Source organism: Colius striatus, chromosome 9, assembly GCF_028858725.1.
Source record: "Colius striatus isolate bColStr4 chromosome 9, bColStr4.1.hap1, whole genome shotgun sequence".
Classification (NCBI taxonomy): domain Eukaryota; kingdom Metazoa; phylum Chordata; class Aves; order Coliiformes; family Coliidae; genus Colius; species Colius striatus.
In genome coordinates this window covers 11,961,630-12,100,755 of record NC_084767.1, presented here as the reverse complement: position 1 = coordinate 12,100,755, position 139,126 = coordinate 11,961,630, and the positions used below count along the sequence as shown (strand labels likewise).

General features: G+C 57.3%; 1 protein-coding gene across 1 annotated transcript; it reads left to right on the top strand.

Moving 5' to 3' along the window:
• The first annotated feature begins 23,977 nt into the window (after window positions 1-23,977).
• Window positions 23,978-77,630, top strand: PCDH1 (protocadherin 1). Its single transcript, XM_062002914.1, has 5 exons — window positions 23,978-24,316; window positions 29,729-30,543; window positions 33,019-35,211; window positions 50,679-50,898; window positions 76,410-77,630. Exons 1-5 carry the CDS (start codon window positions 24,253-24,255, stop codon window positions 76,793-76,795), a joined length of 3,678 nt encoding a protein of 1,225 aa, XP_061858898.1. The 5' UTR covers window positions 23,978-24,252; the 3' UTR covers window positions 76,796-77,630.
• The last annotated feature ends 61,496 nt before the right edge of the window (window positions 77,631-139,126 follow it).

Below are 139,126 nucleotides of genomic sequence, written 5' to 3'. Positions count from 1 at the left end.
AGGAGGCCAAGGGGAGACTGGAGACTCCAGGGAGCTGGGGGTCAGCAATGAGTGACAGGACGAGAGGAAATGGGCTCAAGTTGCCCCAGAGGAGGTTGAGATTGGAGCTGAGGCAGAGCTGTTTCCCTGAGAGGGGTGTCAGCCCCTGTGCCAGGCTGCCCAGGGAGCTGGGGGAGTGCCCAGCCCTGGAGGGATCCCAAAGCCGTGGGGCTGAGGTGCTGAGGGCCAGGGGTTAGTGCTGGGCTGGGCAGGGTGAGGGCAGGGCTGGGGCTGCAGCATCTTCAAGGGGTTTTAACAACCCAAAGGGTTGTGTGTGTGTGATCCTGCTGGGCACAGCACCCCTGGGCTGGCAGCAAGGGTGGCTCCACTCCATCAGTGCCCTGAGCCGTGCCCTGGCCCCGCTGGGGATGGGTTCCAGCTGAGCTGGCAGGCAGGGGGCCAGGGAGCCTTGTGCCAGGATTAGAGCAGTTTGCTGTGGGATTACAGCACTGTTTAGCCGTGGCACGGCGCAGTAACCCCGCTCTGCTCCGCTCGGCTCCGCGGGATTAGTGCTCTGGTTCAAAGGATTAGGGCGATCAGGAGTGGGGGGGAGCTGAGGGGCTGCTGGCTGCTGCCACGCTGCACCCTGAGCCAGGAGGACTCGGCCCTCGATGCCTGGCAGAGCTCTGCAGCTGCCCCAAGCTCATGCTCCCAGCTCCGAGGGGCTGCTGGTCCCTCCTGAGCCCGTGCCCAGGCCATAAGGACTGTGCAGATTCTCTCTGCCTACCCCACTTGGTGGGATTCCAATTGAGTCCAAGCCTGGCCTGACCCCATCTTTCTCAGCCATGCAGCTCAGTTGCCTTTTACCCCATTCCTGCCCAGCCTTGGCCCACGGACCCAGGCAGCAGCTGAGGAGCAGAGGCAGCATGTGGCTGGAGAGGTGGGAGAGGTGAGAGAACGACGTCCTGAGCTGTCCTTGAGTTCCAACTCCAGCAGGGACCTCTCATCCCTGACACAGTGGCCAAGCAGCTCCTGGCCCTGGGACCCTCTGTGCCAGCATGGCCCCACAAACCAGGGCACAGGCTGTGTCAGGGCAGCAGCTCCTGGGCTGGTGAGGATGCTGTGGTGGGCAGAGCTGGTGCCTGCAGCCCACACTCACATCTTGCTGCTCGAGGTGCCCCTTCTGACTGGTTTCCCAGCAAGCTGAGGTGCTCCTGTCAGTCCCTTGCTCCCCAGGCTCTCCCTAGGACCCCCAGTCCCTGTCTGACACATACTGCTCCTGGGGTAAGGGCTGCTGGAGCCCAGCATGAGGAGCTCAGTGGGGCTGGAAGCAGGAGCAGAAGAGCAGCTCTCCCTGAGTTTATCAGCACAGGAGTGAAGCTGAAACTTCAAACCCCAAAAGACAGCAGCTGGAAGAGCCAAGGAAAGGAAAAAGGAGACTTCAGCCCTTCAGATGTAGCAGTGGGTGCAACGGCCATGGTGGCAGTGCCAGGGACAGGTTCTGTTCTCCCACATCTCAGCCCTCATCCTCTGCCAGTGTCTCTGCCAGCTGCCCTGTGCTGCAGCCCAGATCACCGAGTTCAGCCAGATCCTGCTGCCCAGAGCTTGGGGAGCTGCCCCAGACCTCTCCCGAAGCCTCATCTGTTGTGTCCTGTCCATGTGGCATGGCCACAGAGCTCTTGTCCCCTGCAAGGGCTTTGCAGGTGTGCCACAAGCCGTGTTGCATGAGGGGAGGCTGAGGGATTTGGGCTGGTTTCACTGGGTGGGAGGCAGCTAATGGCAGCAAGCAACTACCCACAGAGCAGGGGCAAAGATGTTGGAAGCAAACATCTCGAGGTGGCAGATGGCAGCTCAGGCAGCCAGAGGTTGCAGCTCAGCTGGATGGAAGGAACAACTTCTTCCCTTGGCTCAGGTCGTCAGGGAGGGGGCAGGATCTGCCTCCTGGGAGGCTTGGCTGGGCAGAGCCAGGGCTGAGCGTCTGCCATGGACAAAGCCACATGGGCAGCACAACCTCAGTGCATGTGGGCACTTGCAGAGCCAGGGAGGCGCATATCGGCATGCTGGGGAGCACACACAGACTCCCAGAGGCATGGAATCCCAGCATGGAAGGGCCCTGCAGAGCTCCTCCAGCCCAAACCCCTGCTAAAGCAGGTTCCCCTCTCTCAGGGGGCACAGGAACGTGTGCAGGTGGGGCTGGGAACCTGTGGAGGAGCCTGCACACCCTCCCTGTGCCTGTGCCCACCCTGAGTCACAGCCACTGGCATTTTGCAGAAGGAGCACTCACACACAGGGAAATGTACCCCTTTACTACAAAAACATGTTCAGTTCTGCTTTGGGCACGGTCACACTTTGGATGGCAGGCCAGAGGCAGCAAATGGGGACCTCAGGTGTCCCCTGGGCACAAAGACCAGCCAGTTCCCAGCCAGCCCCTTGGCAGAGGACTGGGCTGTGCTGGGACCGGCCGTGCCTGGGCTGAGCTGGGGAGGATGTGCAGAGGAAGGAGGCTTGGATGGGTGGTGGTGGGGGGAGAGCTACTGCTTGGGAGCTGGGTTTCATCCTTTCCCCTCCTCCAGCCTGGAAGCAGAGCTTTATTTTAAATCCTTCTGGGCTGCTGCCTCCCCCCCCCCCGAGCTGGCGCTGGGCTGGAACGGTTTAATGCTGAACAGAGACAAATGAGTGACTCACACACACATGCAGGGGATAAAAATATTCAGCCCCCGTGCATCCCACGGCCTGGGGGGCTGTGGGGGGCAGGGTGGGGTGGCCAGGCATGTCAGGAGGGGAGTCAGAGGAGTCCGTGGTGCTCAGGTGATGCTGCTCCAGCTCATCAGCGAAGGGGATCAAAGGCCACGTGCTGTGGGGATCTGTCCCTCACCCATTACACAGCTTTGGGCACTAACCCCAGGTGCCACTGCTGTGTGAGAACCAAGCCAGGGGATAATGCCCCAATTGCTTTGTCCTCCCAGAGCAGAACTGGTGGGTGAGAGCTGTCCCGGGCTGTGGCATCAGCCTAGGGCTGGCTGTGTTGGTGGCAAGGAGGAAGGGATGACACCCAAATGTCTCTGGAGGCTGGTGAAGCTCTGCAGAGCTGCAGAGCCCAGCAGTGCCCAGGCAGCAAGAGCAGGCCAGGCTCAGAAGGGAGGCTTGTGCAGGTCTGGAGCTGGGCAATGGGCAGTGAACATAGGCAGTGACTTGCAGCCTCTTGATGGGCACTGCTCAGTGCCAGCTGGTAGGAGGCACACAGGAATGGTGATAGCAAGACAAAAATGGGCAAAAAAGGAGAAGTCTCTTGGCACAGGAGGTTGGCAAGAGCAGGAGATGTCCTTTGAGTGAAGATTTCCACAGCAAGGGCTGACAGAGCTCCCTGCCAGAGTGGGGCTGGTGGCAACCAGTCCCCTGCTTCACACTTCTGCCTCTTCCATGCTGGCTGAGGATGGCAGCCTGAAGAGCTGCTGCAGATACCCCTGTGGCATGTTCAGGCACGTGGTCACTGCAGTGGGAGTCACCAGTGACACTGTGCTCCATCCCCAGCCCCATGCAGCATCCCACTGCCCGTGGGGCTCCCTGGGCACACAGCCTGGGAGGCAATGGGGGGCAGTGGGGATGTGGGGTGAGCACCCCATGGTGCAGCATGTGCCCCTTGCACCCACCCAGCCAATGACAGAACCATTTGGGTTGGAAAAGCCCTTAGAACAAGCTGCTGCAGTCCCAGCCCTGCCTTCACCCTGCCCAGCCCAGCACTACCCCCTGGCCCTCAGCACCTCAGCCCCACGGCTTTGGGATCCCTCCAGGGCTGGGCACTCCCCCAGGTCCCTGGGCAGCCTGGCACAGGGGCTGACACCCCTCTCAGGGAGACAGTTCTGCCTCAGGTCCAGCCTCAACCTCCCCTGAGGCAGCTTAAACCTAGTTCTCCTTGTCTTCTCACTCACTTGAGAATGAAGACTAACCCCCACCCCATCCCATACTCCCACCAGGTAGTTATAGAGACTGATCATGTCTCCCCTCAGCCTCCTCTTCTCCAGGCTAAACAACCTCAGCTGCTCCTCATCAGACTTGTTCTCCAGACTCTTCGCAGCTTCATTAAAGCCACCCACAGCCTGGGTGTTACTTGTCCAGCTGGTGATTGCCTAAGAAAGGGGATGACCACTGTTTGTTTGCCCAGAGAAGCATTGGGTAAGAAGGAAACTCTCTTGGCTGGGTATGTTCTGAGCTCTCTTCAGGCTTTCTAAGGTCCTGCCCCATCCCCCCCAATGCCTCTAAAGCATGACCTGCTTCCCCCTGAGCTTCCTTCCCCTGCACCCTCAGCCTGCTGGTGCTCACTAAGGGGTTTTCTTGCAAGCAGGTCTGACCCTCAGGCTCTGGTGGGTTTTGTTTCAGCAGGAAGACCCCAGGCAGGGGCAGAGGGGATGCACCCAGCAGCAGGACCATGGCTGATGTACCCCCCCCCCAAGGCGAGGCATGGACCACACCAGCCTCCCCATCAGCACAGGTGAGAGGAAAAAAGCTCTTCTCCCAAACCTGGCAGGCTGTGGGGATCACGTTTGTGGCATTTAGCTGGGAGCTGGAGTGCAGGAGCTGGGCCCTGGCAGGGATCCCAGTGCTCTGCTTTCCTGGTAGCAGGGTGGGAGCTGTCACGGCTCGGCAGCAGGCCAGCCAGGGCTGGGGATGGGGAAGGGATGCTCTGCAGGGATGCAGCCCTGGAACAGGGCAGAGAGCTGGGGGGAAGAGCAGGGAGGGTGCCAGGCAGGGTGGGTGAGGTGGGAGCGAGCTGTGCAGAGCTCAGGAGCCTGAGCAGATGCAAATTGCTCCAGCCCTGCTCAGCTCTGTTCCATGGCTCTGTGCACACGCCTGCTCTCCCAAAGGCACATGTGAGAAAGCACAGGCTGTTTGTCACCCTCTTTAAACCTGTGTGCAAGGGAGCGTGGGGACGTGCTCCAGGCCTGCAGGCAGCTCACCCTCATCACAAAGAGCTGGCTGAGAGAGACACAGCCTCCTAAGGCAAGAGAGGAGGGGGTGGTCCTACTTTGGGGGTTTGTGGGTCCCTGAGGTCAGAGGGATCTCACTACACTGGCACTGGTACCACACAGGGCACTGGGGACAACTGGGGCAGTGGTGGGCTCTGCTGTGTATGGTTGTGTGCTCCCAGAGCGTGGCAGCCTGCTGGGCTGGTGCAGGGAGATAGGAGCCAGGTTTAATACGTGTGTGTATTTTATATATATATATATATATATATATATATATATGGCAAAAGAAAGGGCTATTTCCAGGCTGAATCAGCCCCTGGATTGGGATCTGACCTCCCCTGGCAGTGTGCATGGCTGTGCCAGCAGTGCTGGGTGGGTGACGCTGGGGCAGGAGTGAGGGGACATGGCATGGGATACCCTGACCTGGCATCAGTGCCAGCACAGGCAGGATGCAGGGCAGGAGGCAGGGCCACCCCCTAGAAGTGTTGACACCAGGCTGCAGCCTGCCTGAGCCTGCCAGGGCACCAGAGCTGCCCTGCCACCCCTTCCCTAGCTGCATGGTCACAGTCCTGCAGCCTTTGCTCCTCACACACGTTCCATCCCCTCAGCATCTTGGTGGCCCTGCACTGGCCTCTCTCCAGCAGTTCCCAGTCTCTCCTGAGCTGGGGAGCCCAGAGCTGGTCACAGAACTCCAGATGAGGCCTCAGCATGCTTTAAGACCAGCTCAGAACCTCTGATGTGCTGGCCCCCTGATCCTGGGGCAGATACCAGCAGAAAGCATCCCACAGTGAGGAAACTCTGTGCAGCTGAAAACCCCCCAGACAGCAGGGTGAGACTCCCATGGGCTTTGCAGAGCTCAGCCTTGCCCCAGGAGTCAGGCTGGTCCCTGTGCCCCCAGCACACACTCTAACGCCATCCCCGTGTGAAAAGACAAAGCCAAGTCCTTCCTTGCTTCTTTCTTTTCCTTCATGTCCATTCTATTGGCCATGAGACAGCCAGAAGGGCTGCATGACTCAGTGGTTTGCAATGCAGCTCCTCTGTGGCTTCCTGGGCTTTGAGGACTGTCACTGGCTGAAGGGCTCTGTGTGGGTTTTGTCTTTCTAGCTCAGCCTCTCCTCTGTGTGAACCGTGGGGTGCTCCAGGCTGCACTGCCCCTGGGCAAACTGCCTGTGCTGCTGAGGGAGAGGGAGCTTGTGTGGGCCCCCAGGCCTCACAAACACAGGGCACAGAGGTCTGAATGGTGTCTGGTGGAAGAGGGGAGGGAAATGTGGCTTGAGCAAAGGCAGCTTCCTGGGGCTGGTTCTTCCCCTCTCTCCTCACCGTGTGCGTGCAGAGCATCCCTGGCCCTGCTGTGTTTCCATGCACTGATGATCTGTGACAACAGGCTGAAAATCCCTCCTGTGCTGTTGTCAGGTTTGGAATCTGGGCTGAAGCAGAGGCAAAGCCCTTCTGGTTTGCCCCTTTGCCATCTCTCCTGCTTGGGATTGAGTGGGCAGGTGTCTCCAGGGCCAGGCAGGCAGGGAGCAGCCAGATGATGTTTCCAGTTTCATGCTCTTTACCCCGTGATGGGTCCAGCAGGATCTCTTGTTTCCATTTAGCTGGATGAGAGGCAGCATGTGGCCCACTGCTCCTCATCAGAGCTGTTCCCTGAGCTCCTGGATGTTTACCTGAGCAAGGGGAGCTGAAGGGAGCAGCTCTGGCATCCCACCCCTGTGCTTCCTGTGGCTCCTGAGGTGCTGCTTACCCACACATCACAGGAACTTCAGTCTCTCTTCCCCATCCTTGAAAGCTTTCAAAGCCAGGAGCAAATCTTGCTTGTTCTGGGCACTTTGAGTGCCGGTCAGAGGAGGGGAATTTGCAGGATCTCTCTGAAGACAGGAGTGTCCCACTGGGCTGGGACCAGCAGCTCTCACTCCACCAGCACCTCCACACACACCCCTGTGCCTGTGCTGCCCGTGCCTTTGTGGCTCTCCACAGCTCACTGATGCCCTTCCCTGCAGCCACTGGTGATGTCTCCACCATCTAGACTTGGGGATATATTATCCAGGGGCATCTCCCCATCCACACCATCCTCATCCCTGCACCTCCAGTGCTGCTGAGAACAGGCTGCACTGCCAGAGCAAACATCCCTACCCCACTCCCACAGCAGCCACATCCCATCAGCAACCACAGAATCTCAAGGGCTGGAAGGGACCTGGAAAGCTCATCCAGTGCAACCTCCCTGCCAGAGCAGGTCACACAGGAACTCGTCCAGCTGGGTTGGAATGCCTCCAGCATTCCAAGAATGGAGAAGGAGACTCCACAAACCATCAGGGCAGCCCCTGCCAGTGCTCCCTCAGCTCAACAGGGAAGGAATTCCTCCTTGTGTTTCTTTGGAACCTCTGATGTTCCAACTTCTACCCATTGCCCCTTGTCCTGTCACTGGCCATCCCTGAGAACAGCCTGGCTCCATCCTCCTCACACCCACGTGAATGGAGTCACCCCTCAGTCTCCTCCAAGCTAAAGAGCTCCAGCTCCCTCAGTCTTCTATCAGAAGAGAGAGGCTGAGCTGGGCTGAGCAGAGCTGTGCTGAGCAGAGCAGCCCACGCCAGCAGCAGTGGGGCACGCTGCGAGACTCATTGTGGATGCTCGCTGGGTTCCCGTCTGAGCTGTGGGTGGCTCTGGCTCTGTGCTGGCAGCTGGCCCTGCTGGGCTTTGCTGGCAGCAGGGAGGGGAGGGTATTTTTAGCTTTGCACTCCTCCTGGCTGTGGGCGGTGTGTGGCCTTGATTTGTGGCACAGCAGGGTTTGTAATGAGGGTGGCAGCAGCTTCCACGGCTGAAACCTGCTCAAGATGCCACCACCAGTGGCTGCTGGGGCTGGGGGCCTGGGGACTCTCGCCATATCAATACCAACTGCATTTAGCTCCATTCCCCACCACTCTCTGGGCCTGGCCATCCAACCATCTCACAGTGGGTCCATCCAAGCCGTGAGCAGCCATTTTCTCCAGGAGGATGCTGTGGGAGGCCGTGGCAAAGGCCTTGCTGAGCTCCAGGCAGACACATGCATGGCTTTTTCCCTCATTCACTAAGGGGGTCACCTTGTTATGAAAGGCAGGTCCTGCCTTTGCCTGAGCCTGAGCCCTTGGCTGTCCTGTGTGTGCCTCATGATGAGCTGCTCCAGAACCTTCCCTGGCATCAAGGTCAGGCTTACAGTCCCCAGCATCCTCCTTGCAGCCCTGACAGAGCCTGGGGAAAGCATCTGCCTCTATGAACCTTAGAGAGCTGAACAGGAGGGCGTGGTGTGGCTGTTTTGCTGCCCTGGACCCTGTGTTGCTCACCCCCATGATGTGTGCTGAAACCTGCCCTCTGCACATCTGAGTGCCAGTGTGTGCAAGCTCAGGGGTCACTTCCCTGCAGTGACACAGCTCTGGGCAACTTCCAGCCATCAGCAACCACCTGAAGAAGAGTGTGGCCAGCAGGTCGAGGGAGGTTCTTCTCCCCCTCTACTCTTCCCTGGTGAGGCCTCATCTGGAGTCCTGTGTCCAGTTCTGGGCTCCTCAGCTCAAGAGGGACAGGGAACTGCTGGAGAGAGGCCAGTGCAGGACACCAAGATGATCAGGGGACTGGAACACCTTTCATACGAGGAAAGACTGTGGGAACTGGGGCTGTTTAGTCTGGAGGAGACTGAGGGGAGATCTCATTAACATTTATAAATATCTAAAGGGTGGGTGTCAGGAGGTTGGGACATCCCTCTTTTCTATAGTAGCCAGCAACAGGACAAGGGGTGATGAGATGAAGCTGGAACACAAAAAGTTCCACTTAAACATAAGAAAAAACTCTGTTACTGTTCAGGTGAGGGAGCCCTGGCACAGGCTGCCCAGAGGGGTTGTGGAGGCTCCTTCCTTGGAGGGCTTCAAGACCCGCCTGGACATGTTCCTATGTGACCTGATCTAGGTGAATCTGCTTCTGCAGCGGGGTTGGACTGGATGATCTCTAGAGGTCCCTTCCAACCCCCACCATTCTATGGTTCTAAGAAGGGTCTGTTGCAGCAGCCTGTGTGGCAGACAGCAGACAGGACGTGACTGACTCGGGTCCAGACACCGTGAGATGGCTGGTTCCAGGTCCTGGCTCCACCAGGTTCCCAGTATGACCAGTGACAGCTCCTGGCTTGTGCCCACACCACCAGCTGCAGCAGGAACCCTGCTTCAAAGGGAATGTCTGACAGTGGCACTGCTCGTGCGTGGCTCCACCTGAATGCCTTTATGTTGCCAAGGAAAAACTGAGGGCAAAACCCCTGCCAAACTGCATGTCCAGACGGGATCCTCACATGGGTGGGAGCTCCTGCCTCCCTACTGCTCCGTGTGCCTGTTTCTTCGGGAGCTCAGCCAGCTCCTGTCCCTCAGCAACGTGGGGCTCTGTATGCACACAATAGGGGCAGGGCAGGTGCCTGCGTGTTCCTGGTGAGCCAGGCCGCACCTCAGAGCGTTCAGGCATCATGGGCAAGCTGGCAAAGTCCTCTCCCTGGGGACTCCCAAGCCTCCTGCTCTCGTTTGCAGCCGAGTGTGTGCAGCAGAGGGTTGGGAGCGTTGCCCCACGGGTGCCGGGTGATGGACGGGCAGGCAGAGCAACCTTCCCCAGGCAGGATGATGCAGTAACCCTGGAGACCAGTGAGGTAATTGGTGAGAAAGGAGGGAAGAGAAGAGAAAGAAAACCCCAGAAAAAGGCACCTGCTGCTGAATTCAGCCTTGCTGAGGCTCTTTGAGGTAGCGGCCGATTTCCACATCAAAAGGGGAAGCTGAGGAGAGCCACGGCAGAGGTTGCAGCTCAACTGTGCTCAGGCCCTCACCCAGATGGCTACTGGCCTCAGCAGATGGGGGAGGATGCTTCTGGCCCAGCTCGAACTGCCTCCCTGTTGAGTCTGCTCTGAGTTGTCCCTTTGTAGGCTGTAGGGGAGGTGGATGCCTCTGGAAGTTCATTTGTGCCTTTCCCAGGTCTGCAGTGTGTTCCTGGAGCTGCCCGTGGATGCAGCTGCTGGGGGATGATGGGGGTGCAAAGCAAAGCACCACTGCAAAGTTGGCATGGCCAAGGAACCCCCAGGGCTGGGGTGCTGAGGGACAAGGGGTAGGGGTGGGCTTGGCAGTGTGAGGAGAGGTGTTGGGCTTAAAAATCTTTTCCAACCCCAATGATTCCCTGATGCTCTGATCCCAATCTGCTCTTAGGTTAGTCCATCCAGCTCCTGCCTTGTCTTTGTCTCCACACACACTGGGGTTTGGATCTGCCTCTGCTGGGCTCTCAGGAGGCTGCCGATTGCCAGCAGCCTGCACTGCCCCAAACCCCATCTCCCAGGACAGCATCTCTGGCCAGGGTGAAGGTCTTGCTGTGCCTTTGGTGCTCACAAGGTTTGCACCTTTCCCTGCTCTCCCAGCAGCCCTGGCTGTGCCATTTCCAGCCAGCAAGCTTCAAGGAAGCTCTTTCCTCAGGTGCAATAAAACCAACCCCAGCCAACTCCACCAGCTTGTCCTCCCCCAGGGCGATGGGGATGAGGCAACATCCACCAGCCCAGTGCCTGTCAGGGAAGAGAGGAGCACCCCACATCCCCCTGAGACCCAGCAGCACCCCCAGAGCCAGGAGCCCTCCTCAGAAAGCAGAGCCAGGCTGGAGATATCTCTCAGCTGCTCACAAGGAGCAGGAGGAACAAAGCCCAGGGAGGCAAGAGCAGCGTGTGGCTGGCTGGCCCTGGCCTGGGCTGTGGCTCACGTTAGCATCAGCCTGGAGTTGGTGTATTAGCCCTGAATTAATGTCCTGCAGAGACTGGGAACTGGGATCATGTGGGGATTAAAGAGGCATTACCCCTTTGTTAAAGCTGATGTTTTTGGGATAATCTGGAAGCTTTAGCTAATACATTATTACAGAAACTCCTTCAATCACAGCAGCAGACAGTAAGCAGATTTGGATATCACTGTATGGCTGTGTGCAGGGCTGCTGCTGTTGTTCTGCTCTGCCTGGGCAGCATCTTGACACACAGCTGTGTGTGTCCTGCCCTGGGAGCTCAGCAAAGACTCTGTGGTGGCTTCACAGGGTTCCCTGTCTGGAAGTGCTACATGCACAACTGAAGGAAGGCTGTGTCTTGGCTGAGGAGCTCAGGGCTCCTCCAAGAAATCCTGCATCAGAGCCACTCAGGAGGCTTTGTCTGTAGGGGAGAGCACTGGGGGCTCCAGCATGGGTAGCTGGATCCCCAGACCATCCTCTCTGGAGCTGGGGGAAGCTGTTGCTGTGGGCACACATCTCCCCTTGGTGCTGCTGCCCTAATGGATCTGCTGCTGTTGCTTGGGCCCCAAAACTGCTCCTTTCTCATTTCTCAAGAGCCACAGCAGGTCTAACACAAGGCAGCCTTCCCTCATACCATTGTGGGCAGCCTCACCAGGACTTGGGGAGCGTGGAAGAAGCCATTTGTATAACACCTGCTTGTGCTTGGTTGTAGTGAGCTGGGAGTGGGGTTCTGCTCCCAAGTTAATGAATGGCTGGACAAGAGGAAAGGGGCTCAAGCTGCCCCAGGAGAGGTCGAGGTTGGAGCTGAGGCAGAACTGTTTCCCTGAGAGGGTTGTGTGCCCCTGTGCCAGGCTGCCCAGGGAGCTGGGGGAGTGCCCAGCCCTGGAGGGATCCCAAAGCCGTGGAGCTGAGGTGCTGAGGGCCAGGGATTAGGCAAGGTGAGGGGAGGGCTGGGACTGCAGCAGCTTCAGGGGCTTTAACAACCCAAATGACTCTGTGATCTGTGCATCCCCAAAGCTCCTGCTTGCCCTCGCATCAGCATGAGCCTAGGCTCTCTCCCTGAGCAGGTGACGTGCCCCTTCCCTTCCCATGGAGGTTCCCACTCAGGCTGTCCTGCCCTGCAAGCCTGGCACAAACCAGAGCTGGGTGTAACCTTGGTCCCTGCTCATGACTTTGCCTCCAATCCTGCCTCTGACTGTGACTCCCCCAGAACAATCCTGGAGACATGGAGGCAGGTGATGGAAGCTGCCATGGCAGGGATGGCAGGGGAGGGCAGTCCTCACGGTGGCACATCTCATGGATGGAGATGGAGGAGGCTCAGGCCTGCAGGGACTCGACTGCAGCAGCGTGCTGGGGCTGGGGCTCGGGCTCAGCAGTGCCTTGGGGACAACATGGAAGAGAAACAAGGAAGGTTCTTATTGTTTTTTATGGCAGATGCAGGAGATTGTTCGAGCCAAATGCTGTTGAGAAAATAGAGATGAACCTCCAGAGAGGGAAAGGGAAGAAAGAGGAGATGCAATGGGTAAAACATGGGATGGAAACTGGGAGGCAGCTGAGAGCACAGGCAGCCAGGGCCACGCTGGGGCCAGGGGCAGGGAGAGCATCCCCACACACAGTCCTCCTGGCCATGCTCCCCAGCTCATCCTCCTCCTCAGGAGAGGAAGCAGAAGGCAGAGGTGGAGGGTTCAAAGCTGTGATGCTGTAACGAGACACACAAGGCAACGAATCCCTGGGCCTGGATGATGTATCCAGAGTCCTCCAAGAGCTAAAACACCAAGTGACTAAGCTCTGAGCAATCACACACACACACAGAGTCACATCCTCCAACTGTTGGACTGGGGGCAGTAAATGCTGGGCCTACATTTGAAAGCAGCCCCTGGGGTGTGCTGGGGATCACAAACCAATAAGCTGTGAGATGGCTCCAGCAATTATGCACAAACATAATTAGAAATGTGGTGGAGCAGGGCTTCCTGAGCTGCTGGGTTGGATGCAGCCCCTCAGACCTGAGCAGCTCCTCTTGGCTAGGCTGGGTTATTCACAGGCTTGGTGCCCTCATGGACACCCAGGAGCTGGGCTGGTGGTGAGCAGAGCTGCCACCGATGCTGTGAACGGAGCACAGCAGGAGCCTTACCAGACAGAGGGGCTTAGACTCTGGCAAGCTGCTGGAGGCTGCAGGGCAGAGCCAGCACAGCTCAGGGCACTCAGCTTTGCCCCTGTGCTCCCAAAAGACACTTGTGTCCCTCCCCATGTCCCCAGGAGGCTGTTCCCTGCTCAGAGGATGCTCTGCACAGGCAAGGACGGGCTTGCTGGGAGGAAGGAGCATGTTCAAGCGTGGAAGGGAACCTGCTGTTCATGGACAGACGAGGATGATGCTGTGGGAGCACTGAGCAGCCCCATCCCCCATGTTTCTGCACGTCAGGATCCGGCCCCTGGGTGTGAATTGGGCCTCGGGGCCAGTGCTGTGGCTCAGGGGTGCTGCAGTGCCAGGAAGATGCTGGCAGCCAGGCAAGGGGTTGGCATTGGCTCAGGTGACTTTTCCTCCTTCAGGGTACCTTTTATACCTCCCCACATCCAGCCACCCACGCTGGGGACACCTCCAGGAAGGTCAATCCTACAGAGCTCACTCCCATTGCTGAAATGAGCCACAGCCATAAAACCCACCCTCCCTCCTTTCCTTAGAACACCAGGCTCTGGGGTCAGGAGCAGAAACCAACCAAGCAAACACCCAGAGAGCCATCAGCCCCTGCAGCCAGCCAGGCTGGCCCTGCCTGGGCTGCTCTGCAAGGCCCTGCTGCCTTCCCCTGCTGCTGCTTTGGCCCTTCTATTTTTTCCTCAGTGCTAACAATAGGATTGCAAAGCTAAAAACCCACCCAGGTATTATGGGATGTGTCATGTCACTTCCTCTCACTTCCCTAAATAGATGGAGGGGCTTGGAGAGGTCTACAGGGTTTTAAACACCTGACTCAGGCTGAAAAAAAAGCCCCATCCCAAAAAAGCCCAGCTAAGAATGAGTCTGTGTCAGAGTTTTAGTGACAAAGCCCCTGCAAGGAGCCTCAGGGCCCATGATCACAGGTCCTGATGCTCAGAGGAACTCTGTCTGGAGCTCCCTGTTCCCCCAACACCAGCCCTGCTGAGCCCCTGGTTGTTAGGAGATGGGGGTATGGGCAGGCAGCTGCCACAGGGGAATGTTTCAGGCCTGGGCTTAGCAGGATGAAGCAGCAGCAGGTCCCTCAAGGGCCTCTCTGCTGCCTCGTGCCTGGAGGCGTTCGTGCACCTTCCTCTGGAGCATTTGCACAGGGCACCACAGAGACCAGAGGCTGCTCTGGAGGGATGCTGCTCTGCAAACCCCCACTGCAGCTTACCACAGCATATGCCAAGGGGCCTGAGGACAAAGAAATCAGGAGGGACCCCATCCTCCTCCCCAAACCCCCCTCACCCTGCCCTGATCTTAAGTGTTGAGAAAGTAGGGCAGGTCTCCCAGGCTCTGCTGTGCTCCTTCCATCCCTCCCAGCATCCCTCCACCTCACTCCTGCCTAACCCTGCCCTCTCCTGCTCTACAGATGGAGTTCTCAAACACAAGGCTGTCCCCAGTTTCTCTGCACCCTCTTTGAGCTGAGCCTGTCTGCTGCCTCCCAGGACACCAACAGAAGGAGCTAGAGAAGGGCAGAGGAGAGCAACAGAGCATCTGCCCTTCAGATTGTCTCAGGGCATTAGTTTTGCTTCCTGCTATGGAGAAGACCCAAAGACCAAGGCTGTTTATTCTTCTTGGCCCCTACATCCTGCAGCTCAAAAGCTCTTGTGAAAGCCTGGATGAGACTGGGCCAGGATGAGGTTGGAGGCTCAGGGCAAGGCTCTGGCTGCAGGAGGGGTAACAGGAAGGACATTTCCCCCTGCCATGGTGGTGACTGTCCCCATCATGCCCTAGAGAGGGGCTCTGGGACCCCCTCTCTGGCCAGCTCACACTCCTGTGGGCTGCACCATGCCAAAGGAGCTTTCCTTATCTTCACAGGAACGTGAACCTTTCCCAAACCGAAGTGCTTGGGTGGCTTTGGACAGCTTCCCCTGCAGATGAAAGGAGGCTGCTGCTGAAGCTGGAGCTCCTGCTGAGACAGTCCCTGGGGCTGCTGGTGAGCACTGCACCAGCTCAGGGGTCCTGGGGTTGCCTTGAGCTGGGCACTCTGGGGACACCAGCAGTCTTGAGGCCAAAGGAGCCATCCTCCAGGCTCAAATCTCCCCCCTCCCCCAGACAAAGCCCATCAGCTCAGGGCTTTTCCAGTTCCCTTCCAGCTGCCTGCACCCTGGCAATCGTGTGGCATGAAAGACAACCAGCAAAGGACCAGTGTAGAGGCTTATGTGGAGATGCTCCAAGGGCACCCCATGCAGTGAGCTGCTGCACAAACCCCCAGGACCCCACAGGGCCCATCTGGAGGGGAAAAACTAAAGGCAAAGGCCAGTAGAGTAAAGGAGACTGAAGAAAGCTTCACTTGGAGGAAATGCCCCAGATGGGGTGGCTGTGGAGGGAGCGGAGACAGTCTTGCTGTGGGCTTGGGGACTGTATGTGGTGTGGGACTCGGGAGGAGCCTGCCCTGGGGAGCAGAGGAGGGCTGGGGAAGCCAGCATGCATGGTGATCATTTGTTGTTTGATATTTTCCCTTCAAGGCTTTTGACCTAAAACAAACAGGCAGCAGTTCAGGGCCCCGCAGGTTGTGTCTGTGTGCAGAGAAACGGGTGGCTGAGCCGCTTATTGCTTTGGAGCAATCGATGCTGTTTGTTTACCAGGATGGGCAAAGTCTCTTCTCCCTGGGCACATCTTTGCTCACAGATGCTCAGGAAGCTGCCCCAAAGGCATCTCACCACCCTGCCCACGCTGCCCTAGCAGCTCTCCTCTGCCTGTGGGGACAGCACACCCAAGCACACTGGCTGTTGTGGCCTCTGCAGGGGCCACTGTGGGCTTTGGGGACAAGAGGAATGGATGCTCAGGAAGCAAGGTGTGCTGTGTGCTCAGTGGTAGGGATGTGCCCATCATCCTGGCACCTGGGCACAAGCAGGGAGCATACAGGGCACGTGCATCCCATCCCCAGTGTGCCATGCACTGCATCCCAGGTCCAGCACAGGCTCATCCATCATCCTCATGTGCCCCAGCACCCTGTGAAGATCCCAACACGAGGAGCCCACCCTCCAGGCCTCCCAGTGCAGCCTCCTTCTCTCCCAGGGTCATGCTCTTTTGGCATGGGGATGGATCAGGGCCACTGTGGCCACTGCTGCTGCCTGTACAAGGGCCACTGCTCTCACACTCTCCTCATGAGAGGGTCTCAGTTGGCCTTTTCAGCAGAGCCCAGCTGGTTTGTTGCTGGTTTAGCACCTCATTCCCCTTAGAGACTCACTCCAGTGCCTCTGGATTTTGCCCTGGAAGAGTGTGGGCTCTGAGATATCCCAGAGCAAACAAGGAGCAGAGATAAAGGGACAACACTGTCCTGGCAGAGCAAACACAACCCTCTGAACTCTGTCCCAGGGATTGCCAAGGCCCTGCAGGTCCAACACTGCTGCCACCACCTCCCACCCCAGCCTCTTGCTGGCCCCAGCATCCTGTACCCCTGCCATGGACCCAGAGAGGCCACGTGCCAGCTCCTACAGGCAGCACGCTGACCCTCCACCAGACACAGCCTGCGTGGCCTCAGGGCTTCCGCATCCCCCTCCCGTGCTGGTCTCCCCCGTCCATGAGGTCCCAGTGCCAGGGCTGCCTGTTCCTGCCCTCTGTGTCTGCTGTGATCTTGTTTCTTGCTCAGCAGGGCTGGCCAGGGCCCCCTAACACGTGTCTGTCCTGCCAGGAGGGATGAGGGAAGCTCAGCCTCTCCCCTTCTCCCAGCACAGGCAGCTCCTCTCCTGCCCATCTCACTCCCCGTGGGCAAGTCAGAGCCTGAGCCGTGTTTCCTGCTGCTGTGTCTGCTGCTGCCATGTCTCCTGTGCCCAGTCCTGCTGGGCAGGGCAGGTCTGGTCAGGTCTCCTCTCCCTGAGCTCCCTCCTGGCTCCCTTTGACTGCAGCCAAAGGCAGGATGTGGTGGGACAGGTCCCAGCTGTCCCCACAGCCCACGACTCCTGTCCTGAGGGTGTGGGAACCTGGCCCTTGCCTCTGCCTGTGCACAGAGGCTGTCTCCAGGCTGGAGCATCTCCCAGAAGCAGCCCCAAGGCTGGCTGGAGCTGGCCTTACAAGCAGGAGACCCTTGGACCCTAACAAATGTGTGTAATTGTGCTGTGGGGAGGAGGGATGAAGAGCAGATGCCCCAGAGGAGCCGAGGCTGCTTTAGAAAGCAAGAGGGACACGGTAGATTGAGCTGATTCCTTGCAAACCTGTGCCTCCAGAGAGCTTCCCTCTTCCTGCTCCTCTCCAGCCTCTCCTCCCTTTAGGCCAGCTCTGCCAGGCCCTCAGCAGCTCCTGCACTAGCAGAACATCAACCTACCAGAGCTGGAGGGCTGGGGAGGCAGCAAAGGGGGCTAACAGACCCCCCCCCCCCCCCAACCCCCTGCAGAGCACAGCCCATTGCTTCCTACCCAGGAGCCCCCCACACTGAGCCCCATGAGCAACAGCTTCAGTCTTGCAAGGGAATAAACACAGTGCCAGAGGCAGGGGATAGGAAGCAGCCCACCACAGCCCAAGACCCTGCCATGGGCACAGTGCTGGGAACAGCAGGAGCTGCCCCTGGGGTGAGAATCCCCACAGGCTTCTGATAGTGTCTGGGCAGCTCCTCTCAGGTCTGAAGCCCAAGAGCAGCTCAGGCTCTGAGCACCCAAAGCTCAATTTGCTATCAGGGTTGTTCCTTTTTCTGTGGTGCTCTGCTGTTTTCTGCTTGAAGAAACCTTTGGTGCTGCAGAGGATGGGTGGAGATGGAGGAAACCTCCTTGTCCCCTGCAGAAGTCTGCCTGAACCCTGAAGCAAGAGATTGATTAATCATTGCTTGAATAACTGCAGGGCACTGCAGACAGGCTGCTCCCAAGGGCCTGGGAGGGGATGAAGTGGCCAATTGGCCTCTGTCAGGCCAGGGGAGGTTCCTCACCCCAGCCCATTCCCACGTCAGCCTCAAGAGTTGCTCCCAGAAGCTGGATCCAGTGGTTCCTTCTCTATTTATTTCTTTAAAGAGATGTAATCCCTTTCCAGAGGCTCTGAGCAATGCTGTGAGCCCATCGCCTCCCTGAGAACAGCTCTTCAAATGCTCCCACCACCAGGACACTGGCTTGCAGTTGAAGGCTGAATCTGCCTCTCTTCAGCTCTGTCCCTCCTCTCCTTACACCTTTCTGTGGGATCTAAGGGTTCCCCACCACCTTTCCCATGTGGGAGGAGGCAGAGCAGCTTCTCAGATCACTTCACAAAGAGCTTTTGTAACGAGCATCCCACCCTCAGGCTGTGCTTTCCAGCCTGTGGGCAGCTCTGCCCTGCTCCTTCAAGCCCTCCTGGCATCCCCCTGCCTTCCTCCAGCAGGGAGCCATCGACTTTCAGACACTCACGGTAGGGTGAAGCAAGTTTATTTTGGGGCACCTCTTTACCCTGATCCCTAATTGCTTTTCCACAGATGAATCTGCATGGCTGGATGAGGCAGATGCTCCTGGGAGGGCTCCAGACAAGCTCCCTTGGCTGCTGGTTAGAAGGCAGTGTTCCTATCTCAGTGTTCCTTGCATGGGCATGCCCAGAGTCTCTGCTTTCCAGCATGTAGCCTGCAGGCTTAAACATGCAAGCCTCAGAAATGCCCCTGTGTTGAGCTGCATTCAGATGCCCCCTGATCATTTAACCAGGTGATCCAGCATGAAACCCTCCCCTCTTCCTTCCTCCCTCATCACCCTCGGTGGCATTTTCAAGCTTTGCCAGCAAGGATTCCATCTCTTCATCTCCATCACTGTAGCAGCAGTGGACCAAGAGCAGGTCCCTGTGGGGAAGGGAGGTAGGAGTAGTGCTACTTACTGCTATCTGCCCATTAGCAGCTACCTCTGAGATCTGCCAGGGAGGCATTTTTTAATCCATCTAATATGTGCCCTGTTAATTCCTTATAATGCAAGTTTTAATCAAAATGTCAGGTGGAAGTAAGTCAAATGCCTGGGAGAGATCCCAGTGTACTATATCAACACAATTGCCTTTCTCAACCAGAGCAGTAATCCTGTCAGACAGAGACACTGGGGCTGTGTGATGAGCCTGTGCCACCACGCTGGCTGCAGCTCCCCAGGCTGGGACCTCATGTTGCTGTTTGTTCCTCCAGCCCAGAGATGCAAACATGGAGCAAAAACCCACCAGAGCCCAGCAGCACCCTTGAGTGATGCCCTCGTCCCCTTCTCCTGGCTCACCACTGAATCACACAGTCATTGGGGTTGTTAAAGCCCTTGAAGCTGCTGTAGTCCCAGCCCTGCCCTCACCCTGCCCAGCCCAGCACTGACCCACAGCCCTCAGCACCTCAGCTTTGGGATCCCAGCCCTCCCCCAGCTCCCTGGGCAGCCTGGCACAGGGGCTGACCCCCTTTCAGGGAAGCAGTTCTGCCTCAGCTCCAGCCTCAACCTCCCCTGGGGCAATTTGAGCCCCTTTCTTCTCGTCCTGTCACTCCTTACTGGGGAGCAGAGCCTGACCCCCAGCTCACTGCAGCCTCCTGTGAGGGAGTGTCAGAGAGTGCTCCTGTCTCCCCTCAGCCTCTTCTCCAGGATGAACACCCCCATTCCCTCAGCCCCTCCCCAGCACCCTTGTGCTCCAGCCCCTTCCCCAGCTCTGGCCATGCTGCAGCCCCTCAGTGTCCCTCTGGCAGTGAGTGAGGGGCCCAGCACTGAACACAGCCCTGGAGCTGCAGCCTCCCCAGGGCCAAGCACAGGGGACAATCCCTGCCCTGCTCCTGCTGCCACCCCACTGCTGAGCCCAGCCATGATGCCACTGGCCTTTGTGCCCACCTGGGCATGTGCTGGCTCACGTTCAGCCTCTGGTACCAACCCTCCCAGCTCCTCAGCCCCAGCCTGGAGCAGAGCCTGGGCTTGGTTTGGCCCAAGTACAGCAGCCAGCCCTTGCCCTTGTTAACCCTCATCCCTCCTCGCTTTCAGAGCTGTATTGGGGATGGTGGTTCCCTGAGGAAGGGGATGGCCACGGGGGCTGTGCAGGGAGCTGATGCCCAGCCCCAGGGCCGTGTCCCAGCAGGAGCTGCTCCGTGGGAGGACGGGAGCTCAGAGGCTTCCCCGGCTCGCAGGATCCTGCATCCTCCGTCACCACGAGCAGGGCCAGATCTGCATTTGCTGCAGCCCACAGAAGCTGCCTCTGTTGTCTTATTTTTGTTATTTTTGAGAGGATATTTCAGAGCTGAGCACATTCCCTGCTGTTGCCATGGCAGCCCTGACAGGGGTTACACACCGTGAGAAAAATAGCAAAATTAATGAGTGAGTGAGAGTGCAGCCCCGAGAAAAACAAGGGGAAGGGGAAGGGGAAAGAGTTAAAACAGTCATAAAAAACAATTTCCCAATAATTCAGCAGCAAGTGTCCCAAGGGCAGCACAGTCAGCGGCCACCTGAGCCGTTCAGCCCCTCCATTGCCCCTGGCATGGGGCTTAGTCACCAGTGGCTGTGGCCAGTGGCCTCTCCAGGCTGTGGGCTCGGAGGGATGTGCCTCTGCTGCAGCTCCTGCTCCAGTTAAAAACCATCACATGCCATTTCACCCCATTCCACCCCATCCCATCCAATCCCATGCCATGCTAGCCATGCCATCCCACCCCATTCCACCCCATTCCACCCCATTCCACCCCATTCCACCCCATCCCATCCCATCCCATCCCATCCCATCCCAGCCATGCCATCCCACCCCATCCCACCCCACCCCACCCCATTCAATCCCATGCCATGCTAGCCATGCCATCCTATGCCATCCCATCCCATCCCATCCCATCCCATCCCATCCCAGCCATGCCATCCCACCCCATCCCACCCCACCCCACCCCATTCAATCCCATGCCATGCTAGCCATGCCATCCTATCCTATCCCATCCCATCCCATCCCATCCCATCCCATCCCATCCCATGTCATGTCATTCCACCCCATCCCATCCCATCCCATCCCATCCCATGCCAGGCCATCCCATCCCATGTCTTGTCATGTCATCCCATGCCATCCCATGCCATGCCATCCCATCCCATCCTATGCCATACCATGCCATGCCATCCCATCCCATCCTATGCCATACCATGCCATGCCATCCCATCCCATCTCATCCCACCCCACCCCATGCCATGCCATCCCATCCCACCCCACCCCACCCCATCCATGCCATCCCATCCCACCCCATCCCATCCCATCCCACCCCATCCATGCCATCCCCTTCCCCCACAGACCTGCAGCACTTTGTGCCGTGGTGGCACGCAGAGAAGTTCTTTAATGTGCTCATTTCCTTGCATTTGGGTTTTGAGCAGCTTTTTGTTTGGGGAAGGGGGGGGATGTTTTTTCCCCCCTGTTTTTAATTGTGCAAACAAGCAAGTTGTCAGAACATCTGTGTTATTAGCATTTGCTGCCCAAACCCGTGCTGCTGCTCCTTCTCCTGCAGAGCCCAGAGCTGATGAGAGAGAGAACAGAAGAGCCTTTGAACTCCTTGCAGCAGACGGCAGCCAGGTTGCAGCGCGTGTGTGCTGGGGAGGGGGGGTATTTATTCTCTTGTAAGGTTCATTTGCTCGCTGTGTTTCCCTTTCTTCCTGCTTTTCCCAGAGATTTAGCTGGATGCTCTTTCCCTCACAGGCTTTGTTCTTCTGACAGGGCCCCAGCAGCACCAGGGAGCAGCTGGCTCTGCCTGACGCCGCAGCATCCCGGCACGGGCAGCCCGTGTGTGCGGGGGCAGGGGCACTGCCAGCACCAGGCCAGGGCAGGGGGAAGGAAGCCCAGGGCAGGGGCTCACAGAACTTGGATGGATTTTCCCTTGCTCAGACCAGCCCTGCCTTCTGAGAAATGGGGTGGATGGGGTAAGGATGAGTGGCCCAGACTGTACAGTCCAAGCAAAGGGAGAATGGGGAGTGGCAAGGGCAGCTTTAGGGTTTCTGTGCTGTCAGAGGGCAAGGAGCACTCTGGGAGGAGTCATGGAATCCTTTGGGTTGTTAAAGCCCCTGAAGCTGCTGCAGTCCCAGCCCTGCCCTCACCATGCCCAGCCCACCACTGACCCCTGGCCCTCAGCACCTCAGCTCCAGGGCTTTGGGATCCCTCCAGGGCTGGGCACTCCCCCAGCTCCCTGGGCAGCCTGGCACAGGGGCTGATACCCCTCTCAGGGAAACAGTTCTGCCTCAGCTCCAACCTCAACCTCCCCTGGGGCAACCTGAGGCTATTTCTTCTTTCTTCACCCCTGGGCTGACGTGCCTCAGGTGGCCTGGCCACTACATGCCACCAGCCCCCCGCCCATCGGGTGCTGCTGGCCCAGGCAGCTCCTCTGGGCTGCACACAGATGGCTCCTGAGCCTGGGATGCCTTTTTTGTCCCTCATTCTCTCAGATCCTGGACCTACCCCTCAGAAAGGAACCTGAGCAGGGGCTGCTGATGGCAGTGACTGGTCCTCCTAGACAGTAAACACACAGCTTCCCTCTGCTCCCTGCTCCTGTGACCTCTCCACGGCCGCTGCCTCTTGCGAAACACAAACCTTTGCTCAGCGGCTGGCTCTCTAGTTTGCCTTTATCACCCCAGAGCCAGCCATGGATCCAAGGGGCCACTTCCTCGCTTCTCCCCTTTGCTCCAGCTCTCAGGAGAGCTGCCATTGACTGATCAGCCATATCTCACGTTGTTTCCAGAAGCCTTCCTTCCCTCTCTCTGTCCACATTCGCTGGCTCACGCTCCATCAGCAGGGTAAACCCCGACAAACCCCTCAGCTCCTTCCCCAGCGGGCTCTGACCTCCCCTGGCTTCTCACTTCACATCCTCTGCTCAATTGCCTTCATAAGGATCAAAACCCACCCGACCAACCCAGCAGATGGGCACGGGAGGAGCCGACATCACATCTCAGCAGGGACAGAAGTGGCTCTGATAAGGGAAAGTCTCGGGGGGTGGGGGGCAGACGCCGGTTTCCCAACCGAGAGGTGACGACCCTCCAGCCCCTTTCTCCAGCCCCGCAGTGCCAGGGGCCGAGCTCGCTTCGTGTAGAAGCAAAGCGTGTTGGTTCGGGCTGAGGCGGTGCCAGGGCTCAGCCGGCGCTGCCTCTAGATGGTGCAGCGATCGCAGCCGAGCTGAGCATGTGTGCGGAGACGGGAGCTGCGCAACAGGTTGGCTGGGAGCTCAGCGGGAAGGAGCGCTGCCTGCCTCACGCTGCTGCGGCGGAGCACGGCAAAGGGCTTTGCAGCAGCCTGCCGAGAAACCTGCGCTGCAGCCGGACGAGAAGGCGGCTGCTGGGAGTCAGGGGCACCCTGCAAGCCCAGGGAGGTGCTCGGGCTTTGCAGAGTGCACCTCAGCATCTCCAGCTCAGAGCGCCGAGGCCCTTGGCAGGGCCAGGCTGCAGGGCCACGTTCTGGCTGTCCTCGCCGGTGGAGGCACGGAGGGACATTCCCCGTGGCCCCAAGCCTCCTGGGACTTGTGCTTGTCCATCCGAAGTCGCAGAGGGTCAGCACGGCGGCTGGGCACCCAGCTGAGTCAGTGCAGCTTGCGAAGGCATCATGCGAGGGCGGTCGGGAGCTCGCAGGTGCTTTGGGGAGCTGGCAGGTGCTCTGCGCTCCCCGGGCCCGACACCCTGCAATAAACGGGTGATTCACCAAGGTGTGACGGGAGGGGACACTTGCTTTTCTTTTCCGGCTTCACCACCTCACCCGGGCAGGGCTGGGGGAGGCACTTCCCTGCAGCCTGCAAGGAGCTCTGCTCGGTTAGGGGCGGATCTGAGGGGGATGAGGGGGTGGGCACAGCCCCTGCCCCAGTGTGCTCAGCCCCACGGCTCACATTCACCTGAGCACAGCGGGGTGCGTCACCGACGGGCCCCCCTAAACCGTGTGAAGAGCCGGCTGGCCGAATCGGTGAATGAATAAGAGCAAAATGGGAGAGGGGATCAAAAGGGGAGACCCGTCCCACGCGGGAGCGAGGAGTCCCGGGGAAAGGCTGTGTGAGAGTCCCCGTCGTGGCGCGGCGCCCGCAGCCCGGAGCCGCCTGTGCCCGGCAGCCGGTGCCCGACGGCCTCGGCTCGGGCTGGGGATCTGATAAGGAGCCGGAGCTCCACCTCCCCGTGGCGGCGGCGAGAGGCGGAGGCAGCGGGAGGAGGGGGAAGGGGGGGAGAAGGGGCCGTGCCTGCGCTGCGCTTCCCTTGCACATCCTCACACACACCGAGGGACGGAGGCGGGCACGGACGGAGCTGCCCACCGGGGCTGCCGCCAGCCCTGCCGCCGCCGCTCCGCCGGAGGAGCCGCAGCCCCGGCCCGGGGGAGGGGGCGGTTCCCACCGCACTTTTGGGGTTTTTTTAATTGTTGCCCCCTCCCCTTTTATTTTTTTTTTTTAAATTTTAATTTAAATATTTTTTCCTCTCTTTTACAATTTCTTTTTCATCCCTGGATAACGATCGAGAGGAGCCGGGGGGGTGGGGGGAGCCCGGTCCCGGCGGGGAGGACGCGATGCAGACGCCGCGGGAGCAGCGCTCAAAGGGCCGGCACGGAGCGCAGCGCCGGCCGCATCCAAGTAAGAGCTGCGGCAGAGCCGGCGGCCCCCGCCCGCGGAGAGCCGCGGAAGAGACCCGCGGAGGAGAGCCGCGGAGCTGCGGCGCGGTGCGGGATGCCCCGGGCGGGATCTCGCAGCTGTGCGGGAGCGGCTCTGACGAGCATCCCTCCCGCGCATCCCTCCCGCGCTTCTCCGCGACCCCCTCCGCGCCTCTCCGCGCCGGGGTGCGAGGCTCCACGGGCAGCGCCGGGCGGCTCCCGGTCCCCGGTTCCGGGCTTACCCGTCCTCGGTCCCGCCCGGCGCTGCCACTTGTTGTGCGGCGCAGGAGCGGGACGAGCCGCGGGCAGGATGGGATGCGTGGGACGGCAGCGAGTGGGCGGCTGTGGCTGTGGCTGTGGCTGTGGTTGGTTTGGGGTGGGTTTTTTTTCCCCCCGTCGCGGGGGGGATGTGTATGTGTTGCGTGTCCTTTCCAGCCCCGGGGGTGTGAGCGCGGTGCGTGGGAGCGGGAGAAGTTGCGGGTGAGGCGGGAGCGGGGCTGTGCGTGTGCGGGAGGAGCGGGGCGGCGGGGTCTGGCGGGGGTGCGGGTGCGGGAGCCGTGTGCGTGGCGCGGATCGGGCTGCGTTTGCGTGCGGGGGGCGGCAGCGGGAGAGGTGTGTGCTGATGTGCGTTAGCGGAGCGGGGGCTGTGCGGGTGAGTGTATCGGCGGGCTGCGCGGTACAAAACCCCCGTCTCCCACCCTGGACGCGGGGCTGAGCGGGGAGCCGGTGCCAGGAGACCAGCTGCTGTGTTGTGAGGGGTTTTTTTGCCACGGCTGCCTGTTTGCGTGTGTGTTCGTGCGGGGCTGGCGGGAGGAGTCCCGCTCATCCCCGGGGCTCGCTCCGTGCCCGGCGCCGGTGGTGCCGGGGCTCAGTGGGAGCCTCAGCCCGGGCAACCCCGCCGGGTGCCGGGGAGCGGAGCCCGGCCTCCATCCTCCCTCCTTCCCTCCCTCCCAGCCGCGAGCTGCGGCTCTCCCCGGCACCCAGCGAGGTGGGGGTCCCCTATCCCCGCTCCCCAAGGACCATTCCCCTCCCAGCCCCTCGGGGCTGCAGCGCAGGAGAACAGCCGCTCCCGCCGCCGCCGGCTCCCTGCGGCCCTGCCGGGCTGTGTCAGGCCCTCCCTTTCCCCCAGGACCCCCCCTTCCCAGGGCGGGATGGTGCCAGGAGGGGACAGGAGCCCGCGGGAGCGCGGAGGGGCTGGGGGGGCTCCCGGAGTGGGAGCGGAGGGGCTGCCAGGCTCTGACAGGTCTCTGCCTTGCTGGCTGCCGGAGTTGGAAAGGATGTGGAGCAGGAGGAGGGAGGGCCCAGGGCTCTTTCCGTTGCTGTGCAGCTCCTAAGAGATGATTTGGGGGTAAAACTGATGGCAAGCGAGTGGGGTTCCTCATCTTGGAGTGGAGTTCCTCATCTTGGGGTGCACTGTCTCGGGGTGCTTGGGCCCAGGCTGCAGGAGTGCTGAGCAGCCACAGCAGCAGCCAGAGCCGAAGGAAACCCTGGGACATGCCACAGAATGCCCAGGCTTCAGCCCAGCCGTCCCTTCAATGCAACATTCGACGTCAGGGGCCAGGTTTCTGAGGACAATCTGGTCCTTGATCTCAGCCCCTTGTGTGGAGCGGAGCCCTGATCAGCATTTGCTGCTTCCCTCGGATGTTGCTCATCAGGGCAGAGCTTGGGGGGGGGGGGGGGGGGGGGAGTTAGGCTGGGAGGAGGTGGAATTAGCACTTGTGTGCTCAGTGCAGGGTTTGGATAGACTTGTAAGCGTGGCTCTGAGCCACACAGTCAGCCCTTGGGAGCAATAAGAGGGTGGACTTTGGTGCCCGTTCCCGGAGCAGCGCTGCCTTCTGTGGAACGAGGCCAAGGGGCTGTGGGAATCACAGGGAGCACAGGCTTGTTGAAGCAGTTCCTGACATTCTCAGTGCTTTATAAACCTTCCCTCTCATTAGGGCTTTGGGTTTGGTTGTTTTTTTTTCGGGGGGAATGGCTGAATTCGGTAGGGTTTTTGCATGCCACTGTCCTCCCAGAGCTTCCCAGTCATGCATTAAGCAGCGTGACTAACGCCTCTCTCATGTGGTTCAGTCTCTCTCACACTCTCCCCGGAGGGGGAATTGTGTGTGTGGGGAGGAATAGTTGTTTTGGGAGGGGTTTCTTTATTTTTGAGTGCTCTGTGCTCTGCCAGCAGGTTGGGGAAAAAAAGGTGCCTGGCACCAGAGAAGAAAGTGTGGGATGGTCCTTAGATCCCATGGGAAAATAGCCCGGTGCCTTGGACTGGCCCCTGGGAAGCTTCTGCCTCCTTGCACAGACGTGCTTTTCCTCGCTGGTGGAGGCTTCCTCCTCCTCCTCCTCCTCCTCCTCCTCCTCCTCACGCCCAGCTCTGGGCTCTCTCGTCTGTGCCGTGGCGCTGGCACCCTGGGCAGGATTCCTCCCCCGGCGCCTGCCCTTGCAGGGCCGTGGTCCCGCTGGGGTAGCCAACCCCTCTCTTCCTCCAGCCTCCCAACCTCAGAGCTTTCCTTCACCTGTGGGAATGGTGCTTGGCTCTGGGCTCAGCCTCTTTTCTTTGGAAGCAGAAAGCATGGGAGCTGCCATGCTGGGCTCACTCCCTTCTCCCTGCTCCAAGCACAGGACTCTGGGTGCTTGCTCCTTGATCAACTAGGGCTATGTTGGGACTATCACCTTTAGCTGCCATCATCTACCTCGTGCTGGGGCTTAGTCAGGACAGTGCTACGTCACCAGCCCAGCCCAATGCAAACAGGGTTGTGCAAACAGCCCGTCAGCGGGTGCTGGTGCCTCTCCCGGCTGGGGCATCCTGTGAGGAGCCCTTCCTGCCCAGCACCTGGCCCTTCCCTGCCCAGCACCTGGCCCTTCCCTTCCCAGCACCAGACCCTTCCCTTTCTCACCTCCCAGCTCTTCCCAAGGCGAGCGTGGGGTAGCGGGGTGACGATGCTCAGCGCGTGCTTGGCAGGTGGATACGTCATGCAGGGGGGTTTGGTGTGAGCTGACGTGTGTGGGCAGACAGGAGTGGCCCTGCATGGGGCTGTCACCCCATGGACCCCCAGCTCTGGTGCTTGTACCCTCATCACTGGGTTTCACCTGTGTTGCTACAGCCAGGCGTTGTGTTGCTGCTCAACTTTGTGCCTCCCCTCCGTCCTCAGCCCTGTGCAGGGCTGGAAGAAGCCTTGTTGGCCTCTCTCTTTCCTCCTGGCCTGTGTCAGAGGTTGCTGGACTGTTGTGTGTGCCCTCAAGTGAGGTGGAAATGCCTCTTCTTTGCATGAAAGGTATTTGTAGAAGGGAGCAGAGTCAAACCAGGCTTCAGGACCATAGATTCATCTCCAGAAAGGGAAACGTGCTTTCACCTGGGCAGGGAGAGCTCTGCTGTGCCACCAGTGAGGTACTTGTCGGTGGGATGGAGGGACTGGGAGCTGCTGGCTGGCAGGAAGATGAGTGCAGGATGCTCCACTTGTTAAGGAGGCTGCTGGGGACTTGCCCTTTGGAGAGGAGCTGCTGTAGGAGCCACTCAGCCATCCTGCAGGCTGCGTACAGAGGGCCACTGCTGCTTGGCCACAGCAGTCATGGCTGTGGGTTTTAGGGGCATCCTAAACCAGCCCCTGGGCTTTCTGGGTGCTGGCCAGGTGGGCTGCACCCCTTGAGGCTCATGGCTCAGCTGGAAGGGGAAGGAGCAGAGGCCAGGAAAGCTGGCGCTGTGCTCAGCCACCAGGCAGGGGCTCAGTTCCAGGGCTCGGGGCTTGGTGGGGAAGGGGCTGGGCTGTGGGGCTGGTGGTGAGCCTGGCACTGCCTCTGCAGCGTGTGCTGCTGGCAGGAGGTTTGCAGTGGCTGTGTGCCTGCGGTGCAGTGCATGCAGTGTGTGTGTCTGCAATGCAGGGGGGGGGCAGCGCCGCTGGCACTGCACTGCTGGGCACCCAGCGGCATCCCAGCCCGGAGTGGGAGGGGAGGGGAAGGAGCAGTACGTCTGCAGTGAGCAGAGAGAGCTGTGGGGTTGCCTAGTGACTGGCTGTGCAGCGCAGGGGAGATGCTGTGCCTGCCTGTGCAGCGTGCTGGGGCCGGGCAGTGCCGCTGCTCTGCGGGGTACAGGCAGCCAGGCAGGGTGGGCAGTGCCCTTCCTCCCGTGAGGGGCACAGGCGAGTGGCAGGGCCCTGAATGCAGCGTGGGGTGGGTGATGCACAGGGCTCCTGCATCCCTGCAGTGCTGGGAGGGGAGTGTCTGGCAGTGCTGCTGCGTGGGCAGTGCTGGGAGAGCAGTGCTGCTCTGCCCCTGCTTTGGCACTGCTTCATGTCCCTGCAGTGATGGATGGGTGGCATTCCTGCAGTGCAGGCAGCACCCTGTGTCCCTGCAGTGATGGATGGGTGGCATTCCTGCAGTGCAGGCAGCACCCTGTGTCCCTGCACTGCTGGATGGGAGGTAGCTCTGTATCCTGGCAATGCCCTGCATCCCTGCAGAGCAGGCAGAGCCCCTGCCCTGTTCCTGCAGGCTGGTGGGTGTGTGCAGTGCCTGTGTGCCCTGCTGTGCATGGCAGGCTGTGCCCCTGTAGTGTGTGGCACACAATGCTTCTGTGTTTCTGTGCTGAGCCAGGCCGGTGCCCATCGGGTTGCTGGCAGCGGGCTATGTGTGCCCTGCCCTGTCACTCTGCTCCATGGGTCTGGTTCCAGCCTGTGGGGCTGAGCAGGGCAGCTGGTGGCAGGAGTAGCTTCCTGCAGTGATGGGGAGCCAGGGCTGGGCTGGCTCTGCCAGGAGCACCCCCTGAGCCCCTTCCCTTGCCCCTGTGCTGGGCCCTGGGGAGGCTGCAGCTCAAAGGCTGTGTTCAGGGTTGGGCCCCTCACTGCCAGAGGGACATGGAGCTGGGGAAGGGGCTGGAGCACAAGGATGCTGGGGAGGGGCTGAGGGAATGGGGGCGTTCAGCCTGGAGAAGAGGCGGCTGAGGGGAGACAGCAGCATTCTCTGACACTCCCTCACTGGAGGCTGTAGCAAGGTGGAGTTTGTTCCCCTGTTATAAGTGATAAGAGGAAATGGGCTCAGGCTGCCCCAGGGGAGGTTGAGGTTGGAGCTGAGGCAGAACTGTTTCCCTGAGAGGGGTGTCAGCCCCTGTGCCAGGCTGCCCAGGGAGCTGGGGGAGTGCCCAGCCCTGGAGGGATCCCAAAGCCGTGGGGCTGAGGTGCTGAGGGCCAGGGGTCAGTGGTGGGCTGGGCATGGTGAGGGGAGGGCTGGGACTGCAGCAGCTTCAAGGGCCCTTCCGTGTGTAATGATTCTGTGCTTCTCTGGTTTAGGGGCTGCTTTGGGTCCATGTGCAGCTATGTGGCACAGGATCTGTGCTGGGGAAGGGGCTGGGGCAGAGCGGTCCTGGGGGCCTGAGGCTGCCATTGTAACCCCCTGTGTCTGTGTTTCCCTGCAGCTCCCCTGCAGCGCAGGATGAGGCCATTGGCCTCCTGCCTGGGCCTGTGGCTCCTGGTGCAGCTCCCTGCCCTGGGCTCTGGGACTCGTGTGGTCTACAAAGTGCAGGAGGAGCAACCCCCCAACACCCTCATAGGGAGCCTGGCCTCTGACTACGGCTTCCCAGACGTGGGGCACCTCTACAAGCTGGAGGTGGGGGCCCCCTACCTACGTGTGGATGGCAAGACTGGGGACATCTACACCACAGAGACCTCCATCGACCGGGAGAGCCTGCGGGAGTGCCAGCACCTGCTGCCCGGAGAGCCCTGCTTCCTGGAGTTCGAGGTGTCCATCACCGACCTCATCCTGAGCAGCGGGCCCCGCTTGCTCGAGGGGCAGATAGAGGTGCTGGACATCAACGACAACACCCCCAACTTCGCCTCTCCCGTTCTCACCCTCTCCATCCCCGAGAACACCAACGTGGGGACGCTGTTCCCCATCCCTCTGGCCATGGACCGCGACTCGGGCCCCAACGGCGTCGCGTCCTACGAGCTGACGGCCGGCCCCGAGGCTCAGGAGCTCTTCGGGCTGCAGGTGGCAGAGGATCAGGACGAGAAGCAGCCGCAGCTCATCGTCATGGGGAACCTGGACAGGGAGCAGTGGGACTCATACGACCTGACCATCAAAGTGCAGGATGGGGGCAACCCGCCGCGGGCCAGCAGCGCCCTGCTGCGCATCACCATCCTGGACATGAACGACAACGCACCCAAGTTCGAGAAGGCCCTGTATGAGGCAGAGCTCTCCGAGAACAGCCCCGTGGGGCACTCTGTCCTACAGGTGAGAGCATGGGGAGGCTTCTTTCTCCTCTCTGGAACCCCTCATCTGCCGCATTTGTGTGGCTGCTTGCTGCCACGGTTCCTCAACGGAGCCTGGAAGGGTTGTGAGACATGGTGTCACCCAGGCCCAGCGAGCAGGCATGTCCCTAGGGTGTCACATCTGCCAAGGCAAGCTTGGAGAGGATGTGTGGGGAGGTGCAGCTGGAGCGGGGGCTGCAGGACACAGCTGAGGAGCTGCAGTGGGGCTGGTGAGTACATGGGAGCAAGGTTCTAGAAGGATGTGTGGGGAGGTGCAGCCAGAGCAGGGGCTGCAGGACACAGCTGAGGAGCTGCAGTGGGGCTGGTGGGTACGTGGGAGCAAGGTTCTAGAAGGATGTGTGGGGAGGTGCAGCCAGAGCGGGGGCTGCAGGACACAGCTGAGGAGCTGCAGTGGGGCTGGTGGGTACGTGGGAGCAAGGCTCCGGAAGGATGTGTGGGGAGGTGCAGCTGAAGCAGGGGCTGCAGGACACAGCTGAGGAGCTGCAGTGGGGCTGGTGGGTACGTGGGAGCAAGGCTCTAGAAGGATGTGTGGGGAGGTGCAGCTGAAGCAGGGGCTGCAGGACACAGCTGAGGAGCTGCAGTGGGGCTGGTGGGTACGTGGGAGCAAGGCTCCGGAAGGATGTGTGGGGAGGTGCAGCTGAAGCAGGGGCTGCAGGACACAGCTGAGGAGCTGCAGTGGGGCTGGTGGGTACGTGGGAGCAAGGCTCCGGAAGGATGTGTGGGGAGGTGCAGCTGGAGCAGGGGCTGCAGGACACAGCTGAGGAGCTGCAGTGGGGCTGGTGGGTACGTGGGAGCAAGGTTCTAGAAGGATGTGTGGGGAGGTGCAGCCAGAGCAGGGGCTGCAGGACACAGCTGAGGAGCTGCAGTGGGGCTGGTGGGTACGTGGGAGCAAGGCTCTAGAAGGATGTGTGGGGAGGTGCAGCTGGAGCAGGGGCTGCAGGACACAGCTGAGGAGCTGCAGTGGGGCTGGTGGGTATGTGGGAGCAAGGCTCTGGGTTACAAGGGGGGCTGGGACCTGAGGCCCACGGGCAGCCTGGCTCCATGCCAGCCCGATCTCAATGCTGCCCGCAGACAAGACACAGACCCTTTCATAAGTTACATTCCCTTGGCTGCTCTGTGGAAACTCAGGCTCCCAGAGGAGATGGGGGACAGGCAGCATCCCTGTTGCCTGTCTAGGGGTGGCTGCAGGGGGTGGGATGCTGCCCGTGGCTCCTCTGGGCTGCCTCCTTGTCTGCAGGGGCCAGGAGGGGCTCTGCCCCGTCTCCAGCAATGCTGCCAACCGGCCCGAGGAGCCCGGGGGGAGTGGATCTGGGTGGATGTGGCTTGGAGGGGGCACTGAGATGATAGTAGCCGACATCTGTTTATCTGCAGCTGCCATCTTAATCAGCGCAGCGCGGGCAGCTCTCGGCTGCTGCTAATTCTGATGGGAGGCTTCTTTAAAGGATTCATTTTTCACTGTTAAGAGAATGGGAGCTGGAAGCAGATAAGGGAGCTGCAGGGCCAGGAGCAGAACGGGCTGAGGCTGCCATTGCTCAGCTTTTATCTTGCTGGGGGAAATGACTTCCACATGGGCTCTTTTCTTGTGTGTGTGTGAGGGGAGGTAAAAGGTGGAATTTACATTTAACAACTTTTCCTTCTCCATCCAAATCTGCTGAGCAAGATAACGGCAGCGGGAGCAGCAAATGGTGCAGAGAAGAGGCTGCTCAGAGAGCTGATTAGGGAGGCAAATGTTAGACAAACCTCATCTTCTTTAGAAGGCAAATACGAGGTGCAGAGGCAGGTTGATACGGCTGCAGGGCTCCTGCCAGCTGGGCAGGGCTGGCTGGGGCCAGGCAGGGCTCGGCGTGCTGCTCTGCTGCATCCCTGCAACTCCGTGCATCCTCACCTCCCTCCCTCCTCATCCTCACCTGGCCCCAGCAGCTGCCCCAGCCGCTGTTTGGGGCCAGAGACGTTCCTCTCTGCCCGCTGCTGCCTGGGTCACACGGGCTGCAGGAGGATTCCCTGCGTGCCGGAGCTGGCGGGAGCGGAGCCAGGCCGACCGGCACGGCCGGTTTTGCCAGAAGAGCAAGGAAAGCCTCCGTGCCTGAGGGCCGCTCCCAGCTGCTCTACCTGGCCCGGGCTCCTCACCCCATACTCCTTGGCCCCAGAAGAGGAAATGCTATGATTTTCCCACCTCAGCCATCCTTAGAGGAGGCTGTGGGGGTTGGCAGAGGGGCTCGTGCCACTGTGCCCTCCTGCTGACCATTCCCGGGGAGCTGGGGCAGTCCCCAGCCCTGGAGGGACCCCAAAGCTGTGGAGTTGAGGTGCTGAGGGCCGTGGGGTAGTGGTGGGCTTGGGAGGGTGAGGGCAGGAGGGCTGGGACCGCAGCAGCTTCAAGGGCTTTGCCAACCCAAAGGACTGTGTGATTGAATGGTTTGTGCCTCCCTGCACCCCACAGGTGAAAGCCAACGACTCGGACCAGGGCGCCAATGCTGAAATCGACTACTCCTTCCACCAAGCCTCGGACATGGTGCGGCGGCTGCTGCGCCTGGACCGCGCCACAGGGCTCATCACCGTGCAGGGGCCCATCGACCGCGAGGACGTCGGCGTCCTCAAGTTTTCCGTCATGGCCAAGGACAAAGGGGCCAACCCCAAGAGCGCCCGCGCGCAGGTGGTGGTCACCGTCAAGGACATGAACGACAACGCTCCCTCCATCGAGATCCGCGGCATCGGGCTGGTCACACACCAGGATGGCATGGCCAACATCTCGGAGGACGTGCCGGTAGAGACAGCAGTGGCCCTGGTGCAGGTGTCGGACCGAGACGAGGGCGAGAACGCCGTGGTGACGTGCGTGGTGGCGGGCGACGTGCCGTTCCAGCTGCGGCAGGCCAGCGAGACGGGCAGCGACAGCAAGAAGAAATACTTCCTGCAGACCACCACGCCGCTGGACTACGAGGCGGTGAAGGACTACACCATCGAGATCGTGGCCGTGGACTCGGGCAACCCGCCTCTGTCCAGCACCAACTCCTTGAAGGTGCAGGTGATGGACGTGAACGACAACGCGCCCGTCTTCAGCCAGAGCTTCACCGAGGTGGCCTTCCCGGAGAACAATGAGCCCGACGACCTGGTGATGGAGGTGAGCGCCAGCGACGCCGACAGCGGCTCCAACGCCAAGCTGGTTTACTCCCTCGTGACTGACCCGTCCTCCAAGGGCTCCTTCAGCATCGACCCTGACTCCGGGGAGATCCGGGTGAAGGCGGTGCTGGACCGAGAGCAGCGGGAACGCTACGAGTTCCTGGTGGTGGCGGCGGACAAGGGCAGCCCCAGCCTGAAGGGCACGGCGTCCGTGGCCATTAATGTCATGGACAGGAACGACAATGACCCCAAGTTCATGCTGAGCGGCTACAACTTCTCGGTGATGGAGAACATGCCGCCCCTCAGCCCCGTGGGTATGGTGACGGTGATCGACGCTGACAAAGGAGAGAACGCCCGCATCCAGCTCTCGGTGGAGCAAGACAATGGGGATTTTGTCATCCAGAACGGCACCGGCACCATCCTGTCCAGCATCTCCTTTGACCGGGAGCAGCAGAGCACGTACACCTTCCGGCTCAAGGCGGTGGACGGTGGGGACCCCCCCAGGTCTGCCTACGTCGGGGTGACCATCAACGTCCTGGATGAGAATGATAACGCCCCATTCATCACCTCTCCCTCCAACGCCACCTACAAGCACATCCTGCCCCACACCAGCCCGGGCCAGCAGGTGAGCAAGGTCAAAGCGGAGGACATCGACTCTGGCGTCAACGCCGAGCTGACCTACAGCATCACGGGAGGCAACCCCTTCGAGCTCTTCCAGATCTCCCCTCAGAGCGGGGACATCACCCTGGAGAAGGAGATCCTGCGCAAGCACCATGGCCTGCACCGCCTGGTCGTGCGAGTCAACGACAAGGGCAAGCCGTCGCGGCACGGCACGGCGCTGGTCCACTTCTATGTCAACGAGACCCTGGCCAACCGCACGCTGCTGGACACGCTGGTGGGGCACAGCCTGGACACGCCACTCGACATCGACATCGCCGGGGACCCCGAGTACGAGCGCAGCAAGCAGAGGAGCAACATCCTCTTCGGGGTCATCGCCGGCATCGTGGCCGTCACCTTGGTCATCGTGCTGGTGGTGCTGGTGCGTTACTGCCGGCAGCGGGAGGCCAAGAGCGGCTACCAGGCTGGCAAGAAGGAGACCAAGGACCTGTATGCACCCAAGCAGGCCGGCAAGAGTGGCAAGAGCAAGGGCAAGGTGAAGAAGAGCAAGTCTCCGAAGCCGCCCAAGCCCACGGAGGATGAGGAGGAGACGGGGCTGCAGAAATCGCTCAAGTTCAACCTCATGAACGACTCCGTCAGCGACAGCCCCCGCATCCACCTGCCCCTCAACTACCCGCCGGGCAGCCCGGACCTGGGCCGCCACTACCGCTCCAACTCGCCTCTGCCCTCCATCCAGCTGCAGCCCCAGTCGCCCTCCGCCTCCAAGAAGCACCAAGTGGTGCAGGACCTGCCGGCCACCAACACCTTTGTTGGCACCGGGGACAACAACTCGACGGGCTCCGAGCAGTACTCGGACTACAGCTACCGCACCAACCCCCAGAAATACACCAACAAGCAGGTAGGAGAGCTCGTCCTGAGGCCCGCGGCCGCTCCTCCCCTGCACCGGGGAGCCATCTGGACAGAGGTGTGGGAGTGAGCCTGGACCGGCCCCCAGCCCTGCATGCCTGGCCCCGGGATGGGGGGTGGAACTGGCAGAGGACTACGAGCCACGAAGCCTTGTCGTGGGCAGAGGATGGGGGATGGATGGAAAACTGTCGATGCCCCTTTGAGAGCGCCCGGGGCTGGGTCCTGGGGGCTCTGCCTGGGGCGGGGAGGGTGATGTGAAGGGTGTTGCATGCGGGTGCCTCTGCATGTGGGGCAGGGAATCCCTTTGGGGAGCACCCAGGAGGGCAGTGCCCACCCTCCCATCTGTCCCTCCCTCTGCTTGGGCTGACTCACAGGGAGGAGAGACTGGTGCTGTGGCCACCCCGGCTCTGGGCGGGCAGTTCCGAGCCTGGCCTGGCTCTGCGGGTGCTCGGGACCTTTCAGGTGGGGCTGGGTGGAGGAGCAAAGTGTTGCCTTTCCCCCAGGCTGGGGCTCTGCCTTTCCCCCAGGCTTTGGGGCAGTGAGAGCTGCTCCTTCCCTCGGTGTGAGCCCGGAGCTGGGGCTCTGTTGGGGCCTGAGCCGGGTGGGCACGGGGCTGAGCTGGGGCTGGTGCTGGGGGCTGCAGGAGCTGGGCACTGGGCTCTTTGCTGCGTGCTGCGGTCGGGTCACTGCTGTGGGCTCTGAGGCCGGGCTCTCTGCTGCAGGCGGTGCGGGGCAGTGTGGGGCAGGGAGGAGGAAGGTCTTGGCTGCTGTGGACTAGGGAGGGCTGTTGGCTGCTGTGCACTGCAGCTCAGAGCTCTCCCAAGAGGCTGTGGGACGAGCCCCGAGCTTGCAGGACCCTCTCTCCTCGGGCTGTCTGGCCAGTTTAGCTTGCACCACTTTTCTGCTTTGGCGCCTGTTGGGTCTCTCCTCCATGAGCTAGGGAGAGTGGGGACGAGTGCCTGTGGCTTTGCCTTCTTCCTCCTGAGGCCCCGTGGGTGAGGCCCACCCGCTCCCACCCCCGTGCTGTACCCCCCGTGCCCTGGGGAGACCCCTGCTCCCTCCTGTGTCCCCTGGTGAGCGGCAGGCTGGGCTCCTGCCGTGGGGCTGAGCTCAGCTGCCCTCTTGGATTTGACTTCAATAAAGTTTTCTATTTTTGATGGGTTGTGCCTTGTTTTCCGTGCTGCCCCTGACGTTGCTCTTGCTCCCCCAGGCCCTGCAGAGCACAGCACCGATGCTCACATGGGCCAGCCCATCTCCACAAGCCCTCCATTGTGCCCCAACCTGGCCGGTGCTGCTGATCCCCCTCCCCAGTTTGCCACCTGCAGTCACCTCCTGGCCCTCCAAGGAACAGCTTCCTCCAGCACATGGCCATGGAGGCAGCCTGAGCCACGGACCAGCCAGCCCAGCTTTCTCCCACCCCAACATCCCCCTGTGTAGCTTCTCCTGCTCCGTCTCCACATCCTTTTGAGGCCCAGCCATGGAGGAGCAGATCCTTGCCATGCAGTGCCTGGCTACCCTGACCCAAATCCCGCTGGTGCGGGCTGGAAGATGCCGTCATTGCGTCTGGAACGGGGACGAGTGTGGTTGCAGATGGAGCTTCGGTGCAGCAGCAGCAGTGCTGGGGGGGAGCACCCAGTGCAGGGTGCTCCCAGCACCCCAGGATGCTATGGGCAGCCTCGCAGTGAGCATCCAAAGCAGGGTGCTCCCTGCACCCCAGGATGCTGTAGGCACCCTCACTATGAGCACACAAAGTGGGGTGCTGCCTGTACCCTCACAGTGAGCACATGATGCTGTGGGCACCCTCACAGTGAGCACCCAAAGCAGGCTGCTCCCTGCACGCGGGGATGCTGTGGGCACCCTGGAAGCCTTGGAGATGTCCTGCCAGGCAGGAGAGGGGGAGAGTGATGGAACTCTGTGAGGATGGCTCTGCCCTTCCTGAGGAGCAAGTTGGGGGCTGTGCTGTTGCCTTTTGCCTCAGCCTCCTGTCTCCAGTGGGCTGGAGAGAGGACGGATCCTGGTAGGCAGGAGCAGCACAGCCCCCTTTCCCCAGGCCCTGGATGGGGCTGTCCTACACCCCTGTCCCTCCAGCCAAGCATCACATCTCGGGGACCCCGTCCCCAGCCCCCCCTTTCCTCTTTCTCCTGCTTTTTCCTCACTAGTGGCACAGACATCCCTGTGCCTGTCACACCAGCCTCAGCTCCTCCCCGGGGGCTGCAACCGGCTGCACCGGGCTGCTGGGGAAGAGCAACCCTGGCGCTGGGAGAGATTAGATCATCCGGGGAAACCAGTGGCTCTGGCTTCCATGGTTTCAGCCCTGTGCCAGCCTTGGCTCTCACAGCCTCCTAGTTTGTTTTGCTAACAGCAGAAGGTTTTATCTTGAAGCATGCAGGAAGTGTCTGGGCCTCCTGGGCAGGCAGGGCTGGGTCCTGCGGGGAGATGCGGTGGCTGCCGAGGAGGGAAGGAGACACCACCAACCGCCTCAATAACTAGTCCTGCAGGGCTGGGCAGGGCAGTCTGGGGCTTGCCTCAGCCTCACTATCTGCTTCTCTTTGGGAACTTTCTGAGAGAAGTTTCCCTGCCTTGCTTGTCCTCAGCAGCTCTTTGATGAATCCAAGGCCAGGAGGAAGCTCTCAGGTGGCGGTGGAGGGAGCGTTCCTTTCCCTCTGCCCTTTTCCTTTGGGGCTGTGCCACCTCCTTTGCCAGCTGCACATTGCTGAGGCTACCCTGGGTCCTTCCAGCCCCTTCCCATCATCTGAGAAGCTGGCTGGTAGCTTGAGGAGCTCTGCAGAGGTGCCTGCACCTGGCTGCAGGCTGCGAGCATGGCACAGGATTAATTGCTCTCTGTGGGGGAGGAATGCTGTAGCTGTAATGGACAGAAATGAAATTGTCTTCTTTTAGAGTTGAGCTCTGAGTCTCCATAAATTGCAGGTTTGGGTGTTGGCAGATGTCTGGGAAAGTCTCCTCCTGTCCTGGGTCAGTGAGTTTTCCTCAAGGTCGTTCAGGTGGAATGAACGAGCTGATGAGTGGATCCGGCAATGAGCTGCAGATGGAGCTGAGGGTCCACGGGGGCCCCGCCCCCTTTCCCCCACTTTTGGAAGGGTGCTGTGCTGGGAGCAGGCGTCAGGCTCTGCACATCAGCTCCTGGGATCAGCTGCACTCAGCTTAGCTTTGGCTCTGGCTTGCAGAGGTGGAATAGGGCAGCGTGTCGGTGAGGGCCGGGGGCAGAGCCCCATAGCAGCAACGGGGTGCCTGGGAGAGCATGAGGGGGGTGAGGAGGGGGTCCTGCGTCTGTGGGGGTGGCCCCAGGAGCAAGGCAGGGGTGTGCAGTGGCTCGTGGCAGGTCTGTGCTGGGGGAGCTCTGCTTTCTGGCAGTGTGCAGTGCTGTGGGGTGAGGCACTGGCTGGGGGTACACAGAGGGAGAGGGGGGCACAGGGTGATTCACCAGCTATGCCCTGTGGAGTGCTGGCAGTGGATGTACTGGGCATGGATGCAGCAGGGTGAAAGTTGGGGCACAGGAGGGGCTGGTGAGCAGCACATCTGCCAGGAGGCAGTGCCACTGCCCCTGTCCCATCCAGGACAGCGACAGCTCTCTCCTGCCTCTCAGTCCCTGGCCCCACCAGCACCTGGGACTTGTCCTTTGCACCCTTGAGGGCTCACCCAGCCTGTGCTACCTGCCTGACCTCCTCAGCTTGGGCTGGGCTGCCTGCATGGCTTGCAGGTCAGGCCAGTTCCCCTCTTCCCACCCTGCTGAGCCAGATGCTGCTCGTTCCTCCCTGCCCTCCTCTTCCTCTCACTTCTCACACCCTGCCTGACGCCCTTGGAGCTGGTCTGGTGAGCACAACTCAGACCTGGGGGACTTAGAATAGAATCAGAGCACTATTACAGTTGGAAAAGACTTTTAAGATCATTGAGTCCAAGCACTTCTTTACACACTCGCTGCTTTTCTGTCACAGTCGGATGTGCTCCCCTGCACCCCTCTCTCCTGCTCCCCGTGGTCTGGGCTGCCTGCTGGCCCCAGTGCAGAGGCTTGCTGAGCTGGGGATGCTCTCTGGCAGATGAAAGCACTGGCTGTGTGTGCAGCCACCCGCTCCCAGCCACGCTGATTGATATTCCCAGCACTGCTGTGCCCGGCTCTCAGCTGCAGTGCCATTCCCTGGAGCGGGGCCCAGCCCTGCAGCCTGCTCCAGCCCTCGCCCCCAGCCCAGGCTAACCCCAGCCTGGGTTGTCCCCTGGACACTGTGTGCTTCCCTGGCTCACAGAGCAGCTGGGAGGCTGGGGATGGGGTGAGGGGTGGGATGGGACTGAAGGGGGTGAGGGTGGGGAGCTGGGATGTTCTGGGAGGGGACGGGGAGGAGGATGGAGTAATGAGAGAGGATGTGATGTAGGGCAGGGTGGGGAGTTGTGGGGGAGAGAACTACAGGATGCACAGAGCCAAGGGAACTGGGTCAGCTCGAGGTAGGGAGGGCAGACCCAGGAGGGTGTGGGGCAGCAGGGAAGAGGTGGATGCTGTGAGCTTGTGTCCACCCAGGACTCTGGGCAAAGAGCCACGTAGCTGTGCCCAGGCTGACTCCCGTGTCCTGGTTTGGGGATTGTTCAGCTCCTGTGATACCCCACCAGACCTCTTCCTTGCTGTTCTTTTGAATGCTGCCCGTGGAGCTGAGCCAAAAGCACCTTCCTGCCCCTGCCCCCTCCATCCCCACACATACCTGTGCTCTGAGAGCATCTGCCCATGATGGGCACAGCCCCTCTCCGTGGGAGACTGATGCTGCCCTGCAAGCCCATCATCCCAGCTGCAGTTACACAACCCAAGCTCTGCTCAGCTCTGCTCTTGGGAGAAACCAAGATGGTCAGTGGAGATTACCCCAAAAGTGCCTCTCCCCACAGTCCCCTGCTCCTTCAGTACCCACAGCCTGCTCACCTGAGGCACAGGAGCACGTGCAGGGGCACAGGCCACCTCTGGCACCTTGGTCTCCCTCTTTTTGTCTCTGATGCTAGCTGCAGCATCCATCAGCCCAACCTGGTCATGGTTTCATCTCCTCATCTGTCATCTGAGCCACTTGGCCTCCCCTCAGTAAGTCTCTTTGTCTTACCCCTAGGCTGACCTTGTGTTCCCTCTGACTTTCTGGGCTTTGCTGGAGGTCCCAGGCTGCACCCTTGAGGACCTGCTTTCCATAGCCCACCAGCTGTACTGGTCTCTTTTCCTAATGGTGTTCCCAACTCAAGCCTGTGGTTGGGAGCACAAGAGGAGGAGGAGGTCAGACACAGGGAAAGAAAGGAAACAGCTTCCCAGGATCCCCTAAAAACATCTCCTCATTGTTTTGCATCAATGTCTTCCCGTGGTGTAAGCTGTTTACTGCCTCAGTCCTTCAGAGGCTCCCAGGGAACAGTGAGTGGGAGGGTAGGTTTTGTGGCAGTGACCTGCAGGAGAAACCTCCTACCTTATCTCATCACTGACATCCACTGTGGCATTCACAGTCATACCTTGTGGGTTCTGCCCAAAGATCCTTAAAGATGCCCCTGCCCTGGGAGGTAATTGTCCTTCTGAGCACCTCTTCACTTGCAAAACACCCATCTGTTGATTGTACAATGCAAACAGGGCAGGGCTGAGCATGGCAGGATTCTCAAAGCCATCTTCAGAGCCATCATTTTGGGAGGGGGGCAGCGAATCACCTTGGAACCCATGGTGCTCTGTAGCAAGTTGTCCTTCTTCAGCTCCTCTGAAACACCCCTAAAGGCCTGAGCAACCTGCAAGCCTGGAGCTATCGAGCTCCCGTGTGTGTCCCGGTTTTCACATGCTCTGAACTCCTCCATGGAGCTGGAGCTGCTGCCGGGAAGGCTCTGACAGAGATCCATCCCTGCTCTGAGCTGGGGGGGGAAATGCCTGGGCTGAGCTGGGGACTGAGCTCGTGCTCTCAGTGTCTCGCTCATGTGATGTCTGATGTTCCTCTTACACTAATCTCTTAATCTTTCTGCTTCCTCATCAAAAGCACTCGAGCCCAGTAGAAAGCAAAACGAGTGTTTCAGATGTTTGAAGAGCTCTTGGTTGTTATTGAGGCTGGGCAAGGCCCTTTGGGGTGCTGTGATCCAAGGCTCTGGGAGCGAGTGAGTGCCTGGAGGAGCTTGGGCTGCCTGCTTGGTAGTTTTCTTTTTCCCAAGGATTTCAAGTAGATGACAGTTTATTAGGGACTGTCAGGGTGTCTCTTGGCTGGAGATGAGAGCTCAGGAACCTTTTTCTTGAGCCACAGTCTGGCCCAAGGACTTGACAGCTCACCCAGGCTTTGAGGATGGAGTGGAAACAAGCTGCCCTGGGATCCCGTGCCAGCAGCAGTGGGACTGCCAGCCGCAGTGCAGGAGAGATCAGTGGCCTTAATGAGCCTTTACAATACGACTTGTCTTACCTGTCTGAGCTCTCCAAATGACAGCTGGGCCTGCCCAGTGTCCCCATCCATCGTGAGGCTGGGGCTGTGCCGAGGCGAGGAGCGTGGTGGGGAGCAGGCTGAGGGAGCAGGCACGAGTCGTCAGCCAAGCAGGAGAAGCTTCTGCCCTTTGAGAAGAGGGTTGCCATCACAGGAGAGTTCCATTTGGAAAGGAATCAGCAAAAGCTGTCTTCTTCTCTTCCTTTCTTTTCCATTTGAGCTCCAGCCGAGCGAGGGTCTGGGTGTAGAGATGGACACCTTTATCCTAATCCCTCCTGAAGGCATGGCTCTGAGTGTCCTCTTGGAACTTAGCTTCATCATGAACACTTGCCTTGGGTTCTGACGTGGGAGTTCCCTTTGCAGGAGCATCAGTGTTAGGTTTTCACGTGTCAGCACAGATATTCCCCCCTTGCCCTGGCTCTGGGGTGAGCAACTTGTGTGAAAAATGATCTGGCTCCAACTAAGTGCCATCCCTGGCTTTCCCTGGCATGTCTTCTGCTGAGGCATCCCTTGGTTTATCTCCCTGGTGGTTTTCTTTAGAGTCCCTGGCTTGGGACCCCCTGCTCTCTCCACAGAGCTGTCAGCACCACTGGGTGCGACTGGGAGCCAGATGAGCTCATTACTGTCCCCAGTCCCCAGCTGTTGTATTCCTCAGGGGCCTTATTCAAGTGTTAACTTCCCAGTCCTGGAACCTTTTCCTCCCTGGGATCTTCAGATGGCTTTAATGTGCTTATGAGACCTCCTTCTGTGTCCTGAGCTCTACCAGCTGGCTCTGTTACGAGCTCCCAGGTGACAGACAAAGCTCAGCCCAACTCAGACACCATGCCAGAAACATTGTGACCCCTTTAGGTTTGATGAGTCACCTTCCAGGTGATTTATTTCCATGTTTTCCTTCCCAGTCCTCATCCCAACCAAAGAAAAGCCAAGTTGCACATCCTTGCTGTGCTCAGAGCTCGGAAGGGCTGAGGGCTGGGGCATCCTCTGTCCTGAGGCTGGCCAAATGGCTTTCTGATTGTGTTAGATCTTGCTGAGGGTTGGATAGATTCAATCTGACCAGGCAGGTTGTGGCACTGGGCTTTGGCTGCTTCTGTGAGCATCATGCAAATGCTGTGAAGCTGCAGGGCACCTGTGTGGAGTCAGCCCACTGTTTGCCCCAGGTTCACTTGTTACAGCCAGCCTGGGGATCACAGTGTCCATTTGGGGATGGCTGTTCTGCTGAGGGTTATTTCAGCAGGGCTTGGAGTCCTTCTCTGCTGCCTGCAAGGTCAGCACTTGCTCATTGTCAGCAAGAGAACAGCCGCTTAGAAGGGGTGAGCAGTTACTTTACAGATCCAAGCCTGCTTCTGGGGAGGTGTGAAGCATGTGGAATCCTGTGTGGCTTTCCTCCAGTGCCTTCTGTAGCTTCCTTGGTGGAAGAGCTCAAAGGGTTGTCGGGAGCAAACCTTCACTGCAGACACTGGGCTGGGGATGGTCACAAGGATCTGTGGGCAGAGCACAGACATCAGGAGTTCCAGAATAGCTGGGATGGAAATCATCAGGCAGCAAATCATCAGGCTGGTGGATCTCTATAGTAATCCTGTCCAGAGTTGTTTTGAGACACCACCACCTTCAGTGACAACATTTTAAAAAGGCCTGAAGGGGGGTTTTTGAGTGCAGGAGGGGTCTTTGCAGGTATGCACAGACTACACCTTTCTTAAAGCTGAGCCCATCTATCTCCCTCCTTGTTTGTGCTGACTGGAGCAGTTGTCCTGCCTGGTTGCTCCATCCTTTCCTTGTCCAAAGCAGGCAGATCCCCCAGGACCTGTTCCCTGGCTCCCTGTCTCTGGTTCCTTTGTGTTGTGCTAAAAGGGAGCAATCCAGGCCTGCTGGGAGCTGCAGCTCTAGTGTGGCTAGATCCACTTTCCAAAGTGCTAGTTACCCCTTGTACCTCTGAACATCTGGAGCTGGAGAGGCTGTGGCAGGGCAGGGAGGAACCCCCAGGGCAGACAGCATCCTCAGACCATGGAGAGGACCAGAGGGGAGCAGGGCAGTCCTGGAGGAGCAGCAGGCTGACACCACGCCAGGGCAGCATTTGCCTTTGGTGCTGATCTGCAGATGCTCCCTTCTCGTGCTGCTCTGCCCCGTGCCATGTCACCTCCCGGTGCTCGTGTGGCACTCCTGGCTGAGAAGGGGTGCAGGAGGAGTTGGGTGTTGCTCTTAAGGAAGGAGTTTCTTCTCCAAGAGTCGATGCAGTGGCTGGGCAGTGTGCTGCTGGGGTAGCATGGCAAGGATGGGAAGAGCTCTGAGCTCTGTGCCCGCTGTAACGTGGTCGCCTCCTTACAGCCACAAGCTGAGCCGTGCCCTGTTTCCCAGAGCTAGCACTTTGCCCTGTGTAGCTCTTGGCAATTCAGGTCCAGCTTTCCTGGAGGCTTTGCCCTGATTTCCACGGGCATAACACTCCCCTCAGGCTGCGTGGCATCGTGCTGCAGCCGAGCTCCTCTGCACACAACCACACCAGCAAAGATCGTTCCCACACGCAGCAAAGCCTCTGTGCACACAGAGCTGCATCTGTGGCCTTTGGGGCATGCTCCCTGGGCTAATGAGGCTGCTTGTTTCTCTGCAGTGAGCTGCGTAGCTCCAGGTCGGTTGGTGAAAGAGAGGGGTTGGTGCATCCATCTGAAGTTGGCTGCCTCGTGTGCCACAATGGCTCCCTTGTCACTTAGTTTGATATTCTGGGCGTCGGGTCTGACATTGCCTTTCACTTTCAGCCCTGTGAGTTGCTGCATTGTGGCTGCTGTTGGGGAAGCAAGCTCCTTTGGCAGCTGGCTGAAAGGCCGTTGAGGCTTCTGGCATGTGGGGAGGCGCGGGAGCGAGGGGAGGCTGCCAGAGCAGCCCGGCAGCCACGGCTCCTGCCTTTGCAGCAGCACCCAGGGACCTCACAGCTCTGAGATTCACACCCCTCCAGTGCCCATCCGTGCTTGGGGAGGGGGGGGGGAGCAGGGCAGCTCACCTCCCTGGGCATTGGTGATTGAAAAGGGTGCCTGGGGTGGGTTTGAAGGTTTCCTTTGTGAACAGTGGCATTTCTGGTTGGGCATCCCTGGGTCCTTGCCCTCTGCACGGGGCTCGATGCTGTGTGCTTGGGGGGCAGCCAGTGTGACACCCCACAGCCCTGTCCCCTCGTAGCACAGCTCTTTGTTTTGGCTGAGTTTGTTTTCCTGGGGTTTAGCAAAGAAGTATCAGCTTGGTGCAGGAGCCAGGGAGAGCTGGAGATGTGTGTGGTGAAGGGAAGAGAAGGGAGGGAGCAGCGTGGGGCTGAGGAGGAAGGTAGTCCCCTTAATCCCCCTCCAGAATCCATGGGTGGGAACCCCTATGGCAGAGGGCTTCAGGATCAAGGAGTCCCTTGGCAGGGACTGGTACTGAGGAGTTGTGGGGTGTTCAACCAGGAGCAGGCTGTCAGGAGAAATCCCTTCTGATCAAAAACAAAGCCTGTCAGCTAATACACCCCCCGCCCCCCAAACTGGAACCATGGGTGTGACCCTGGCTTCCCCATTGCAGAGAGGCTGTGTCAGAGCTGGAAGAGGCAGAGAGGAGGGCAGCAGGGCTGGCCCGAGCTGCCAGCAGGACAGGCTGCACGTCCTGGCACGCTGCGGCTCGCAGAGGATGCAGCCGAGCGGGAGCTGTGACGCTGGGAAGGGGCAGAGCGAGGAGCAATTACTCATGTTTCCTCATAACCCTGCAGGTAGGAGAAGTTCAAGGAAAGAGGGGTAAAAGAAAAGGCCAGGCAGCAGATGTAAAAGCAAAGGGAAGCGCTTTCCCACCTAACATAGGGGCAGAGAGATGGCTGCCGCAGGATGCCAAGGAGGCCAGAAGCAGAAAGGTGTCAGAGAGCTTCACAGAGGACAAGGGTCATTAAACCCACGAGCTGCAAATGATCCCTTGCTCAGGGAAATAAAAGAGAGAATCCCACAAGCAAAGCTTGAGCTGCAGCACAACAGAATCCTGCAGGATTTAACAGGGATGAACATCTTCATCAGAGCATCCGCTGGTGCCCGAGGCGGCCGCCGCTTGCTGCGCAGAGCGGGGCTGGGGCTGGCATGGGCAGGTCTGCTGCAGGACACACAACACCACAGCACAGGAGAGACACTGGAAGGACATTTAGGGTTGTTTTTTTTTTACTCTTGCCCAGAACCTCAGTTCCTCAGTGAAAAAAGCACCCAGACAGCTTTGCCCCAAATCCCAGCGTAGAGAGTGGAGGCGGCAATTAGGAGAGAGAAGGGGAAGAGAAAGCAAAAGGGGAAAGGCAGGGAGTGTGCAGCAATTAGTAGAAATGAGTGGTTGTGGAGTGTAGAGAATTGACAAGGAAAGCCAAAAACATTGGGGGGAGAAAAAGATCCATTTTGACAAGCTGAACACAGCAAGGAGAGCTTTACAAACTGAGCTGGGGAGAGCTGGGACCCGGGAAGGGCGTTTCACCTGGACACTGCAGCGGTGGGAATTAGGCAGGAAAATGCAAAAGCTTTTCAATAAATAGTCCTGGTAATTTGTACTGAGCCAGAACAGTGTGGGATGCAGCACCTGCCAGTGCCTGGGGAGCACACAAAGGTGTACAGAGTGTCATCTCCTTGGAACGGGGATGTTTGAAGTGACTGAATGAAATCAGATGTGCCCCAGAGTCTTCAAAGGTCTGGAGTAGGAGCTCTGGGATTTGGGGGTGTTAATGGAGCTGGGCACCCCAGGATAGACAGGAGGAGTGGGAGGGCAGTGATGCCATGAGCCAACTGGAATCCTGATGGGGAACAGTTGTAGAATCAGTTAATCATTTGAGTTGTTAAAGCCCCTGAAGCTGCTGCAGTGCCAGTCCTGCCCTCACCCTGCCCAGCCCAGCACTACCCCACGGCCCTCAGCACCCCAGCCCCACGGCTTTGGGATCCTTCCAGGGCTGGGCACTCCCCCAGCTCCCTGGGCAGCCTGGCACAGGGGCTGACAACCCTCTCAGGGAAACAGTTCTGCCTCAGCTCCAACCTCAACCTCCCCTGGGGCAACTGGAGCCCCTTTCCTCTTGTCCCATGTGATCTGCTCCCCAGCACCCTTGTGCTCCAGCCCCTTCCCCAGCTCTGGCCACGCTGCAGCCCCTCAGTGTCCCTCTGGCAGTGAGTGAGGGGCCCAACACTGAACACAGCCCTGGAGCTGCAGCTTCCCCAGGGCTCAGGGAGCAACTGGATTAGTAGCTAAGGCAGGAAGCTCAGTGATGGGAATCACCTTGACATCAGCCATGAGCTTGATGGGGACACTGGGCAGTGTCATTACATGACAGACCCAGCCCTTTAACCTTCCCTGGGGCATCTGCTGGTGGCTGGAGCAGGAGGAGCTGCAAGGAAGGCTGTGGGGCTGAAGCAGCAGAGCAGGTTCAGAGCAGCCAAGGTGATAACACCCAGTGCTGTTGATCATTATTGTTACTTTGAATGAACACCACTCATTATAAGCATCATGGGATAGGTGGAAGGTCTGGTTTGTCACAAGAGCTGTGTGAGGGGAAGCAGTGGCTGGGTGGTGGGTTGAGGGGCTGCTGGAGGAGCGCTGCCCTCTGCCATTCAGTGTAATCAACGGGCTGGAAGGAAAGATCAAATCACCACTGATAGAATTTGCAGCTGACACAGAGATTGGTGGAGTGGGAGATGATGATGAGGATGGAGCAGTCATGCAGGGCAATCCAGATTGTTTGGTAAAGCAGGCCCATCTGAACAAAGGGCATTTTAACCCAGCAAACGTGGAGCTGCACGCTGAGAAACAGGGAATGGGGCAGGGGGTGAGATCCTGGAAAGCACTGGCTTTAAAGTGGATTTAAGGGTCACGCTGCATGAGTAGCTCAGTGTGAACACTCCTGGTGCTCCTGCCAAAGGGCTCAGATGCAAAGAAACCCCTGAGAGGCAGGAGGAGAAGCACATCTCTGCAGAACAGCCTGGTGAGATGGCCCCAGCAGCTCTGCAGGGATCAGCCTCCTGAGGAGTGGTGGTGGTGGTGGGGGGAAAACCAGGGCAAGGAAAGGTAAGGGCCACAAAACTGATTTGCTGGCTTGCAGGTTAAGGCTGAAGGGTACCTGGGTTAATTCCTCTGAGAGAAGGTTGAGGCCTGCCTTGATTGCACTGCACAAGCAGCTGCTTGTGTGGAACACAGTGCGTGCTGAAAGGCTCTTTAACCTGCCAGGGAAAGGTCAAACTACACGCAGTGTCTGCCAGGCAGTGCCACACAAATGCATTCAGTGTCTCTCCCCGATTCCAGAGCAAGGCTTCTCTGGGTGGAGAGCTTCAGCCACACACAAGCTGTTGTTGTGATTTGAAGTGCATTGGTCAGAGCTCAGTGGGGACAGTGACCCCCGGCAGTGCTGTGCTGGGGATGGACATGGCCGTGTGTGCGTTGCCTGAGCCCTGCAGGGAGAACAGCCCTCTGTAGGGAGAACAGCCCTTTCCAGGGCTGCCAGGCAGGAGCTGACATTTCAAGGAGGTGCTTTTTTAGGTAAAAGTGATGCTATTTGGAAGGAGACCTCTCAGGGGAGGGATAGTGGCTGTCACAGGGAAGGTTTCTGAGGCTGTTTGTTTGTGTTATTGCGGGCACTCCAAGGAGCAGGAGTTGTTTGTCTGGGGCTTTACAAGCACAGAGACAAAGGAGAAGCTTTGAGCTAGGGAACAGCCACAGCAATGGGAGGAAGGGGTGCCAGACAGGCCGTGGGTGCAGGAGGAGGCTGTGGGATGGCATTACCTGGCACGGTGAGGGCATTTGCAAGCTCTCCAGAGTGGGCTGGGAGGGTCACCCAGGACTGCCTTCCTCTCTCTTTTTCCCTGAGGGGTTTGTCAGCCCCTGTGCCAGGCTGTTCAGGGAGCTGGGGGAGTGCCCAGCCCTGCAGGGATCCCAAAGCCGTGGGGCTGAGGTGCTGAGGGCCGTGGGTTAGTGCTGGGCTGGGGCTGCAGCAGCTTCAGGGGCTTTAACAACCTCAATGGTTCTATGATCCATCTTCTCCAGCTGTGCACAAAGACCTCAGGAGAGATGCTTGTCTGTCCCTTCATGACAAAGATGGAACCTTCTGCTTTGGCAATGTCACACTTGGCCAAACCTACCACTGTACCTTTTTGCATGGCAGTTAGCCCCGAGGTTTGCCCTGCTGCAGCTGAAGGCCATTGCTTCTTACCTACCCCTGCTCAAAAGCAGCAGCTTTCTCTTTGCAGCTGGCCTCTCTGAGCCTGGAGAGTGCTGCCTTTGCCATACCTCACCTTCTCTACACCAAACCAGGTTCCTCAATCTTTCATCATCATTTCTAACAGCTGCTTGTTTCTTTCCCCCTCTGCTTAACTGCTATCTGTGTTCTTGAAAGCAGTGCCCAGGCTGGACCTTGATGTCCTGCTTTGGGCCCAGCAGAGCTGACAGACCCCTGTGCGGCTTAGAAGACAAAGCTCCTGCTTGCTCATCCCAATAGAGAGGTGTTTTGGTGAGGGATAGCCCACCCCAGATCTGCTGGGGCCCCCACCCCTTCAGCCTGATGATTTCTCCCAAGTGTGCAAATGGGACAGATCTGTTCTTCATGGCAGTTAATGAAAAGCACAGGAGATGGACCCAAGACACAGCCCCAAGGGGTTTGTTTGCTGCATCCTCCCAGCTCCAGGGCCCTGGCTGCAGTCACTGCTCTCTGAACACAACTTGCTCAACGCTTTGCATCCACCCTGGGGTGAGCTGCCCTGTGTTGGCTGAGCAGAGCAGCCCCAGGCTGCACCCACCCTGCTTTTCTGCAACACTGGGGAGGAATTCCTCTGAAATAAACCCCTTCCCAAAGTCCAGAGAGACGTAACATTTGCTGCTCCTCCTCCCTCCAGCAGGCCTGCTGCCTTTTCAAAGGAAGGAGTTCACTGCCTTTGACATGTTTGTTTGTGACAAACCTACAGTGGCTGTTACTTATTTCCTTGTTAGCTTGTAGGTACTTACAAAGAGTTCTTTTATCTGGTGCAGGATTTTTCCAGGCACTGAAATTAAGCTATAACTGTTTCATAATTCTCCAACTCCTCTTTCTTTTCTTTCTTTCCCCTTCATCTTTAAAGACAGCTGCTATTTTAGCTCACTCCCAGGCTTCTGGAACCTCCCTCCTTCTCTACAAATGGAGAGGAGAGGGAGAGGGAGAGGGAGAGGGAGAGGGAGAGGGAGAGGGAGAGGAGAGGGCCCTAACAGCTCTGAACTTACTTAAATCATGTCTCTAAGCACCTGGGGTGAATTTAATGAGGTCCAACCAACCTAAAAGTGTTCCTCACCACATCTCCTCCAAGACCCCCCTCAGGTAGCTCTGGGTTTGGATCCCTTCCCTCGTTTGAGTGTGATGTTGGGTCTTTTTCTCTCTCTGGGGGGTGTATGTTTGGTTTTCTGCACTCATCACTCTGTTGTTGCCCTCTGAGCTCCTGCTACCTTTTCCACTCCTGAGGCAGTGTGGCAAAGAGGGATTTAGTGGGAGGATGTGGAGGCTCATGATGCAGCTTAATGGCTGTGTGCAGGGAGCTCCTCCTAAGCCTGAGGCAAAGCTGGGGAGAGAAAGTGTGAGGGAGGGTCTGTGAAAGAGTTAACAAGGAGACAAAAGAAACCATGGGATGGAGAACCTCTTAGGGGAGAGATGGTATGAGGCCAGAGGCTGGAAGGGGAGGGGTGATGTGACGTGGCTGTGGCTCTGTGCTGGGATCCCTTTTGGGTGGGTCTGTGAGACTGAGTCTCAGAGCATCGAAGGCACATGCAGGGGGGAGACCTCAGGTGAAGGGGATGTGTGTGTGTGGGGTAAGGATTCAGGATACTGGGCTACCCTTTCTGGAGCCTGCCTCTCACAACTGCCCAGGGTGGTCTCTGGATGGGAGAGAAGGCTGATGGGTGAGCCCTGGAGGGAGCTGCTGGCTCAGGGGAGCGCAGGGGCTGCTGTCTGAGGACACCATGGTAGAGGGGAGGGGTTGGACAAGGTCATCTCCAACCAGAAGGCCGGTGCTGGGGCTGCTGGGGCTCTCTGCTGGGTGCGTGGTGCTACAGCTTCCCTCTTCTCTCCCAGTTACCTCATCGCCGAGTGACGTTCTCAGCAGCCAGCCAGGCTCAGGACCTGCAGGACCCTTCCCAGCACAGCTACTATGACAGTGGGCTGGAGGAATCCGAGACCCCCAGCAGCAAATCGTCGTCGGGGCCGCGCCTGGGGCCGCTGGCCCTGCCCGAGGATCACTACGAGCGCACGACGCCCGACGGCAGCATCGGGGAGATGGAGCACCCCGAGAACGGTACGAGCCGCTGGCCCCTGCCCTGGGACCCCCTGCACCCCGGCCCCCTCATCCTCAGTGCTGCTGAGGGGTTGGGATGGGCTGGGGGAGAGGGGAGGCTCTGAGAGAGAGAGCGGGAAGGATGCGGCAGGGAGGGGATTGAGGCTGGAGGAGATGGAAGGATGCGGTGGGGAGGGGAGAGGTGGGTGAGGGGGGTCAGGGGGAGGCTGGGAGATGAGGGAGAGGAGTCCAGGGGGTGGGTGGGCTTGGCAGGAGGGGCCAAGGGGCTGGTGTGAGGTGGCAGCATGTGGAGGGGGGAGGTGGGAGCCCAGGCCACGGTGAGCCATGTGCTGCTGGCACCATGGCGGGGCAGGGGTGTGCTGCAGCTCCCTGTGCTGCATGGCTAGCAGAGATAGGGCAGCTCCTGGGGAGCAGAGGGGCAGAGCAGATTTAGTGGCACAGGCTGGGTGGGGAGGGTCAGAGAGCGTGGTGGTGGTTGACCCAAGAGCATCGTGTGGCCCCTTTGGGTCCCCTCCTGCTCAGGTCCCCCTTTCCCTGGGAACCCATCAGAGGTGTCTGCAGTCTCCCTACAGGAGTGTTGGCTTTCCCCTGGCCTGGCACAGCTTCACCCCCAGTTCTGCTCCTTGTGCTGCCTCTGTGCTGCCTGCCTGACTCCCCTGATGAGCCCACTTCTGAAGCCAGCTTAATTTGCTTCCTTGGACTTGGCTCTGGCTGCGCACATAACATCTTCTTTCCTGTACCTGCTGCCTTCTGTGCTCTTATACTGAGGGGAGGTTGCTGTGGAGCTGGCAAGTTCAAAGAAACCTCTGGGAGGGAGGTGCAAAGGGTTCTCCTGAAGCCTTCTCCTGCTTCTGGGAGCATCCTTGGCTTTGGGACAGGTCTGTATGTGGTGTGAAAACAGCTGAGAGTGTGTTCAGCTGGTCTAAGGAGCTGCAAACCTGCTGGGTCCCCCTATTAAGGAGCACTTGGGGCCCAGGGTAATTTGTGGTGTGGAAGGTCTCTTCCTTCCTCCCAGCTGAGCTCCTGGTGTTAGCTGTGCTGTGACTTGAGGCCAGCCTTGGTGGTGCCAGGTCTGGCAGGGTTCTCAAACCCATTGGTGGCTCTTGCAACACGAGGCTCCCTCCTGCTTAGGGAGTGTCCTGCAGGTCTCTTGCTTTCTAAAGGTACCAGAGAGTCAAATGGGAAGAGCAGGATGGAGAGGTTCCTGGGGTCCTGGTGCAGAACTTCAAGGCCTGTGCCTGCGAGAGAGGCTTGAAGGACACATGGGTGAGGAGGTGCCATGGGCCTGTGCTGAAGGATGTAGTGGGGCAGGGGTGATGATGAGCCTGGAAGAGGAAGGTTTGAGCCCTTGAAGGTGAAAGGCAACCCAGAGATGCTGAAGGAGGAGCAGGGCTAAAAGTAGAAAGAGGAGTGAGAGAGAAGGACCTGGAGGGTCTGCAGCAGGAGGTGGAGGGCAGAGAGAGCTGCCAATAGTCCTTGGGATGATGGAGGTGAGCAGCCTGAGGCAGTGGTTCTCACAGGGATAGGGCATCTGCACTGTAAATGAGGCAGCTCCCTCCCTTTGCCCAAGAGACCCAGCCCCAGGAGGCCAGAAATCACCGTGCACCCACCCAGGAGCAAACCCATGTGTGGTACAGCCACGTGTGGAGGCTCCCATGAGGTGCCTGGGACCCTGCCCTGCTCAGTGTCCTGCTCAGTTCCCTTCTGCTAGCAGGGAAGTCAGGCTCCAGTGCCTCCAGTAGCCCTTGGGAGCTGTACAAGCCAGGTTCAGGGCAGGCCAAGGCTCTGGGGATTGGCATTAACCCTGGTTGGTCCTGGTGCTCTGCAGATAATCTGGCGAGGAACTGGAGGGTCTGGGCTCAGGGTTGTGAGCTGTTAAGCAGCCTCTTCGGGTGCCCTGGCACCAAGCCAGGCGAGCTGAAGATGAAGAGATGCTGCCTGTGTGAGATAAGTCCATCAGGGTTGTGTTTTGCACTTTGCCTGCCCAAGATGTGGCACATCAGACCCCTCTGGGGTGCCAACAGGACCTCTCTGTCGTGTACCTCCGGAGACGGGTTGATGTCTTGCTTCCTGCAACGAGTCTCCAGTGATGGGGGACCACCAAAGCCTTTCTGGGGCCTGTCTCCCCATGCCCTTGGCTCCTGCAGTCTGCTCAAGCAGCAGCAGCCCCTCAAAGAGAGCAGATTTGGGTGGGTGTTTAGTGAAGCTGTGGGGACTTAAGCTGTTCTTGACCTTCCATTAAGCAGAAGAGACGAGTTGGATCCCACACACCCCTCTCTTGCAGCACGGGGCTGACAAGACTCTGCATTTTCTAGGCTTTCATCTGGTTATAAATATCCAACATAACAGGCCTTCCATTGCTTTTTTTCCAGGAGATTATCCCTGCAGCCCAACCAATCTGATAAGCAAGTATGCAAGGCTATTTATAGCTCTTCAACTGGAAGACAGATCCATGCCTCTTCTTTGTAGATGGTTCTTCACTTGATTAGCACACATATCAGTGTCCTCTTTTTCTTGGACACTTTTTACTGTGCAGGCTGCAGTGAAAGGGGGGATTGCAGGGGCTGAGCCAGATCCTTTTCAGGAGGGATCAGATGCTTCTGATGAAGACTTTCTCAAGGGGCTTGGCAGTGATGTGCCAGCTCCTCACTCAGCCCGGGTGTTTGTCAGCCATGATGTTTTACCTAGCTGCCCACCGTTTCCTCCCTGTTTCTCTGCTTCTGTGGGGTACACTGAGCTGGGGGTAGAGCTCAGTCTCCCACTTGGCCACCCATTGCTTTTGCTGGTGGCATCTGCTCCCCCTGGAGCAAGAGCTTTGCTTTCCTTGGGAGGAGCCTGGGAGTGGTTGTGCTCTGCAGAGGATCTGCCCTGCCATGATGCACACAGGGCTTGGGGGATGGAAGTGAGAGCATTTAGTGAGGCTGTAGGACCAAAGTGGTGCAGTTTAGGAGGTGTCACACCAAGGCTGTTTCACTCTGTCCCTGGGTGGTATGAAAATACTTGAGATGGTGATGTATTGGATGAAATGTTTCCCAATTGCCCACAGAACAAGGCAAAATGTTTCAGCTGGTTTCTTGCTCTTATTTAAAGAGAGGCCCCTGTGCCATTGTCAGTGGGTGCCATTGCAACCCCACGTTGAATGTATAATCAACAGGTATCTCCTGAGCTGTTGCAATGCACTTGTGAGCCCTGGGGCTGTCCAGCCTGGGGGAGAGAAGCCTGAGCTCAGGGGCACCTCAGCAACACTCACAAGTACCTAAAGGCTGGGTGTCAGCAGGATGGGGGGACAATTGCTTTCTGTTGTCTCAGATGCCAGGACAAGGGGTGATGGGCATCAGCTGGAACACAACAAGATCTCCTAAAACACTCCTTTGGTGCTGAGGTGAGGGAGCCATGAAGCAGGTCTCCAGCTGCTCCTGGCTGGTGAAGCTGAGGCTGCAGAGAGCAGTGTGGCTTTGGGACTTTGTGGCAGAGCTGGATGTAAATCCTCTCATAGCCACAGGCTCTTCTGACAAGACCACCCTTTTTCTCAGTCTCCCACCTCTTCTCTACACCTGAGCAAATGAATTGAGATATCATTTGTAGGGTTTGGCTGCTGGACTCAATAATACCCCTTCAGACCTGTGTTTTTCCCTTTGTTTCAAGACAGAGGGATGCCTTGCAGAGCCTGTGTAACCCCTGTGTGACACAGGCCTTTCATTTTCACCCTGTGATCTCTGTGTCTCCCCAGGGCTGAGCAGGAGCACTGCTTTTGAAAGATCCCCCTTTGACAGCAGATTGCAAAGGGTGGCAAGTGTGTGAGAGCCTTGGGCAGCCCTTCCAGTGCTCAGTCCCCTCTGCCCCCTGTGTTACAAGCCTACACTTCAATTCTGCTTCAGCTGCTGCAGCTCCCATTCCCTCCCTTGACTCTTATGCTGTTAGGAGATGTCTCACTTGCTGTGTGCAGATCCCTCCCAGGCAAGGCAACGTTTAAAGTTCTCTCTGATAACACTCAAAAACTGAGTCAAGTCCCTGGCTATGAGCAGAGCCAAAGCAAGGCTTTTTGGCAGCTGGGTCTCTCTTCCTTTCCTCCCACCCTTCCTTGCACTCCTCCCAGCCACTGCCATCTGCTCCTGACACCACCACAGACCTGCAGCCCCATTCCTGGGCAGCACCAACATCTGGCACATCTCAAATGTCTGTGCTGCCTTTTGGCAACTCTTGCAAGAGCAGCCTGGGCAGAGTTTTCCCCTCCCTTTGCTACACTTTTGGTTCCAGCTCAAGCCTTCCCTCACTCCCTCCCTTCCTGACATCTCTTTCTCTGCGTGATTGCCACTTTGCCAGCCACCTTTTAGCAGTGTGGCTGTGTCCAGAGGACAGCCCACAGCTCTCCAGCAGCAGTCAGTCACACAGTCCCAGCATGGTGGGGTTTGGGAGGGCCCTGCAGATCTGCCTCAGCCCCTGCTAAAGCAGATTCCCCTCACTTGGGGGACACAGGAATGTGTCCAGGTGAGTTTGTCTCTTCCTCCTGTCAGAGTGAAGTCTCTGGCTCTTAAAACCTATTCTTCTTTTGTTGCATTACCTTTAAATGTCCCTTTTGTCTTGCAGACAGTGTTCCAGGCAGGTGAGTTGTTCCCAAACCCACCCTGCAGCATTTTGGCTTTGCTGCAGAGGGCTGAGTGGATGCTGAGCTCCCTCTAGGATGTGGGATTGGAGCTCTGTGCCAAGCCAGCCAAGCCCCAGGAGCCCAGATGGGTTGGCTGGTACTCAGACCTCTTCTGTTACTGAAAGATCTTTCACCTTGAGGGAGAGGACTGAGGGTAGGGTGTAGGACAGGACAAAGGCTGCTGTCTGTGGGGGCTCTGGCTGGCACCATGCATGGCTCTGCCCAGGGCTGCCTGACCAGCTCAGGCCTGGGGACTTTGGGTCTGGCTGCTGCTTGAGCTCCTCTCCAGCTCAGACACTGGAGCATTGTGTTTCGTAACCAATCTGCAGCCCTTTTATTTGTCACACTGAGGACACCAGGCCTGGAATTACTTATTGTAGATGTTTTATCCTTGCCAGTAGTTTCCAAGTGCTGCCCTTGTTCAGGGTATCATGGAGTCACAGGATGGTGGGAATTAGAAGGGACCTTTAGAGATCATCCAGCCCAAGCCCCTGCTAAAGCAGGTCCCACCTAGATCAGAGGGCATAGGAATGTGTCCAGGTGGGTTTGGGAGCCTCCACACCTTTCCTGGGCAGCCTGGGCCAGGGCTCCCTCACCCCTGTGACCATCTCCTGCATCTCATCTGCTTCTGCAAATGTTGCCTGTGTTTGTCAGTGATCACCAGCTCTGCAGGCATCTGCACTGCTCCACAAGGCTTTGTGAGCTTCTTTCTTTCCTTCCTTCCTTCCTCCCCTTCAGTGCTTCTTCATCCTCACAGGCAGCTGCTGGTGCTCCTGCTCCCTGCCGCAGAGGGATGCACGGCAAGGTTTTCATCATGAGAGGCACTGGACAGCTTGCAAACGGCTGTGGATTGCAGCAGCTTGGTTTCAACACAGTGTGTCTTGGCTCAGCTGTCATTTCAAACCTGTCCTCAGCCCATTTTCCCTGTTTCCCAGCAGCTATGGCTGGGGAAACTGTCTCTTACGAAAGAGCCTCTGAGGTCAGGGCGGCTGTGGGATGCCACGTGTGCCAGGGCACCTGCCCTCATTGTACCCAGGATCAAGGGTAAACAGGGTACAGCTGGTTTTCCTTCCCTAGGTTGAGTAACAAGTGCATTGCTACCAGCTACAGAGAATGCCTTTAATCCTCTCAGGGCCTTCTAAGAAGGATGCTACCTGCTTCAGACCTCATCCAAAATAGCTTTAACAGTTTGTTGGACAGTGTGCTTCTTGCCTCACAGGATTAATGTGGTAGTTCACAGGTAAGATTGTCCTCCAGAGGTACTTGGGCAGGTCCTGGGCATCTCTAGAGGAGTTAATTTGAAGGAGCCATGTTTCCTTGTTGAGTTCTGATGACTTGGTTCACCCTTTCTGCCCCTGAGCTGTGGTTGGCATGATGTGGCTGTGAACAATCTAGGCAGGACAGCCACGAGCCAATGCCCAGGAGACTGAAAGCTTCATCTTTCAGTAGGAAGGTGCCTTTTCTTGCAGGATGTGTAGGTCCCCATGGCTGTGTGTGTGCCTCCTGCATGCCACACTCGGGGCTGTGAGGGTTCTGCTGTGGTATCTTGGATTCCCTCTTGCTCTCTGTGGAAATCCACTGGAAACCAGTGGATGTCATCTCCTTTCCTTTGTTGTCCTTCACATTCTTCCTGCTTTGAACCTACCAAGTGCAGAAAGTCATTTTCCTTCGGCTTTATTCTTGCTTCTGTTTGGAAACTTTTGCCCAACACAACCCTTTTCCCTTGTACACATCTCAAGGAGGGGACCCTGCTCTGCCTTTGCTGATTTTCTGGGCAATACTGCACAGAATATGCTGAGAGCTGCCCCAAAACTCACCTTGCTCTCTGGAACCGCTCTTCCCTGTTCCCGAGCCTTGCTCAGCTCCACAGCAGGCTTTGAGGCTTGAGAAGCAACTGCAAACAGATGGGAGTGTGTAATTTAGTTACCTAAGGACTATAAATGAGCTTCTGCAGGGAAGGTGACTCCTGCTGTCCCAGGGAAAGGAAGATTTGCCAGTCTCCCAGAGCAAGGAGACCAAGCAATGTCCTCCTCCAGTCCAAGGCAGGAACATCTTCCACCACCATCTCAGCAGGCCTGGGCCTGGCTTGTAGCTCTCGGTGGGTAGGACACTCCTGCAGCCCTGGGGACATGAAAACAGGGAACTCTTCACCTTCCCAAGGTGTCTGCAAGGTGAGACAGAGTTTCCTGGCAGGGACTGTGGGAGTTTGGCTTGTGCCTGGCAGTGGTGGGCAGTGCTCATGCAGAGGCTCATGCATGCACAGCTCTTCTTATCTGGACCAAATCAAAACAGCCCTTCTTTGGTATAAAGTCTATTTTCCAAAGAGGAATTTATGTCATCCTCAAACTATTCATGGGTTCAATTCAAGCTTGTTAAACTGTGTTAACGGGAAAAAGCTTTCAGACTGAACTCCTTAGCAGGGACAGAGGGTGGGTTCCCTCCTGCTCTGCGCCACGTTGCTCTCCAGAGAGGACATTTCCTGAGAATGAGGCTTGGACAAAGCTGCTTCAGACTCTCCTTTGTGTCTTCTCTATCCTTTTAAAATATGCATTTGAACAGGGCTTTAGCCTTGGTGTCCTGCCTTTGGGCAGATGCTCTGGAGCAATGACAGAGTCCCAGCATGGTGGGGGCTGGAAGGGCCCTGCAGAGCTGCTGCAGCCCCTGCTCAAGCAGGTTCCCCTCGCTCAGGGGCACAGGAACGTGTCCAGGTGGGGTTGGAAACCTCCTGAGAAGGAGCCTCCACACCCTCCCTGGGCAGCCTGGGCCAGGGCTCCCTCACCTCACAGCAAAGGATTTCTCCTTATGTTTAAGTGCTACTTGTTGTGTTCCAGCTGATGTCCATCACCTCTTGTCCTGGCACTGGCCACCGGAGAACAAACACTGGCCTCATCCTCTCCACACCCACCCTTTAGAGGCTGATCAGTAAGATCTCCCTGAGCTCAGCCTTCTCTTCCCCAGGCTGAACAGCCCCAGGGCCTGCAGCCTTTCCTCCTCACACACATGTGCCATCCCCTCAGCATCTTGGTGTCCCTGCACTGGCCTCTCTTCAGCAGTTCCCTGTCTCTCATGAGCTAGGGAGCCCAGAACTGACCACAGGACTCCAGATGAGGTGGCAGGAGGGGAGGAGAACCTCCCTTGACTTGTTGGCAGATGGTCCATGTGCCATCCAGCAGCTGAGTCCTGAGCATGTCTGTTGATGGACTCACCAAGCACAGCCACCACCCCGTGTGCTTGGTTGGCAAGAGTGTCAAAACAGGCAACTCCCCTCCTCTCTGCCTTGGTTTGCTCATCCCAGACCCTGTGCTGGGAGCTCTGCTGTGCCAGAACAGCTGTGTGACTGGCTCTGTGATGGACTGGACTGAGCTGGGGAGCTCGTCAGGCTCAAGTTCTGCTAGATCACCCTTTTTTTGGTCACATTACTCAGCAGTCAGAGCAGTTTTCCCAACCTGAGTCCTCTGTGGTGCCACAAAGGGTGAAGCTGCAGGAGGTGGGGATGCTGCAGCAGGGCAGCGAGCTCCCAGAGCAGGGCAGCATTCGGCTTTAGAGAGTGTCTAAGCCAGAGAAAGCAAGGTAGTGTAACAGCACCAGATCCCTCAGCACTCCCAGGCTATTTGTTGTTTTCAAAGCCCTGCTTCCTTAGAAAGCTCCCTTTGAAGTCATTTGACGTGCCATTTGCAGCTCCTGTGTGATCCAACTCGCTCATTTCCCCCTTCATCTGCCTCTGAACGTCTCCATCAGCCTTCCTGCTTGGCACTGCCTCTTCCTGAGCAGAGGGGCTGCGTGAGCCTGGCATTGAAGCCTCATGCCACAGGAGCTTGTGAAGTCTCCCATTTGAGCTCCTTGAGGCCTTCACACTGCATTTGCCTTTGTCATAAAGACAGTGTGAGCCTGGGTTTGAAGGATGGGCCGGGTGGAGATCCCTCAGATGGAAAATCCCTCTTGCAGGCGTGAGACAGAGCATCAGGGATTCACTGCTGTCCCCAGTGAAATCAGTGGCAGCTTTGCTATTGACACAGGTCAAATGTCAGTCTCAGTTGTTGGCTCTTCCTGGGGGTTTTATCCTTTGTGCTCTCACTATTAATGAATCTCTCTTCCTGTCTCTTTCCCACAAGCTCTCATCCATCCTGGTTTGAAGCCGCCCCCGTTAAGTGGTTGTAACGCCAGCTCTCTGCTTCACTTGCAGAGAGGACACTCCATAAATCTGACATTAGCCATGGCATCTGGTGAGAGATGCTGAGGATGGGCTGCATTGCCTCAGAGGTTATCTCACCCTATCAGCCCCTGCCTTTGCTGTTTCACAGGGCTGAGGTTCCTCTGCAGGAGCCAGGGCTGGTTTCGTGTGAGCTGACGCAGGCAGCGTGCCCAGGGCTATGTGGGGACCAGCTCCTTTCCCCCTGAGCAGAGTGGTTGGACCTGGGCTCCCACTGCAGCACCTCAGCCCTGTGTCTGGTCTCAGCAGGACAAGGAGCTTTCAATAAGCAGCAGTAGGGGGAAGTTGATGTGCTTCCTGGCTGGCAGGCTCCTTTTTTCACAGGCAGGCACATCTAGACACAGGCAGGGATGGGCTGGATGTGTTGGCTGTTGCTGGGCACCACAGTGGGATGGAGAAGGGGCTGTGCATTTGCACTGGATTCAGTGCTTCCCATTACAATGGGCTTCAGCCTTGCCCCTCATGGGGAGGGAAGGCTGCAGCTCACAGAGATGGATACAGACTCCTTCCATGGCTGCTCCTTCCACCCACCATATCTCTGAGGCCAACTGCCCCAGTACAGCTCATGTCTGCCAGGCTAAGCTGGTTCAGGTCAGTGCTGCTTCACCCATCCTGTCCCTTGGGTAGGGTTCCTCCACAGTGCTCACCCCCAGACTGCCCCAGGTCTCTTGTGTGCTCCCAGCCAGGCAGAAGCAGGCAAAGCAATGACAGGAAAAGGGGCAATGGGCACAAGCTGGAACAGAAGAAGTTCCAAAGGAATACAGGGAGGAATTCCTTCCCTGTTGAGGTGAGGGAGCACTGGAAGGGGCTGCCCAGATGGGCTGTGGAGGCTCCTTCTCTGGAGGCATCCAACCCCACCTGGATGAGTTCCTGTGTGACCTACTCTAGGTGGTCCTGCTCTGACAGGGGGGTTGCACTGGGTGAGCTTTCCAGGTCCCTTCCAGCCCTTGAGATTCTGTGAAACCTCCCAATCAGCTGGATGATGAGGATGATGCTCGTGGTGAGATGCTCAGCCTTGCCCTCGGGACCCTTCCTCCAGCATCAGGCTGGTGTTACCAGGTTTCACTTACTCCACTTTTAAAGTCATTTGGGGTAAACCAGCACAGAATGCTGTGAGTCAGGGAGACATCAGCTGCCATGGCCCATGGGTGAGAAGATGTGTGCTGCTTTAGTCTGGCTGTGCTCATACACTTGTTGAGACAGAAAAGGGTCTCACATGGGAGGCAGGAAACCCTCTTTTCAGGAAACACTGGGAGAGGCTGGGGAAGGGATCCAGCAGAGAAGAGCAGAATGCTGGAGTACACGGGCACAAGTTGATCAGAGCAGCAGTTCTATTACTGTGTCTGTTCTAAACCAACCATGCCTGGAAGGCAGAAACTCAGGAGGCACACAGAGAAAGGAAGGGAAGGGTTAGGATCCAATCTTTGTTCAGGGATGTGTCAGAGCAGCGTGTCGTGGTGTTTTATAGCTGCTGAGGAAAGAGAAGATGGAGCAGGGAATGTGAAATGACAGAGAGTGAGGAGATGTGATATTTGCCTGATGCATTTTGCTGGTAATTAGTATTATGCCAATTAGACTGAAGTAATCTTTTTTCCTTCTTCCTCATCTGTGGTAAGTTATTGCTTGAAAATATGCCAGCTGAAACCAAGATATTAAACTCAGAGAGATATGGAGATCTCTGTTCCTTGAGGATCTCTAGATGAAATTACCCAGACAACAGGGATCTTAACAAAAGCAAGGCTTATTATATCCAGGAAGAAAATGAATGAAAGCAGAAGGGATTGTGTGTGTTGTGTGTGTAGCTGCTGATCAGCCACACAGGAAGGGGCACCCACAGAGAGGCAGATAAATCCAGGAGAGAAGGCAAATAGCTTGCCTTTCCTGAAAACAATGCTGCTCCCTTGCTATTGTTCACCCCTATCAGCCTCTCTCATCCTGAGCCCTGCTGCAGGTAAGCCCTGCTGCTGCCCACACACATTCTGTGCTCCATTCTCCAAGCCTTGTTTCTCTCCCTTTGCTCACCCACATCACGAGCCACGGGACTTGGGACATCAAGCTCCTTAATGATGATGAATGGCTTCCTTCAGAGGGTCAAGTGTAGAGCCTAGACCTCTGAAATCACAGAGCCTTTGGAGCTCTCTACCTGTCCCCTCCTGGGCTGCCATTTCAAGCAGGTACCCTGCTGCTTCCCTCAGTGCTGTGTGCATTCCTCTGTTGCTCTGGGCCATGCACGAGGAACAGACCTGCTACACCCTCCTCTCCTTTCCAGCAAAGAATCTGTGTAAAAATGCTGCCCTTGGACTGATTCTGGAGGTTTTCCCGTGTCTCTCTTGCACTGTGAAACCAGAAGCTTTTCCTGATCACCCTGCTGCTCCTTTGCACTGTGCTTTGGGGGTGACAGAGCTGCCACGTCCCCTTTGCCACTCTGCCTCTGATGGGAGGCAGTGATGGATCCCCCTTGTCCTGCCAGGATGTTTAGGCAGCAGGTTTCATCCTCCCTCGTTCTTTACAGCGTGTCTTCTTCATTCTGAGCCTTCAGGACTGCCTCTGGCAGCTCTCCCTGGAGTGGTGCAAACTTTATTGCATGTAACCTCCAGCAGTGTGTAAACTGCAGCAGCCAGGGCCAGCTGGAGCTGGATGTTCCCAATTGGAAGTGATTATCCTTCCTTTTGCTGCTCTCCCTCAAGAGCCCTTTGCTGCTAGCCCAGTCACAGGCATGGGGCAGAGCACAATTCACCAGCATCTGGGGTTACTGTAACCAATACACCATGTTCCTAAACATCATCTGCATCAGCACACTGATACCCTCCTGTTTCATACAACCATTTCAGCTGGAAAAGCTGGTGCAGTCCCAGCCCTGCCCTCACCCTGCTCAGCCCAGCACCGACCCACAGCCCTCAGCCCCACGGCTTTGGGATCCCTCCAGGGCTGGGCACTCCCCCAGCTCCCTGGGCAGCCTGGCACAGGGGCTGACACCTCTCTCAGGGAAACAGTTCTGCCTCAGCTCCAACCTCAACGTCCCCTGGGGCAACTTGCAGCTTTGCTCAGAGCTGCACTGGTGTTGATGCCTCCAGTTCTTACATACAGAGGTCATTCCCTGGCCATGGCCATCAGCTCTGCAAGGCCTGTCAGTGCCTGGCTGGGGAATGGTGCCAGCAAGATGGCAAATGGTTCAGTTCAGAACTGTTAATCACCTGGGTTGATTTCTTGGCAGGTGTTTTGGCTGCACCACAGGAGGATTTGACCAGTGCATATGCTGCTTCTGCCACGTGCCAGCCACAAAATCACTCCCCATTTAGCTTCCACTCAGCCTCTGAGGCTGAGGGTGTGTGAGGCATCAATGAACCTGCCTTTTCAGCTGGGTTTATGGCACATCTCACTGCAGAGAGATGGACTGGCTAGTTCAGAGGTGCAGGCTGTCCTGCATGGGCTGCTCTTCATCTTCAGGCCATCAGACACCTTTCTTTGGGTCATCCCTCCACGTTTTCATCCCCTTGCTCCAACACTCACAAAGCTGCTGCCTGTTGCATTTGATGTGCATTGGCTGCTCAGTGCCTGGGTGTTGTGTCCAGGTCCCTGTGTTGTATCCTGTAGCAGCAGACAGACATTTCCTCCTCAGGGCAGCCCAAGAGCGTGGGATGTGGATTTTAGTGCCCATCCCTTGGTCCTTTCAGATATGCACTGCAAAGCCTGGCAAGGATCTGGCCTCTTCCTCCTCAGTGGCTGTGTTTTGGTTTGGGATCCACAGCCAGATGATAAGCAAACTTGCTCACTTTGCTCTTCAACAGCCCAGGAAAGACCCTTGGAAAGAAAACAAAGCATCTGAGTGCAAATCCATCCTGTCATTTCCTCTCCCAGTTTCCTTGGGCTTTGGCTTGACTCTCTTCCAAGGGCTCTTCCTTCCCCTCCCCTCTCTGCTTCTCTCTCAGTGGTCTTGCTTTCCTTTGTTTCCAGATCCCCCTGGTTGAGGCAAAGCCCTTTTCATCAAGTTGTGATGCCTTTTGTCCCTGAAACACCTGTGTGACTTCAAAGGCGTGGAGCAGAGCTTTGCTGGGTGGCTACCAGCCCTCTCCTCCCCCCAGAATCATTTCCCCCAACTCATTGTCCTGCTGGGGAGAGATATTAAATTGTTGATGGAGCTGAACAATGGGTTTGCTCAAAGGCACACGAAGACCAGTGCCAGTCCCATTCTCCTTCACACAAGAGCTTTAATTGGAGCTCACAATGAGAAGAGCAGGCACAGAGAGGGCTGGTAAAAGCAGACCAGTGCTCCTCAGTCCCTGTGCACACAGGCTCCTGCACCGGGCTCCTCAGCTCTGTGTGTGTGGCTCCCAGCCTCAGGAGCCTGGAGAGGAGAGGAGAACTGCTGTGGCTGAAAATGAATTCAGAGCCATTTAAATGATGGTGTGTTAGTCCTGGCTGAGGTGATCAGGGCCCTGGGATGGTGGGGGAGGAGCAGCTGCTCCAGGAGCAGGGGAAGGTCTGTAGGCTGCTGCTGTGAGGCTGAAGGCATTGCTGTGTTCCTCCTCCTCTCAGAGCCTTCCAGGCTCAGGCATGCATCAGGGAGCAGCCCCTGGAAGCTGCCATGAGGGTGATGGTAGGGGCTGCTGGATGGGTGGCTTTGTGCAGCCTGGGTTTGGATTTGCTTATCCCTTCAGCACGTTTCCAGCTCCAAAGCTTCCATTTCCCACCCTGGCTCTCCCTCAGGTTGGTTTCCTTTACCCTTTTCCCCCTGCAACTGTAGCAGAGGTGTTCCAGCTGCTTTTGGAGCACAAGATATCCTGTCTCAGCCCTGCTAACAAACTGCTTGTCAGTGCCCATTAGCTCAGCTCTGCTTTAGAGGTGTGGGGTTTGGCACAGAAGCTGCCAGCGTGGGCTGGGGGATGTCCTGCCCCAGAATGGCCGAGTGTCTGTGCTCTCACACACCGTGGTGTGCCCTCAAACCACAGCATTGCTCAGGCCTTGTGCATCCCTGTCCTGCTGCAAGAGACTGCTGCAGTGGCTGTTGAGTGGTGGACAATCATAGAGTTGTTTTGGTTGTTAAAGCCCTTGAAGCTGCTGCAGTCCCAGCCCTGCCCTCACCCTGCCCAGCCCAGCACTAACCCATGGCCCTCAGCACCTCAGCTCCACGGCTTTGGGATCCCTCCAGGGATCCCTCCAGGCTTTTGGGATCCCCCCAGCTCCCTGGGCAGCCTGGCACAGGGGCTGACACCCCTCTCAGGGAAACAGTTCTGCCTCAGCTCCAGCCTCAACCTCCCCTGGGGCAGCTTGAGCCCCTTTCCTCTTGTCCTGTCATTCATTCCTGGGGAGCAGAGACTTCTCCAGGCTCAACAACCCCATTCCCTCAGCCCCTCCCCAGCACCCTTGTGCTCCAGCCCCTTCCCCAGCTCTGGCCATGCTGCAGTCCCTCAGTGTCCATCCTGGTGCTTGTGACATCCCTCCTGGATGTGTCCCCCAGAGCTCTCTGCTGTCTGTGAGGTGCTGTGTGCTGCATGGCAGGGGCTGTTCCTTGCCTGGGGAGACTGAGGCTGGCTGTGCTGTGGGATGTGCAGCATGTGGGGGCTGTGCTTGGGGGTGCATCTGAGCATGTCTTGCTGGGAGAGCTGCTTTAGAGCAGAGTGTGGGGTCCAGGCTTCTGTTCCTGCTGGGAGATGGAGCCACCCTGCAGTGCCTACCAGCCTGCCTGTGCTTTCTGGACTCACTCCCTGGCAGCCCAAGCACTGGACTTCCCAGTCCCCAGGCTGCCAGCACACAAAGGGACTCTTTCTTTATCTTCTCCTTCCTTTTATTGTCCTTCCTGGGCCATATTCCCTGCCCTTCTCCAGCTTCTTCCCTGGTGAGCTGGCAAGGGCTGCCTCAAGCTCCAGTGCCCTCCCTGATTAGCTGCTGCCAGGAAGGGGAGCAGGGCTGCAGCTTTAATTAAATGATAAGGGCAGAGCCCCGGCAGTGGGGAGATAAGTGCAGTAGTGCCTGCCACCACACTTGTCCTGGCTCTGTCTAATTAGCTTTGAGAAGCCCTAGAGAGGAAGATTAACCCTTGGAGTAGAGGGCTGCAGCACACAGAGGGTGCTGAGGCAGCCCCAGGGATGGAGGAGGCTGTGATTTGACTGGACATGTGGGATGTGAGCTGGAGGAGACCCCCTCTGAGCACTTCCCTCCTGAGCCCAGTGCTTGAGTAGAGGGGTCAGGTCGGGCAGGATTAGACCCCTGCCTTTCACAGGCTCAGGCACAGGGTAAAGCTCAAGGATTAGCTGCTCAGGTTCCTTCCCTAAGAAGCATTTGCTGCTTTAACACATCTATGCCTGGGAGCTGTGGTGTGGCCTGGGCTGTGTGGGTTGCCCCAAGGCTTTCAGTGCAAGCTGAGGGGTGGCTTGGGCTGTGTGGGTTGTCCCAAGGCTTTCAGTGCAAGCTGAGGGTTGTCCCCAGCCTCTGGAGCACTGGCAGGAGCACAGGGCACAACCTTCCCCTGGGAGCCATAGGACAAGCCCCTGGTGACCTCCAGAAGCCATGATGCGACTCAGTGATGCTTGGAGAGGGAAGGAGGGAGATGAGGGTAAGAGGAGCACTGTATGTCAGTCACTCATATAATTTAGAGCAGGAGCTGCCCAGGACCTGGTGCCACAACCTCAGCTCTGCTGCAGCAGATCCTGGATGGAGAGGGGTTGGGCAAGGGCAGCTCAGCTGTGGGCACCCCACAGCTGGGTTGGTGGGTGGCAGAGCTCTCACCAGCATGGGGGACACTGCTTCTGGCACTGGTGGACCTGAGCCCTTCTGCCCAGCCCCTTCCCATGGGCTGGCAGCACCCTGGGCCATGCCAGGAGGCTGTGGGCCATGGAGCCTTATCCCACCATGTCCCCAGGAAGCCCCTGGCTGGGCAAGGGGACAGGGAAGCCCCACAGACCCAGGCTGGGGCCCCCACCGGGAGGAATCCCATCCCTGGGAGGAACAGGCATGGGCAGAGGCAAGGTGGGGGTGTGAAGGGAGCAGTTGTGTAGGTATTTGGGTAGCAGGAATGTGCATCCAAGGCATGCATGAGCTGCCAGCCCCTGGGGATGGCAGGTGCTGCTCCTCTGCCTGCTTACACAGCCCTCATCAGCCCTTGCAAGGGAGGCCTCACAGCCAGAAGAACCCTGTGCTCTGGCTTGTGCATCCTCCTTGGGCAGTGGGGGAAGAAAAGGGCTTCTCTGCTGCCCACAACTTCTTACCAAGAGCTTTGTGAGCTCCTGAAGGTGCTGCAGCAGCTGTTACTCACCAGCAGATAGTGGCTTTGGTTTGGTTCTGACGTGACCCCTGGACTTTTCTGCTGGTTATTGGTGGGTGTAGGTGTTATGAGAAGTTCTTACCAAGTATTTTGAAGAGTGGCAGTGAAATCTGTCCAGATATTTGACTTTCTAAAGGAGACAGGGAAGGAAATTGCTGCTCTTCTCTCGGTACCAAAGCAATGCCCATTACCCAGGCTTCAGACAACTCATCTTCTGGTATCTCTGGCAATCCTAATTTTGGCATTTCCTGACCTTTGAACCCTGTAATCCTATTAAGGTAGCTCTTAACATAATTGTTCAGTAGTTTAATATAGCGATTCTGCTTTTTATAGCCCAGCAAAGGTTGAAGCCCCACTGTAGCAGAGTGAGAGAGCACATCAATGGCACCACCAGCACAAGAATCTGTCACAGGGGGGCTTGGGTTTGTTTTGCTGGGTATCACAGGGACTGGAGGGAAGCCTGCAGGTGCTGAGGTGTGGTGCTGAGCCCTGTGAGCCCTGCCTGGTCCCTGCAGGACCATGGCTGTGGTGGCATCACCTCCGTTGCTGTGGCCATGTGGCTTCCCAGCCAGGCTGGCAGCAGGCATGTGGTCTCTCAGCTCCAGAGAGCAAGGGCAAAAGCTGTTCCCTGGGAAGCAGGGCTGAGGCTCTTACTGCCCACAGAGCACTTTAGCAGTACCTGTGCGGCTGAGGCTGAGGCTGGGGCTGCTGGGTGCATCTGTCCCCATGAGTTAGTGCTGGTTCTGCTGCGATACCCTTGGCAGGAGCTGGGGAGTTGTTTGCTTCGGTGCTGCAGTCACTGTGTGCTGGTGTAATATACTCCAGAGGCTGAGGTTTGATCCTCTGGTACATCTGGGGGCTGACAGGCCATTAACTTGGGAGCAAGCTGCCTGTGCTGGTGTTCAGATGCTATTGTGAGGGGAGAGACGCTCAGCGCTGTAGGGGCTGGGGGAAGGGGACTGTGCACATTATACCTCTTGACTTTGGTGCCTGGGAGAGATCTATCTGTGTGCTGCCATTTGCCTGAGGATGTTTCTCGGTGTTTCAGTGCCCTGAGAGCTGCAGGTGTGGCACTGGACTGCAGTAACCACCATTATGGGCAGTGTCAGGTGGGTCTGGGATAGCAGGAGCCACGTGACCATGCGCTGTAGTGACGGTGTTAGGTTTGGAAAGCTGTTGTGCTGCTAGGATTGCTCCCCAAAGCCGTCTGCCTGGGTGTTGTGCTGCTAGGAATGGCCCTGCAAACCGCCTGCCTGGGTGTTGCAAGGAGGATGTGAGCTCAGCCTAAGGAGAAGGGGCTGGCTTGGGCTGCAGGGAGCTCTCGTCTTGCGCTCGCAGCCGCCGCTGTTGCTGTGCTCATCGATCTCTGGAGCGCTGCTGTGGAAATGGGCAGCTCTCCAGCAGCCTTCCCCAAGGCCTGGGAAGGGAAACTGGGGCTATGTTTGTGCTGCTCTGGAGGCAGAGGGCTCTGCTCACGTCCAGGCCTGATGTGGGGAGGAGGGGCCAGAAAGGAGCCAGCCTGGGGAGCTGCGGGAGGTGAGGCTGCTGCTCTGCTCCCCAGTGTCAGAGGATGAGGGGAACCCACCCTGGAGGAGGTCCCTGTGTCTGGGCTTTGCAGAGGAGATCACAGCTCTACAGCCACCTACAGCACAGCTCCCCACTCCCAACTGGCCCCTGAGCTCCTGTACACCAGAGGAAGCTCATGCTGAGCTGGTTGGGGGCAGAGGGCTGCTGAGCATCTCTTGCTGCCAGCTTGGGCTGTGACTGCAGCCTACTGAGACAGGCATGCTGCTGAGGGGAAAGGCATGGGGAGGGGGGATAAGCAGGGCACTCATTCCAGCTGGGCTGGGATGCAAAGGCAGGAAGGATAGGGCAGGAGAGAATGGAATGGAATAGAATGGGATAGGACAGAGCAGAATGGAATGGAGTGGAATAGGATAGGATAGGATAGGATAGGATAGGATAGGATGGAATGGATTATAATAGAATGGAATGGAACAGATTAGGCTAGACTAGAATGGAATGGAATAGAATAGACTAGAATAGACTGGAATGGGGTAGGATGGCATGGAATGGAATGGAATAGAATGGGATGGAATGGAATGGAGTAGAATGGACTACACTAGACTAGAATAGACTGGAGTGGAATAGACTAGACTAAAATGGAATGGAATGGAATAGAAAAGAATGGGATAAGATAGAATAGAATGGGATGGGATGGGATGGGATGGGATGGGACAGGGTAGGATAGGTTAGAATAGAATGGGTTAGAAAATGAATGGAATGGAAGGGAGTGGAATAGAATTGAATATAAAAGAATGGGATAAGATAGAATAGAATGGGATGGGATAGGATGGGATGGGACAGGGTAAGATAGGATAGAATAGAATGGGATAGAAAATGAATGGAATGGAATGGAATGGAATGGAATGGAATGGAATGGAATGGAATGGAATGGAAAATAATAGAATGAGATAAGAGAATAGAATGAAATGGAATGGGATAGGATAGGATAGGACGAGATGGGATGGGATGGGATGGGATGGGATGGAGTGGGATGGGGTGGGAGATGATGGGATGGGATGGGGTGGGGTGGGATAGGGTAGAACAGAGCAGCAATGGGGCTGATGATATAAGAAAATGGGATACTAGGGCCCAGCATCCAGCTAGCTGTACTGTTAGGGTGTAGAGAAGAGGGAAGAGCCCGTGAAGCATTGGTGCCTGGAGGAAACAGCACTCCAGGGGAGTGGTATCTGGAGGGAACAGTGCTGTAAAACATGGTACCTGGAGGAGATGGCACCGTTAGAGCAGCAGTGCCTGCAGGGAAGACAGCAGTGGGGGAGAGGAGGTACCTGGAGGGAGCAGCAGCACAGAACATGGCACCTGGAGCATGTGGCACTGTGGGGGAGCAGTACCTGGAGCATGTGGCACTGTAGGGGAGCAGTAGCTGGAGGCAGCAGCGCTGCAGGGATGGCACTGCGGGGAACAGCCCCTGGAGAGAGCAGTGCTGTGGGAGAGGGGTACCAGGGGGTAACCACGCTGTGGGGGACAGTACCTGTGGGGAACCCCTCCAGAGTGAGGTGGGACATGGGGGGAGGCACGCTGCAGGGGACTGGTACCTATAGAGAGGAGTGGCACAGCAGAATGGCACCAGGCAGCAGGAGTGTGTCAGGGGAACGGTGCCTATGGGGAGTGGAGCTGGAGGCAATGGTGTCAGAAGGTGTGGGCACTCCAGGGAGGGGTAGCTGGTGCAGGAGAATGGTACCAGTATGCTATGGTGAAGCAGGGGAATGGCACCAGTTGGATTAGAGGAATGGCACCAGTAAGCTATGGTGCAGCAGGGGAATGGTGTCTGCTCTCAGGAGCTGTGCTGTGAGAAGGGAGCCATTGGAAGAAGCAGCACCAGGGAGGCTGTTCCTGTTGCCTGAATGCTGTGGGGGTCAGGCAGTGAGGCCGGTGCTGCTGGGGTAGGATGTCACTGGAGCTCATGGGGTGTCCCAAGAGAGGGCTGCAGAACCCTGAGGTATGGGAGAAGGTGTCCACAACAGGGCAGCAGAGGTGAAGCTGCCTGTGCTGGAAGCACTGCATCCTCCCTGGCTGCAAGTCAGGAGCTGTCTTGCAGCCCAGCCCTCAGTTTGCAGTGTGGTGTGGGCTGCAGCCTCCCACCCCCTGAGCGAGGCTACATGAGGTGCAGTGCTCTGTGGCTCTGAGCAGGGGCAATGGGCTGAAATGAGTGCCTGATGTCCTCTGTGTTGCCAGGTTGGGAAGATGAATCTGATCTAATGCTTTGGCTCCAAGCTGCTCTCCCCACACTGCCCTGTTCCCCATTTCTCCCCAGCCCTGCAGCCCCTCCTGGCATGCTGTGCTCCCCTCCTTCTCCCTTCCCCTGGCTTCCTGTGCATCCTTGCTGTGCTCTGCTGTGTCATGTCCTCGCAGTCCCTCTGTCTTCCCTCCCAGAGCTGCTCCCCTCCATCCCCTCACTGCAAGCTCTAGCCTCCTGTACTGCATCATCCCAGCTCACCCAGCACTGCCACAAATGGGAGACAGGGAGAACCAAAGCAGGCTGTGGGTGCTGCAGATGGTGCCAAACCCCACAAGAGGTGGTTGAGGCTGGCTCTCAGCCTCTGCTTGAAGCTACCTGGCTTGCAGTGGGCAGGTGAACCTCTGCACATCTGCTGCAGGAGACGGAAGCTCCTGCTGAATGAGGCTGCCTGCCTTTGTCTCCTGTCTTAACAGTGCTCGAGTGCCTTGTTGAAACCCCCCACTAAAAAGCAATAGGGCTGTTAGGGGAGCTGCAGTGGGCTGTGTTCCTGCTCTGCACAGGGATATACAGAGCAGCAGCACCAATATGTGCCTCTTCCCAGAGGACACAGCCTGGCACAGCCTCCTTCACTGAGAGCAGAGGTGCCCTGGATGTCAGGAGGCAGGAACAGCTACACCAACACTGAGAATAGAGCCATGGCTGGAGAGAGCTGCTTCTCCTCCAGCTACAACAAGGCCTAGAACAAGCTAGAATGAAACCTCTGACTGCATCTGAGTGTGAAGCCCCAAATCCATCTGACCAGTTCCAAGGGATGTGATTTCCCAGCCCAGATTCCTCCCTGTGCTGGGACAGAGCAGCCCCAAGGCAGCTGACACGAGGATGGTTGCCAGAGAAATGCAAAGCTGCAGGAAGGGGGAAGCCAGAAGACTGTGAGGGCTGTGGATGCCCAAGCAAGCCTACAGACCCCCTGGCTGTGAAGTACAGCCTCTGGCATGGAAATGCTGGTGAGAGGATGAGGCAGCCCTCGGAGGGAGGGCAGTGAGAGGGCAGAGCTCAGGAAAACAGCAGCTGCATGGCCACAGCTTTTCCTTTGCATGGCCAGGATGCCATGGAGGAGCGAGATGCTGGAGAGGGCACAGCCATCCTTCATCCCTGGGAACTTTGCTGGATTTTGGGGGTTCAGAGTCACAAAGCTGCAGACCCAGGGTGGAGGAGGGACCCCAAAATCCCGAGCACACCTCATAAGGTGAGGTGGGCACCACGACCCCGAGGTGAGGTTTGGGCTCCGCCTCCTCAGCCACGCTGCAGGGCAGCTGGAATCAGCCTTTACCCCCGGAGCAAGGTCTGTGCCGGTCTGCAGTGGCACATGGCAGCCCCTGAGGCAGCAGGCTGCGCTGAGAACTAGGCCATGGGGTGGGTGGTTGCTGTAGGAGTGCCACGCTGCCCCGTTCCCGGGCTCTCGGAGCAGGGCGGGTCGTGCTCGTGGCACAGCTCCAGTGCCACCGTCTCACTGCAGGGGAAGGCACAGCGCTGGAAAAAGCTTCTGGTGCCAGCAGCAGACAATGGGCAAAGGAGAATGAAAGCCCCTGAACACAGCGTTCCTGCTTGGGCCTGCCATTGCTAAGCTGCCTTTGGCACCAGGACACGGCTTCGTGCCCTGGACACATCCTGCCAGTGCACCTTGTGCCAGGGCAAGGAGCGATGGCACCATCCCCTCCCTGCCCTGGGGGAGCACCAGGGCCTTGCTGCAAGGGGAAATGACGAGCTGCCCTGTCTGTGTGGTGGGAAAGCAGATGAGAGGGAGCTGGTGGCATTGCCTCTTGAGCAGAGGAAGGGGAAGGGGAGGTAACACGACCTCAAGCCGCCCAAGCTGCTGAGAGGAAGCCCACTGGGAGAGGCTCCCCAAGGACACAGGCTCTGACTTGCACAGGGTAGAGGTGAAACTGATCTGCCTTGCCTCTGGTTTCCCATCTTGCTTTCTGTCTGTAGCCAGGAGAAACGAAACGAGGCAGCTTTGCTCCCGCTCAGGAACTGGGACAGCTGGTGTGTGGCCAGCGCTGGGAATGACCCCAAAGCCAGGCGCTGGCAGGCTGTGCTCCCACAGGGCTCCTCGTCCCTGCTCATGCTCAGGCTCCTCCTCCTCACACCCTGTCCCCTCTGCATGAGCTCCCTGGCCCCTGTGTGTGCTGCATGAGCGTGGCATCCAGGCTGTGTGTCCATGTGTGTGTGTGTGGGCACTGCCCTGGTGTGCACAGACCCAAGCCCCCTGCTCATGGGGGCTCAAGGTGGCTTCAAGCTTTGCCTCATTGAGTCCTGCAAGGCCCAGGGAGGCGAGGGTAGGGCCAGTGAGAGATCAGCAGCAGTGGCCGAGTGGCCTCAAGGAGGCTGGAGCAGGGCCGAGGGCCTCCTGAGGGCAGCGGGAACCCAGGGAGGGCTGGCAGAGGCTGGAGGGTGCAGGAGGATGCTGAGGGTGGGCTGTGGAAGGCTGTGCAATGATGTGACCCTCTCGTCCTTTTTCTGCTCCTCATTAGAGTCCCCTGAGCGGAGCAGGCTGTGAAGGGGTCTGCGCTGAGGTATGTCCTTGTGGCCTGTGCCAGGCTCGTGCCAGCTCCTGTGTGTGCCAGGGCACGGGGGGAAGCTGGGGCTGCCTCGGCCCCCATGGCAGCTGAGGGCTTGGGGTGCAGCCCCTGAGGCTTGTTCTAGGACAACATAACGCTCACTCACTGGTTTGCTGCTGACTTTGCCCCTTCTTCCATGCCCATCCCTTTAGCTGTCACTGATGAGCCTTGTTGGCTGCTCCTGGCACTGTGTGGAGCCCTCTCCTGCAGAGCCCTCCCTGGCATCCCGGGGTTGCCCCTGTGTGAAAGCTATGCCAGGGTGGCTGGGGGACGCCTGAGAGCCCCACACTGGTGGCAGAAGGACTTGCTGAGGAGGGCAGAGCCCCCAGCATGGTGTGACCAGCTCCCCTTCGCTTCTTCCCAGGGCTGAGGGTCTGTCCTTTGTGGGAGGAGGGGATTGTGTGTGCCAGCGTGTATGTGGTGGGAAGGAGCATGGCCTGGGCTGGTGAAGGGTCCCCAGGGCTCCTTAGTATCCCCTCCTCCATCAGTCTGCAGGGCTGTTTGCCAGCAGTGCAGTGGAGCGAGCTCCTGAGGGGAGAGATGCTGAAGGCTCCTGTGAAGCAGAAGGGATGTCTTCCAAGCCAGAGTGGTCTCCAGGTCATGAGCCACCCCCTCACCTCCCCTTTCCTCAGCACCAGCCTTCCTCTGTCAGCAGGTGCTTGTGGTGGTGGGCAGGGACGTGTCCCAGGCTGTGTCAGGGGACTGTCCTATGCCCCAGGCTGTGTCAGGGGACTGTGCTGTGTCAGGGGGCTGTGTCAGGGGTCTGTGCTGTGTCCCAGGCTGTGTCAGGGGACTGTGCTGTGTCCCAGGCTGTGTCATGGGGCTGTGCTGTGTCAGGGGGCTGTGCTGTGTCCCAGGCTGTGGCAGAGGGCTGTGCTGTGTCAGGGGTCTGTGCTGTGTCCCAGGCTGTGTCAGGGGACTGTGCTGTGTCCCAGGCTGTGTCAGGGGGCTGTGCTGTGTCAGGGGGCTGTGCTGTGTCCCAGGCTGTGGCAGAGGGCTGTGCTGTGTCAGGGGGCTGTGCTGTGCCCCAGGCTGGGGCAGGAGGCTGTGCTGTGTCAGGGGGCTTTGTCAGGGGGCTGTGCTGTGCCCCAGGCTGTGGCAGAGGGCTGTGCTGTGTCCCAGGCTGTGTCAGGGGGCTGTGCTGTGTCCCAGGCTGTGCTGTGTCCCACGCTGTGTCATGGGGCTGTGTCAGGGGGCTGTGCTGTGTCCCAGGCTGTGTCAGAGGGCTGTGCTGTGTCCCAGGCTGGGGGAAATGGAATGGCTGGTGTCTGGGGTGGCTCTTGGAGGGACACTTGCCTCTGCATGTACGTGCCAAGTTTTGGTCTCTGAAGGCTTGTGACAGGTACTGTGGTGTAAAGGACACATGGCCAAGGCCTTGTAATGTCTGATGTAGAGGGGTGGCTGGTGTGTGAGGACACCAGAGCATGACCTGGTGTAGCTGGGGGTCAGTGTCCTGGCTATGCCAGGAGCAGGGAGCTGTGGATGACCTCAGGCTCTCTCAGGGGCAGGTGTTAGGTGCACAGAGAGGCTTTGTGCACTCCTGGGGCTGGCACTGCCAAGTCTCAGACATGCCCAGCCTCTCTGGGGGTAGATGTGGGTTTGCCCAGGTGTGCTCTGCTGTGTTTGGGGGTTTCAGGCTCTGTGGGACACTGAGCAGTGCCTGAAAGCTTCTGGCTGGGCCTGGGGCTCCTGCCTGGGTAGGCTTGCAGGTGGGCTGCCCGAGGATGCTGCTCAGGAGATGTGGCTGTACCTCAGGACACTGTGTTTAGGGCAGTGCCCTGCCTCTGCACGGGTGAAGCTGTCAGTGGTGCCCAGAGGTGCTGGACCAAGGGAGCCTGGCAGAGTCCAGGTGGTGCCACAGCCGTGGGGTGCCAAGGCCAGGGGCAGCCTGGCTCCTGCTGTGTACATGCAGGCTGTGGTTGCTCTCCAGAGGCCTCGTGCTCAGCTAGCTCTGCCCCACGCTGTGCCTCCTGCTTCTCTGCACAGAGGGGACTCGGATGGGAGGCACAACCTGCCGGGAGCCTGGGGCTCCTGCCCCAGCTCTGCCTCCTGTCCCTGGGGGCTGTGGCTCGGGCTGTCCCCCCCTGCCATGGGTAGCAGGGAGATATCTGGGCTGTGTGGGCTGTGTCCCGTGCTCCATCCTCCTGTGCCCAGGGAGATGCCCAGGCCCTTGTGGGCTGTGCTCCCTGCTCCATCCTGCTGTGCCCATGGAGATGCCCAGACTGTGCCCCCTGCTCCATCCTCCCATGCCCAGGAAGATGCCTGGGCCATGTGGGCTGTGCCCCCTGCTCCATCCTGCTGTGCCCAGGGAGATGCCTGGGCTGTGCCCCTGTGCTCCACCCTCCCGTGCCCAGGGAGATGTCCAGGCTGTGCCCCCTGCTCCATCCTCCTGTGCTGAGGGAAATGCACAAAATGTGTGGGCTGTGCTCACTGCTCCATCCTCCCATGCCCATGGAGATGCCTGGGCTGTGCCCCCTGCTCCATCCTCCTGTGCCCAGGGAGATGCCCAGGCTGTGTGGGCTGTGCGCCCTGCTCCATCCTGCCATGCCCAGGGAGATGACTGAGCTATGTGGGCTATGCCCCCTGCTCCATCCTGCCATGCCCAGGGAGATGCCCAGGCTGTGTGGGCTGTGTCCCCTGCTCCATCCTGCCATGCCCAGGGAGATGCCTGGGCTGTGCCCCCTGCTCCATCCTCGCATGCCCAGGGAGATACCCAGGCTGTGTGGGCTGTGCCCCCTGCTCCATCCTGCCATGCCCAGGGAGATGACTGAGCTGTGTGAGCTGTACCCCCTGCTCCATCCTGCCATGCCCAGGGAGATGCCCAGGCTGTGTGGGCTGTGTCCCCTGCTCCATCCTGCCATGCCCAGGGAGATGTCTGGGCTGTGCCCCCTGCTCCATCCTGCCATGCCCAGGGAGATGCTGAGGCTGTGTGGGCTGTGCCCTCTGCTCCATCCTGCCATGCCCAGGGAGATGCCCAGCTGTGCCTAACTCTGCTCTCATGTGCTTCCCTGCAGATCTCCGGCCTCTGCCCGACGTAGCCATGACTGGGACCTGCACCCGGGAGTGCACAGAGTTCGGCCACTCCGATAGCTGCTGGATGCCCGGCCAGTCCTCCCCCAGCCGCAGGCCCAAGAACGCCCTCAAACTCTCCACTTTTGTGCCTTACCAAGACAGAGGGAGTCAAGACCAAGTCGGGAACGGCAGCCCCAGACTCTCAGAAGAGCGCAGCACCAAAATGGCCAACCTCCGCCTGCTCCCCACGTACAGTGCCTTCTCCAATAGTAGCCATGAGCCCTGCAAGGACTCTCCCATGGAGGAAATTCCTCTCACCCAGACCTCGGACTTCCAGCCGGCCACCACCCCCTCGTCCCAGACCACCAAGAGGGAGATCTACCTGTGAGGCTGGGGCCTGAGGGGCAGGGAGCGGCCGCCTTCCCGAGGCCGGCGTCCGGAGGAACCTTTCGAACTCGGATGCTTTTGGGCAGGGAGCTGGGCTCTGCGGAGAGCGGGGCAGGGGAAGGGAAGGCAGGGCTGAAACGAGCTGCCTTCTTTAACCTGGCGCTTCCCAGGGCTTGGCTTTGGGGGTAAGGGAAGGATGAGAAGCGTCTGAAACCTGATTTCCAAGGCAGCGGCGGGCGCGTGTCTCGGAACTGCTGCGTGGCCAGGGAGGGCTGGGGCAGACTCCCACTGCGGAGGGCACGGCTGGGGAGAGAAGGGCTTCTGTACCAAAGGTCCACGCAGAGCTGGTGGAGTTTCCTGGGGGCACAGGACGAGGGGCACGGCCCCAAGCACGGGGAGCCAGCTGCCTGTCTCTTTGCTGTAGACTCCTGTAAATACGAACCTTAGGAATGACCCTTCGAGTCCTGCCTGATCCAAACTTTGTATTGTCCTTGAAACAGACACAGACCTTGGAGCAGATAAACAAAACAACAAGGAAAAAAACAAAAAACCACAAAGAAAGAAAGAAAGAAAGAAACCAGAAACAAACCGCAGGGAGCAAGTTCCAGCTTTGGAATGGTTTTGCTGCGTGGAAGAGCCCGGCCCACACTCCTGTTCTATATTGTAAATAGAGATGTGAGCAGTCCCTGGAGCAGCAGCTGGGGAGCTGGAGCAGAGGGGCAGTGTCCTTGCCGGACTGCAGGGACTTTGCTGCTTTTTTTTTCTTTCAGCCTGGATCTCTTTCTGAACGTTGTCACTGTGCCCAAAAGCTGCAGGGTCCCTAGGGACTGCCCGCTGCCATAGGCGGGGGCTGTGTGGGGAAAGGGGGGTGGGGGGGGGTCCTTGGTGGCGGTCCTGAGCCTGGCGGGTTGGAGGAAGGATGGGGAAGCCCCCAGACATGGCACCGGAGGTATCCAGGGAAGCCCCCAGCCATGGCACTGGGATATCTGGGGAAGCCCCCAGCCATGGCATTGAGGGTATCCAAGGAAGCCTCCAGCCATGGCACTGGGGATATCCAGCGAAGCCCCCAGCCATGGCACTGGGGGTATCCAGTGAAGCCCCCAGCCATGGCACTGGGGTATCTGGGGAAGCCCTCAGCCATGGCATTGAGGGTATCCAAGGAAGCCTCCAGCCATGGCACTGGGGGTATCCAGCAAAGCCCTCAGCCATGGCACTGGGGGTATCCAGTGAAGCCCCCAGCCATGGCACTGGGGTATCTGGGGAAGCCCTCAGCCATGGCATTGAGGGTATCCAAGGAAGCCTCCAGCCATGGCACTGGGGGTATCCAGGGAAGCCCCCAGCCATGGCGCTGGGGTATCCAGGGAAGCCCCCAGCCATGGCACTGGGATATCTGGGGAAGCCCCCAGCCATGGCATTGAGGGTATCCAAGGAAACCTCCAGCCATGGCACTGGGGGTATCCAGCGAAGCCCCCACCCATGGCACTGGGGGTATCCAGTGAAGCCCCCAGCCATGGCACTGGGGTATCTGTGGAAGCCCTCAGCCATGGCATTGAGGGTATCCAAGGAAGCCTCCAGCCATGGCACTGGGGGTATCCAGGGAAGCCTCCAGCCATGGCACTGGGGGTATCCAAGGAAGCCCCCAGCCATGGCACTGGGGGTATCCAGTGAAGCCCCCAGCCATGGCACTGGGGTATCTGGGGAAGCCCTCAGCCATGGCATTGAGGGTATCCAGGGAAGCCCCCAGCTATGTCACTTGGGGTATCCAGAGAAGCCCCAAGTCGAGGCCCAGAGGAGCCCCCGTCCCGGCTCTGCTGGCAGGGCGCTGGGCAGCGGCCATGGTGTCTGGGCCCCATCGCCTTGTGCCCCCTCCGGGCTCGGGGCTGCCCAGGGGGCCGGCTGTGCCACGCCTTTGCCCTCCGTCCCGTCCGCCTGTAAGCCACCATTGCCTTTGTGAGGAGGAGCTTTGTCTCAGGGTCACAGCGGGGGCCGCCGAGCCCCTGCCCGCTGGACTCCCGCTGCCCTTAGGCCGCAGGGCCGCTCTCCCGGGATCCAGCTTTCTCTTCCATTGTCAAAGGTCGCCCCGTCTCCCTGGCAGTGCCCCGGCAGCCTCGGCTCCCGCCGGGTCCCCTCTCCCCCTCGGCCTCCCCGGGGCACAGCCCTGCTTTAGGGGAGAGGGGCGGGAGAGGAGGGTTTGGGGGGCCCTTCCCGGGGCTGTCCCACGGGCAGGGGCTGCGCTGCTCCGTCGTTCTTCCCGTACTCCCGTACGCACCCGTCGTCTTCACCTCTGGGATCTTCCTGCCAGAGCGGTTCCTCAGGCGCTGCCCTGCCAGCGGGGCTCAGCGTGGGGGGCACCCCCTGCCCAGCCTCCTCCTGCCCCCCGTCTCCAGCATCCCCTCCCCGAGCAGCTCTTCTCCCTCCAGCATGGCACTGGGTGTGAGCTGAGGGGCCATGGCGCAGGGTCCTGCCCCTCAGCATGGCACTGGGTGTGAGCTGAGGGGCCATGGCGCAGGGCCCTGCCTCCCAGCATGGCACTGGGTGTGAGCTGAGGGGCCATGGCTCAGGGCCCTGCCCCCCAGCATGGCACTGGGTGTGAGCTGAGGGGCCATGGCTCAGCGTGTGAACTGAGGAGCCATGTCACTGGGTGTGAGCTGAGGGGCCATGGTGCAGGATCCTGCCCCCCAGCACGGCGCTGAATGTGAGCTGAGGGGCCATGGCGCAGGGTCCTGCCCCCCAGCATGGTGCTGGATGTGAACTGTGGGACCATGGTGCAGGCTGAGCCCGACTGACAAGGAAAGGAAGGAAGGGTGGCAGAAGGCACCCACTCACCCCACTGCCCCAGCCCGGCTCCTCGCCCTCCCTGTTGCCCCCACAGAGGAGGAGGAGGAGGAGGCAGGACCCTCCTCCCACTGCCGCTCCCCACCCAGAGCCGGGTGCCGCATTGGCAGCAGCCGCGGGCCCACGTTGCCCTGGCCTGGCTGCCTGAGCAGCTCACGCTCCTAAACCCCTTCTTGTTTTTATTGTAGCTCTGTAGTTTCAGGGCCAAACTGGGCAGAATGTGCAATCTGGCCGTGCTGGGCCAGCATCTTTGACTCCACTGCCAACCTGCCTGCTCACGCCTGCCCCTCGGCCCGGGCAGCGGCAGTGGCCAGTGCCCCTCTTGGGGACCCCCTTCAGAGAGCCACAGCTGAGGGGCTGCTTGTCCTAGAGCAGCTTCTCCCAGGCCCTGGCCTGCGGGTGGGCTCCTGACCTCTTGCTTGGGGTCCCCAGGAGGACCCCGAAGCTCGAAGCCCCTGTGGCTGAAGTTGCTGTTTGTGTCCTGGAGCACTTGGCGATGGTTCTCGGTGTGAGCAGGGTGCAGGGGGAGTGCACAGGGGGTCCCAGAGGGGTGGGTGGCATGGGGAGGGGTGAGGGGGGAATGAGTTTTGGGGGCTGCACAGAGGGGTGGTGGGGCTGGGTCTTTGGAGGGGAGCATGGATGGGTATCTGAGGGGTGGGTGTATAAGGGGGGTATGGGAGGGGTGAGAGTGGGTCTGTGGGGGGCAATAAGGGCAGGCAGTGGGAGTAAGTCCCTAAGGAGGTGCCAAGGGGTGGGATGCAGTGGGGATGGTTCCCTGGGGAGGTGCCATGGGGTGGGATGCAGTGGGGATGGTTCGCTGGGGAGGTGCGATGGGGTGGGATGCAAAGGGGATGGTTTGCTGGGGAGGTGCCATGGGGTGGGATGCAAAGGGGATGGGTCCCTGGGGAGGTGCGATGGGGTGGGATGCAAAGGGGATGGGTCCCTGGGGAGGTGCCATGGGGTGGGATGCAAAGGGGATGGGTCCCTGGGGAGGTGCCATGGGGTGGGATGCAAAGGGGATGGGTCCCTGGGGAGGTGCCATGGGGTGGGATGCAAAGGGAATGGGTCCCTGGGGAGGTGCCATGGGGTGGGATGCAAAGGGAATGGGTCCCTGGGGAGGTGCCATGGGGTGGGATGCAAAGGGAATGGGTCCCTGGGGAGGAGAAGGCACCTGCTGGGAAAGGGGGTGGTGGGAAGTTGTCCCAGGGTGAAGTTGGCAGTGCCAGTGGGGATCCGTCCTGGGGGAGGGCAGGGCAGAGGTGCTGTTGGAGAGAAGCTCATTTGCACAATTATAAGCCAGAAGGATAAAGCCTCTGTGCACGTAGGGGGGAGGTGGGGGGGATGGGAAGGGGGAAGCTCCCCATGGGCTCCAGTCCAGACAAGCACAGGGAAGAGGAAGGAGGCTTGGAGGCCTCTGTGGAGGGGTTCCCTGGATGTGCCACTGCACTAGGACAAGCCAGGGGTAAAACCAAAGGTGGGAGGCAGGGAGCAGGCGGGGCTGCGTGGGCAGGATCGAAGCGACCCCTTTGTAGCTCTTCAGTGTTGGTTCTATTTATACGAGATTTCATTTCCTTGCTTGTGATGCCTTGTTTTTTGTACAGTTTTATGTACATGCAGGTGTAGCTTTTCTAAAGGAGAAAATCCTATGGCAGAGTCAAAGTACCCCAACTATTTTTCAGGTGGTGCCCGATGTGTCAGGCCACGCCTCTGGCTGAGCTCGTGTTGCTCTCGCTGTGTGATGCATTTCCCTCTGCGGGGAAGCCTCCCTGGGCTTTGCCCTTGGTGTTCCCCGGGCGCTGTGAGCACAATTGATTCCCTTTGTAACTCTCTTCTTTCTGTTCAGAGCAGTGAGCATGACACCGTCGTGAGCCCCTTTCCGTTCTCCCCTGGTCCCTTTGTTTGCTGAGCTGTCCAGATGACCAACTCCAGTGTAATTAGCCCTTCCTCAAGCTTTACAATAAAAGTGTGAAAACCCACCTGCCTGGGCCTGATGGATTCCTCCCCTGGGTCTCATCCCCCATCCATGCTTCCTTCAGGGCATGGAGGCGCTGAGGAGCCTGGGTCCCTGTTCCTGCTGCACTCCCCCAGGCACAGAGCGAGTCTCCTCGCTCCTGTTTTCCAGCTGAAGGAGGTTTCTGCACAGGTATGGCTGGAGAAACCCCACACACCAGTCTCCATTGAAACCCCAAACGTTTCAGTGAGCGTCCTGCACCAAGCTGAGGTGAGGACCAGGGGAACCCACCTCCATCCCTGCTCCTTGGAGACCTGGGGTCGTTTCCCACCATCCCACTATCTCCCTTGCCAAGTGTGGACGGCTTGTTTTAGGTACTTTTAGACCCTTTGGAAAGAGCTGGGTCACTTCCAACCAGGGCACACGTGTGGCTGCCTCCTGCTGTGGCTGCAGGGAGCTTGCTGAGCCCTAGCTGCTGTGTTTTCCTCCAGGCCTGATCAAGAGAGCAGATCAAGAGTGGGGCAGGGTAGTGTTTGAGCTCAGAGCTTCCCTTGTTAGTGGGGTTGCATGTGGGTACTGCGTGTGCCAGCAGTGCTGGGCTCACACACAGCACCCTGCTGCTCTCACTGCTGAGCTCCAGGTACTGGGCTCACTGTGGGTGCTGTACCAGGCAAACACAAGAGACTCCCAGCTTGGATAACACCAGACACTCAGCTCCAGCCGTGGAGCTGAGGTGCTGAGGGCCATGGGTCAGGGCTGGGCTTGGCAGGGGGAGGGCAGGGCTAGGACTGCAGCAGCTCCAAGGGCTTTAACAACCCAAGGGATGGTGTGACTCTGTGAGTAAGGTCTGCATGCCATGTCTGCTGGCAGGGCAGGCTCAGCCTCCCCCTCCTTTACTGTCTCCCCTGAGCCTTGCAGGCTGATAGGCTAAATGAGAGCTGACAGGGTAAGCAGGGCATTGCACCTGGAGCATCTCTCCTGCATCGATTCCCCCCTGCCAGCACTGACCTCCAGTCCTGGAAAACTCCCAGTGTCCAGCTCCAGATAAGGCTGATTAACTGGGTCCAACTCTGGAGCCTGTGGGAGCTCTGGTGTCTCTGCTTGGCTTGGGGAGGTGGGATGCTGAGGCAGAGACTTCAGACTGGCTGAGAAAAGTGTGGTGCCAAGGGTCAGGAAGGAGGCAGGGCAGACCTTGGGCTGGCCAGGCTCTGGCTGGTGACTCATTCTAGCTCCCCAGAGCTGGGGACACGCTGCTGAGGTGACTAGGACCTCTGTCCAGGCACAAAGCAGGCTCTGCAGGGCCTGGGGGGCTGGTGCTGGGCTGCCCTGCAGGATGAGGATGAGAAGACAAACAGGAGGGAGGAAGATGGCTGAGACAGTCCCTGGTTTCAGCATGAGAACTGTGCTATTGGGTGTTTCCTGGTGTCTCTCCTAGGCAGGGTGAGGATCTTGGGGAGCAGGGGCTCAGCTTTGCTGGGAGAGGGAAAAGCAGCTCCCAGAGGCCTCAGCTGGAGCTGATTTCATTTCACACCTGTGACCCATTTGGGATCTCACCATGGGGTGGGTCCTGGGGCTGCTCAGCCTGGAGGAGAGAAGGCTGAGCTCAGGGGGACCTCAGGAGCACTTGTGAGTACCTAAAGGGTGTCAGGATGGTGAGGTGACACTTTGCTGTGCCCAGCACCTTGATGAGGGGTGAGATGGAACACAAAAGTTTCCACTGGAAGAGGAGGAAAAGCTTCCTTGCTGTGAGCATGATCATCACAGATTGGTGCTGGGGATCCAGTCATCCAGAGAGTCTGTGGTTCCATGGTGCTGTGGCAGGCTCAGGGAGCAGAGAGCTGCATGGCACCAGTTCCCTTGGAGGAGCCCAGGACAGCGAGCTGGAGACAGAGCTGCCTTTGCTGAGGAGGATGTGCTGAGGTACCTGCTGACTGGCACCTCACTTGAGGCTGATGGACAGGGGCAGGGAGAGGGGAGCTGAGGGAGGGAGGAGAAGGGCTGTGTTTCCCTCTCTATGGGAACAGAGTGTGGCTCCCATTTGTGCTAATCCCATTGGGTCTGTTTGCACTCAGCCTGCCTTGTGGAGTGAGTGTGTCTGCCTTTGGGCCACGTTCAGCTCCACCACCAGCCTGGGCAGATGAGGAGGGAGAGCATGGGCCAACCAGCTGTGGGCTGAGAACACGGTGCCAGGCCAGGCTGGTGTGGGAGCTGGGGGGTCACAGCAGGATAAAGGGTGCTGGGAGCAGCTCAACAAGCTCCAAAAGCTGCTGGGGGCTGGTTGATCATCTGGCCATGGAGGAACTGCTGGACTCTCCCTGCCTTGGATGATGCCAGTTCTCTGCTAGCAGAGGGGGAAGAGCTCCTGCTCTTAGATGAGCTGCTGTTAGCAGCACCCTGGCCTCGTCTCTCTCAATCTGCCTGTGGGAATAAAGTGAGCTCTGTGCATTCTGCTGGGACTGTGGTTTGAGAGCCCCCTGGAGAGGGGGCTGGGCTTGCTTTAAATCCCCTAATCCCCTTCATCATCCTGCCAGACAACCAGAGACATGGAGACACCGAAGCAAACTGCCTGGGGCCGGGCCCCCTGCCTCCCCTGAGCCACTGGCAAATCCCCCTCATCCTGGGGTGATTACAGGGGCTTCTCCTGTCCTACAACATCCAATCTGCCCCAGCAGCCTGTGCAGGGCCAGGCCCTGGGGCTGCAGCCAGCACAGGCAGCCCTGCTCATCCTATTAAGAGCAGTTCATGGGAGGGATGAGCAGGGCAGGGGCAACCTCCCCATGGCCCAGAGCCAGCTGGGGAAGGGGGGCTTTGCAGCTTCCCCACACCATGGTCCTGCTCCTGCTGCACTGTGGCCATCCCATGGCTCAACCCAGAGAGGAAGCTGGGAACCCACTGGCTGCCCACCTCAGCCGGCTCTGTGAGCTGCCAACACATCTGCTCAGCCTGGGAACCACCTCAGGAGTGTTTTATTTCTTTAAAGGCTCAGTGAAAACAGGCTGAGGCCATTCTGAGAGTTCCACCTGGTCTCCAGTTTGTAGCCTGCAGAAATGGGGTTTCTGGGATGCATCAGTGGGAGTGTGGGCAGCAGGGTGAGGGAGGCTCTGCTGCCCCTCTGTTCTGCCCTGCTGAGGCCTCATCTGGAGTCCTGTGCCAAGTTCTGGGCTCCCCAGCTCAGGAGAGACAGGGAACTGCTGCAGAGAGGCCAGTGCAGGGCTGCCAAGCTGCTAAGAGAATGGAACGTGTGTGAGGAGGAAAGGCTGTGGGCCTGGGGCTGTTCGGCCTGGGGAAGAGAAGCCTGAGCTCAGGGGCACCTCAGCAATGCTGATCAATCCCTGAAGTGCAGGTGGTGAGAGGATGGGGCCAGTCTTTGTTCTGTAGTGGCCAGTGCCAGGACAAGGGGTGATGGACATCAGCTGGAACACAACAAGTTCCCCTTAAGCACAAGGAGAAGCCCCTTTGGTGCTGAGGTGAGGGAGCCCTGGCCCAGGCTGCCCAGGGAGGGTGTGGAGGCTCCTTCTCAGGAGGTTTCCAACCCCACCTGGACACGTTCCTGTGCCCCCTGAGCCAGGGGAACCTGCTTTAGCAGGGGCTGGGGCTGCAGCAGCTCTGCAGGGCCCTTCCAGCCCCCACTATTGAGTATGCTGTGAAATGCCCATCACTCCACAGATGAGGAAGTGAGCATAGCTCTTGTCTGGTCACTGACAGCATTGCTTTACACATCTGGGTGCTGTTCACTGAGCAGAGCCCTGCTGGGAGAGCCTCAGGGCACACAGGCTCTGTGGAAGATGGTGCTGCTGGACCTGGTTGCTGCAACTCAGAGCCAGAAAGAGACCCCAAACCTCATCCCCTTTACCTTGCAAGCACTGAAAATGCATCACTGGGCACCAAAACCCCTGGGGAGGGCAGGACTGAGCCCTGTGCCCAAGCCCCAGACCCCGAGCTGTGTCCTCAGCAGCAGCCCGGGGCTGGGAATCGATGTGTGCTGCCATGGAAACCCAGCAGCACGCAGCCCCGGCTGCATGCCAGGCTCTGGGCTGTGCTGCAGGATGGGGAGGCTGGCTGCCCCAGGGAGGGGTGGCTGGGGGAGCCCAGGTGAGTAGGGGAGGTGAGGGGATGGATGTGCTCAGGGAGCAGAGGAAGGGCATGAAGATGAAGGGGAAACAGGGTGTCTACACAGCTTGGGCTGACTGGGAAGGAGGAGGGAGCGTGATGAGCAACTGTAGGGCAAGTCCCCAAGCAGGCACAAGGCACGGGAGGGACAGGGAGGATGTCCCTGCTTGGGGAGTCACTCTGGTGATCCTGGTTACTGGGGGCAGGTGGCTGCTGGCAGCTCTGCCTGGGTGCTGCCTGCCCCCCACACCACCTCTGGGACTGGCACCACCTTTAACACCTGGATCCTCTTTCCCTGGGATGAGGCATCAGCAGGCAGCAAGCTCACCTGGGTCACCAGGACCCCTGGGGACACATCCCTGGTGTGTGTCTGCACAGAGGGGCAGCTGAGAGACCCCCAGCCCTTCATCCATGAGGACACAGTTCCTCAGGATTCTAGAGAAGAAACAGAGTCATTTGGGTTGTTGAAGCCCCTGAAGCTGCTGAAGTCCCAGCCCTGCCCTCACCCTGCCCAGCCCAGCACTAACCCACAGCCCTCAGCACCTCAGCTCCATGGCTTTGGGATCCCTCCAGGGCTGGGCACTCCCCCAGCTCCCTGGGCAGCCTGGTACAGGGGCTGACACCCCTTTCAGGGAAGCAGTTCTGCCTCAGCTCCAGCCTCAACCTCCCCTGGGGCAACTCCAGCCCCTTTCCTCTTGTCCTGTCATTCATGTCTGGGAAGCAGAGACTTCTCCAGGCTGAACACTCCCATTCCCTCAGCCCCTCCCCATCACCCCTGTGCTCCAGCCCCTTCCCCAGCTCCTCTGCCTGGCTCTGGCCATGCTCCAGCCCCTCAGTGTCTTTCTTGTAGAGAGTGGCCCCAAATTGAACACAGCATTCCAGGTGTTTTGGTCCAGCTCACTGTAGCCTGGCACTATGCAGAGGGGAGAGCTGAGAGCTCTCTGTGGGTACCCACAGGGCTCTGGTGCCCACAAACCTGCACTGGCAGAGCTGCTGCCTGTGTGATGGTGCCCAGGGCACCGTGCATGTGGCCTGGCACATCCCTGTGTGTGCTCCCTGGGCAGGGAGGGGGGCCCAGCCTGCCTGTGCTCCCACACACAGCCAGGGGCAGGTATCTCTGCTGCACGAGCCCAGGGGCCGTTATTATTCTTTATTAGTTTTCCTGTCCCTCTGACATCTCCTTTATCACACTGTCTCAATCTTTCACTCATCCTCCTTCTCTCCCTCAATCATCCTCGATTAGTTTTTCTGTCTGCCTTGCATCCCTGTGCTCTCCATCAGGCACTCCCTGGCCTGCCCTCCCCCACTCTCCATCTCCCCTCCACGCAGTTTCCCTCCCTCCTGTCTCACTCCCTGCTGCTGTGGGAGCCCCTGGAGTGCTCAGGAAGCCTGGGGCCAGTGTGACTCCCTTCCAGGAGCTGGTAGTCCCTCTGAGCTCTCCATCTCCATCACCACTCTGGCTGCCAGGCATTGACATTGTCCTGGGTACCAAGAGCAACCTGGGGATGCTGAGTGCCTCTGCCCCTTTCCTCCATGGATGCTGCTCTGCTGCTGAATCAGCTGCAAATTAAGCCCTTGGCCTGAAGCAGCTCAGGAGCCAATATCTCCTTCGAGAGGGAGGAGATCCCCTTGGATGCTTGTGCCTTGCTCCCACTTCCCTACCCCTCTTCTCCCCCTCCAGTCCATCCCAGCAACATCCTCCACTTGTACCTCAGCCCCATTCCCCTTCCAGGCTCGTAGCAGAAGCCCCTGAATAGGCTGGTGCTATCTGTGAGACTGAAGGCAACTTGCCAGTTGCCAGAAGAGGCCCTGGCTGCCAGCTCCAGGCTGATTCACAGCCTTTATTGCCTCCCACCAGCACAGACCTGCAGTCACCAACCATGCATGTGGGAGGCTGGAGCATGGGGTGGAGGCCATGGCCAGAGGCTATGGGGACCAAACAGAGCTGCTCAGGCTTTGAGGCATGGGAGAAGGCACAATGTGAAGGGATGCTCTGGGAGGCTCCTTTGGCTAAAGACAGGGACAGACATACCCTGCAGCCCCCAGCAGAGGAAGCACAAATATTTGCCTCCTCTCTCTCTCTCTCTCGGAGACAGAAGGTGACATTTTGGGGTGCTGGAGGGTGAGTGAAATGGGCTGGCAGTGGCTGCTGTGCAGAGCAATCGACCTGCCCAGCCTGATGGCAGCTCTGCATGGAGATGGTGGCTGCCTGGTTCCTGCCCTCCTCTGACCCCAGAGATAAAGGGTGCCTGCAGGACTTGGTGCTGGCTGCAGCTGGCAGCTCTCTGCATCCCTGTCCCTGCTTCCCAGCATGGAGGAAAGCCACGCTGGTACTGCAGGAGAGAGCCTCAATGGCACAGCAGCCCCCTCTCTGCTGCGTCAGGGTGACACGGGAGGGGGGCCTCTATCCATCAGCTGGGACAAGCAGAGGGTGTCTGCAGCTGGGCTCGGGTTTGGGTGTGAGCCACCCTCTGTACAGCCTGCTTTCCTGCTGCCCTGTCCCTGCACAGCCTCAGCGCCGGCAAAGCCCACTTCCCGGGGTGGTGAGGAGCTGAGATGCAGGATGGGAGCCCTCCCTCAGCTCTCAGCCCCCTCGCTGCTGGCAGACACAGGGGTGCCGGGTCCCGCATTGCACCGGCCGCCGCTGCTGATGGATGTGACAGGCGCGGGGGTTGCCAGGAGACAGCATCCTCCTCCTCCTCCCCGGGCTGCGCAGCCAACGCGGCTCTGTGCCGGTGATGTAATGCTGCTCCGGCATCCTCCCCGCCGGGGATGGAGAGGAAAACGCCGGCAGCCCTCGCAGACATTCCGACGGCCTTTCCCAAGCTGCGCTCGTCTCCCTCCATCCCTCCGTCCCTCCCTTCCGACGGCCGCAGCCGCGATGCCTTTGCACAAGAGCTGCCAGCCCGGGGTCCAGCACAGCTCCCCCTCACCCCCAGCTCAGGTTCTGTCGAAGGGAGAGGTCTGAAAAAGCTTCCCTCATCCCCTGCTCAAGGTTCTGCCGACGGGGGAGGCGTGAAAAGCTTCCCCCCATCATCCCTTCAGCTGGGAAGGGGGAGAGGAGCAGAGGCAGATGGTCTCCTGCACACACACACACACACACACAGAGGCTCCTTGGATGAATATCTGGCTACAAATTATCTGCTGATCTAATAAAAAAGATATTACCTACCTCTGCAAAGCCAGTTTCAAATGATCCCTTCTGCTCTGCTCAGGAGCCTACTGGGAGATCACTGGCAGGTTAATTTGCTATTGAACGGGTCTCAACTGGAATTAGCACTTGAGCCTACCTCTGGTTTCACTTGACAGTTAATGAAAGTCTCTGTTATTCACTCCCAGCCCTGAACTTTGTGTGCTGCACCACGTTTGGAGGGGAAAGAGCTGACCAAGGGTGTGTTTTTCATCCTTTGGATTCACAAGGTAGCCGAGGTTTGCAAGACCCAAAAGGTGCCGAGATGGAAGATGAGCTGCCATCTGTGTGCTTTTCCAGGAGGGCTTGGTGTGTCCCTAACACGAGTGGCCTTTATCTGGGGACTGTCACTGTGATCATTTTATATCAGTGCAGTGCCCCAGAGGTGTGCATGGAAAATGAAACCAGATAAAGAGCCTCAACGAGCTCTGCCACAGGCCCTCATAAACCAGCAGCTTGGGATGATGGGGGGAGGCTGCCAAGGGGAAGGGGGGAGGTTGGAATGAGGCTTCCTGCAAGCCAGTGACGTCCCCTGCTCTGTATCTGGAGAAGGTATCAGGGCTGCTCCACACTACTGGGGGATGTTCCTTCTGAGAGCTGCTGGGCTGGAAGGATGGCTCCCAAAGCCAACCCTCCCCAGCACCAGCTGGGCTGAGCTGTCCTGGGGATGAGGAGGGCTGGGCAGACCTGTGCCTGTCTGAGGAGGGTGTGAGCAGGGGCTGTGCATGGACAGGGGATCAGCTGCCCCTGTGCTGAGCTCTCCTGCCACAGCTTCTGCCAGAGCTGACTGACAGACTCCAAGCAGCCATGATGGCAGCAGCCCATGGAATCACAACATCCTTTCTGCTGTTAAAGCCCTTGAAGCTGCTGCAGTCCCAGCCCTGCCCTCACCCTGCCCAGCCCAGCACTAACCCCTGGCCCTCAGCACCTCACCACCACGGCTTTGGGATCCCTCCAGGGCTGGGCACTCCCCCAGCTCCCTGTTCAGCCTGGCACAGGGGCTGACACCTCTCTCAAGGAAACAGCTCTTCCCAGTAGCTTCCCAATAACTGTTGCCAGAGTCAAGGTCTGTAACAGCGTGGACACAACAGAAAGCACCATCTTTGCAGCTGCTTATCCCACCCTCCTCAGCCAACTGCTCTCCTCACACAGCCCTGTTATCCCACCGTGTTCCCCTTTGCTCCCTCACTCTTCCCTCATCCCATGGACAATTCCATGCCAGGGGCCAGGAGCTTCCCTTGCAGCCCAGGCATGGTTTGGTGGGGACTCAGTCCCACCCCCTGCCCCTGCCATGAAGAGCAGGGACAGCTGAGTCAGCAGCTCTGCCATTCCCCTTCTCCATCTGACACCCTGCAGTCCTTTCTGTTTGCACCCTTCAGGCTCTCACAGACACTTATCCAGCTCCTGCCTGTGTGATTGATCAGCAAAGCCAGGCAGATTTAGTTCATTTAATCTGCCTCCTAAATCCCATCCTTCAGCCCCTCCATCATGTGCCTCGTGCTGAATCTCTGCTGCCTGTGTCTCCCTGGGACAGTGCTGCCTCCAGCTGTGCCCAGCCACAGGAGCTGCAGGCACGGGCTGCTGGTGCCAGCACTGCTGTGGCACACTGCCTGCATCCCTGGGCTGTCTCTGCAGGCTCCCAGCAACCCTTAGAGCCACCCTGCATCCCTGTGCCTGCAGGAGCCTGCTTTGCAAGCGCTGCTCATAGCCCAAAGCCCCCCCTGATGCCATGGGCAGCCCCCACTGCCCTCATCAGACTCAGTGCTTGCTCCTTGCTGCACGTGGCACAACAGACCTCAACAGCACCAGGCTGAGGTGTGGGGCATGGCTGCAGGCCCTGGGCTCTCCACCACGCTGCCTCCAGCATCCTCTCCCACACAGAGCTCAGCACCCAGCCCAGCACCCATTCTGTCCCCACAGGGCACTGGTGAGAGGTGTCTGGGCAAAGCCAGGGCTCTGCTCTCACAAGGATTTGCTGCTGCAGAGTTTTCTTGCTGCAAAATGTGGGCCAAAACCTCTGCTCCAGCCTAAACCCAGAGATGTGTATCTTGTGGAGGAAAAGATTGGTGGTGATGGGGATGTGTGACTGACCCTGCAGAGCCCAAGGTCAGGGAGCAGCAACCTGGCCTATCCCTCTGGGTCAGGGCTTTGGGGACTCTTCTCCCATTCCTGTGCAATAAGATAAGTTTGTCCAGATGACCTAAAATTCAATGGTTGCATCCCAGAGCCATCCAACAGATGCACTCACCATTACAGTTTCTACCTCTCTGTGTCATTAGGACCTTCCTGACCGCCCAGCTTCCCCAGTCAGTGCACTCCCAGCACCAGCAGCCCAACGTGCCTCCATCTGAAGCAGCAGGACTGTGGCTACTGCTGGCATCCCCCACTCTACAAAGGAGGGAGCCTGGAAGCAGGAAAACCATCTCCTCAAACCATCAGGAGTGGGCTTTGCATCAGCCCTCTCATTGCTGGCACTAAAGCCTGTGTGGGGAGAGGGCAGGAGTGCTGGGGGTGAGTCACAGGGGTAAAACCTGTGTGAAGAGAGGGCAGGAGGCTATGGGCTGTGTGCCCAGACTCCTCTGCCCTCATGATCCCTCTGGCCATGACCACAACATGGTTCTTTGACAGAAGTGCCCCCCTGCTCTCAGCTCAGCTGTTGGGTTGAAGATGGAGCTGTGAAGTTCTCTCTGCTGGAATCACTCTTCACATGAAGGCTGCTGTACGTCCTCCTCCCAACCCCTCTGCTCATGTCCTACTTCTCTGTAACTTCAACAACTCCATTGTGGGGCCCAGCTTCATTTCCCAAGCCCTGTGCCCCTCCCTTTCCCTGCTGTGTGCCCCCAGCCCTGCTGAGCCACAGCTTCCCCCTGCCTTTGCTGAGGATGGTGTTGGACAAGTGGATGAGCTGTTCTTGGTTTCCTTACTGTCTGTAAGTGCTCCTCAGCTTTTCTTCTTCTTCTTCACAACCCCCTTTTCTTTTGGTTAGAGGCAGGTTTCAGGCGGCTGTGCAGCAGCTCAGATGGTTGAGAGTCATCATTAATTTAATCTTCCTCATTTATTAATGGCTCCTACTTTCTCTCTAGTATTTGAGACTCCCCTGGTATGGTTGTAAGAACCCATCTCCTTCCCCTCAAACTCTGGCAGCCTCAGCTCTTCTGCCTTCCCTCCCCACCTCCAGGACACTCATGTCCCAGCCCATCAGATCTCCCAGCACTTCTGCTGCCTGCTCTTTGCCTGCTTCTTGTTAGGTGACTTGCTGGAAGCTGCTCCCTTGCTGAGGGAATATGTCAGGCTCTCCCTGTGCCATCCCCCAAACCAACACCCCTTCCTCCCCTCACACCTTCCCAGCAGCAGGCAGGGGAGTAGTGGGCACACTGTGGGCTCCAGAGCTTGCTGGCTTAGTGATTACAGCCCAGTAAAGGTGCAGCTCTCCCTGAGCTGCTGAAGCAGCCCTGGACTTGGAGAGGAAACCTCTCCTGATAACTGTGCTGTGCAGGCAGGACCTGGAGCTGCTGGGGCGTGAATGGAGTAAACTGATGAGCAAACAGCACTGAGAGAGCAGGAGAAAAGTGCTGAGGCTGACCTGCAACAGTAAATGGATCAGGTTCATCCATCACTTGGTGAAGTCCCCTGTATGGCACAAGGTCCCAGGAGCTGCAAATCCCTCTGAAGTGCTCCAGGGGTTCTACAAGTGATTCTGTCACTTGTGGCTCGGGAGCAGAGACACGCTGCAGCCCCTCAGTGTCCCTGTGGCAGTGAGTGAGGGGCCCAGCACTGAACACAGCCCTGGAGCTGCAGCCTCCCCAGGGACCAGCACAGGGGATAATTCCTGCCCTGCTCCTGCTGCCACACCATTGCTGAGCCCTGCCAGCATGCCACTGGCCTCTGAGCCCACCTGGGCATGTGCTGGCTCATGTTCAGCTGCTGCCAATTAACACCCCCCAGGCTTTTTTCCACTGCAGAGCCTGTTGCTATTGGGAAGGGAGATGAGCATAGGCACTGAGAGGTTGAGGATAAAGCCCCACACAGCACCTCCTGTTTCCATACCCAGGAAGGCTGGGTAGCAGGAGGGCAGCCTGGCTCCCTCCTCTCCCCTTTCAATGCAGGGCTGAGCAGCAGCACTGGTCTGGCTGCAGCATGGAGCAGGGCCAGGCTTGCCATGGCAGAGTATTCATCCAGGTTAGTGGCTTTATTTTCCTTCTTCAGATGGATAACAGCAGAAGTGGACAGCACTTGGACTGGGGTGCCCTGGGCTCGCCTGACAGCAGAAACCAACCTCAGGTATGGTCACACAAACACCAGAGAGACAAGGAGAAGATCTAATTATAGAGAGGAGAAAAACAGCCATCTAACCAGGCACAAAATGCCTGTCTGCCTACAGACAGAGTGGAAAGCAGGAGGACAAGAGAAACAGGGAAACACTGCTCAGCGCTAACTCATGGTTCCCTGAGCCCCAAGGAAGAATTCTCCTGTCTGTGATGACAAGGTGTTCCATTCACCCCCCTGGGAGCTGGCAGATACCCCTGTCATCAGCCCTGCCTCACCCCAAATGGCCCTTCCCCTCCCTGACATCATTCCACCATGATTTAACACCATGGAAGGACATTCCTCTCTGCAAGGTGGGCTCTAAAAGACCCACTCCCAGCTCTTGCATTCTCTGGGGGCACATCCCTCAGCAGCCCCAAGCCTGTGCCCCAGCACTCATAGGCAAGTGAAGCCACTGAGATTGCTCAGGCTTTGAGGGTCTCAAATCAGGGTTCTGGATCTTATCCTTACAGCAATGACATGGCTGCTGTGTCAGGAGAGAGCACTGCAGCAGCAGCTGGGCTCATCCCATGGGGGATGCAGGGCTTGGGGTGCCAGGGGAGCTGTGGGGGAACAAGGATGCTGTGTGCCCTCAGTGAGGGGCCAGAAGCACCTCTTCCCAAACCCTCCCTGCTGCAAACAGTGTGGGAAGCAGAGGCAGTGGCTGCAGCAAACTGGGGGAGCAAGGTGCTGGGAGATGCTTGTTTGCAGTTGGCTGGGGGTGAGGCTGTGTGCTGGCTCACAGCCCTGTGCCATGGGCTGATGGCTGCTGTGGCTCAGCTGGGAGCTCATAGGGACAGCTTGGAGACTGAAGGAGTCTCAGCAAGTATCTGGAGCTCCTCTTCCAGCTGATGGGCATCTCCCTGCAAGTCCCTGCCAGGAGGCTGCAGTGAGCTGGGGGTTGGTCTCTGCTCCCCAGTCATGAATGACAGGACAAGAGGAAATGGGCTCCAGTTGTTGAGGTTGGAGCTGAGGCAGAACTGTTTCCCTGAGAGGGTTGTCAGCCCCTGTGCCAGGCTGAACAGGGAGCTGGGGGAGTGCCCAGCCCTGGAGGGATCCCACAGCTGTAGGGCTGAGGTGCTGAGGGCCAGGGGTTAGTGCTGGACTGGGCAGGGTGAGGGCACGGCTTGATCTTAAAGAGCCTTTCTAACCAAAACTGTAAGTGCAGGAGTGGGGCTGTGTTTTCAGCCCTAAAACATGGATGAGTATGCTTGAGAGAAGGAGCAAGAGATCCTTAGGGGAGGAGGGGAATGAGAGCTGCCCTGTGGCTTTTCCCCAGGAGTCCGGCTGGAAGCAGCAGCATCAGTAGCCCAGGGAAGACGGGCATGGGGCACCTACCCCCTCCAGCCTGGGCTTCACACACCCAGGCGTCCCAAGAGCTGTGAGCACCTGTGACCCTCGCCCAGCACTTTCCTCTGCAGGCATCCCCCAGGCAGGCTCACCTCCTGCCCACCACGAGCTGCCCCCCACTCCTCTTTCTCACAGAGCTGCCTCCCACAAGGTCTCGAGCGGAGGAGCTGCTGCTGCTGTCAGTGCTGGAGAAGCTGGTCCAGGAGGAGTGATGAAGTGGAAGCAGAAACAGCTGGTGCCAGTGCTGGGACTGGGTGAGTGGCATGTGTGTCCTGCCAGGCTGCCTGAGTCCCCTGAGCTGTCAGCTCAGATGGAGAAGTGCCACGTCAGCCCAAGTCAGGTGCTGGCATGGGGAGGAACACGGCGTGTCAGCAGCAGCCTGTACAGCTCACACCAGCTCGGAGAGGAAGCTTTGAGGAGGCCAAGTGACACCTGGGAGGGAGGCAGCTCTGTGGCTCAGCAGAGAGAGTTGAGGTGTTCAATGGGGATGGGTGATGGCTTCATACCTGCATGGTTGCCGCTGGTGTTGCATCACCCATCAGCAGGAGTCAAGACAAGCCCCGCTCTTGTTGAGTGGCCACAGGGGAGATTTGGCCACTGCAACACTGAGACTGAACCAGCACCTCACCCCATGGCTTGTCTAGTTGGGTTTTGGAGCAGAAGCCAAGCATGTGGCAGGTGACATCTATTGACTGATGTCCCTTTCACCTGCTTTGGGGCCAAGCCTGTGGGCAGCAGGCAGGGAAGAGAGCAGCGACAGACCAGGGCAACAGCATGGCACCAGCTGGCTCCTTGGTGCAGAGCCAGAGCACGGTGTGCAGCAGGTCTGCAGGGCACAGGGCTGGAGGTCTTGGTGGGAGGATACCCCAGGCCCTTTCCAGAGCTTACACCGTGGTGTGTGGCCCATGGCACAAACTGGCTCACACCAACAGGTCCTTCCAGAGCTCATGATCTCTTTTTCCTCCGTGTGGATATCACCCGTTAGCTCAGAGGATTCTCCTCCATCAGCCTACCTGGAGTATATTGGGGGAGTGAGCTGCCCTCTGAGCCATCCTGCTGAGCAGGCAGTTCAAACCCTTCCAAAGATGGGAAAGAGGGGCACAGTGGGAGCTTTGGAGCGAGCAGGACTGTTCCTGGTGGGTTTCTCTGCTCAGGAAACATTGCAGCTTGGCTCATGCCTTGCTGACCCAAACTGGCAGCTTCTGGCCCTTTGGTGACTGACTCCTCCAGCGAGCTCCTTGTGCTATTCATTTGCTCCCAGCCTCAGCTAAAGTTCCTGCCTCAGTTCCTGAGTACCTGACCTCACATTTGTGCTGCTGAATTCCCTTCCAGGCCTCTCACTGTAGCCTTTAAGCTCACCCAGTCACTTCTGTTTGATGCTCCACTGCTGCCGCGTGCTGGCTTCCTCCTTTGAATCCTCAGCAGGTTTCACCAGCCTCCTCCTACCTTTTGTGCAAAGACTATGAGGGGAAATATTAAGCAAAAATCAGCCCCCCAGATGGATCTTTGAGAAGCTCCATTAGCAGCCTGCCTGCAGCTCAGTGCTCGCTGGTTTGCCACTACCCATTGCTGCCTCCCCTCCAGCCATTTCCCATCTTACCCTTGTTCCTTATCATTTCTCCATTAATCCCCATCTTCACTGCTTTAATTAATAATCTCTCATGTGCATTGCATCCAGTGCTTGACTGAGGTTCAGGGAGATGAGATCTACTTCAGTTCCTTTGTCTGGGAAAGCAGATACCTCCTTAGAAAAAGCTATCAAGCCAAGCTGCCACAGGATGCCTTGACTAAATCCATCTGCTGTTTAATCCCATCTTGTAGTTACTTCAGTGCTTTTAATTACCATTGCCTTTAAAGTCTATCCTAAAGCCTGGCCTATTGCTCGGGTCAGCTCTGGAGTTGGGCTTTTTTTTACCTCCCCAGATGCTATTTTTGGTCTGGTTTCTGGTCAGGCAGCCCTTCAGTGAAAGGCTCCCCTGGGCATGAGCTCTCGTGTGCTCTAGAAGAAGGGAATCATTGGAAATGGAGCCTGGGCAAGGCTGGAGAAGACTCACAGCCATCTGGGGACCTGCTCTGCAGTGGGAGCATGCAGAGGGAAGGGGGATCATGCCTGGTAGGAGCAGAAACCCAAATCCCAGAGCATGGCTGCTCTGGGACAGGGAACCATTGATGTCCACACACTCCCTGCAAGCAAATATATATTCCCAGGAGGTGTCCTGGGGCGGTTTTCCACCATGTGCCATGCAGGGACTCTATACAGGGGAGCTGGGGAGCTCAGAGTGCAGGCTGGGACTCCATACAGGGGAGCTGGGGAGCTCAGAGTGCAGGCTGGGACTCCATACAGGGGAGCTGGGGAGCTCAGAGTGCAGGCTGGGACTCCATACAGGGGGGCTGGGGAGCTCAGAGTGCAGGCTGGGACTCCATACCGGGGAGCTGGGGAGCTCAAACTGCAGAGATGTTGGTGCTTTAGTGCTGCTGTGTGCACAGATCACCCATCTGCAGGGGTGTTTCTCTGGCAGAAGTTGCACCAGAAGGCTTTGGGGCTTTGTGGGATGAAGCTTGGTGTACTGCACAGCATCAGCCATCAGACAACACCAGAGCAAGGTTGGGAGGACCCACATCATCTCTACATCTCATTTCCATACCCAGGGAGGACGAATTAGATGGACATCCAAGTGAGCAGTTGTAAGGACAGCACTCAGGTGGATCCCTGCTGAGGAAAGCCACGAGTCCAACCCAGCCCAGGGACCAGAGCTTGGAGAGAAAAAGACTGTTGGCAGTATTCTGAGATGAGGAACTGGGGCAACTTGTGCAGCACATGAGATGTGACACCATGGAATGACTCCCCCCCTTTCCTGGCCTGAGTCCTCTCCAGGCCTCCCACTTGCTTGAAACTGATCCAGGGATGCACTGTGCCCACGAGGTTCTTCTCATTAGAAGCAGGGACTGCTGTTCTGCCCCTTTGTGTTGGCATCCCAGGAGGCTGCTGAGCCCCTTCAGCTGTGGGCTGCCCTGCTCCTCGGTGCACAGGCTCACCAGAGCCTCTCACCCTGCAGCACACTCCTCCTGCCTCAGCTCCTGGATGAACCATGGTGCTGCTCCATCATGTGGAACCCAGAGAAACAGGGGCTGGAAGACATGGGAGAGTTCTCTGTAGATATTTCTGGGGAGAAAGGGAGGGAGGGGATGGTAAACATCAGCACAGCAGCTTGTTGTTTAAACTATAGGCCAGTGCTGGCACAAGAGCAAATAGGATGAACTATTCATGAAGGGATTTTGAGTAGAAGTTGGAAAAACTGCTGAAGCTGCCAGAAGATCAAGGTGGCTGTGGCAAAGCCTCTCCAGAGGAGCAGGGAGGGGTTGGCTTGGGGCCTTTTCTCCCTTTATGAAAGAGCCTTGGAGCCTCTGGGGTTGTGCAGGTCACCCTGCTCCTAGGGGCAAGCACCAAGGGGCCCTGTTGCCCTCCCATCCCTCTGACCCCCTCAGATGCCTACACCATGCCCTGTTGCCCTCCCATCCCTCTGCTCCTGCTCAGATGCCTCAAGAGGCTTGTTCTGTGCCTTCCTCAGGGGCTCAGGGCTTTGCCCTGGAGAGGTGGGGAGAGGCTTGTGGGGAGCAGCACCCCTGGAATTCCCATGTCCCTTATTCACCCAGCTCTTGATTTTTCTCTGCTTGAGAAAAAGGGAAACTTTTCCTTCTGATTAGCAGCAACCAGAAGCCCCCTGTCCTCTGAGCTGGGTCGTCTTCAATCAGCACAGGAAAAACTGCTTTAAACTCCCAAAGCCTTTGCTGGGAAAGGGTGTCCTGCAAGGCAGCTGGGTGCAGCAGTGAGGGACAGAGGTGCTGGTCACTTTGCAGGGCTGGAGCCACCAGCACTGTCAGCCAGGAAGGAAGGGAAATGGCCCCCAGGAGCTGTTTGGGTTAGAGTACGAGGCACTGGGGTGATGGGGATGGGTGGTGGGTGAGGAGAGGACAGGAGTGGTCCATGTGGCATGGCATGACCTGGGCTCTGAAGGATCCCATGGCACTTTTCCTTTGCATGGAAGGTGTGTTCTCATCTCTCAGTGCTGGGTAGGGCATCGAGTGTCTACTGCAGCAGCTACAAGAAGCCCCTGGCCCAGAAGATGCACTCCAGACTAGAGACCCTCGGGGAAGCTCCTCTCCTCCCCCACTCCTGCACTATGCTTGCCCGTTTCCCTGTCCCACTCACCCTTCTCCCTGCACTCTCTTGCTCTCTCTTCCTAGGAATTTGGCACATCAGCTGTGGTGGGATTTGCCTGAGGTTGCTCCTCATCTTCAGCTGATGGATTCACAGAGAGGTTGCACTGACCCTACCCCCGGCTCCCATCAGCCTTGGCTCTGAGACTGCTGTGTAGGGTCCACCCAAGGAATCATTTCCCAGACTCAGAGATCCCTCTCCTGAACTGACAGAGGTGCCTGTGAACCAGAAACAAACTAAAAGGCTGTGTTTGTATTTATGGGGGCTTCTTTCCAGCAACATATGCTTAGTAGCAGATGCTTCCTATGGGAATGTGAGCAAAGAAGGGATTCCTTTTCCTGACCTTCTCTCCACACTGTGCAGACCCAAGGGGGAAAACACAGAGCAAACATTTGTTTTCAGGGCTGCAGGAAGCTGCATTTGCACCCTGACAGCTCCTTTTGCCCAGCACAGAAAGTTTCTGTGTGTTTGCAAAGCTCTGTGCTCACCAGCTCTGCCGTGTAAACAACTGTCCTCTTGCCAGCCTGCATTTATCTCGTGGCAAAACTCAGATGCAAGCGAGGTGGCAGCCCAGGAATTTCTGGTGAGCTCCCAGGAGCAGCCTGAAGGGCTGAGAACGTTGCACATCTTTGACCTGGGACTTGAAGGAGTCAGAGGAGTTCCTGGAGCTCCCCCAGAGCCTGGATTTTGGACGCTTATTACTTACATGTGCTCTTCATGGCACGAAGAGGTTTCCAGCTCTCCCTAATAAAAACCTGAAGATGCCTTTTAACTGGCTCAGGTCCTGGCCTCTGGCCATCCACAGCAGAGGCTGCTCGTGGGAAGCAGCTGCTTTCTGGTCCAGGAGCACATCTCCATCCTTGGGCTGCTGTTCCCCTTCCCATGTGGATCCTCTGCCATTTCTCCTCCTCCTTGCCCCTGCCCTGCTGGAGGCATGGTGTGTACCAGTACGTGCCAGTAACAGGTAACTGGAGGAGCAGGACAAGGAGGGGACAATTCAGCCTCTGTCCAGATCCCAGCCAGCCTCTCAATCCTCTCAAGTTTGCCCAGATGACTTGGCTGTCTCTGGAACTTGCAGCCATGTGCTGGACCTAAAACATGTGCTCCAGGCTAAAGACACAAAGCTCCTGTGCAAGCTGGTTGGTAAAACATGGAGCAGCATGTAACCTGTTCCAGCCATCAGCCCAGCTCTGCCTCTCCCACCACACACACACACACACACACACACAGAGGTGCTGTGCCTCACTGCCTGCAGGAGCAAACCTGCTGGGAGGGGGAAAGGGGATTCTGTGCTTCTGCCTGTGCTGCAGTGGCATCAGCTCCAGGGCAGAGCCTCCAGCAGTGACACCAAGGCCTTCCTGCAGAAGCCATTCCTGAGCAGAGATGTGCTTTCTGTGGGCTGCAATGGGTTTGTGTGCCTGGGTTGTGTTTGCTATGGTGGATATAAAACTTCCCTGGGGCAGCTTCATCCAGGCAGGGAGTTGTGCTGGTATTTGTGTACCAGCAAGGCACTCCTGTCACAAATCCCCAGTGAGCTTGTTATCAAACTAGTAGCTTAACTGTGATGCTAAACTCAGTCAAGTGGCAACAAGCAGCTGCCTGCTCACATCACCTTTGCCTTTGTCTCTCTGGTTTTCACTAATGAATTATGATCCACCAGAACATCCATTCTTACAGCTTGATGTTGCAGCTCTCTGCTGCCTGTCCAAAGGGCACAGCTGCACTACAGCTTCAGGCTGGACCTGGGAAAGAAATGGCTGGATCTAGGAAAGAAAAGAGCCTCCTTCTCAACAAGAGCAAGCTCCTTGATCCATAGACCTGTTTGTCTCAACACCTTGATTCCTAGGAAGGATGCCCTGACAGCAACCAGCTGCCAGGAGAGAGGACAGATAGCTCAGGTCCTGGAGACTGATTTTGGAAAGAAAACTCCTCAGGGATGACTGTGAAAGCCTCTCTGTGACATCTCAGTCCCCTGGCTCCCAAAAAGCAGCTGAGGAGCCTTGCAGCCCCATGGCTGGAAATAGCAGCCCTGCCAGGAGGTGCCAGCCATGCCTCGGAGTGCAAAGGGCTCCTCTAGCTCCATGCCACTACCTGGTCCCCCATCCCAGAGGGATCCCTCACTCTCCTTTGGTGGATATTGCTCAAACCCACCACCCACTTAAAGAACTGCAAAGTGCCATCACTGGCAGGCACAGGGAGGAGTGGATCTGCATCCTCTCGAGAGGATTGTGCCTCCAGTCCTGGCTGCACGTCTCGTGGCTGTAACCAGCACAGATGTGCTTTCATGAGCCATTTTAGGGAGAGTCTCCTCGTCACAATCTGTCAAACCCCAAACACAGAGTCCTCCAGATCACTTCAGATGCCGCCAGCACAGAAACCCTGGATCCGTAGAGCTGCCTGTGATTTACATCTGAGGTTTTAAGGTGCTCCAGCCTCTCTTTTACCTGCTCTTTGCCAGAACCCTGGCCTCACCAAAGCCTGCTGTGCTCCACACAGCTCCCACCTGCCTCATCAACCTTGTTCCTTTGTTTTGCTGGGCTGGTCCGAGGCCTCAGAAGTGGAATGGATGTCTTTGGAGCTTCTCCCTCAGGATTGCCTTGGGCATATTCATCTCATCAACCTCAACACTCAATTTGTTCAAATGTGACCTGCCAGCAGCTGCACAGAGGCCTGTGTTGGAGGCAGAGCCCCAGAGTCCCAGGGGAGCCAGCTCTGAGGTGACAGGAGTGAGCTGTGGAGGGTGCCCCAGCCCTCACTCCAACACACCCCATCCCTGTCTGGGACAGGGCATCTGTGCAACCCTACATCTGTCCTGCTGCTCTTACCTCTGCTAAGGGCCAGGGACAAGCCAGGACAAGGTCTAAGGACAAAGAGCCCATCAGGCACCCTGGGGAATGGCTGTGACAGTGTGAGGGGAGGGGTTGGACTCCATGAGCGTAAAGGTCCTTTTGAACCCAAAGGACTCTCTGATGCTGTGAGTCTGTGATGTCTGTCCTGCCCCAGCATCACTCTGCTCTCATCACCATCACCCCAGGCACTTCCCAGCCACCCATCCCCTCCTGCCCATCAGCCCAGAGCTCTGGGACAGCCATGGGGCCAGTGTCCATGTCACCAGCTGCTGTCGCTGCTCAGCATCCACCCGTGTGCTGAGCAGGGCACTGCCTGGCCTCGATGCCTGTGACACCCTGGCCCAGCTGGCTGTGGATTAATAACACTCATTTCACAGTGCCAGCATCTCACTGAACCCTTTCTCTTATTTCTCACATGATTGCTGATCTCCTTTGTTTCCCCAGCCCAGCCTAACAGTCTCTGTGCCTCTGTGTCTGTGTCCAAAAGGGCCATTAATCAGATGAGAAGCCCCTGCTCCAGGCTGTATGTGAGGCACAGCCCTGGGCACCGGCTGCTCCTTTGCATGGCTGGACCTGAGCTCTGCTGCACGTCCTGCAGCCTCACCATGGCCCCTGCTCTTCTCCCTTGGCTTCTGGCTGCTGTCCTGGCTGTTGTTCTCAGCCTGTGAACACGAGCTCTTCACTGAGACCACCCCACTGTGCTCCTCAGCTCCCTGGCTAATGCAGCTGGGGTCCTGCTGAACCTCCTTGCCATGATCTCTGCTGAGGATGGGCCAAGGCATGCTGTCATCTGGTCCCAGGCACTGTATTTGTACCACTAGACAAAGTCTTTCAGATCTTCCCCAGTGAGAAAACCTTTAGCTTAGGAAAGGCAGGCAGTGCCAGCTCTGGAGGAGTCAGTCCAGGAGAACCTCTGCAGCAGCATCAGCGCTTGGCTGCTCAGCTTGGAATCAGCCTGTGCCTGATCCATCTCCCTGCCTGCCCCTGATGAGTTCATCTTTCCTTCTGGTTCATCTCCTGGCTTGCTTTCACCTCCCTGCCATGTCCATTTGGACTGCAACATGGGCCTGAGCCACTGTTGCCTGAGGAGGGTGGCAGCAGTGGGAAGAGAAGGAGGTGCCCTGGGCTGAGTGAGACCAGCCTGGCTGTGCTCTGGTGGGATGCAGAGAGGGCAGGAAGGGCAGCGCTGGTTGTGGCTCTGCTGGATCCCAGCATCCCAGCATGGTGGGGGCTGGAAGGGCCCTGCAGAGCTGCTGCAGCCCCAGCCCCTGCTAAAGCAGGTTCCCCTCGCTCAGGGGGCACAGGAACGTGTCCAGGTGAATTTGGAAGCCCCCAGAGAAGGAGCCTCCACACTCCCTGGGGTGCTTTGCCAGCCCTCAGGCTTGTGCACGAGGCAGTTCTCTGAGCCCCTCCTGCAGCAGGGAGGCCAGACCATGCTGGCTTCCTTCTGTTCTCATGCAGCCCCGTGTTTCCAGTGAGACATGTTGGGGGTCGGCAACCCAACCCCCCAACTCAACCCCCTATGGCCAGCCATGGCTTCTCCTGGAAGTCTATTTTTCTCTGCAGTGAGTGCAAATGAAACAGAAATGACTGGGCCAGTTGGTGAGACGTACACCAGGGATATCTAAAGCCAAGTGAGAACTCTGCCCAGGTATCTGGGCACACTCCTCTGCATACACTCACACACACACACACACATTCCATCAGGAAAGGCACGATTCTTTTTTCCAGGAGCCACAGCACAACATCAGCACCTGCAGAGGGGAACTCAGCAGCAGTGAATTGATTTTCCTGCAGGGCTTTTAGCTAATAGATGTCCTGCTCTCACCCACTCCCATGCCACGTGTCCCTTGTTCCAGAGGCTCTGCCTGCCTTCCAAAAGCTGAGTGTTTTCTTGCTTGCTAGGGAAGGTTTTGTCTGGAGGTGCAACACACTGGCTGTGGCACAAAGCTTTAGCTGATAATGTGTGTGGGGGGAAAGGGCAGCAGTGACCTTGCATATGACATGAATAATTAAGGTGTCAGGCCTGTAGAAGCACAAGGAGAATGGCCTGAGAGTATAAATATGTGCACTGGCAAGAGGAATTGACACATGTGAGAAAGCAGGTGAGCATGACTGGGAATGCATGCACCGTGGCCATGGCTCACTGGGGATGTCCCTCTCCATCAGAATCACCCATTGGAATCATTCACAGAGTGATTACAGCTGGAAAAGGCCTTGAAGCTCATCAAGTCCAACCCCTCCCCTCACCACTAAACTAAACCACAGCTCCCAGCACCTCATCTGGGTGCCTTTTCAACATCCCCACTCACATCCTCTTTGACTAGGAACCCCCCAACCATGCCAGGATGCAGGAAAAGGGGTTTAACACATGCTATGGATGTGTCCTCACCTTGGAGGTTGGGTACAAGGGCTTTGGGTTGCAGCTGACCACAGGTGAAGCTCCCAGGTTTGCTTTCCTGCAGGTAAATGGTAAGAAAGACCTAGATGCTGCTGTTTGCCACGTTACCTGGAGGAAGCAGCCAGCATCAGGGGGATGGAAGGGCTGCACCACAGGTATTTGGCATGCAGGGAACTGGGAAGGGCTGAGATCACTCTGGGGAGAGGATGATGAGTGGGGTGGTGGTGCAGGGTTCCTGTCCATTGCAGGAATGGTGTCAGGAACAGCCTGTTCCCTCACTTTGCTCAATGCAAAAGGAAATGTCAGCCCATGAAAGCAGAAGGCAACCTAATTAAAACTGATAAAAGGAAACAGTTTCCTGTGCACAGCAAAAGCTTAGCTGGAGGGACTCATGGCCACGAGGCATGCCTAAGGATGTGGATTTAGCAGGGATCAGAAGAGGGTTAGATCTGGAAATGGGTTAGATGAGGTCCCAGGTGAGCACCCTTGGACTGGATCACATGTTTGGCTCAGCCAGGAGATAAACCTGCAAGATTTGGGCCATAAACTCACCACTTGCTCATGCTCCCAGGCGAGGAGGAATCCCTGCCTGGGGATATGGCAGAACTCTGGAGACCGGAGACAAGGCCAGGCAACAGCCTGAAGAGGAGGTGCAGGCCTGGGAAAGGAAGCAAGACAGTCACAGAGAAGAGCAGCAAAACTGTAGTGTCCCACTGAGGACAGGACCTGACCACCACTTACCAGATCCACCTGATCCCTTGTCCTTGCTGCTCACCCCCAGGACTGCCAGCTCCCTCTTTTTGGGGAAAACTGGCTGTTTGGATGAGATGTGGAGAGAGGAGAACAGAAATCTGCTTCTGGCTGTAGAAAGGAGGATGGAACAAAGAGAAGGAGCTGGCTGGTGGGTGGGATGTGGCTGTCACAAGCAGAGGGATGCTGAGCAGCGTGGGGAAAAGTCTGGTGGTGCAGGGATACTCACTCTTTGGGGGACAGGTTGATGTGGGCAGGAGAAGGCAGCTACAAATCTCAAAGGCAGGAAACCCCAATAGTTAAATGGGGGTGGGAACAGCTCTGGCACAGGAGTCAGGCTGCAGAGCACACATCTCTCGTAGCTGCTGCTGTCAGTGCCCATTTGGCCTGATGTCTCTGGGAGGAGCCTTGGCACATCCTCATGGACATCTGGGATTCAGCAAACTCAGGGCTGCTTACAGACACTGAGCCCTTCAATGGGGCATGGCCAGAGCTGGGGAAGGGGCTGGAGCACGAGGGTACTGGGGAGGGGCTGAGGGAATGGGGGTGTTCAGCCTGGAGAAGTCTCTGCTCCCCAGTCAGGAATGACAGGACAAGAGGAAAGGGGCTGGAGTTGCCCCAGGGGAGGTTGAGGCTGGAGCTGAGGCAGAACTGTTTCCCTGAGAGGGGTGTCAGCCCCTGTGCCAGGCTGCCCAGGGAGCTGGGGGAGTGCCCAGCCCTGGAGGGATCCCAAAGCCGTGGAGCTGAGGTGCTGAGGGCCAGGGGTTAGTGCTGGGCTGGGCAGGGTGAGGGCAGGGCTGGGACTGCAGCAGCTTCAGGGGCTTTAACAACCCCACTGACTGTGTGATTGTGTGAGCCCCTGGCAGAGCACAGTCCCACCTGAGCAGTCGCCAGGCCCACAGCTCCTCATGGAGGATTCCCATGGCAGGCTGTGGTCCCTCCAGCCTGGGGAAGAAGCAACAAGCCCCATCAGCCCCAGCTCAGAGAGAGCTTCACACAGAATCTATGCTAAACCCTTTCTCAACACAAACAGTCAGAACATTATATGAAAGAGCTTTAAAGAAGAGAGAAAGGCACACTAATAACTCTCAGTAGGAGCCGTGACCCCAGTGATGAAAGCATCACTCTGGCTCTTGGAATTTTCACAGAGACCCTGAGCGTGGCAGGGACCCAGAGGCACTGCAGAAAGGGGGAGATGTGAATGGTGCAGTTGGGGCTGCTCTGACACAGCAGCCTCCCCGGCACAGGGAGAGGAGCTCGTCGTCGTCAGCAGCGCTGGGAGCCAGCGGAGCGCAGGCAGAGAGGGGAGTTCCCAGGGTACGTCGTGAGCCTTGAATTCACACACCAAAGAGCAACCAAGAGGAAGGAGAAAAGAGAAGAGAAAGAAAAATAAACCCAACCCCAAATGCAACCCAAGAAGCTGGTTCATATAATTGAAGTGTGACTGAAGAGAGAAGCCAGGGTGAGCTGGGGAGGGCTGGAGGCAGGCGGCTGGAAAGAGGCATCGAGGGGGCAGGGGGAGCAATTGTGGTGCAGAACTGGAAAACTCATTTTGAACAAACTCATTAAGAAAGATTGCAGCCCTGTCCTCAGAGGGGCAGAGGAAGAGCTATTGTAGAGAGCTATTGTGCTGCTCAGGAAGGGCTCGTGGCAGCAGAGCAGGGGAGGCGGGCGGCAGAGCTCCAGAGCTCTCCGTGTCCTTGAGCTCTCTCAGGGCAGCAGCTCCAAGGAGCAGGTGGAGGAGGAATTTCCTTGGACACAGAGCAAGAAGCACACATGGGAGATTCCTCCTCTCGAGCTACTGTGCTGGCAGGTGCCCAGAGCTCTGGTTGGCAGAAAGAGGAGCTGCCCCTTTGCCACCTTATCTCAAGCTGCCCACCCGTGTGGGTTTGCAGCTTTGACCTGGCAGTTCCACCAGCACCCCTGGGCCACGAGGGCTGGAGGCAGCAGCAGAAGCACAAGGGAAGAGTAGAGCAGGACCCCAAGAGAAGGCAAGCTGTTCCAGTTTATCCTGCATGAACCTTTAAGTGCTTTACCCCAAAAATCAAGCCAAGGGCTTGCTTGGCTCCCTGTAGACACAGCAAAGCTTTGAGACACGAGGGCTGGCAGCATTGTGCATTGCTCCAAGTTGCCTGGATCTCCATCCCCAGGGCACACCAGCAGAATGGGGGAGCTGAAGAGCCCATCAGCCTACACCTCTACTCTGGATGCTTTGGTTTGGTCAGCAGGACCCCAAAAGGCATTGCAAGGCTGGCAAAGATGTCTCTATTTATTTGTTTTCCCTGGTGAGCTGCAGCTGTTACAAATGTCACAGCATGAGTGTGTTCAGAAAGGTTCTGTGCACTGGACCAGATGCCCTCGGGCAGCAGTGTCTTGGGGGCTCACCTTAGGGAAGCTGAACACCCAGGGTTGCACCTACAGAGCAAAAGCTCCTTGCAGGGGGTGGCAGGAGGAGAGGATGTTTCACTCCTATCTCCAGCAGTGCTCTAGAGTGCTGGTGCAACGAAGACCTTCTGCTTTACTTGTCAGCAGAGGCCTGTACACAGGTACATCCCCACAGCAAGCACTTGCTGCACTCTGCACTGAAAAGAAACTCAAAGCTGAGACCTGACATACATACAATTTCCTGAAAGGGAGTTGTAGTGAGGTGGGAGTCGGTCTCTGCTCCCCAGTAATGAATGATAGGGCAAGAGGAAAGGGGCTGGAGTTGCCCCAGGAGAGGTTGAGGCTGGAGCTGAGGCAGAACTGTTTCCCTGAGAGGGTTGTCAGCCCCTGTGCCAGGCTGCCCAGGGAGCTGGGGGAGTGCCCAGCCCTGGAGGGATCCCAAAGCCGTGGAGCTGAGGTGCTGAGGGCTGTGGGTCAGTGCTGGGCTGGGCAGGGTGAGGGCAGGGCTTTAACAACCCCAATGATTCTGTGACTCCAGGGAAGTGAACCCATGGCCTGTGACTTCAGGCAGCATGCAGGTGGGGAACACAGCTGGAAACGAGTGTGATCTGCCCTGTGTCACTGTGCTGTGGTTTACAGGGGGAATTAACTGCTGAATGGGGGTTGTTTCCACTGGCCTGATGATCTCTGCCACGAGGATTCTGATGAGCTGTTGCTGGGGCTCAGTACAAAACTTTATTGCCAGGAGAAAAACTGCAGAAGAGCTGCTGTTGCTCTGACAACAGCCAAAGCAGCCCAGGCCCCAGGTGAGGAGGATGTGAGCTCAGTGTGAGCTGTATGAATGTGTCTACCCGCACCTCCAGCTCCTGTGTGCCTGCTGATTGGCTTGGCTTTAAAGGCACAGTGTGTGGCTTTCCTTGCCACAGCAGATGATACACTCTCAGGCCTGATGAATACCTGCTTTTTGGAGCACACCCTACTTCAGGGCTACTTAAAAACCTCCAGTCCCTGCAGTAAAGCCCTTGCTGACCAGGGATGGTTCTAGCTGGCAGCTCAGCCACTGAGTGCTGCATCAGTCAGGAGGTACCATGCAGAGGTCCACCTAAACCCAGAGCAGGTATCTTTGACTGAGGGCTCTTGTCTTCCACCCAGCTCATCTCCTGCTAGAGAGAGCAGCTCATCCCATCAGCTGGTGATGGCTGGAAGGGGAGATGATGGCAGAAGAGAGCTGCCTCTAGCAAGTCAGATAAGAAAAGCTGAGGAGCTTTGGACCACGGTGGGAGCCTGAAATCATGAGGAGCTTGAGATCGCTGCTGGTGGAGATGAGGACAAGCATCCCCAAGCAGGGTAAGGGGAGATCCTGACTCCAAAGAGTGAGGTGGCAGATGTGGGCACAGAGGGACCCAGCTTCTGTGAGCATGGCCATTCTGCAGAGCACAGGGGATGAGGGCTGACAGGGAGAAGTGTTATTGCCAACACTGATGTGTCTGCACCACAGAGAGAGCGTGGGGCATGCCCCAGGCAGAGAGGCCGGAGGCAGCCTCGCCTCTTTCCATCCAGTTGTCCCTCCCTGCTGAGCCGCTGGTTTTGTCAGCATGAGCAGAGCCTGACACACAAAGCTGGGGAAGCACACCCCATCCTGCTGGCTTGCAGCCATGTTCTGCATGGCTGCAGGGACTCAGTCGTCTCGGGAGCGAGGATGCGCTGCCGGCACTGTCGTTACCAACACGCTCATCCGCCTCCAGCGCTGAAGCGGCCGTTGCACAGGCTGGGGAGAGGAGGCAGGAGGGCCTGGGATTAACCTCCTGGATTGCCATGATGCCATTTGTTTTTCTCAGGGGACAGGAGGCAGCTGGGATGACAAACGTGTCAGCACTGAGCCGGTGTCGCTGGGTCGGGTGTTGCTCAGCCAGCGCGTGGCACAGTGCTGCAAGCCTTCTGGTGTCCCGTGGGTCTGGGCCATGGCACCCCCTCAGAGACCCCAGCTCTGAACTAACCATGGACTGACAACATCTAGATGTTTATAAAAAGCACACAGCAGGAAGTTCTGCCCAGGCCAGAGGGAAAGGTGATGGAGGGATCAAGGAAGAGTGTTACAAACTACCCTGAACTTGGTCACAAGGTCTGAGGAGAGGCTGTGATCAAGGTATTAATCTGACTGAATTTCAGCATGGACTTGGCTCCAGTGGAGAGCTACTCAGTCTTGATGAGTGTACCTCATCATCAGGTAGGTCAGACAAGATATTGACAATGTGACCAGCGGAGCTCTGGCCCAGCATCGTACACACCAAAACCCTGATGAGATCCCAACCTTCCCCTTGAGCTGGCAGAGGCAAAATGGGATGCAGACACACTACAGGTGGGTTTGCCTGCTCTCCCTGCCACCCAGGTGCTGCAGCTCCTGCAAGCACCTTGGAGCCAAGGGCTGGACACTGGGGTCCTCCTGGCACTGCTCTGACCTGGTCCTTGCCCAGGCAGCACTGTGGCCAGAGCCAAGCTCCATTGACCCTGCAACTGGAAACTTTGCCTGACACTGTGGTCCCCAGAAGGTTCCTTGGTCATTTCAACACCCAAACATCCACGGAGGCAAAGGCACCACCTTGGCCAAGCCTTTGCTGAGCAGAAGACAGTGCCCTCTACACTCTGCCAACACTGAGCTGCACATTTTTGACCTCGGGGCTCAATGTCTGCAGCTCATTATCTGTGGGAGAGGAGCCAAACAGGCTGAGAAAGCTGCCACTGGTGCAAAACATCCCAACCTGCCTGCTCAGACACCCTGGGGCTGTGATCCACCAGCCTGCAGCTCCTGCCTCTGTACCTGGGCTCCCAGCTAAGCCAGCAGCCCTGCCAGGCTCCAGCCCAGAACCTGAAGCATCTCACTGTTGCTGACAGCAGCTTCATCCCAGCAGCTGGCCATGGCAGGGGCTGGAAGGGGAGATGATGGCAGAAGACAGCCCTTCCCAGGCAACAGGCACAACGTGCATCTCTCCTGCTGGACCCCGAGATCTCTCTTGCTTGTTCTCTCATGGCTTGGAGGTCTTTTCCCCAGAGATGTGGAGCCTTTTTGGTCTCAGCTTGAGGTCAGGCTCCCTGGCAGAAGGAGAAGGTGGCAGGGTGGAGGATGAGGCTGCTGTAGGCACAGAAGAAGGGGCAGAGAAGGGCAGGCTCCTGACTCTTGCTGGAGACCAGCTGGTGAAAAGAAACACAAAGCAGCTGGGCATGTGGGTCCAATCCTTCCTTCACCACCTGAATCAAATGAAAGAGCAGGTCTGGCTGCAGGCAACAGAGCACATAAAATCCCCTGCTCCCGAGTTTCTGCAGCAACACCCCTGGGCTGTCCCCAGGGATTTGGACATGCAGCTCCCGTGGAGATGGTCAGGAAGAGCTGGGTGCATCACTCTGAGCTTCACAAGCCTGGGTGAAGAGTTCTCTTCCTTCTGCCTCCCGCCTCGTTCTCTTCTGCTGCCCTCACAGGTAAATCAGCCAACGCTGCAGTGCAATAGCGAGCATCCCTTTTGCCCCTCTCCCACCCTATCCTTCCCTCCCTTCCCCCAGCCTCACTAACTCACTCTCCTGCTAGTTTATGGCCAGAACATTTTGTTTGCAAAGCGCTGTCAGATGGGACATTAAGAGGCACAGTAAATCAGAGCACTGGGGCCTCTCTGAGCCTCCGCAGATGAAAACCTTTTATCACAATTTGGATCTGTTTGCACTGGTATGAAAATTATGGCTCCAGTTTAGCATCAACTTCCCATTATTCATGTCCCTGTGAGCACTGCCTGCTAAATTGGATTGTTTCAAGCCTCCCCACCCTGAGAGCCCAGCGGATCTCACCTGGCTTCCATCCTCACCTTGATGTCCTCTCCCGGCAGGATGCAAGTGGGAGGGAGGTTGTGTTGTGCTGTGAGTGCTGCTAGCGGGAGGAGGGCTGGGCAATGAGGAGCAGAAGGATGCCAGGGCAGGCACCACACATCAGTGGTGTGCCAGCACCCTGTGCTGAAGCAGGCACAGTCCCTGCTCCCAGGTGCAGCCCCATCTCTGCTGCTGCCAACCCCTGAGGTGGGAAGTGCAGGTCGCTGCCTGCCTCTCCCTGCAGGTCCCTTTCTGTGCTCAGGCACTTTCTGGTCACTGGGAAGGCTTAAAGGTCCTTTTCCAAGTGTAATGATTCTATGAATCTAAGTGTTTGGGAGAGGGAAACCAGAGTGGATGGGTCCAGGAAGGATGAGGGAGGAGGCAGGGATGCAGGTAGAGCTTGGAGGAGAGTGAGTGATTGTCAGCCACACTTTAATCCTTGTTACAGCATAAGAAATCCAGATGCACCTCCTCTCTCTCCTGCCAAAGAGACCAGATGGGAGATTCCTCAGGGCAGAGAGGAACAGTGCCTAGGTGTAGGGACAAAGAGTGGGATAGGCTGGAAGGGAAGGCATTGCACCTCTCTCCTGCTATGGACAAAGGAGGCTGTGGCTCTTCCCAGAGGCAGCAGAACAATTCTGCTGCACCAAAAGGTGAGGCTGCAGCTCAAGGACTGTGCATAGTGCTGGGCCCCTCACTCACTGCCAGAGGAACACTGAGGGGCTGCAGCGTGGCCAGAGCTGGGGAAGGGGCTGGAGGAGCAGCACAGCCTTTGGGATATGAGGAGGAAGGCACCTGAGCTCCCCTCAACATCTGGAAGTGCATCTCACACCAGCACCAGTGTCCTGGCAAACTGGAGAACACTTTGCATGTTGGTTTGCAGCTGAAACACTCAGGTTTATGTTGATCAGGCACAAGATTCTCCTTCCAACAACCTGAACTCGACATCTCTGTTGAAAGGCAGCATCAAGCCCCAGTGCAAAGTGTTGGATGTTCCTGTCAAGCTTAGCTCAGACTCTGTGGAAAGGACAAGTAAATTTCCCCTGGACAGCATCAGCTGGAACAGCACAGAACCCTTGTCCAAAGGGATGATCTCCAGAAGGATCCAGTTACACCTCACCAGGGGGTTGCTGGTGGTCTGTGAGCACACGGGATGGAGGAAGGACTGAGCACTTCCACCATGTGATTTCTGCCTGCACGTGAGGGATGGGGCAGGAGCAGAGCTCGTCAGGAGTGAGCAGCCACCCGGGGAGAGGTAGAGCAGCGTGGCTGGTGTCAGGAGGAAGCACTGCTGATGGTGGGTTGCCACACAGATTGGTCTCACGCTGCCGGCAGCCTCCTGATAACTTCCATGTTTGCTGAGGGTCAGGGTCTGTGTGTCACAGAGTCACAGAATGATGGGTGCTGGAAGGGCCCTGCAGAGCTGCTGCAGCCCCAGCCCCGGCTAAAGCAGGTTCCCCTCGCTCAGGGGGCACAGGAACGTGTCCAGGTGGGATTGGAAACCTCCTGAGAAGGAGCCTCCACACTCTCCCTGGGCAGCCTGGGCCAGGGCTCCCTCACCTCAGCACCAAAGGAGCTTCTCCTGGTGTTTAAGGGGAACTTGTTGTGTTCCAGCTTGTGCCTGTTACCCCTTGTCCCATCACCATGCCCCATTGCTGCATGTGCCTCAGTGACCCCAGGAAACAGCTCAGCTGTGACCCAGCAACATCTGCCTGAACGAGGAGCTGATGCTGTGAAGAAAGAGGAATGTTGTAACCGCTGCTCAGACACCTGAGGTTCCCCAAGTCCTCCCAGGCCTCTTCTTCCTTTCCCATTGTGTGAGGCACTCCAAGCAGCAACTGCAAAGACCTGGCTCTCGAGGAACAGGGAGCTCGTGCAAGGGCTTCCACAGAAGCAGGCGCAGCTGGGAACATTCATTTTCCTCTCTGCACCTCGCTGCAGAGATCTTGCTGCAATTGTAATTGTACATTTTTCTTTTGGATCCTCTGGCCAGATGCTCTCCAAACAAACCTTGAAGTCTGTTGTTGCAAGGCAATAAGCATTTTAATTTCAACTTCATGCCAGCTTGAAGGCTCAGAAGGAGACAAAGTCCCCATCCAGCAAATCCCTTGGGGTTCAGCTTCCACTGACAGGTTCAGAGCCGGTTTGTGCTGAGCAGGTGACCAGCCCAATAAATCTGGGTGTTTCTTGGGTGGTTGTTTTTTATTAACACTCACCCAGTGCTTGGCCCCCAGGCTATCATCAGGCTCCAGCCAAGCCCATGCTAAAGGTCCCCATCTTCTGTCAGTCTCAGAAATGAGATGACACTCATAAATATGCTTGCAATGCTGTGAGGCTCTGGGTGCTCCCAGGATTCTCCCTTGCATTGCAGGCTGTTGAGAGCAAGGCTGGCTTTATTTCTCTCTTGTGCATCGCTGATTAGCTACACTGTCAGAGTTCAACAATAGCAGTAATAATTAATCATTTAATCTGAATCAGATGCTGGGTCTTGTTTGCTTTTTCTATGCATAAGATGGGAAAACACTTGCAAAGATCAGATTCTGATGTTCCTCAGCTTAGTGTTAAGTGTCTTGACTCTGCAAAATTGCTTGGAGTCTTTCATTTTGCTCTTTAAGCTCGTTAGTCCAAATTAAAAACAGCATTCATTCTAATTCCAGCTTCTTGACATCCCTCCAAGATCAGTGCCATTATTCTTTCAAACGCCTTGGGAGCAGAACTAAACACCAAAAGACATTCACTTACATTCCTGTGCCCAAATGATCTGATAAAAGCCACCAGCTCCAGCTTGGTGATCCTGTCACCCACCTTGCCGGAGCACAGGGAGCTTTGCTGCTGTTTCTGTGATGGCCTCGCTGCCTGCTGCTCCCTCTTAAGGCTTTCTGTGAGTCACCTGGAGAAATGTCCGTCTCAGCTTATTTACCACCTCTGAATTAACTGGGGATGCACGTGGCTTTGTCCTGTCAATGGTTCCTATTGCTGAAGCCTGTTGTGGCTGGATTTCTCTTGGCTGCTTGGGCTGTCTGTCCACACACAGATTGCTCCATCAGGGGAGGACTGCAGAGAGCTGGCCCAGGCTGCTGCTGCAACTCTACTCAGACTGCAAAGCGAGGTCTCTACATCCTGTGTGTGTTCACAGGATCCCAGCATGGTGGGGGCTGGAAGGTCCCTGCAGAGCTGCTGCAGCCCCAGCCCCTGCTAAAGCAGATTCCCCTCGCTCAGGGGGCACAGGAACGTGTCCAGGTGGGGTTGGGAACCTCCCAAGAAGGAGCCTCCACACCCTCCCTGGGCAGCCTCGGCCAGGGCTCCCTCACCTCAGCTCCAAAGGACTTTCTCTTCCTGGGCCAGGGGAACTTGTGTTTCAAGTCCGGAGTCACAGAGAGGATCCCAGAGAAGCTTCAGCCTCTCACCAAGTAGGAAGTGAGTGAGTCAGGCAGGGTTTACAGCCTCTTCCTAAGGGATGTTCAGCTTCATTTCATGAACTAACAAAGTTGGGCAAGGAGAGAGAAAGAGAAAAGCTGCAGGCAGGGATGAGCCCTTAGCAGGCAGTTTAGGAGAGACAAAGGCTGAAGGGAGATCCAAAGTGCCTGTTCACTGTCTGCTGATGTTGTTCTGCATCAAACTCCTGGTGTTGGGAGCCAGGAGAGCCTCAGGGATGTCTTTCCAAGCTAAACCCTCCTTTCCTCTTTCTGCTGCAGCTCAGCCAAGGGTCCTGATGGTGCCCAGCTCAGGGAGCACGCCTGGAGGCATTGCACATCAGCAGCCAGCACACCACTGAGAGCTTCCTGGACACACACCAACCTTACAGAGCCCCTTCCTGAGAGCCATCCATTGCTCCGGGACACTTCATACCAGCTCAGCAGGGAGCTGCTCTGTCTCCATCCCCAAACTGACTCTTCACCTTCCAGCTCTTACGAAAGAGGCATCCCAAAACTCGCTGGTTGGCTTCCCACCCTGCTCTGCTTTACCCTGGAGGAGAACGGTGAAGGTTGCACTGAGGGAAGGGATAGATCTTGCAGCCTCACACAGCTCTAGAGCTGAAGGAAGAGGTGAGCAGCAGAGAAGGTGTTGGAAGGGCATGTGCATTTACTTCCAACTCTCTGCAGTCACGGAAGAGGAGGGTGAATGGCAGGAAGGTCTTTTGTTCACCATGGAGGGTGATTTAGAGAGCATTGTCTAGAGCCACATCTGCCTCCAAGTCTTGTGTAGTCTTTGGTGAGCCCAGCAGAAGACGGGAATTATGAGTCTGGAGGAGATGTAGGTGCAGTTAATACCTGTTTTACATGTGCAGCCTGTAATATGTTGCCACAGTCTTGAAAATGTTGTGACTTGGAAGCCATAAAAGCTGGAAGGAACATGCTAATTGGGAACACAGTCAGGCTATAATCCAGAGAAGATACTGGGGCTGGCAGGAGAGAAACCCAGTCCCAGGATAAAAAGGGAAGGGGAGGAACTCAGCTAGAGAGGCAGGGAGGAAACGAAAGGGGAAAGGGAGAAAGCAGGTCTCCTCTGTTCCCCAGGGCTGCCTTAGCCTCAGGTAACACTCCAGGTTGCTATCAGAAAATCAAAGGAATTGATTTGAATGGAAGTACTATTAGAAGAGAGAAGTTAGAACAAATTGGCAGCGTGAATAGGAACTAATTGCCAGAACCAGGGAGATTCACCCAGAAATCGTACAGACAGAAGAGATGATGTTTCCCTTCTGCTAACTGAGATACCTGTGGCTTAAAACAGCCTCTGTAGCAAGGAAGGGAAGGTGTCAAACGTGGCACGAGGGGCTTTGCACGGTGGGTTTTGGTGTAGCAAATGGGATGTAGGGACTCCCAGATGGGCTGTGGAGGCTCCTTCTCTGGAGACATTCCAACCCAGCTGGATGAGTTCCTGTGTGCTCTACTCTAGCTGGTCCTGCTCTGGCAGGGGGGTTGCACTAGATGAGCTTTCAAGGTCCCTTCCAGCCCTTAAGATGCTGTGATTCCGTGTCAAGACATCAGGTCAAAGTCGTAACAAAGACTGCAGCTATTGGGTAATTGAGTACCTAGGAGAGAACAGGAGAAAGTTGCGTCAGTTTCTGTGGAAGGAAGTCAAGCATCAGAAATCCATCAGTGTTCACTGAAGGGATCAATACGTGCACGGGGTGATCTGGTCAATATCATCTGTCAGGGTGTTCAAAATGCTCTTGGGTGATGTCCCTCAGTGGGAAATCAGCTTGTTACGGGTCAAAAAGGAAATTCCCTTTCCTAGGGAATTCTCCTGGTTGGAAAATATGAATGAAAGGGTAAAAAACTCCCCAAAATAGCTTCTTTCACAGATGAGAAGGAGTTGGGCCATGAAGTCAAATGAAAGGCTGGCTCATAAATGGTCTGGGAGCAGCGAGGTTGCAGAGCTCACCCATGGCTTAAAATTAATCTGGGCAGGCAAAGAAAATCTGTCTGTGAGGAGCTGCCAGCTGGTGTTGTGGGACTGAGGGCCTGGGCCACAAAGTGATCTGCTGGTGCTTGACTTCAGCAGAAAGCAAAGCGCACGGGAGACAAAAGTGTCTCACCTGTACGTGCAGAGCACAGGGGAGGGACCTTGGAGCAACAGCCCGTGCTTCCAGCCAAAAGATCACCTTGATCCGTGGCAGGGGCAGGGGAAATAAAGGCTGTGATGAGAGGCACCATGAGAGAAATGCAAAGGAAAACACACAGCTTTTGTTTGCCGCTTTAGAAATGGAAAGTGGAGCCAGCTTTGAAGGTTGGAGAACTCACATGTGGCTTGGGAGAGGCAAGCAGCACTTCTCACCCCAAAGTCATTAGAGCAAAGATGTTAATATGGTGTGTAGAACAAACAGAACTGGCCCAGGACCTGGCACATGGATGAGAGGCAGCATCCCATGCTCAGCTTGGACCTGCCTTTTGCTGCAGGAGGATGCCAGGAGGTAGGTGACCATCTCCCAGAGGGACAGCGTCTCCCAGCTTTCAGGGAGCTTAGCCTCTGATTTGAGTCAGAAGAATGCAAACTCATGTGTGTCTTGCAAAAACTGCTCTGTCCTCATCACTTTGGAGAGGTTGCCAGCTCCTGGCTCGTGGGAAGCCTTGCAGGTATCTTCCCTTCAGGCTGAACCCCAAAACTACACCTGGAGGTCTGGAAGGGTGTATCAAAGAATCCTTTAGGTTGTTAAAGCCCTTGAAGCTGCTGCAGTCCCAGCACTGCCCTCACCCTGCCAAGCCCAGCACTACCCTATGGCCCTCGGCATCTCAGCTCCATGGTTCTGCAATAGCTCCAGGCTGCCCTGCTGCTGGTGCCAGGATGAGTTCTGTGCAGATCTCACCTCTGTGGGATGGAGGCTCCTGGTGTGCTGCAGCAGCAGTGATGTTCTCAGCTCCTTTCCCAACAACCCCTCCCATCTGAGGGTCTGGTTTGCCCCCTCTTACGGTGATATTTTGAGAGCATCCCTCCACTCTGGCGCCTGGGTCTCCTTCCTGACAGCTGTGTGCTGGCTGTGCACTGCAGACTTGGTCTTCTTCCCATGGCTGGACCCTCAGTGAATCTTCACAGCTGCTTCTTTCTCCTGTGCTCAGTTGGCCCCTCACGCTGCAGCTTAGCACACGGAGTCAGCCCCATGTCCTGACCATGGGGACAGTGGCTGTCCCAGCCCTGGTGGGAGCCCGTTTGGACCTGCTTTGGCAGCTCTGTGCTGTTGCTTTGCAGTGCTGTTTTCTTGGCTGTCACCCCCTTTGCTTGCTCTCTGTGCAGTGCCTGTTTTGTGTGCTGGTGTATGGAAGCGAGTGAACATTGCACGCAGCTGTACAGCCACCCAGCAACGACTCAGAGCTGGAGGATGCCCGCTGGCAGGGTGAAACTGTGGCACGTGCCCTGGGGCAGAGCCTGCACCCTTCTCCTTCTGCTCACTCAGACTGGATCATACCAGATCAGCTGGGGATTGCCTCCCCCTCCTCCCTGAGATGCAGGAATAGCTGTTGGCAGCATCACTTGCCCGCCGGCCTCTCATTTCCACGCTCTGCTCTCACCAGGGACCGCCTGCAGACCCTCTCCCAGGCTCTCAGTGACCCTCTGCTCCCTCATCCAGTGTGCTGCCCAGGCAGCCCCAGCTCTCCAGCTGGCCCCTGTGCCCCTTGGCACTCTGGCACCCCCACGTTGATGGCAGCTCCGCTTTGACTGACATTCTTGCTGGCCAAAGGAAAAACCCCAACCCCACAACCCAAAGAGGAGCTTTAGAAACTCCTGGTCCCTACAGCTGCAGGGCATTTGTGTTGCAACAGCCTTTCCTTCATGCTAAATTAACGTGCCTGTAAATTCTGAGCTGTTGGTTTGGGAACAGCGATGCTCTTGGTCCTCACCCTGCTTCCAAACCCCAGCACCGTGTGACATGGGGTGCCGAGGTGGCTGCAGCCCCAGGGCAGAGTACAGCCCAGGCAGAGGCCAGGCTGGCTGATAGGAAATGCTGTCAGGGCCCCAGTGGGGACTCTGCACAGGGCATTTGCTGTGGGAAGGCAGAGTTGCTCGGGGCATCTGGCTGCCTCGCTCACAGCCCAGCTCCCTGGAGCACCAGGGAAGGGGCTGAGCCTTTGCCACAGATCCGTGGGGAGGCTGCTGCTCACGTGGTTTCCTCCCCGTTTTTCAGCCACCAAATTGAATTCATGAGCAGCAAAACATACATTAAATAACTCTGGGATGTCAGAGCAACCAACTGCTATGGGGGATGTGAGGAAGAAGCAGCTGGTCCGGGAGCAAAGAGAAGGGAGGCGATGGTGGGGGGTAGGGCTGTGGGTTGTGAATGGTTGGGTGACACTGGGGTGGAGGAGAGGGGACAGATGTCCTCTGCTGTGGCTGTGGTTGGTGGTGAGTAGCCTGGAGCACAGGATGCCTCATTGCAAGATCTGTCCCGCAGGCTCCGGGCGCTTTTGTGCACGTGCTGCAGGAAGAGATGGATGTAAACAGGCAGTGTCTCGGATCCTACAGCCCAGCAAGACGTGCTGGGTGGGGAAGGTCAGCTGGCACCACCACCATGCCTCAGCCAAGGCCTCAGGGCAGGGCTGAGATGCTCCCCACATGCCCCCAGCCCATCCCCTGCTCTGAACAGGAGACAACAGCCGGTGGTGCCTCCCTGGGGGAAAGTGAATGCGATGGGGCTGAACCTATGGACAAACCCCAGCAAACCTCTGCGAGCTTTCTGTAGTGGAGAACACATCCTGTGAGTCCCCCAGTGAGTATCCCAGCTAAGCCCAGCCTCTGAGAGCTGGACTGAGCTCGTCCTCGGGTTCCTGCTGCAGATTCCCACGGTGCTGTTTAGTGCAGTGTGCCCCGGGAAGCAATGGGAGATTCCCACACCCTGCTCCATCCAGCACAGCCTCCATCTGTGTCCCGAGGCAGGGGCAGGCTGGGGCAGAGCCCTGCTGGCTCACATCTAAGGGAGAGCACCTCCTGATTCACCACTTCCCCCTCTCTGCTTGTGCAGGCATGGAGCAGGTGAATCCTCCTGCTCCCCGTTCCCTCCTTGTCAGGTTCAGGCAGGAGGCCTTCCCAGCTGAGCCCTCCCAGCAATGTGTGTCCAGGAGCTTTTCCCCAGGTGGCTTTTGTGTTTCTTTCCTGTTTGATGCCCTGTATGGATAGCTACACAGTCTGAATTTGCACCCCTGCAATATCAAGGCGGCTGAGGAGCAGTCAGAGCAGAGCCTGCAGGAGGAAACCTGTGCAGAGGTGCCTGGGCTCCCTACCTGGAGAGGTGCATTTCCCTGGGAGAGTTCGATGTGGTTTGAAAGGAAAATGGAAAAGTAATACTCTCAACAAAGCAGAGTGAGAGGCCCCTGGAGGGAGTTCAGCAGCAGAGAAGGGGAGAAGTGCAGACCTGCATGAATGAGAGCGTGTGAGGGAGGAGCAGGAGAAACAAAGAGGGAGGATGAGATGGAAAGAGGCACCTGGGAAAGGACCAGGACTGGCAGGAGGGGTTGGAAGTGCCATCCCTGGCTCTGGCCTGGCTGTGCTTGCTCCTAAGTCTACTCCTGACCCCCTGCAAAGGTCCCTCCTGCACAATCAGCTCCCCACCCCTGCTCTGCTTGTGGAGTTGCATCTGCTTGGGATGCCTTGAAGCTGAGCTGCTCACCTGGACCTCAAGGGCTTGATTCTGGGCTCCCCAGCTGGAGAGAGGCCAGTGCAGGGCTCCCAGGCTGCTGAGGGGATGGAACATGCGTGTGAGGAGGAAAGGCTGTGGGCTCTGGGACTGTTCAGCCTGGGGAAGAGAAGCCTGAGCTCAGGGGCACCTCAGCAGCACTGACAAGTACCTCAAGGATGGGTGTCAGGAGGATGGAACCCAGTGCCAGGACAAGTGGTAATGGACATCAGCTGGAACACAAGAAGTGCCACTGGAACAAGAGGAGAAGCTCCTTTGGTGCTGAGGTGAGGGAGCCCTGGCCCAGGCTGCCCAGGGAGGGTGTGGAGGCTCCTTCCTGGGAGGTTCCCAACCCCACCTGGACACGTTCCTGTGCCCCCTGAGCGAGGGGAACCTGCTTGAGCAGGGGCTGGGGCAGCAGCAGCTCTGCAGGGCCCTTCCAGCCCCCACCATGTTGGGATGCTGGGATTCCTGCAGGCATCTGGAGGCAGGGAAATGAGCAGCAGTGTGGTTCACAGCCCCAAGCTGGGACACATTCCCCCCTCCCTTCCCCCCACATCCCGGCTGGCGTCCAAGCAAAGGGGCTGCACAGAGGGTGGACCAAGATGCGAAGGGAGGGATGGGAAGGAGGGAGGGGTGGCTTCCTGTGGGGAGCCTTCCTCTGGCCCTTGGCTATTGTGCTGCTTCCTTCCTTCTCCCCAAGGGCTGGGAAGGAGCTGGGCTTTCTCAGGGCACTGGGACAGCCCAGGTAATGCAGCCCCCAGCTGCTTCCTGCTGTGCCTGGGACACCTCTCCCCAGCAGAAGGGAAGGACGTGAATAAGATGCTCTGTGGTGAGGAATGGTGGGTGGTTTCACTCTCCCGCACCAGCCAGAGCACAAATGCTCCTTTCTGGGACTCCCTGCTGCCTTTCTCCCTCCCTGCTGCCATCACTTATCCCAAACAGGGAGCAGTCAGCTAAAACCCTGCTGATAGACTTAAGCAGGAACGTGGTGCTGGGTCCAATTAACCGCTTGATAGCTCCTCTGCATTGGACACACACGGGGCTCTTGTGCAGGAGGTGAGGGATGTGCTCCCCAGCTGCCTGGGGCTTTCCTCCCATCCTGGAGGCACGGGGCATGGGTGGAAGGGTGGGATGGAGAGCACACAGCTGCCAGGGACTATCAGAGCAAGGAGAAGCTGGATAGAGACTAGAGAGGGTGGGCCAGGGCTGCAGAGGTGGTTTTCTGTCCATATTAACACATCACTCCCCACCTTTCTCTGCCCATATGGTACAGGACATCAGATTGCACTGAGAAGCACTTTCTGCAGCCTTCTTCTTGGGGAGGATTACACAAAACCCCATCTGTCCTGTTGCCCTGGCCCCTCCTCACAGTGCTTGCATTGCCAGGCTGCAGCAGCCCGAGGAGCAGGCTCTGTGTGTGTGTGTGTGTGTGATACAGGCTGAGATCTCTGGTGTAAAGCTCAGGAGCTCTCCACGAGCCACACCAGGTGCTCCTTCATTTTGTTCCACTATTTGTTTTTAATCTCTAAAGCAGGCAAAACCCTCCCTCTGTAACCAAACAGCTGCAGGCTGTAGATGTGGCTGCTTGGCTTCTTCTCAGGGATGGATCCAACTGGAATTTAATGGAGGATGTTGTCTGTTCCTGTGTGCTGTCACTCACCCAAGGGCTTGTGCTGCTCCCTGGGGTCTGGCTGCTGCTCTGGGGCTGTGTCCATCAGGACAGGCGAGGATGACATCCTGGAGGTGTGCAGGGCTGCATGGTAGCATCTCCTCCGGGGCTGAGCTTGGGTACCCGGTTTCCTGTGTTGGATTAGACTGAGGCTTCCCTTTCCCTCTGCTGCTGCATTGTGTCAGGGCTCCCAGGAGCAATCAGAGCTGTGTTTAAGTGTCATTGTTTTTCCAAGGATGCTGTTTGGTTTGTGAGGGGTCAGGTTTCCGGGTCACATTCCTTTCAAGAAGGTTGGGCTCCTCATCCCTTTGTCTGCTTACCTTCTTCCTAGAAGAACTGGGGGAGCTGGTGCCATGTGTCCTTTCTCCCTTCCTTGTTCTCTGACCCTGTTTTTCTCCAGGACTATTGATCTGCAGCCCTGCAGGGTGTTGGGGTAGCATATGGGAGTCCCCGTGCTGTGTGTTGGAAAGAGCACTTGCTTCTCCCCAGCTGTGCCTGTATCAAAGCAATTGTTTTCCATTGTCACTCTCGTTTTCAGTCCCTTCCCCACCCTCTTGCCACGGGCTCCGGAGCTGCTTTGCCACCCCTGTGACGCTTCTCGTGGCCGTGCTAAGCTTGTTTGAAGTATTTGCCACAGTTGTTTGTTTAAAAAACATATCAATTAGGTTTTGGGTAATTGGGGTTTTCAGGGCCTCTCTCTTTTATTGTTCTGCTGCTGTGATTTGTTGTATTGATCTTGCTGGTGACAGAGCTGGGAGGCAGGGGAGCAGCCAGGCTGCAGTGCTGCTATGCACCGGGGCTGGTGGCCCCTGCTCTGACTCTCGCCCCATTCCCATCCTCCCTGAGCAAATCCAGCCCTGCAGCTGACGGCTTTTGCCACCTCCTCGGTGGTGGTGAGCCTCGGGGCTGGCTCCTGGCAGGGTGCAGGGCTTGGGGAGGGGGTTGGTGGTGGGCGCTGGGGGGGTGTGGGAGAGACTGTGCCGTCGCCTGGGCTCCGGCAGCCCCACAGACACGGTGGCTGCGTCTCCTGCTGCGCTGTGGCTCAGGGATGGGTTTCCATGGTAACCCCAAGGCTCATTCCCAGACTTCCAGGTTTTGTTTCAAAAGAGAAAATGTTTCATTTCCATCCAAAGAGGCTTTTTTTTTTTTGCTGGGAGCGCTTAGTGCCACCCCCCTGCCCTCCCTGAGCCTGCCAGCTACCGAGCACAGCCTGCAGAGATGGGTGCCCACAGCATGGTCTCTGGGAAGCTGTGTCCCGTGGCAATCTGATCTCATCCTGCCATGGATGTCCTCACCCAGAGCAGGGGCTGGTGAGAACTCAGCTCTACATGCTGTGGGGCTGTGCTCATCATGAGCCCCTCGCTCCTGTGGTCCAAGAGATGTTTCCCCAGCATGTTCCCTCCTCTGGGCATTTCACAGCATCCCAGATGGGGGCTGGAAGGACCCTGCAGAGCTGCTGCTCAAGCAGGTTCCCCTGGCTCAGGGGGCACAGGAACGTGTCCAGGTGGGGTTGAGAACCTCCCGAGAAGGAGCCTCCACACCCTCCCTGGGCAGCCTGGGCCAGGGCTCCCTCACCTCAGCACCAAAGGAACTTCTCCTGGTGTTTAAGGGGAACTTGTGTTCCATCTCCTGTTCCATTACCTCTTATCCTGACACCTGAGGCACTACAGAAAAAAAATGTCCCCCCATCCTCCTGACACCCACCCTTCAGGGATTGATCAGCATTGCTGAGGTGCCCCTGAGCTCAGGCTTCTCCAAGCTGAACAGTCCCAGGGCCAGCAGCCTTTCCTCCTCACACACATGTTCCATCCCCTCAGCATCTTGGTGTCCCTGCACTGGCCTCTCTCCAGCACTTCCCTGTCTCTCCTGAGCTAGGGAGCCCAGAACTGGACACAGGACTCCAGATGAGGCCTCAGCAGGGCAGAGTTGGAAGAGAACCTCCCTTGACCTGCTGCCCACACTCTTCTTGATGCCCCCCAGGATGCCATTGGCTTTCTTGCCTGTAAGGGCACGTTGCTGCTTATGTTTAGTTTAATCTGTCTGAGGACTCCCCTTTCCCCATATGTCCCTGTGCAGCAGGAGCAGGTTGGGATGATGGTGCAGCCCCATCTCCTCCTGGCAGCATTCTGGCTCCTCACATTCCTCCCATGCACCCCCTCCCATCACACAGTTGTGCTGCAGTGGGGAGATATGTGACTGTTTTTCTGCCAGCAGACACAATGCATCCCCAAACAATAGTAATTGCACAACTCATCCCTACATTTAACAGACTTTTACAGGCAGGATAAATCTCAGGGCCTCTATAAATCTTGTTGCTGAGATAAGGAACGTGCATTCAGAACCTCGTGTCAGGTAAATCCTGCCCAGCTCCAGCACACACAAGGAGCATCCTGTATCTCACACCTTCTGTGGAGCCCAACAGGAGATTGATGAGACTCAGAAATGAAAGCATGGCTCTTTGCAAAAGCTCCACATTTCCCACCCTGCACTGGGACACTCCCAGTTGTCAGGGCGATGGAAAATGGGATTTCCCAACCCAGCTGGCAAAGGCCACTGGGCTTTGTGGGGTGGAGATGGGGGAGAGCTCCCCTGTGTGCTCAGTTTGTGTGGCAGTGCTGCCACGTTTGTATTCTGCAGCAAGAGTTCCAGCAACAATCCGAGTGGCCAGGTTCTGCTTCATCCAGCCCCACATCTCCACGGGGCCTTAGGGATGCCCAGTCTCACCACAGCAATTGCTCTGGATCCAGGGGTTTCTGGCAGCTGATGGGGACCACCAGGACTTTTGGCCTGAGAGCTGCTGTATGAAGCCATTTGCTCATCTTTCTGGCTCGTTTCAGCAGTGAAACATCTAGGAGTGTCCTCTCTGAGATGAGCATCAGCATGTCATTGAGCCATTTGCACAGAGAGGGGGGATCTCTGGGTCTGTGGATTAAAAACCCCCACTCCTTATCCACTAACTGGATAGAAAACCCAATCCCAAAGAGCAGAGGAGCTGCAGCCCATGGAAAGAGGAGTGGAGGTGTTTGGAGCTGCTCACCTCTGGCACAGCATCCCTGCAGCTGTGGGTCTCAGCCTGCAGCCCTGAGGGAGCAGCAGGATGGGCCCATTCAGGAGAGGTCTGTGGGACAATCCTGGGAGCTGCTACCCCCTGCCTAAGCAAATGGATTGCAGGCATACCCCAGCTAAGGGCTTGCAATTCCAACAATGCTGTGGTTTGTTCTGTGGCTCAGAAGACATTCTGATTTCCTCATCTTGCCAGGCCAATATCTCCCCTTTGGATACAGAGCAAATGACTGGGAGTTAGAGCCCATCCACAAATCATCTTGGTGGTGAAGACCTGAGCTGACTCAAACCTAGGACACACAGCTGGAGAATGGTGGTGGTGGATGGGGAAGGAGTGGAGAAGCGTGTGGAGGGTGGGGATGCTGCTCTGCTGCTCAGGCTTCACTCCTTTGCTGTTTTAGCTGCTGCAGGGGGAAAGGATGTAGGACAAAACCCCCTGGAGTGGCTGCCAAGGAAGATGGAGAAGAGAAAGTGACTGAATCCAGGAGGGTTTGGAAAGGTGAAGGAAGGATGGGAGACACCTCACTGATTCAGGTTGCTCACAGAAGCATTCAGGTTGGATGTTGGGTAAGAACCAGGTGCCTGGACAGAGCCTGAAGTAACAGTCCCAGCAGCACTGGGGCTGAGCCAGGGTGCAGGAGCCCTTCTCCCACTGCAGGCTCTGGGCTAAAGGAAGCTGTTTTCTTGCACTATCATATCTGGATGGGGGGAGGAGGAGGCAAAAAAGCTGTGGGAAGGGTAGAGGTGCCTGCCACACTGGTTTGGGAAAGAAGCTGGAGGCAAGTCCCCCCCTGCTCAGGGCCACGGGATTCGGAGTGCTTTGTGCAATAGGATTACAACCAAGAAATGGGACTTGCTAATCCATTCTCTCCCTAACAAAAATAAGACTCGGTGAGCTGCTCAGGTCAGGAGAAAGCACTAATCTGTGCTGTATCCCCCTGCTTAGGGCTGGCACAGCTGCACTGCCCAGCAGCAGCTGCAGGTGTCTGCAGGTCAAAGCCCAGTGAAGGGGACAAAGGGAAGGGAGAAGACCCCTCATCCTTTCCTGCAGCTGCTTGGGAGCTGAGCACTGGGCATGGACATGGGCTGAGCTCCCCTTCTCACTTTTGGAGGAAGATGAGTGCTGATGTGGGTTAACCCAGAGCACTGCAAGGCTCCTGGGGAGCCTTTTCCTCCCACAGCACAGGATGGGGTGATGCCCTGAAGCAACCTTGTGCTCAGAGAGTGCTTGGGGTTGCTGGGAACACCTGAAAGCCAACTACAGGAGGCATAAACCCGCAGCAGCGTTGCTGTGTAAGCTGTGACAGGAGGGTGGGAAGCACGACTTGGAGCACCCCTGTGCCTGGGCTGTGGCTGAGCTGCGGATGGGGCAGGCTGGTGCTTCTCCTCCTCACCTTCTCCCCCTGAGCTTGTTCTGAAGGAGCAATGATCATTCTCTCTGGTGTTTTTTTTCCCATCCTGCAGAAACCTGACCCTGACAGACACAAAATCCAGACGAGAGGCTCCAGGGTCTTATTTCAACCCTCCTTCCCCAGCCTGTGCCACCTCCACTATCTGATGCCATGCAAATTTTCCCAGGCTCCATGAATCCTTCTCCTTTCTCAGCCCCATCTCTGATTTCCATGCTGCATCAGAAAAGAAGCTGATGGCTTTTCTGAGCTCCCTGCTGTGCCTTCATTTCCACCTGTGAAGGGGAAGTGCAAAGTGTGGAGAGAAAAATCCCCATGGCTTCAAGGGCAGATGGGATGGAAGAGAAGCCCTCCGAGGGTTGCTAATGACACAGTAATGATGCTTGGCCCAGGAAGCCCCTGAGCTGCAGGTTGTGAGAGGATGGGGGGGTGATTAGAGGGTAACATTCTGTCTGCTTGCCTGGGTGGTCTTTTGCTCTTCCCTGGGGTCTGCTCTGGGCTGTGTTGGAGAGAGGCACCGTGCCACCCAGCCTGTCCTGTGTCCTACTCAGCAGCACCACAGACCCTAAAAACACCCAGTGCTGGCAGGAAGCAATGGGTAAAGTGTCAGGATGATCCCGAAACCATGTCCCACAAGAAACTACCACTACCCAGTGCTGCTGCAGTGGCAGAACCATTCATCAGGAGCTGCTGAAACAGCCCTCTGCCTTCTGCCCCTTCCTCCCTCACAGCCAGCACAATTGCAGGGGAGTCACTGCAATGACTGGGAGTGTTTTTTGAGTGATGTTTTCTTCTCTGTTGCCCAGATCAATGCAGAGGAATGATCAGTCCATCTCCAGGTGTCCCAAGGGCAGGTGCTGCTGCCCACGCTGCCTTTGTGCACTCGGAGCAGCGAAGGCCTGAGAGGACACCCCAGTGTTGCCACTTCCCTCCATCAAATTCTGTTTGAACTAAAACACTTTTTCTTCTAGGGAAAAAAAAAAGAATTGAGATGCCAGGAAGTGGAAATTGCCACAGCCCTGGGGCATGGTGCTTAATTGCCCTCTAAGACCTCTACATCTATTCTGAGCTTGCCAATGAGATCCACTTTGGATTCCTTTCTGCTTGGGTTCCTAGACAAATCATCTGGGTTTTATTCCCCAGCAGGCTCTTACAGACTGGACAAATCACTATTCCACCTCTTTTTTTTTTTTTTTTCCAAGCTGATCATCAAGCTTTACAAGCTTATGTCCCTGTGCTGGGCCCTGGGGAGGCTGCAGCTCAAGGGCTGTGCTCAGCGTTGGGTCCCTCACTGCCAGAGGGACACTGAGGGGCTGCAGCGTGTCTCTGCCCCAAGATACAAGTGACAGGACATGAGGAAATGGGCTCCAGTTGCCCCAGGGGAGGTTGAGGTTGGAGCTGAGGCAGAACTGTTTCCCTGAGAGGGCTGTCAGCCCCTGTGCCAGGCTGCCCAGGGAGCTGGGGGAGTGCCCAGCCCTGGAGGGATCCCAAAGCCGTGGAGCTGAGGTGCTGAGGGCCAGGGGTTAGTGCTGGGCAGGGCAGGGTGAGGGCAGAGCTGGGACTCCATGAGCTCAAAGGGCTTTTCCAGCTGAAAGGATTGCATTGGCTGTGTGGTTGGTTGGTTGGTTGGTTGGTTGGAAGAGCTGGCTGCAATGAAACAGGGGCTGTGCTCGTTTTGGCAGCGATGTGAGGTCTGGCTGCTGGCAGCAGCAATCCCAGCACAGGTGCCCAGGACCTGCAAGGTGTGTAGAGGTGATTCCTCTGATGGCATCTTGGCAGCAGGGCTGGTTGAAGGAGGCTGAGGTGAGGTCTGTGGTTTGCCCCAGCCCTGTGTTTCGGTTTCTGAGGCAGAGGCTTTGGCAGCCATGTGCATGGGCTCTGTTCCCAGAGCGTTTTGCAAGGGCAGATGGCTGGGAGGCAGGAGGCTGGGAGGAGATGGCTGGGAGGCAGGAGATGGCTGGGAGGCAGGAGGCACGAGTGTCAGCACACGCTGGATGGAGGGATGGCCGGGGGAAGGGAACCTGGAGGAGGTTTCAGGGCAGAGATGAGCTCCCGTTGCATCTGCCACTGGGATCCCCCTCTGCCCTCATACACACCCAGCAGTGCTGACCTTGCCTTTCTCTTCCACTTGTCAACATGACCCATTAGCTGAACCAGGAATGATTTCCCACTCATCTATGAGAAGTTCTTGGGAATGTCATTTTTTTTCACCCCCTTTCTTGTTTGTTTTTCCTTTTCTTTCCCCACCCAGCAATTAACTGGGGTTCAGTGAGTCCTCCCATTTAGCAGGAGCTGCACGCTGCTGCTTCACCTGCCAGTGCCAGCTCCCAGCTGCACTGTGTTTGAGCATATGATCACATTTCTGTCAAATTTGCAGCGGCAAACAACGTGCTGTTTGTTCCAGCTTCACCCTGGCTCCACACTGACTCTGACAAGGGCAGGCAAGGTGGGATATGGCAGGAAAAAAGCAAATCCCACCGAATGCTTTGAGCAGCTGAAGGCATCAGAACAGGCTTGTGCAAGAGCAGGGCTCTGTGAGCAGCAGTGCTCCGGACCTGGCATCACATGGGCATGACAGAGCTCTCTCACATCAACAGCAGGAGCTCTGCAGCTTCCTGGGTGTTGTACTGCAACATATACACCACTCAAAGGTCTTCTCCAAGCTCTGGGTGTGATGAAATTGCAGCTTGTTGGCTTCATCGTAAAGCCCAGGCGTGAGCAAAATCATCAAACAGAATTGGGAAAAGGCCCTTAGACAGAAAGCTTCCAAAAGCTTCCAACTCTCCTCTGCACAGAGAGGCTTCCAGGCTCTGAGCTGCGAGCAGGACGTCCACCTCCCCAACAGCTCAGCTTTGGCAGAGCTCAGGGGCAGCAGAGTCCCAGAATCCCAGGCTAGTGGGGGTTGGAAGGGCCCTGCAGAGCCCAGGGGACTCCATGAAGGGCTGATGGAAACCCCTGACAGCTTCTAGGCTGAGAAGAAGCCTAGAAGAAAGGGTGAGGCTCCCTGGACTGTGGGCAGGGCCAGGCTTCTTTGTGGTTTTTATTCTCACTCCAGCAGAAGAGAATTGTCACTGATTTTTATAGTTGTGCTTGCTAACAGCTGGCTTTTAAACCTTTCAGGCATTTTCCCTTCAAAGCTCTGGCCAGCTTGGGGCTTTGCCAGCTCTACCTCCAGCTCGCTTGTTGCAGACACAGGGTGTCAGGGCAGACACCCCAGCCTGGCACGTACCTTGGCATGGGTCAGGCCCCGGGGATCTTCCTTCCAGACAGGTCTGTCAGCTGGCAATGATACATCATTCCTCCTTACTTTCTAATTCTTTCTCTGATGGATGCAGCCAGCCCTTCTCCAAACCTGACATTTATAGCACCAGTTTTCTCTGGGTATAAATATAACCTGAATGCGTTGGAGTAGCAGGAAAATCGTTTAAATGTTCCCTTTGACAGCAAGTTTGAAGATTGCTGACACTAAAACCACTTACTTATATTGTTCTGTATCATCCTGCACTCAGCCTTCAATCATCCTCATTACAGGTGTGTCAGGCACTTTGCAGGGGGATGCATGCATGAGCTCAGCCTCTCCTGCCTGCTGCCCAGCCCATCACACCTCCTGCAAGCCCACATCCCCCCTGACATCAACAGCCACGCAGAGGGATGGGCACACACATGTATGCCTCAGCCATCTCGTGCTCCATGGGGTGAGCAGGCACACACAGGGGTAAGCCAGAGATGTGTGTGAGAAGGCTGCAGGAGAGGTGCAGGGATACACTGTCCAGCGTGTGCTTTTGGTATCCAAAGTCTTCAGCTCCATCCAGCCTCCATCGTCTGGGTAACAGCACTAATGGCACATGTGTGATGGAGAGGTTTGGACGTCACAGCATCCCAGCATGGTGGGGGCTGGAAGGGCCCTGCAGAGCTGCTGCAGCCCCAGCCCCTGCTCAAACATGTTCCCCTGGCTCAGGGGGCACAGGAACGTGTCCAGGTGGGTTTGGAAACCTCCTGAGAAGGAGCCTCCACACCCTCCCTGGGCAGCCTGGGCCAGGGCTCCCTCACCTCAGCACCAAAGGAGCTTCTCCTGGTGTTTAAGGGGAACTTTTGGTGTTCCAGATTACGTCCACCCCCCCTTACCCTGTCCCTTGTTCCCAACATGCAGACAGAGGTTTTCCAAACACTGATGTGGTTCAGCATCCCTCAGCCTGTCTCTGCCATCTGACTGGGCACCCACTTTGTGGTCTTGTAGGAGTGTAGAAAAGGTGGAAGACCCAATATACAAGCATGAGTGCACCTGAGAATGGCCAAAAATCAGGCCTGGGCCCATTTCTCCCTGTCCCTGGCAGCTGCAAGTGGTTGCAGGTTTAGTTCAGTGCTGGGCTTGGCAATGTGAGATGAGAGGTTGGACTCATTCACCTTAAAGGTCTTTTCCAACCCAAATGAACCTGTGATTCTAACAGGGAAGGTGCTGCTGTGCCATGTTCACGTGCCCACATGCGTATCCATCACTTGGCTGCAGGCACAGCCCTGTCACCCAGCTGCCAGCCAGATGTCTGCCCCTTGCCCTGACAGAAACACCATCACAACAGCTCACTCCAAGGGGAGATTAAAACAGTCCCCAGGCAACAGGGCTCCAGGAGGAGGCTCCTGCACTACTCCTGTTCCTGTCAGTGCAGGGTGGGGAGGGGAGCAGGCAGTAACACATTACGCTGACACACTGGCTCCTGCAGACATGAGCTGGTGATGAGATGAATACAGTGCTTTAAGAGCTGGGTAGAGAGACGAGCCCTCAGGTACTGTGTATTCTTGTGTCTGAGACAAAAGCCAGCCAGGGTGTGATATGAAACGGGAACCCAAAGATCCTTACAAGAGATGAAGCTCAATGCATTTCGCTGCCCATCCACAATGACTTTGGGGGCCAGATGAATGGGAGCCTGGCTCTCCCAGGGCTCAGGATGGATCTCAGCTACAGCTGTCCAGAGGTGTGTGAAATACAGGAGCAGAAGACACTGCAGGAGAAGCAGTTCTGAAAGACACAGACATTAAAGAGAGAGGTTGTGATGAAAAGGAGTGCCAAACCCATGGTGACACAGCAAAGGAGACGAGCATCTCCTGGCAAGCTTGCAGCAAACTGCTCTGCAATTAAGTCTCCTCAGGACCAGACAGATGAGGCTGGGCTCTGCTTTCAGGTGTTTTTATGCTAGTGGTTCCCCCAAGGAAATGTATTTTGTCCTTAAGAGGATGGAAAGGGACGTGGTTGTGCCCTGACACAGGGCTGGGGTGAGCTGCTGGCTGTGGGTGCAGCTGGTCACAGACTCCTGTGATGTCCTTGGACCAGCCAGAGCTGCGGTGCCACTGGCTCTGGTTCCCAAGGAGCAGATCACTCAACGCCTGCCCTTGTCTCTGGTGATGCCAGGTGATGTTCTCTCCTGTAAACATAAGGAGAGATGACATATGCTTTGCTTTCTGCTTGGCTGGCTCGAAAGCTCGCTGTGGTTAATCCTCTGCTGAGGTGACACGCTGCACATTATGGGCCAGAATCAGAGGTGACGTGAGTGGGGGGTGTAAGTGACATGTTGGCGAGTCGGGGTAAGCGAGTGGAAGGTGGTGTAAAAGTCAGTGCTGCCGAGATGCCAGAGGGCAGGGAGAGGCTGGGAGCAGGACACACGACCATCTGGAGAGCTGGAGATGAAAAGGCAGCGCACACGGAGCCTCTCACCCGACAAATGCTCTCCAGGACCCAGCACCAGTTCCCTGCTGGGGTGGGAGATGCTGGGATGGTGTTCCAGTCACAGAATGGGGGGATTGGAAGGGACTTCCAGAGATCATCCAGCCCAAGCTCCTGCTAAAGCAGGTTGGCCTAGATCAGGGGGCACAGGAATGTGTCCAGGCAGGTTTGGGAGCCTCCAGAGAAGGAAATGAGGAGCAGCCAGCATGCACTGCAGGTCAGGTCCCTGGGGAGGAAGGTCGAGGGAAACTCTTGATCCCCAGCATCTAAAATGGCAAGCTGAGGTCCCACAGAGAACTCCCAGACTGCAGCCTCTGCAAGGGAGGAATGAGGAGGGCTGGTCTGGTGCTAACACCTCTCCTTCCACACACCAGCTCCTACCACAACGCTGCCTCAAGCAGTGTCCATCCAGCAAAGTCGTGGCAGCCTGTGGCAGCCAAGGACTCGTGGTTATTGACCCTTGCTCCTCACTCACAGGCCTTCAGACAAGTCTCTCTTCTTGGTTTCAAACCAACCAGACTTGGTGCTGTGGTTTTGTCCAACTGAAGAGACCTCGTAGGCTACGTACCCTTCCAGAGCAGACTTCACCCAGCCCCTCGTTAGCGTGCCTGGGCTGTTCTGCATGGGAGCAGCATTCTCTCTGACAGCATTTGTGTGTCAGTGCCTAGCAGTGCTGCTGCTGAGCATTACCTTTCACACTGCTTTCCTGTCTCGATGGCAGCTCACGCTAAACGCCGCTGTCACCCGTATTCTGCTCTCCCCATGAACGATTCCCCCCTTGCAAGCACTAAAATCCCCACCTTCCCTCCAACACCAGGGTGTTTTTCTCCACTCAAGCTTCATGCACGTTGCCACAGGATCCCCTCTGAGCCCTCCTCCACAGGCAAAATCCAGATCTTGCTTATTCTCCTCTGTGGGAGGCAGAGCCGTGCCCCCTCCATCCAGCACCCTCCTGGACATTCTTTTGCTCTACTTTCCTCAAATAGATTTGCAGAGCAAGGTCCTGGAGAACACACTTCTTTCTGCCAAGCTCAAGGAGGGCTCTGCCACCTCCAGAGAGACAGCACTGGCTTCTCTGTGTGCTGGAGATGGGGCTGCTGTTTCTGCACCAGCAGTGCTCAGAGAGGGGAGTGCTGCATCTTTGTGGTAACTAGAGTCGGATGCAAGGAGCAAGGAGGAGAATGTGGGAACAGCTTGGGTGACCCAGATGCTTTAGGGTTTCTGTCTAGGCTTTCAGGGTAATTTTGTTCTTTCCCCCATATTACTCGTGAGATCTCAAGAGCCTCAGCCTCCATGAGGACAGGCTGGCTAGCAGGGATGGAGCACTGGGCAACATGGGGCTCAGCACCTGCTGGAGAAGGAGGGCTTATCACTCCCAGGGCATTTGTGAAACAACCCTTGTGTTTCCCAGGGAGATCTGGTCCACCAGAAGCCTGTGCTGCCCTTCAGTGAGACCTCAGCTGGCTCGAGCATTGGTTTCTTAGAGCCAAGTGAAGTTTCTTGACCCCATTCAGAGGTGCAAGATGAGCACCAGATGTCCCCCAAAGGTGATGTTATCGTCAGGCACTTTGTAGCACGAAGCCCCATCCTCCTCCTGGGTACCAGCTGCATCCCAAGCATGGCTGCCATATGGTGAGGACTCTACTGAGCCGTGGCCTGCAGGAGCCTCCAGCACCAAGACACGGCTGTGTCCTCAGTCCTGGGCCACCCTGACTCACCCAGGACCGAGCTGTCACCCAGCTGCTGCCTGGTTTCCTGGGCTGCAGCACACCAGGAGCCACCAGCTCAGGGACACCAGTGCATCCAGCTGCCCTTTCTGTCCCCTGAGACCATCCCCTCGCTTCTGCTCCCTGCCTTTGCCCAGGCTCCTCTGTGCTGTAGTGGGAGATAAAAGCCACATGAGGCTCTGGCTGGGGCTTTGAGGCATGGATAAGGGGCTTAGTTTTATTGCTAGATTAATAATTTAACAGGACAAAATGAAATTCACGGCGCTGAGGATTTGAGAGATTCCAACTGAGCTGAGGCTGCCCAGTTCTTGCCCGACAAGCAGCTGCTCCCATCACACAGCCCTCAGACCTTTCTGTGCTCCCCAGCTCATTCCTCCAAGCCCCATCCCTCATTTCCAATTGTGTCCCCCACCCTCCTCCTCTCAGAGGCAGATCCTCTGCACTGCAGAGGGCATTTCCCACAGCCTGCCAAGCAATGGGCATTTCTCCAACGTTTAGACAAGAGATGAGGAAGAAATCATTCCATGAGAGGATTATTAAGCATGAGAACAGGCTGCTCAGGGAGGTGGGAGAGTCCCCATCCCTGGAGATATTTAACACAGGCATAGCTGATGTGCTGAGGGCCATGGGTTAGTGGTGGGTTGGGCAGGGTGAGGGGAGGGCTGGGACTCCAGGAGCTTCAAGGGCATTTACAACCCAAATGATTCTCTGATTTCCCAGTCTCTAGCTTTGTGAGGAGCTGGATGCTGCTGCCTCTGAGGTGTGATGTCCCAGTCAAGCAGATTTGGCACCAAAAAGGGGATGATTTCCAGCCAAGATGGTTTACCTGGGCTGAATGAATCAAACCCAGCAGCAACAAGCTCCTGAGCCCCGTGTCAGCCCCTGTGCGCACCCGGGGCTGGATGCACCCACACGAGCACGGGCCACACGCAGGAGCTTGGCACAGCTCCCTGATCAGAAATTGTGCAGAGAACAGCAAGAAAAGGGAAATTAAAACCCATAAGAAAGGCTGTGTTTGATGTGCGAGGCGTAGGCACTATCTGCCATCTCCAGCACAGCCTGCAGCCCGCACAGACTCTCACTCCACGCAGACCAGGGGGGATGCTGCCATGGGGGAAGGAACTGATGGCCCTGGAAATGGGTGCAGGGTGCACCTTGGGTGGAGAACTGAGGGGATTTGCTATCATCAGAAGCTCTTTGGTTCGTGGCTGTGACTCCTGAGCGAAAGTCTGGGTGCTGCTGCCAATGTGGGCTGAATGTTGAGGAGACAGAGGCAATAGCAAGGGGTCCCGAGTGCTTGTGATGGTAGAGCGAGGAAACTCATTCACAAGGGAGAAATGGGAAGAGTAGTTGCTAGTGAAGGGTTAATTTGTTAGTTAGCAGTGTTAGGGCACAGAACCCACTGCCATAGGAACCACCTGGGGCAGGTCTAACCCAGAAAGCCAGGCCAGAGGACTACCAAAGCTGCAAGGATCCAGCTCCCAGCAGCTGGCACCAGCTCAGTCCTGTCCTGGGTGAATGGTGGTTCATCACAAGAGAAATTTGGTTCCTTAATCCTACTCATTTTAGGAGGAGGCAGTTTGGGAGCTCAGTGCTCCAGTGCTAGAAAGATGCTACCAATTTCCAGCTGGGATTTCACGGTCCCTTCACCCCCGTTCAGTGCCATATCAATATTCTCCTTAAATGGCATTGGGGTTTATTTTCCTTCTGGTATAAACAGCTTGAACTCCTGCTTAGCAGCTCTGAAATATTGCTGTGAACATCGAGGATATGAGCTGACTTATCAGGAGAGAAAAATACCAGGAGGACTAAAGCCTGGCTCAGGCATTGCATAGCCCCTGAACAACAGCATTTCTCCTACAAGGCAGGGACCTGGGGTTGTGGTGGCCCTGGGAGGCTGTGGGCATTAGCAGGAGAGCACAACTTCCAGCCATACAAAGGCCACACAAAGACACAACCTGCACAGGGTTTATCCAGCCTCACATGAAGCTGCCCAGCTTTAGGAAGAGGCTCTGCAGGGGTGCTGAGTCCTCTGTGCTGCTGCCTTTCCTGTTGCACCCAAGCTGCCTCCGTGGGGCTGTGCTTTTGGCAACCAGTGCAGTCGGTTCCTGAGGGGTGAGTACAGTAAAACCCCTTCTCAGGGCACACACCCACCAGGATGCTCCTGACACATCCTTCCTCTCACAGGCAGCTCTTGGGCTTTTATTTAGCTGGAGGAAGTCAGGGCAGCAAAAGAGTTGGTGTGCCTGCATGTGCTATATGAGACTATGGTACCACACTGAGCAGCAGCAGCAGCCTACGTTGTTCAGCATCAAGGTAACCCCAACAAGATGACAGCATTTAGCTGTTAAATGTTGGAAAATAGGGAAAAGAAATACAAGAAAGAGGCCATTCCCTCGTAAGGAACTTGGTAACTGTGTCCTACAAACCCCTTTTACACCGGGCTCCAGTTGCCATGCAGCTGAGTGTCATTATTAAGATGAAGCCAATTTCCAAGAGGCTCAGGAGGCTCAATTTGTCAAGAACCAGCTCATGCTCCCTGAGCAGGGGGAGGGGGGAAGCCTCCAGTCCGTGGTTAGGGGAAAAGAAGGTGGGATTCACACCTCCTCACAACGCAGGGAGTTTCCTCCCAGGGCAGTAACTTTTCCCCAACAGCCTGAGCTCTAGGATGTTCCTCTTTCCCTTGCCCAAAGGCAGGTGAATCACAGCCTCTGTGCCTAACACCCTAACCATTACCTCAGTGCTTCTGCTTCCCCATTGCATGACTACAGACAATCACTGAGGCATCTTGTGAGCACTTCCTAATTCAGCAAAACTGCAGCATGGCCCTGATTCATCTGCTGGAATCAAACCAGAAGACACTTTTGTGCCAGCTGCCAGGTCGCTGCTTTTGCTGCTTCTGAACCCAGGGCTTGCAGCCAAGGGGGGCTCCTGGCCAGGGACCTCTGTGTCCATGGGGCCACACCAGCGTGACAGGCACAAACGCTGCAGGGACATCTATCCCAGGACTGTCAAGGTCTATGGCAACACAACAGTCAACAAGACATATGCCCTCAGGCAGCCCTCAAATATTAAATTCCCCAGCGTGGTGGAGTTCCCAGCTGTAATAATTATACTTACCCAGTCCAGCAAAGGCCCTTGAAATCTTCTGATGGGAAGTGCATAATTTAAGGGCAAGGTACTTGTATTGTTGTTAGTGGTTAGTGGTTAGATCTGTGTCAGGTCTGCTCTCCTTTAACATCTTCATTTGATCTGAAAGAGGGAGGGTAAAGAGCATGTTAATTAAATTTGCAGAGGATATGAAATGGGAAGGTGCTGCAAATCCTGGTGAGGACAAAGAGCTAAAAGATAATGCACTGGGAATGAAGGGTCAGGCGTAGGAAGGAAATAGCCAAATGAAATTCATTCTGAACAAATGCAAAGTAATCCAGCTGGGGAAATATAATTTAACACCATGGAGACTGGAAGAGAGACATTTGGAAAGCAGTAATACCGAGAGGCCTGAGGGACAGCAAATTACATTGGGATTTGTGATACATTAGGGTGGGCTGCAGAAGAGGAGGAGGCTGTAGACAGGCAGCTTTCAGGCTCTTCTGACCAGGTGGAAAGGCAGGTCTTATGCTCTCCTGCTTTGAGGGAGGGGTTGTTATGTGTCATGCTGCCTTTGGATGCTGAGCAGCTGGAGGCCAAAACATCCCATCACTTAAAGAGTACAGAGGATGTTTGAGTTTGAGGCAGTGGGATTGCAAGAGCACTCAGAGTCCCCAGTGTCCCCTTCCTCACTGCACACCCATATCTGCAGCCCCACACTTGCATCAGGCTACAGAGCTGCTGCAAAAGCAGGGACAAGCGTCAGTCCCGTGCTGGGGACATCTCTTGATGCTTTATACAAGTAGGTGGGGCGCTGGGCTCGTATCCAAAGCAGAAGGCAGCTCCTCAGCCACACAGCAGTGCCCTGGTAGCCCACACCACTGTCTCTCACCCTGCAGCCACGGCAACACCATCTCCAGTGTCAGCTGCTGGGGAAGTCTGTCACAAAACACCTCCCTGTTACCTGCCACCTCCATCATCTGCCACCGTGGCACCTACATCCCTAGTGCTGCCTGACCCATCAAGATTGAGCCTCATTGTCTCCTTGGCTGCTCATCTGGGGCCAGCTGCTCCTGCAGTGGGATTACAGCAGCGTGGCCACCCCAAGGGCCGGTCCTCCGTCCCTCTGGGACATCACCCTGCTGGAGGGTGCGAATGTCAGCCAGGGAGGAGCGGCCAGTGGGTGCTGCTGCTGCTGCTGCTGCTGCTGCCTGGCACCTCCTCAGCCCTGCGGGACCCCGCGTGCTGCCGTCATGCCCAGGCAGCCGTGCAGAGCAGACAGCTCCATTTAAGACACGCAGCAAGTTTCCAAGAAATCATGCTGTCTCCAAAGCGAGGCTGGCATGAATATTTCAGTGCAGCTGCTTGGCCCCGGGTACCACCCCGTGGTTCCAGTAACAGCCACGGCAGGGGCATCTGTGGGCCAGCTCGCCGGTCCCGTGGCTCGTGCCAGCATCAGGACACCACTCGCTGCTCTCCATGTGCTGCCGTGAGCCAGGCTTCTCCTTGCCCAGCCCCACGCCCCATCCCTGCCCGTGCAGGGGTGACACCAGGCACCCGGGAGCCCCAGGGAGATGCCAGGCTCCTGCCTTCGCTCCCCTGCACACGAGAGGGCCCGGGGGCCGTGCACAGCCTGTCACTCTTACTCTGTAGACGAGTCCCCTTTGCCAAAGTCACAGCTTGGCAGCTCGGCTGCAGCCCATCTCCATCCCCATCCCCCTGCCCGCAGCTCCCAGCGCCCATTCATCACCCTCCGCTTCACGCGCTCCCTCTCCTCTCCTCTCCTCTCCTCTCCTCTCCTCTCCTCTCCTCTCCTCTCGGCTGGGCTACCCCTGGCCCTGGGGCCCCTGCTGCTGCCAGCTCCTGTCCGTGTCGGAAGCAGCGTCTGGGCAGCGGATCCACACGGCTGAGGGGCCGTGGGAGAGGATGGACGGGGCCAGGCAGCAGGGCTGGGGCGGGGGGTTGGAAACCAATGCACCGTTCATTAGCCTCACTCTGCCTGTCCTAATTGCCTGTTCAGGCTGAAACAATTGTGTTAGAGGCTGCTCTGCCTAATTATTATTGTTCCTCTAAAAAATAATGGGGGGGGGGGGGGAGGGGGGAAGGGGCTAAAAAGGGGAGAGGGAGGGAGAAGGGAAAGGGAAGGCAGGAGAGGCAGGAGGGCAGGGGATAAGGCAGCTTGCAGACTAAGTGACTTGTTTAATGACTGTGAGCTCTGAGGCTGGTAGGGAATAAACAGCCCTGAAATTGGTCAGCCCTCACCCCTCCTCCTGCCTGCACCCCCCTCCCTCTCCCCTTCGCTCGCACTGTGTTTATTTCCGAGTGATCAGAGGGAGAATAAAAGCCCATCTA

Coding starts and splice junctions, on each gene's coding strand:
- PCDH1 (XM_062002914.1), top strand. CDS start 24,253: ATGCAGACGCCGCGGGAGCAGCGCTCAAAGGGCCGGCACGGAGCGCAG. Junction 30,544..33,018: donor TGGGGCACTCTGTCCTACAG/GTGAGAGCATGG, acceptor TGCACCCCACAG/GTGAAAGCCAACGACTCGGA. Junction 50,899..76,409: donor GATGGAGCACCCCGAGAACG/GTACGAGCCGCT, acceptor GCTTCCCTGCAG/ATCTCCGGCCTCTGCCCGAC.